We start from the raw sequence: 144,179 nt of genomic DNA, 5'->3' as shown, positions 1-144,179 counted from the left end.
CCTTTTGACTGATCGCTGGGCCAAGCTGTGAGTTTAAGGATGTGCCTACTATTGAGAGAATGTACGCTGAGGCTGAGCAGTCATGAGCACCAAACAGGAATGAAAGGCAAGTGCTGAATACTGATGCTTAGTCGGTAATTCATCCTGCTTGAGCTGCTGCCAGGTATTCGGCTCGAGTTCTCACACACCCGAGAACACCCTGGGAGCAAACGGGACAAAAGTCTCAGGCCACTAGTAAAAATCAGTCTGAATGGAACTTTTTCAGCCTTTTATTGTGGTCTCAGACTTTTATCCCCCTACTGAGTACAAAGCATGGAAGGTTCCATGAAGAACCTTTAACACCCATGGAAGCTTTCCACTGGACAAAAGGCTCTTTATAGTGGAAAGTTTCTTTAGCTATTTAAAAAAAAGCAATGCCATAGAACAGGGGTCACCAAACTTGGTCCTGGACTGCCACTGCCCTGCAAAGTTAAGCTCCAGCTTGCCTCAACACACCTAAGTCTCTAGTAAGACCTTGATTAGCTGGTTCAGGTGTGTTTAAATAGGGTTAGAGCTAAACTCTGCAGGACACTGGTCCTACAGGACCGAGTCTGATGACTCCTGTCATAGAAGAATTTGGATTTGAGTTTGGATTCTCCAAAGAACCTTTAAGAAAGAGTTTATTAAAAAAAAAAAAAAAAACTGATAAGAACTGTTTATTGGATACATGGGATTTCACAATTAATATCAGGTTTATGAATTTCAGCATATCAGTCTGAGAGAGAATGTTTCAGCTTTTTATTGTAGTCCTAGACTTTTTCCCCCACTGTATAAACTCTTAAAAATAAAGGACCGTTATTGCCATCGATGGATCCATGAATACCTTATAAAATCCATGGAAGCCTTCCAATGGACAAAAGGTTTTTATTGTAGTAAACCGTAAAGGTTTCAAACACTGCCACAGAAGAAACTGTGGGTTCTGCAAAAAACTTCTCAATAAACCTTTCTGAAAATAAAGAACAACATCCAAACAATCTTATTCCACTATAAAGTAACTTTTGTACAATGGAAAGGTTCCATGGATGTTAAAAGTTCTTCATGGAACCAAAGTGTGTGTGTTTGTGTGTGTTTGTGTGTTTGTGTGTGTGTGTGTGTGTGTGTGTGTGTGTGTGTGTGTGTGTGTGTGTGTGTGTAAATGTTAACTGAATATCTCAGGGGGACATAAAGTAAATATTTTAGCTCAAAGGCTTTGTTTGGGCTTTGCAAAAACCTCCTCTTAAAACCTTTATATAGTATTAAAAAAGTATTAATCTCCACTTTAGAGTCAGGCTAGAACATTTTATGGTCAATATCACAGTCAATATTGTCTGTGGCTTCGTTAATACATACAGAGCATGATCAAAATAACAAAGCTTTTTATTTGAGGGCTGTGGGAGGTCGAGATCAACTTCACTCTAATGTCCCATAAATATTCAACCATATTTTGAAATAATGTTCATAATATGCTTCAAAATAAGAACATTATAGTGAACTATGATGCATATGGTCCTGTAAAATGGCCTCATATTCCACGGTCATTATATGACCACACAGACCGATCATTTGACCAGATGACTCCCACATTATGGCCAGCCATACCATCCGCAGATTCCTTAGTATGTTTAACAGCTGGTCATGTACATTGCTGGTTGAAGGCCTCTTTTGGCGTTCTCCAAATGTTAGACATTGGGTGAAAGTTTTGTTTTTTTCCATGCACTGTGTGTCTTACAACATCATTGTTTACATGGGAAAGAAGTACATTCCAATACTGTGTCACAAATCGTCTTTTTATAAAGCTCAAGACAAAAGTTCAGTTATCTTGTCATCTGTGAAATTTTTATTATGAGTATAGTATTTTGCAACCTTCTTTCTCAATTCGCTTTAACTTGTGACCATCATTCCTCTTTTTAGATATATTTTTGGCATAAACTGAGATTATTGTTTGGGTTGCTCCCAAAACTCATTAACAATTTTTCAATATTGTGACCAATGCATTTGCGTTTTGCAATCCATATTATAAGTTTTGAAATTCACACATGACATATCAAAGGGTATTTTTTTTCCCCCCTTTTTTTATTGCCTTCCAAACAAAATAAGTCAACATGTGCTAAAGTTTTAAAAGCAAATACAGTGTCAGCATCAATAGGATAGTAAAAATCCATTGGTACACTGCAAAAAGATTAATTAATTAATTTTCCAGTACACATATCTAAACATTCCTTAATCAAAATACATTTACTTGAAGTAAAATTACTTTTTCTGTCTTCTGAAGAAAAATGAAGTAACTTTTTGCTTAAAAGAAGAGAAAATATCTGCCAAAGGGGTCAGAAAAATGATCTCTCTTTTTTTTGTCTATTTTTTCTGACCCACTGACAGATAGGTTTGCTTGTTTTCAGAAAGCAAGACTTAACATCTTCTAAAATACTACATGTTGGGACAAAATGTTCGTGCAGTCATGTTAATGGAACATTTTATAACTTTATTAATATTTGATATACATTCTCGTAATGTTGAAAAAAATGTTTTTTGAACAACAAGAAACATTTAATAACCTTTAAATAATGTTCTAAACACGTTAAGAAAACTAGACATTTTAATGCTCTTAGAATATTTTTAAAAAGTTCTAATTGCGTTATATTTTGAGTGTATATAGAATTAATAGAACACTGTAATAAACCTTTTTTGTAACCTTTTTCGTAAAATAATTTCAATGTTTTAGAAACATTTTAAAAACGTTCTCACAACATTTTTACAACCTGAATTTGTTAACTGGGGGATTTTTTAGTTATTGTAAACCAAGACAAAAATACAAAGTTTTTGCCGTTTAAACTTTGTGGGAAAACAGGCTTTTACATTCGATTCCAAAAAAACTGGGTCACTTTTAAATAGTACAACCCATGATATTTAAAACTGCAATGATATGTGCTTCTACTCTTTCAGGAGAAGTCATAAGAGTCATGGATTTTTCCATCCTATTATGACCTTTATTGAAAACCATATAGCACATCAGTGAGCCCTTGGCTTTCTGTGCTGCTGAATAATTTAACTGGGGTGAGATCCTCCGAGTGCTGCACTGATTTACTTACCTCGCTGGATCCTAGTATGACATTACAGTTGCATTAGACCACATTAAGTTGAGGTTTCATAAGTTATCTCCAAGAAACAGAGCCAAAACACGGCCCTCGGGCTAAGAAAAGCCTAATATTTTCACCACAGCTTTGGTAGCGTGTGTCATGTGACACTGAGGTCATGCTCTGCATTAAAACGGCGGATGGTTTCATCACAAAGCACCTGATCGAGATTCCTTTGTGTTGAGGAATTCCTTGGGTCTGACGTATGCACTGAACAACCATCAGTGGGTGTAAACATGTGAGCAGATATTACAACTCAACACTTCCTGAACTCAAACCCATTTATAAAGAGCTAAAGGGAGGCTTACAGAGTCATACGGGGAGGATTAAAGCAACGATGGGACAACTTACAACTTATAATGAAATAATTATTTATAATATAAATATTATTAAATATTATAAATATTATTAAATTTTATTATATATAGTAATTTTTTATATCAGATATTATTGGGAATTGTTTCTCATTTAAAAATATTTTGAATGAACGATTAAATCTCAGTATTGGAGACAGAATCAAATATTAGCAGTTAGATTGTATATTAAAAACAAATAAAAAACATACATTGTAAATACACAGTAATACATAATTAAGTAATTTAAAAAATAAATAATACTATTTAAATGTATTACTGACTATAATATTAATATTTCAATATTAATAACATATATTATTATATAATTTTATATAATTAATAATTAGAATGAAAACTATAACGAATTATAATGTAAATATTTAAATATAAAATATAGATTTATAATAGTCAAAAACAGTAAATAGTCTAGGAATTTGAATTGAAAAACAATATAAAAAAAAAACAATATTTATTGTCATGATCACTGAATCTCAAAAAGGTAAAGTGTAAATACAATAAAACATTAAAATAATATATATATATATATATATATATAATGTGAATTAAAATGATTCAAATGAAATTAATTATAAAAAAGAATTGAATTATAATTTTTGTGTGTGTGTGCATCTGTTGATTTAAAAAAAAGTGAAAACTAACCGATTCACTGAATAAACCAGGCTGTCTGCCATTACATGTAAAAGCAATGGACAGATTAGAATGAACTGGTTCACTAGGATGAATAGGATTTAAAAATGTAGACTAGTTTATTCCCAGCACTGCTGCTGTACAGATGAAATCACATAGAGGTCAGTCAGTGCTGGTCCTCCCTAAACACATAGTTTGCATGTTGCGTTGGGCCCCCAGAAGTCTGACATCAGTCCATGATCAGCTCAGTTCTGATGCAGCCAAGGCTGGTTTACAGACACAAGCGTAGCAGCTAATGCTGAAGTTACAGCAGCTTCTCAAACCATCTCTCCTGAGCTACACAGGGAGTTGCAGCTTCCGCTAGAAGTGCAGGTGTTAAGGGAGGCGTCGAGATGAAATTACACAGGCCAGCTCTGGGATCGGCCAGAGAGAAACGGTCACAGAATCCATCAGCAGCAGCAGTGCTGTGCCTGCGAGAGCCGCTTGTCATTTATTGTGTAAGAGACTGTTGTAACTGTGATATCTCCGAGCCGTTTGAGCTCTTAAGCGCTGCTATTGCGGCCTATTACTGGCTGAGTGTTATGAGCTGAACTATAAGCCATATGTAGGAACGATTCTTCTCACGTCACGCCATAAACTCTGCTGTAATTGGGTCTGAAATGTGTGTGGGAGTGTTTTGTGAAAGATCTTGTTAGTGCTTCTAGATGAAGTGTTTGAAGCACCTACGAGACGTTGACTCTGATCAAGTCAACACTAAATTAAAATACACCCTGTTTAGTTGCTTAATGCATGTTCCTGGTCTTGTGAATGACTCTTGAAGTCATAAGATAGATTTGTTAGTATAGTGCTTTTCACATTTTATGTTGTTTCACAGTAGCTTCACAAAAAAATCATGATACGAATCTTTATATTGTCATGCCTTATAGTAGCATGTAGCAGATTAGAGCTTTGTGATATTACTGTAATTACACTGTAAATGAATGTGAATTGAACTGTAAAAGATTGTAAAAATGTTACAGTAAACACCTGTTAAATGGTTAACGGTAAGTTCCCCTACTATATAAGGTTCAAAAGCTATATTGGAAATAACATGTCATTTTACGGTAGTGTACTGTTTTTGGAAGTGAAAAAGAATCTAGGCTATAATTACAGTGAGTAACTGTAAACTGACATTCCAAGGATTCAATGTGTTATATTTCAAAATTGGATGTTTTTTTTTTTATTTAGTTTTTTTGTTGAAATATGTTTCTTCTTTCTATGTTTTATAAGTTTTTTTCTTTTCAGTTTTGTACGTTAGGGTTGTATGTTACATCTAATGTTGTTAAATTGAATTTTATGACATTATTTGAGTTTGATGTGTGTTACCATGATGCTGTGCACCTTCTATATATGTTAATATTTAAAAACTGCTTGTGATAGGCTTTGGTTTATCATGACTTTCTCATCACCAGTGTTGTGCCAGTTCATACTTAAAAAGAACTAGCTCCAAGTTCAGTTCACACAGATGGTAATGAACTAGTTCACGTTCATTTGTTAAATTCTTTTTAAGAAGGCCACTATCTTACTCAATAGAACCTCTTTACCATCCATTACCAGCTGCAAATCACTGCCACTCAAAAACTAATCAAAATTATTGTGCCAATAAACAAGAGACAATTATTTATAAATTTCAAGCTTTGTGTATTTGATGTATTTGTCATGTCTGTGTGAGGCATACACTGAGTTTCGTTAAGTTAGGATGTGCTCTAGTTGACGTGCAATGCAAGTGAGCACGCGGGCACCTCCGTTATATTTGTTTCGTCGGCCTATTCATTAAGTATAGGCAATTGGTTGATGAAAAGTTGATTAAAATTAAGATACAATTTATACAAAACGAAATTCACTTTAAAAAAAGGCTTTCTATAACAACTTCAACTTCAACGGTCAAAATCATGTCTGACCTGCTCCATGTCTCATATTGCGCATCCTATCTTACTCGGTCGTGCTGTTCACTTTTCATAAATCAACATAAATGAAAAAAAAAATAACATTATAATATTTTAACAAATATGAAATGCGCTTTTTTTAATGGCTACAACAGTATAGTGTGCCTACATAGCCTACTCTGTATTTGTATAAATTTCTGCAAATTAATTTAATTCAGAATTTTGCACACACAAGTTTATAGGCATTTGTTCAAATCAAGTTCACGGATAATTGTGCGTGCATTTATTAGCCTAATCATTATGATACTAAAATCCTAACAAATAGGCTATGCTATGTACAAAAAATCAGATGAGCCCATAATATGAACGGTTAAGCATTTTCCTCCCATAGAAAACCATTTTAAGAACGCTTAATGTGGCTTAATGCAGATTAGAATGTCCCCTTATTATATCGAAATAACGAGATATCGATACTAGGCTACTGTGTCCACCGTAGTCTCCTTTTTGATCAGCGGAAACGATTTTTGCTTGTTTGGGATCTGACTGTCCAGCGTATTTGAAAAAGTTAAGCAAACTTTCCTGTCTTTTTGACATTTTCCCCCTGCGTGAAATGATTGAGGCTAACAGCAATCTCAACTAGTACAACAAGCGCGCAAGTCATGTTTCACAAACATTGAACACTACACAAACAGTAATTTTTTTTCATTTAGGCAATTAATTTTAGTGACACAGGAGGTGCCGGATCCAATGTCGGAGGTGACGGAACATGTTCCGGCTCAAATTAAGCCCTGGTAAAACCTGACTTTTCAAATGAGCGTGAGCGTGAACTGCGCGTGCTGTTCATTCCTGCCAGAGTGAGCGCCGCTCTCGTTCACGTTCATTGTATGAAAAGTGATTCGTTCAGTTCAGCGTTCGGCGAAAATATGAACGCGTTCAGTGAACGTCGTACATTGAACGCTTTCATGCACAACACTGCTCATCACTACTTGCTTTTGTGGTTATCAGTGAATTACAAATGTACAAAACAGATTTCAGTACTTCAATAGGTTGGTATATTAACATTATATCCATTAATAAAATTACGGTATTTAACTGTAAATTTAAGTTCAAACCGTAAAACCTACAACGCTTCTACCAAATTATTTTTACAGTAAAATTCTAGCAACCACAGCTGCTGTTTTTTTTTACATTGATTTTCATTCATTTTTACCATATAATTCTAGCTGCTGTTTTTTACTGTACATTTTATGGATTTTTTTTACAGTGTACATTATACACTTTACATTTTTATACACTTTATACACAAAGAAAATCCTAGTAATGCATTTAATTAAACATGAAATTCTGAAATAAACTTCAGCTTCAAACGTACAAGTTACAAAAAAAATCCAGTGTTATTCACCAGATGTTCCTGACTTTCAAGCTCTTCCTCATGTAGATGCCATGCATTTTTACAGAGGGTGTTGAACTACACACACATAAGAGCAAAACTCCACCTAAAAACTACAAAAAAACAACTCATCTGACCGAGTATCCTAACACTTAACGTGCCAATGCAGTTCAACCTGTTTGCATGCGTCACTGGACCGTGTAATGCAGCTGATGCAAACGAACCCTTATTACCTACAGTCCTGCCTGAGGTATTATGATCTGACTGTATTCAGATCCTGACCTGTTACTGACCTTGATGGAGTGCTTTTATAGGGTACAGTGTGTCTCTGAACGATCTACAGCACGCTGGGAAAGATCCTGTTGTGGTAAAGTGACTTGGCACTGCCTTCAAGGTTTGGAGAAGTGCCAAAACACATTTTTCCAAAACACACCGGAATGCTTGCACTTTACTATAGTATGTTTTCCTTTTAAGGACACTGGCGATGGATCAGAAGGAGCTGGAATCTCAATCTAAAGTATTTTGTGTAATATTAAATATAGGTAAAAAATTCTACCTGAAAATAAATCCTAATGCGCAGGAAATGCATTCAATATCGCCTGCAATGTACCTCATTCCACATTTTCTGGCCAAAATATATTTTAAATATATGCATAATATATTTATAAGCATTGAAGCTCGGTTTATATATATATATATATATATATATTTATTTATTTTTTTCAAATGTGAATGTATTAGTAGAAAATATATTTATGTAAATATATTTTGGAATCTATTTTAGCAATTAATTTTTGTGTGTTTGTAATTTGAGATACTATTATTATTATTATAAATTACATAGACTTTCTATTTGAATATGCATCCTTTATTTTCTTTTATGCCCTTAACATATACCTGTTTGAAGTCACTCCAGACAATAGCACACATTTATTGGGTCGCTGTAGTGAAAGCATAGTTGGTGTTTGTCCAAGACTGTCAACCAAAACACATTATCGAAGTCAAATAACCTGGTTTTCCTCATGTGATATGCTTAAGTTGGTGTTGCTATACCAAAATAATTCCTACTGCCAAAACATACTGGAGATAAGCAGATGGTGCTCTATCTGTGTCCATGCTGGCATCAGAGCAGTCTCAAACTACAGTATTAAAAATAAACAAGTGCACATTGTGAATGCCATGACCAGTGTAATCTCAAAACCCTCTCTCTCACTCACAGAGGCTTTGCACTTCAGCTGCGAAAACAAAGTGGACATTTGAAGCTTAATTGTTGCTCTGCACTATAGCAATAAGCCTTCACAGCAGGAGCTGAAATCCAATGCAATAAGAGCAAACACGAGTGATTTGTTTTCAACCTTCACCGCATTTGAGACTAACGTGCTCCAAAATGGTTTACACTTCCGATCCTGAAGAGTTTATCACCTGAAAGCCATGAGGAAATGTCACCTGATCATTAGTTATAGTTAGAACGGACAAATGAATGAGACGGTGAACCAGCCAAAGCTCTTATTCGTTTTTTTTAAAGGTCACCTGCGCCACACCTCACACAAAGCACACATTCACAGACTTCCTTTTGCAATGCAATGTTTGACTTTTAGCACAACATTCAGCTTCTTTTAGACAGGAATCAAGTTCAGTCCATGCATTGATCTAAGAGCAGGTCAAACAAGATCCTGCATGGCCACATCTTGACTCATCATTTGCTCTAGTGCATGTTAATCTGCCGGAAACATTCAAGAATAAGGAAAAATGTCACCGTTTTTGAGTAACTTGCACGTTCTTCCTCATTCGAAGCCATTTTGGGTTTTAGATTTGGCAATCATTTAGAATCAGAATCATATTCTCTACTATGAACATCTTTATTTAGGCATGTCGATGAACAGCACCATTTCTTAACATGGAAGAAAAAGGAACGCCGGTAGTTTATTCGTGTCTAAATTTTCTTTTATTGAAAAAGGCCAGGGTGCAAATGTCAAATAAAAAAAAGAAAACAAAAATAAGAGACAAGCATATATTTCAAGCATTTTAATACAAACTTAATATAAACTATTTCAGTCCCTCTTGACATGTAAGACACTGACTCAAAATACTTTGTTATACCATTTTTTTCTTTTTATCAAGTATTGCACAATGTAGGTACAAAATTAATATATACGATTACATTGTCCATAATATAGCAAAAATCTGTTGAACTCTTAACAGAAAATACAACTCTTTTTGTTTCAAAAAAAGCAAATATTCCTACACTGAAATTTTAACACTAGGGAATATTCTGTACACAATCTTTAGAATTTTCAATCTACTTTTTAAAGATGAATTTCTTTAACAATTTAAAAAAAGAAACAAAAAATAAAAACAAAATATATTATAACATAAAGCTTCTGCAGCCATCACAGATCACTGGAGTAGTAAAAAGATATAAATGCAACACCATGTTGTAGAAACAATATATATACTCTGATATCTTACAAACTCTGTACTCAATTAAATTATACAATTAGAAAAGAGACCACATAACCCCAGATATAGATGCATTAGTGCCAATTTCTTAAAAATCAGCCAAGTCTCGCCAACATAAAAATACTGTAAGAGGCCAGAACTTGAAGCTTCAGGGTTTCTTTTTTCGCCCCAATGTTTTAGAGTAGTTTTCTTCCAAAATGTAGTAAAAAAAAAAAATCATTTTTTGCTTTATTGGCAAAAAAGGAACAGCAAACAGACGCATGTTGACCGAGCTCGGACGTGTGTGTGTGTAACAAGCTTTAGTACAAACTCAAGGGGGCAGAGAGAGAGAGGGAGAGAGGGGGGGGGGCAGAGAGAGAGAGAGAGAGAAGAAAAAAAATAAAATAATTTTTAAACAAAAACCCTTGGGCACATGCGCTTATCAGTGACTAATAGGGATCTTGGTTTCCACATCCATAGTTGTGCGTCTTCACCATTCGTTTTCCTTTTGCCAACAATCATTAGTTAGCCATGACTGGCTGGAATTGCTGGTTTGAATACTGCATGTTGCTGAGACTGAAGTTTAAGCCATCCACGAGCGACTTGTCGTTGATGCTCCCGTAGGCTGCAAACACGTCGAAGGCATTGCTGTACTGAAGAGGACTGAGGCCGAGCGGGTTTTCGCTCGGGAACGTCGCGCCTCCGGAGCTCCCTTGGTCTTGCAGGTTGGGGAACACGAACTCCTTGGCGTTGGGCGAGAGCGCAGACGCTTTCTGCAGCGGAGGCGAAGCTCCCAGGCCGTAGCCGTAGAGCGAATGCATGGAGCTGGAGATGGCTTTCTGCTTGAGGAGGCTGTTGACATTCAGACCCAGGTTGGTGGGAGAGCTGCGAGCGACTTTGCCGCCATTTCGGCCGCCGTTCTTCATCTTGGTGGAGCCGAACTTGGTTGCAGCGAATGAGGCGGTGGTGAAGGTTAAAGGCTGGGTGGAGCGCGGCATGAAGGATGGACTGACGGCCGCCGACTGGCCAAACGGTGGAGGCGACGGCGAGCTGGACTCGGATGAGATGCCCACCGGGTCGCTAATTGGCATGAAGACCTGAGCCTCCGGGTTGAAACTGTTTCTGATCTCCTTGTCCAGCTCGGAGCCGTTCTCTCCGCTATCGTCCACGAAGAGCACCTTAACCGCTCCCTTCTCCCCGATCTGATAGGACACTTCGAAAGGGTCGATCCAAACGCTGAGATCCTGAGGCAAATTGTTGCGGACATCCTCGATGTCCAGTCCGCTTTCTTTGGCTGCTTCCTCCACGACCGGATCCACCTTCTCTCCCACGTGGATGCACCGAAACCCGGATCCTTTGTATGGCTTGTCGGGGTACCAGTGTCCTTCGTATTTCTTCTTCAGCTGCCGCTCCAACTCCTCGCCGAAGATGTTGACTCTCCGCCGCGGGAGTTTGTTGTACAGGTATGAAATGATGAAGTTGAGCGCTACTTGGATTTCAAGCTGCATAGCTGCTTTCGTTGAGTGCTGCAAAAACCTCCAAGGCAGTAGAGATCAGTGGGGACTCGGAAGTGCTGGTGGAAAATCTTCTTGTGCTCCTTGAATGAGGGAAGAGAGGCAAGGTATTGAGATGAATGTGACCAATCAGAACAAAATCAGTCTTAAGTCACTGGGGTATATTTGTAGAAATAACCAACAATACATTGTAAAGCGTCAAAATCATCCATTTTTCTGTTATGTCAAAAATCATTAGGATACGTAAAGATCATGTTCCATGAAGATGTAAATTTCCTACCGTAAATGTCCAAATTTAATTTGATTGGTAATATGCATGGCTAAGAACTTCATTTGGACAACTTTAAAAGGTGGTTTTCTCAGTATTTACTTTTTTTGCACCCTCAGATTCCAGATTTTAAAATGTAATAATTTTATAATATTTATACAGATGATGCATAAATCTCAATTCCAAAAACAAAGTTGACACTTCTGACTGGTTTCGTGGTCTATGTAAACAAACACAACTCAATCAAAGGCCTGAATACGTGCTCAAGTTGGTTTAAATGCACCGTGCATTATCTACAGGATTCGAGGGAGATTACATAACACGGATTCTCTTCCCTGATATTTTCCGTCAACTGTTGCGTAAAAACGCCTTTATGTGAATGCAAATCCAGGGCATGCGAACACAATGCGACACAGATTGCGCAACAGATCGGTGATCGGATTTCCCGAGGATCGCGACCAATAGCGTGACGCTCCGCTCGGGGTGTGTAGCCTCGACCAGATACAACCGTACATCAAATATAACACGAAATCTTTCAGAGAGTTTCGATATCTAGTCACGCAGAGAGCGCGGAAGGCGTAAAATAGTGCGTCTGTTAAAACGGCGGATGCGCCTAGTGAGCATCGAACGTAGTTATTGAGACACGGCCGTTGATGTTATGAATATGGATTGGGAACATTCTGGAGGCTTTCTGTAAACAGACGAACTCGCTCGCTCTAGCTCGGTTTTAGAGAGCTGAATAAAATTAATTCATGAGAAAACCGATCATTCATTAAAAACTGCCAGGTTTTTATTCAAGCGGGCAAACAGAATCTGAATTAATCCCACTTTTAAAGCGACAGCGCACTCACACTCACACTCTTGTTTCCATTTCGTGGAGCGCAAAAGGAACATTTTAGGGGACTGACATCCTCAGTCACTATTGACTTTCGATGCATTGTGTATAAAGCGAATGGTGACTGAGGCTGTCATTCTGCCTGACGCCTCTTTTTGTGTTCCACCGAGCCATGATACAGCGTATAAATTTCAACATTTTTGGAATAAACAAGCCTTTTGACGCAATGTCTTTGAGATGCACCGATATATGACGTTATATTTTTCTTTTACCCACATCAAACGCCTCAGTTTTACACATTTCGACGGCTCAATGCCACATACTTACTGTTTTCTTCTCTCCTGGTAGCTTCCGCTTCGGTTCCTAGCTATCGAAAAGATTATTCCACTTAGGTTGCATCAATATTAGCTGTTTTTCTTCAGGGAATTGTGGTGTTTTTTTGGAGTCTGTCGTCAGGCAATCCGACTCCCCACTGCCTGGGAGTTTTTACAACTCTGCCCTTTAAACTCCTGACTGGATCTCCTTTATAGCGCTCCTCCGCCACGGACATGATGGGGGCGGTGATGCGGTTTTCAGAGGTCAAAACCCCAGCGGCACTTACGATTGGACAAACGCGCCTTCGTCATATATTTGCCTCCAAATGATCGTGCTGATTGGCTGCACGCAACCTCGATAGGCAAAAGACCCGCCCCTCGTCCAATAAACGTTCAGTACATTTATAAACGAGCGTTTCTAGTTATGTATTAAGTGTCTTCCTCCCACGCGTAACGTTAGGCAATCTAAACATAAAAGCAATAATATACTGGTGGTTCTTTTGTGTATTTGATTTATCGAGACACCTCGCGATATTTAGTTTATCTCTAAATCTGAATGTGGCGTTGCTGATTATAATACGACCAAATATAAAGCTTCTAAATAAAGTATTCTTTAAAATTGATTTCAGACGTGTTAAGCTGATGTAAATAAATAAACGCGTTAGGCGCAAGGACATTTGTCCAGTGAGGTGTGATCTGCCCTTGTGCGGTTTGCGTGGAAAACAGACGCGCTATTGGCTGGCCGTGCTTTCGTCATCATCCTCTATGCAAATACACTAGTACACTCATTTCTGTGGGTTTACCTTGTGACTTTTCATGCACTATGCATTGGTTTTTAAACACATGCATGTAATGCAAAAATTGTAAAATAGCTTTCTACATTAAAGCATAGTCTATAGCAGAGTGTAAATCAAAACCCAATTGTACATCTGTGCTACATATAGCCTAGTAACACGATACAGCCGTGTTGTGTTGCTTTTTCTATAGTATCAGTATGTTGATGCCTTACATGTTTCACATTTCATTTGCGGGGAAAACCAAGCTCCTATATGCAAGAGGTTTAGGTTTTTGGCATCATGAATTGTTATAAGCCCATCCAAATATAGGTTTTTTTTGTAGTTTTTGAAGTTTTGTAGCAAGTGGGAGAGGATTGCAGAGAAATATCATTCACTCCAGTTCTGTCTACATCTGGGACATGTCTCCAAGCTCACAAAACAACATAGTGATGCTTAAAATTAATTCTGAGTTTAAGTCCTGATGAGATGATTCTGTTTTATATGCGAGTTGTGCTCTGGGCTGAAACAGAAATGAATGCAATCCCAAGTTGTGTAGTTCAGCATCTGTTCTCTTACTCTGGTGTTTGTCTAGGCAACATTTTCTTATAGGCCTAATTGCACAGAGTGAGATGAGCATGCAAATGACTGCAGAATTCTTAACTCGGATAATTTGCTTAGCAGGGATATTGTTAACGTTCAAAGTTCAGAGAAAGTCAGTGGGAGGAGGGAGGATCGACGCGGCCAATGAACTGCCTGCTTATTACAACCCTTTTTTGCTTCTAGTGACTGCTGATAAGGTGGTTAGAAATGTGACCTGACGGCCTTTCACTGAAGTTGCTGTGGAATTAAAAACACTCAATGGCTTCGTGTCTCCTAGGAAGCCAAACATGTCATTCAACTCATGATGCTTTAAAACCCTGTTTCATTATTCAGATGAGCTTTTCATGATCAAATATCAATATTCTAAATCTGTGTGTTATTGCTTGTTAGAATTGGAATGTTATATAAAGCAATTAGACTATTATTGCTCTGGGAACTACAAAAAAAGAGATAAATTGATATTTTAGGCTTGTTTTTCAGTACAAATATATATAATGGGTTTAAATAATTTACTTAACAAGCAACATTTCTTGTTTTCTAAAAAATGAATCAAACTTATTTGTTAATGCCCATTTGACACTCAAAATGACAAAATATTTGTTGTTTTCTGACAAATTGATTAAAATTAAGTGTTTTTAATGAAAATAAAGGGGGGAAAGCCACCAGGAAAAGAAAAGAAAATCGGTCATAAAAATAAAGTAAAAAGGGAATATTTATTGTTTTAATCAAAAACTCTCCTAGTTGTAATCAGTTTTTCAGAAACCGGACAAAACATTTTGTGTCATTTTGCATCTTAAGATGATTTAAGATTTAACTTATTTAATTGATCAAGTCTTGATTTAAGAGTGTTGGTTCTGGAAAACAAGACAAAAATACTGTGAAGGAATATATTAAATTAAATTACATTTATAATTGATTATAATTCATTTAATCTTAAAATAATTCTCTCTATATATATATATATATAATTATTATTATTATTTCTTTTTTACTATTTTTAGACTTTCTTTCTTCTGCGAAACACAAAAGGAAGTATTTTGAGAACTGTTTGGTTACCAAATGTTTTCTTTTATGTTCCAGAGCAGAAAAAAAATCATACAGGTTTGAACAACACGAGAGTGAATAAACGAAGACAGAAGGATAATTTCGGGTAGCCTTTCCTTTTTTGGGGGATGACGTTAAAGCGAAACGTTTTCTTTACTGTTCCTTACATAAACATGACGTAGAGACTGTAGCACAGCAACAACAAATAAACTCAGATAAAACAATCGTGGGCTCCTCCCTGCTCATGACAGACTCATGAAGTCAACACTGATCACACCCTGCTCTTTCTTAACCATATTTCAGGAACTCGTAGGTCTAAAGAAAGAGCAGCCACTCTACATTCCAGCCATGTTTCCCTTCCTGCTCAGTTCATCTGTTTACTAAGGCTTCTGTCGCTGATAGAGTGAGATATAAGGACTGCCTCATTGTTCTGGTGAGTTGGAGATGTGTTCGATGGCTGAACAGGTAGAGAAGGGCATGAGATCACAGATTGCTCCTCTGCAGGGGTGTGAATGAAGTGTTTCCAGCATTGAGAGACTCACACGCTGGAGCTCCGCCAGTGGAGGTGGAACAGGCCTTTTACATGATGAGCATCAACAACACAGCACTGTTCAACACTAGCAATGAGATGTAATGCACACATGCTTTCGGTTTAATCGCAGTAAGACTTTTGTTGATTTTAGTCCATGTCATTTAGCTCTATGCACACACTACTAAGGTTTGGGGTTGGTAAGATATTATGTTTTTGAGTTAAGTTTTTTTTCTTCTGCTCACCATGGCTGCATTTATTTGATCAAAAACACAGTAAAAATTTGAAAATATTGTTACAATTTAAAATAACTGTTTTCTGTGTGAATATCTGTTAAAGTGTAATTTATTTCTGAGATGCACAGCTGTATTTTCAGCATCATTCCTCCAGTCTTCAGTGTCACATGGTCTTCAGAAATCATGAAAATATCATGATTTACCGCTCGAGAAACATTTCTGATTATTATCAATGATGAAAACAGTCGTGCTGCTGCTTCAAATTTTTGTGGAAAAAGTGATACTTTTTATTTTTCAGGATTCTTTGATAAATGTGACCATGGAGCACAAAAGCAGTCTTAAGTCTCTAGGGTTTATTTTTAGCAATTGCCAAAAATACATAGTATGGGTCAATATTTTATCTATTTTTCTTTTATGCTAAAAATCATTAGGATATTAAGTAAAGATCATGTTCCATGAAGATATTTTGTAAATGTTCTACTGTAAATATATCTAAACTTAATTTTTGATTAGTAATATGCATTGCTAAGAATTCATTTGGACAACTTTAAAGATGATTTTCTCAATATTTAGATTTTTTTTTATTTCAATTTCAAAGATTGGTTTTGTGGTCCAGGGTCAAAAATAGGAAAAAAAACATAATTTTTTTTGAGCAATTTAATGTATTCTTGATGAATAAAAGCATTAATTTCTTGCTTTCCAGTACAAATATCTAAACATTTTTAAATCAGGATACGTTCACTGGAGAAGCAAAAATCATAAGTCTTATTTTCTGAAAAAATAATTAAAATTAAGTTAAAAAAGTTTTTTGTTTTTGTTTTTGTTTTAAAAGAAAGAAATTGCAGGGAGGCAAGAAAAATAATATTGTTTTCCCTTTGAATGAACATGATTTTTCTTATACCACTGTTAGATGTATAGAGAAGCAAAAACCCTGACAAATGTATTAAAATTAAGTGACTTCTTCCATAAAACAAAAACAAATATCTGCCACTGAGGTCAGAAAAATGAAGTACTTTATTACCAGAAACATATTCATTCATCACCGCCTGCTGTTTCACACGGTTTCCTCTATCTATAGTCATAATAATATAATAATGTGTTTTGTTGTGTGCTGATGTTGACACACATGATAAATATCTGGATGATATGCGGTCAGTGTGGTCTCAGGGCGAGTTCACATGAGCTCATATCATTTCCGGCCAACAGTTATGTTAGTGATAAGAGCCTAACGTCCTGCAGAAGAATGAGCTGTTTATCTGACTAACAGCAAACTCCAGGATGAAGTGAAGTCTTCTCTGGATTCTCCCAAAACCAACAGCATTGTTCTGAAAGTGAACACTTTTACAAGTAGAAAGGGTTTCAGATCCTCACAGAACACGGTCAAGTTTTACTGATGACATAAGAGACTATTTTAAGGTCTGTGAAGAAGAAAAAAAGAAATTCACTTCAAAATCGCTAGTAAATTTCACTAATAATTGCAAAAAAAACCCAACAGGTAAAAATTAATGCTCAAGGTTGCAAATAAAAGTAAATATTATTGAAGTGCAAGAAAACATCACATTATATTCTGTGCATTATTTGTGAAACAACATGAAAAATTTAAAGAAGAAAGAAATAGTATTTTCTTGTTAATTTTTACCTTCACTGTTATGAATAAATAAATAAATAAAATTGAAGAAAGGTTGTTCAAAACTTAGAAATGAAACCATATGAAATACTTTTATAAAAATATAAAATGTATAAATATAAAAAACTTCAGCATATTTTATTTCAGATGAGAAACATTTCTAATTTTTCAGTTAGTTTAACTTGATGTCTTAAAATATCAAAAAAATATAAAAATGATTATACACTAACAACAACATTATTACATTTGGAAGAAAAGCATTTCTGCTTCAATATTTATGTTTAAGTCAATACATTATTTGTGGTTTAACTATTTGTATTAATTACAAGCCAAAAAAAGATGTGGAGCTTCAATGGAAGAAAAACATCTTTTAAGTTTGAAATGCTCACAAAGGGGTTTATTATTTATTTTTTTGAAATTCTAAAGATTTCAGTTCATTTCCACGTTTGAATTTTTTTTTTTTAAGAGGAATCTGATTCATGTCATCGGATGAAAACTAAAACCTGTATGTTGATCTGAACCAGCTACAACACATTTATTTTTGTGATTAACATCTGTGACTCTCTGATGGTTGATTCCTGATGGAAGTGTCTGGTTTGAAGCGTGCTGATGATGTGTGCTTGCTCTCGAGGAGGACAGTCTAATTACAGCCGGTGAGATTTATGAAATGTAAAGGATGTTTCAGGAGCACATCATCTTGCCCTTTTTGTTTTTTTCCTCTATTTCAATTACAGCTTCTTTTGTCGCAGGCCGTCTTTATTAAGTTGTTATTTCATCTCTCTCAGGATGACTGAAGCAGTTTAGACCAGAAACCACTGTCCTTCTAGTCAGAAGAATTTGATACTTTTTCTCCTTCAGGTGTCATTCTAAAGCTCAGGAACGATTACATTTTACACTCAGTCTTGGGTTTAAATCTTCTTAAATCTTAGGTTAGATTTGGTTTTAAGCCTTGGTGGATTCTACCTATACCTAGACAAGAAAAGTAAAAAAAAAAAAAAAAAAAAAAATTGTATATTTAAATTGTAATTTACTTGTAATTTTCTGCCAGGACATTATAAAGTCTTCTACTGTGTTTTTTCCCTTTACACTGTAAAAAAAAAAAAAAAAAAAATTATCCAAAGCAGGATGAATAAAGTTATTTAAAACTAAAACAAAAAAAACATTAAAAAAGAAGAAAGAAAATTTATATATATATAAAATCTTTTTTTTTTTTTTTTTTTGTATTTCAGTTAGTTGCCAAGGCAGAATTTCTCATTTTCATTTAGTTTAGCCAGGTATAAAATAACTAAAACTGACTGAAATAAAAATGTACAAAAATACAGACATATTTAAAACAAAATAATATTAATAATTATAATAATAGTAAATAATAACAAAAACACAACAACATTACTAAAACATTAACTAAAATTAACACAAGAGCAGAAAATACTAACATAATTCACTGTTTTGAAAATATTATTTCTTTTTACTTTGTTACAATTAAAGAAATTCAGTGTTTAAAAGTTTCAAATGTTTAATTCACGTTTAACGGCTGCTTGCCGTTTCTTTGTGAAATGTAGCCAGTTTCTGAGTGAAAATGTTTTCACCACCATTTTTTCCAGTGTATGAAAATAAAATTTTTTAAGTTAAGTAAAAGTACTTAAAAAAAAACCTTACAAAACCTAGTATTTGTACTTTTTGCTGTCAGGAGAAAATGCGTGCGAAAATTAGGATTTTAAACACCTTTGTCACTTAGCATGAATTATTATTTTTTTATTTATTTATTTATTTATTTATTTTTTAAATTAAAGTCCAATGTTGTCTTGGGCCTTACTGACTGTAAAGACAAAAACTGTTTTCAAAATATCTTCCAGGTTTGAAATGACATGATAGTGAGTAAATGATCACAGATTGATCACACAATGATCATTTTAGGGAGAACTGTCCCTTTAAATGATACTAAAATGACTCAGAAGCTCCTCGCTGGGGCTTCAGATACATGCATGTTGAATACTAGGCCCTCGCAGTGAAATCCTAAGCCACAGCACATCTCTGAAATCAGATCTGAAGAGGCTGTTGTCTGTAATGATGAGCTAAGCTCAGAATGTCGCGCGGCCGTGCAAACTGCTTCAGAGCTGGTGTGAAAAGCCATTCATCACCCAATCCACAGACTGAAGGAATCACTGAGATCTCTGGGATCTTCAGTGCAGAGTAAACAGGGCCAGTGCACACATATAGACTGACTTCTCTTCTTCTCATTTCTGAATGTTCTTCAGGCATCCGAAGCAGCGGACAAGTCCAAAACAAAAGACTTTGTTTCGACGCTAAAAATAGGAGTATTTAGCAGAAACTCTGTGTGAATGTGTGTGAAATGGAGAGTGTTACCAGTTGACTATATAAACCCATCTGTTTGAAAACAGCTCTTATGTCGAGCAGCGAATGCGAGAATATGAATATTTCATCTCTCATCGTCCTTCTTCGGGCTTTACAGGGCTAAAATCAGTTGCAGCAGTGTTGGACAGCTTGTTGGATTTTCTTTTATTTATGGCAAAGTAATATAACACAAAGTGCATGAATTGCTTTAAACAATATACATTAAGTGAGGGGAAAAGCAGAAATATGTCCTCTGTGAATGTCAAATTAAAATTCTGCTATATTCTGCAACTGTAATCGTCTCTAAAACTGTAATCATCTCTTTTGAAAAAATTCAAAAGTAATAACATTCTTAAATTTCCTTCATCCTCCAGACATTGACATGCTCTGCTTCACAAATGATCTTTCTGGAGCTTTTGGCAGCTGTTTATAGACACATGCAAATAAATATGGATTCATCAAGTGTTTTAGACTGGGGTTTTCAGACTTTTAATACCACGGACCCCCAAATATGATGATAGACAGATAGATAGATAGACAGACAGACAGACAGACAGACAGACAGACAGACAGACAGATAGATAGATAGATAGATAGATATAAATTTTTTTATAAAAGCGAAAATAGTTGACAGTATTTATTCAAGTATTTAAAATAAGTATTTTTTAATAAGTGTAAAAAATAAATCATCAAATAAAAATATTTGTGTTCTATACATTTAAAAAAATAGAAAAAAATAAAACTATTGAATAAAAGTGAAACCACTTGACAGTATTTATTACATTTAAGATTATGGTTAAATACGGATAAGTGCTTATTAGTATTTAAAATATATTTTTTTATAAATGTAAAAAATAAAGCCTCAAATAAAAATATCTGTATTTAATATTTAACATGCTAATTCATACATTATTTAAAATATTTATGAAAAATGTTTTGATTTGTATTTTTAGAAATGAAAAATGTAAGTATTAAATAAAAGATGTATGTATGTGTTTTAATCTGACCCCCATGTGAATCCCTCTGCTTTAGGTGAACCAGTGTGAGACAAACTTCACATGTGTCTGTGTGAGCCAGCGTGACAGTCACAGCAAGCTCTTCATCTCACATAGAACTTGATTTATAATTTTCTTCTTTGTGCTGGTCGCTGCACACACAGAGTCACGACTTCCCAGACAAACAGTCCAAAAACAGCCGACGTTGCACTATTTGTATTGTGCGTGTGCATGCGTGCACATTTCCCCTTCGGGACGCCGTGCTTCTCCCGTTTCCAGTCTCTCTTTTAGCTTCGCCCTATTTCAGAGTCCACTAATTAATCATGCATTATTAAGAGCCGGTGCTGGATGAGGTTCTAGCCTCGCTGCAGTACAAACACACACATGCACGCGCTGTAAGGACACCCGGGGTCACGTATACGCTCGTGCAACATAACGTGTACATATCTCATCGTGTTCACCTGAGATGCCATCTGCAATCTGGCCACGGCCGTTCTGTTATGATGCAAATGACCTCGGTGTGAGTGCAGACTCAACATTGCAGCAGTTATGATCTTGTGGAAATGTGAGCCGCGCTGTTTCTTGTGCAGTGTTGGTGCGGATCCAGGGCTAATCCTGCTCTCCGCAGGCACAGATGACCGTTCCGAGGGAGGAAGAGTGCAGCCCGCCGCGGGTCACCTGCGCTTCCTCCGTCGACACCGGGCCTCCGCGAGCTCACCGTCTGCTGCTGCGCGTCTCTCAGACGCGACGCGTGCTGGACGCGGAACAACCGCGCGTCACGCCACTGCCTTACTGGACACAAACACGACGTGTTCTTACTGAATGTTACAGAACCGTCCTCAAGTTATATATATATATATAATTCTTCTGTTCACCAAGGATGCATGCTTGGCAGAAAATATATTAAAAACAATATTAGAATTTAAAATATTTTTTTAATTCCTGTGATGTACAGCTGTAATTTCATCATCATTCCTCCAGTCTTCAGTGTCACATGATCTTCAGAAATCATGAAAATATGATGATTTACTGCTCAAGAAACATTTCTTATTATTATCAATGCTGAACACAGTTGTGCTGAACAATGTTTTTTTTGTGTGGAAACCATACATTAAATTTTTTAAGGATTCTTTGATCCTTTGAAAATAGAAATCTTTTGCAACATTATAAATGTCTCTGTTGTCACTTTTGATCAATTTAATGCATCCTTGATCAATAAAAGTCAAATCCTGCCGACCCCAAACTTTCAAATACAGTATATCACAATTTACACTAAAATATGAAGCAGCACAACATAGATAATTGATAATAACAAGAAATGTAATTGTAATAATATTTCACAATATGACTGTTTACTGTATTTTTGATAAAATAAATTGCACCTGTGAGCAGAAAAGATACACACACACACACACACACACACACACACACACACAATAATATCTTTAATACATACTGATATTATGACTGTATATATATATATATATATATATAATTTTATTTGTACAATTATTTAAAAAGTAAATTTTTAAACTTATACACACACATTAATTTCCTAATTTGCTATTTTGAAGGTATTCCTAGGTTTGTCTTTTCCTTGTCAGATACATGTAAAGCTTTCTTGGAATTTGGCCAAAAAAGCTCTCTTAGAAGGGGGCATGATTAAGCTGACTACCTTCATGTTTGTTAGTGTGATTGTAAGTCCATCATGCAGAAATGCTGAAGTTGTTATACCATCATTTGTTCTTTAGACAGCTGCTAAGATGCAGGAGTCAATGCTCCCCGAGGTTCACTTCTCAATATTTCATGCCGAGCAGGAGCTCTCGACGTTACCAGACGTTCAGAGGACTCTTTGAAAGGCAGTTTTGTTGGGTGTGGGAATTTGGTGAGATGAGCCATACAAATGTACTTGATGAATATGGAAAGAGCCAGATAAAGTCGGTGATGACTAACAACGAAGGTGAAAAGTTCACAGCTGACAAGTCTTGTATTCTCTGGTGAGCTTGAATTGTATTTTTTGGACACTTTGTGTCATCAGCAGATTTCTCATTATATAAAAAATGAATGATTCTGGCTCAAATGATGACAGAATTTGTATTTTTGGGTGAACTATCCTTTTACATTTCATCTGTATTTCATACAAAGCAACTGTATTACTTTAGCAGACAGTTAATAGAGCATTTGATTCCCTTACAGCTCAGGATCAACAGAAAAAGTGCAGAATTCACTGCAGTTTAGTGGCAGTAAAACAGCAACCTTATTTCTTTTCATACGGATTATGGTTACAGTGGCAGATTATTGATTGTTTTCAGGTGGTTCCTTGTGCAATATTATATTATGATCTCAAAACACTTTTATCATGGTGCATAATTTGGAAACTAACAGATTTGGATGTTTGCACCTCGTAACCAGCTCCATATTTTGAGCTTTTCTGACGTAGTAAACTTGCTCGGTTGTGCACCCGGTAAAGCACTGCACTTTTGATGTGAAGCGCTCCTTTAAAACAGAGTCATGATGAAAGAGCTCAAAGACTTGTAGAAGCAAGATAAAATGACATGGTCGCTTCAGAAAATGTGTTTTTTTTATCACACTATAATACTATCATTTACTTTTAGATCAGATTTAGTTACATTATTTTTGAATGCAAAACAGCATTAACCTTTAAGCGCATTTACTGTGATTTCTAAACTACGAACAACCACCAGTGTAATAAAATAAAACGAAGCCCGCTTTTAGTGCCACTCAATGTACATTTTACTTTAAAACAGTTGCAAAACGGGCAAGAAGCAAATTAATATAATTTGTCGAAATGTCACCACAGGCACATTTTTCCTTCTCACAAACCTCAATAATGTTTCTTAAATGTTAGGACAAAATGTTCTTAAAGCAGTGTTTATGGAACGTTCCTATAACTTTATTAATATTTTTGATATATGCTTTCATAACATAGAAATGTTTTTTGTTCTTGATAAACATTTAAGAAACGATTTTGTGACCTTTAAACATTATATTTATGACAAGAACATTTAAGGTAAAAATAAAGTTATCTAATCCAAAAGTTCTAATCTTCACGAGAAAACTGGACATTTCAAAACATTGTCCCCACAACATTTTTATAACCTAAATTTGGGACCTGGATTGGTTAAGTTATTGTGAGTTTGACAATCCCAGTCTCCATTCACTTTCATTATAGTCGACACAAGGGTGCAAATGAAACAGAGGAGAAAACGTTGACAGGATTTTCATTTTTGGGCGGCTGAACTGTTCCTTTAACAATCACCTTTCTTTTGCCATGATCTCAGCGGGTCAAGACTCTCATTGGACTCACAGTCATATGAGAACCGATGCTATCACTGCTGCTCACCAAAACAGGAAACGGTTAATCTGGAGTGTGTGTGTGTGTGTGTGTGGACAGAGATGGGGAAAATAGCACCTCTCACATGACCAACCAACACACAAGACCCAATAAACACTCTCAACACGACCTCAACATTTGATCCATTTCACGCAAGAGCCAAGGTTGTTTACTGCTTCCTTCACGGCCCGTGAGCTCAGGGCTGGGGAGGATATCAGATGAGACGGCCTGTGTGTCTGGCTGGTGGGGGTTGCTGCGTTTCACCCCATGGCACAAACAAGCTCTTTTTATAGCCGAACAGCCAGCTGAAGACTTAGGATCAGCAGAATGCAATTTAGAGCCGGCCATCTCTTAAGTTACATCACAAGACCTCCCGAAGATGTGACCAGCTGCACATAGATTCACCAGCAGTGCTGTGTTGCTGAACATGTTTGACCTGGATCCGAATAAAATCACTCCAAATCATGTGAATCGCTTTGTTTTAAAGGATAAATATCTGAACAGTGTTGAATTAAGACATAAGTAAAATGACTTTTTGTTTTCTGAAAAAAAAATATATATATATATCTCAAAATGAGGTGACTTTAAGCTTAAAACAAGAACAAATATCTGCCAATGGGTTCAGAAAAAAATCATCTGTAAAATGATATTTCTGACTCTATTGGGTATCAAGATATATTAACATTGTATATATATATATATATATATATATATATATATATATATATATATATATATATATATATAAAGAAAAACAACACTTATTATTAAATGATTTTGCATCTCAACTTAATGTATTTTAATTTATGAACAAGACGAAAAACAAGATAAAAATACTACCTACAAGTGATGTTTCTGCTTAATACTTTTGTTGTTTTCCATAATAAATATCTAAATATTCATGAATCAAAATACAAGCAAAATGGCATGATACTAAATCTTGTTTTCTCGAAAATGCATTAAAATTAAGTGAGTTTAAAACTATAAATGTATCTGCCTGGGTGGTCAGAATTATTTTTCCTGAAAAAAATATAAAAATTAAAGTAAAAAAAAATGTTTAGAGTTTTTTTTTACTGGAAAACAAGACAAAAATACATTTGAGCTCAGATTTTGATATGCATAATAAATGGTGCATTTGCAAACAGACCTATTGTGATTTGCACAAGGCTTTTTTTTGTCCATTAATACTCTGATTCAGTCTGTTCCAGCGAATGTGTTGCTCTTCAGTGTCAGCGTGTTTGAATTTCAAATGAGTGCATCGATGGAAAATATCCTCGGGCTAAATTGTTAAATATTTGAGCCTAACAATTAGAGTGTTATTTATTGCATGCAAGATAAATGAAATTGATTCATCACACTGGTTCAAAACCTCGCCTGTCTGCTCGCAGAAATTATGGTTTTTGAAAGCAATATCATCTCCAAGAGAGTAACAATATGAGGAATACAATATGGCTCAGAGGAAAAATCAATGGCGATGAGGTAATGCATGAGGTCTGACCCGGAGACCTTCATTAACGCATGTGTCAGACTTATGTCCTCTTTCTTTGAAAAAAGTCTCTACTGAGATATACAGATGGCAGAACTTTAATAATTTTACCTTTAAAACAGGTTGTAGTTGTTCTGCCATAATATGCATGTTGTTTCCTAACAAATGCATAAATAAATAATTAAAGGAGAGAAAGAAAGAAAGGACAACAGAGAGAGCGAATGAAAGGAAATCACAAAGCTTTAAAGCCTACTCTCCGTCTGTCACTGTTTTCATCATCTGTAATATTAGAGAAACCCAATGCTTTTAAAGTTAAAGCCATCTGAATTTGGCTTAACTTCTGCCGGAACGATCCTGTTTAAAAGATGTGTGCGAACGAAGCGAGAGCTTATGCAACCAAAACCCGAGGGAAGAATTACGGGTTACGCTGCATTTTCACACAAGTGTTTGGATAGAAAGATGGATTTTACAGTGTGCACGTGACCTCTGTGAAGCTGCAGGTAAAGGTGAGCGTTTCTGATGCATGACGGCTAGCAGCGGGTTCTGAGTCACGGGAACATTACAGAAGCGTGTTTAACACGAGGCCTCTGAGCGCAATCATTTCACAGACTGCCATTAATTCATTCTTGGAGCCGATACTGAATACACAGACTGGATCTGTTTGATAGGAATTCATTTGAATTTTTTTAGCGCACTAAGATCTGATGCAAGTTACTGCAAGATGGAAGATGTGAGGAAAAATGAATGCATTCATTCTGGCCTGTCAAGACTTCAGACGCACATTTATTACTAATGCATTTAAATACTACTGAAAGCCTGTGTCAAATGTTTGTGTACAGTCTTACGATGCATCGAAACTCAACTCCAGAAGTAGATTCTTCTCTGGTCTTGGTCTGAAATGATATTTCATGATAAAGCAACCACATTCAGAGGAGGTCTCAACGTCTTTAAATGCGAATGTAGAGCAGTCGAACAAGTCTGAAAGCGTATCAGGAAATGCAGAAACACCTCACAATGCTCAAATAAATAGTGTGCTGTTCTCCTCTGGTCTGATGAATGCTATATACACGAGACTTGATAATGATCCGAGATATCATCACTCTGCTGCAATTCCATGTGACAGTATTAAATCTAGAGTATGATTTCGACAATGAGTAGGTCCTGAAACGTGTTGTCTAACACCAATAGAGTTCAGAATGCCTATAAATGCTGATCCCAATGCATCTTTTTCATTATCAACATGGATATTAAAATCACCAACAATAAGGACTTAATCTGCAGCCAGAACTAACTCGGATATAAAATCATCAACTCTTTAATAAAGTCTGTATGTGGCCTGTATACAGTAGCCGGTACAAACATCACGGGGGATTCAGCATTAGCACTTGTTTCTCTGGATCCATGACTTCAAATGAGTCAAACTTGAAATCCCACCTGAAATACTAAAGATCTCATGGCTTTTTTTTCTTTTGGGGCTTTAAAAGCATGACTGAAAATCTGACACGTTCAAAATTATTTTGAAGTATAGTTAAATATATTCATATTACAATATTTGTATATTTACACATTAAAATTATATATATATATATATATTTTTTATTATTATAAAATTATTTATTAGGGCTGGCAAACCTAACATTTTACAATTATTTTATTATTATTTTTTTGTTTACATTTTATATTTTTCTCAGCATCTGGAAATGAATAAAATTTCTGAAAGTGATTATACATTCATAATATAAATATAAATTAAATACATTCAATGTGAGTTTTTAGGTCTGCATTTTCTTAAAACTTTATTATATTTCTCATAATATTATTTAAATTTTTTAAATAAAAATCTCAGTGTTTGGAATTGATTGTCCAATTTTCATGGGACCAAAATAAATTAATGAATGTATATTTTGATATCTTGCAAGTGTGGATAGTGTGCGGGATTTATTCTTTTTTATTTTATTGTTAAAACATCTATTTATCTTTTTTTTTTTCATCGGTTGGAAATAATAGTCCAATTTTCATCAGAAAGTTACGAAAGCTTCGTTCCTTCTCCACTGGGGAAGAAATCCTGAGTTCTGAAAGTTATGTTTTCTAATGCATGAAGCTCTTTAATCTCGTAAGATCAAGATGTCATGATGTGGCCTCTTTAACAAGTTAAAACATTTTGTTAGCACTTCTTATAAAGGGATCAAAGCAGAACTTTGGGATGACTGCGTGCTACAAATACAAGCAGCCAATGAACAGATGAAAGTGCATTTGAGCAGGTGGCAAGATCAGTCCATCTGAATTCAGTCCATGATCACAGAAAAGCCCCATCATCCCTTTTTTTCATTCTTCTCTCCATCTATGGTTTAAAACAGGCATCTGTTTGGGTAAATATGAAGTCTTCGCTTTGTATGTTGACGTGCATCATGTTTTTAGGAGCTCAGCTCCTCATCAGGTTATTTGAGACGTGCTGTGTAAACCCTTGCCCACTTGTAAGACAAAATGCTGCTGAACTGATCAAAGGCAGGATTTGCACATCAATATACACAATACAGGATGAATTAATGTGCCGCGAGGCTCGTTCCTCTCTCCTCTCTCTCTATCACACATGAAAAGCCAGGCTGGTGCTGCTATTCTTGTTGCATTAGTGTGCACGGAGATCTGACAAAAGATATGTGCGTCATTAGACGTGTGTGCTAGACTGCAAATAGCCATCGTGAAGAGGAAAACATGCCCTCTGTCTGGCACATGCACATAAAAGCTTGTGTGAGTCCATATCAGTGTAATATCACTTCCAAACCTTTTCTTTTAGTAGAATTTGTGTTTGACCCCCTTTCGCCTTCAGAACTAAGTTAATTCTACGTGGCATTGATTCAACAAGGTGCTGAAAGCCTTCTTTAGAGATGTTGGCCCGTATTGATAGGACAGCATCTTGCAGTTGATGGAGATTTGTGAGATGCACATCCAGGGCACGAAGCTCCCGTTCCACCACATCCCAAAGACGCTCGATTGGGTTGAGATCTGGTGACTGTGGGGGCCGTTTTAATACAGTGAACTCAATGTCATGTTCAAGAAACAAATCTGAAATGATTCAAGCTTTGTGACATGGTGCATTATCCTGATGGAAGTAGCCATCAGAGGATGGTACATGGTGGTCATAAAGGGATGGACATGGTCAGAAACAATGCTCAGGTAGGCCGTGGCATTTAAACGATGCCCCCACACCATTACACCACCACCAGCAGCCTGCACAGTGGTAACAAGGCATGATGGATCCATGTTCTCCTTCTGTTTACGCCAAATTCTGACTCTACCATCTGAATGTCTCAACAGAAATCATCAGAGACTCATCAGACCAGGCAACATTTTTCCAGTCTTCAACGGTCCAATTCTGGTGAGCTTCTGCAAATTGTAGCCTCTTTTTCCTATTTGTAGTGGAGATGAGTGGTCCCCGGTGGGGTCTTCTGCTGTTGTAGCCCATCCGCCTCAAGGTTGTGAGTGTTGTGGCTTCACAAATGCTTTGCTGCATACTTCGGTTGTAACGATGTAACAGTTATTTCAGTCAAATATATATATATATATATATATATATATATATATATATATTACAACATGTATTATTATTATGCATTTTGCCAAATCAATTTTGTAAGGCACACTTAAAAAAAAAGGTAAATATTTGAAATGGAATGTTTTCTATCTTTTTATTTTATTTTATTATTCTGAAGTATCTGAAACAAAATCATGAAAAAAAACATGGCTTTTTATTTTTTTTAATTATATTTTATTTAAAAAACTAAAACAGTGATTTACTGTATAATACGAAAGCCCATTTCCGCCACAGAATAATTTTTTTTTTTTTACCAACTTTTTAATCACAATTCTGACTTTTTTTCTCTCCTAATTGCAAGTTTTGTTTTGTTTTGCAATCGCATGTTAAAAAGTCAGAATTTAGAGAGAAAAAAAGTCAGAATTGTGAGAACTTTAACAATTTTGATTTAAAAAGTCAGAATTGCGAGTATTTATCTTGCAATTGTGACTTTGTATCTCACAGTTCTTACTCGCAATTGTGTTTATATCTCACAATTCTGTAAATAAAAATCAAGAAAAAAGATGCGATGAGTAAGTCATGGTAGCACATATTTTCTCTTTTTTTTGTAACTCATGAAAATAATTGAACAAGACCTACTTTTTTTTTAAAGTCAGTTTATTGTCATTTAAGTTGCTGTAATTTAAACGCCAATATGATTATACTTACTTGTTTCAGCCACTCTCACTGACAGTGAATGATCATCATCATCATCCAATAACCCGTGTGTCCTCAATGATGTTTCAGAGGAAGATTTGATTAAAGATTTCACAGACAAAGTGTTTTATTCTCTAGAATAATATGCACAGAAACAGGAGAGTACGGTAAGAAGTAGAATAAAGTAAATCTATTGTTGAAAACGTAGACCTTTATAAACACTGCTGATTGAATTCAAGTCGAAGCGAATGTGATTTCTATCCTTCATTTACAGGCCCAGCATGTACTTTTCTGAATAACAATTTACCTCGTCCCTTATTATCTTCTCCCAGGCCATCCGCAGTGTTGAATTAAAGTGTGCTTTGAAAAAGAAACATTTGTGAAAGCTTTGAAAAGTCTAGACGATTCCCACTCTTTTTTCCTGCCGCCATCAGCCATTTAAACAGAAAAGAGAAAAGCAACGCTGCTGTTGAACCACAGAGCCAACAAACCCCAACCCTTTGTCCCCAAAAGCATCTGTCCGAGTCACATGACCCTCATCCTCTCTCACACCGGACCCTCAGTGACCCGTTTATCATTTCAATAGGTGTTTGTGTGCTTTAATAAGTCCTGTGACCTTTACAGTGTGGACTCCTCTAATGATCATTCAGATAAACAGCATCCAACCGCAATGATCATTCATGAACAAGTGAAATACAATGTACACATTATACTTTAAAAATATATTTTTTAAAACTGTAGGGACACTTGCAGATAATATACAGTAATAATGAATTAAAAGGCAATATGAGAGGCTTAACGAGAGATAATTTCATGACTGTGAGTTTTAAGGCACTTACTTTGTAATGTCAAATTGTGTCAATTTAACAATCATTTATTATATATACACACACACACACACTTTATATCTACATTCATATCTAACTTTTTCTTAATGTATGCATTGTAATAATATCAAATTAAAAATGATATTTACTTTTTAATATATATAACAGTATATAAATACCACTGTTTTGGGAAATATAGATATAAAATATATAAACATATACAATATTATATATTTATACTTATATATTAATTATTTTAGATCTACATTTATTTGCCTAAAAACAGTGATGTACTGTTTTATTTTAGAACTTGTTTCTTTTAATGCACAATGAACAAAACATACACAATAATAATGTCAAATTAAAAGTGTTACCTAAAAATGCATTTTAAACAATTATATTTAGTATGTTTTGTTGTGCACTTATTTTTATATGTTGGGCAATATAATGAACCACATGTAAAAAACTGTAGTTTGCTATCACATCAATAGAAATTACATTAAGTATATTTTATTATGTTAATGCATTATGCAATTACTACTTAAGTGGGTCAGAAGAGCACTCTAATTTCATGTACATTTTAACTATAGCACATTTTTACTTAATTGCAAATGCAATTAAGTGTTTGAAAACACTCAGTTTACACTTAAGTATATTCTTTTAAAAGATTCTTTCTTAAACATATGCTAAAGTGTTGTGATGTTGGGTAGTGAGTGCAACAGGTGGGTTGACATTTGCATGCTACATCTGTGGCAAACATGCACATAAGTGATTGGTTAATGATAAGGCCATTTACTGGATCCGCACCTCACCGTACATAAGGAAGTGTTTGCGCTGGCACCTGCTGCTTGTGTTGTGTTCTGGTTGAGGCCTGCAGCATCAGCTGTCCACAGCAGCTGAACCATCAGCAAGTGCTGGAGTCTGTCAGATCCCAAATCCCAGAATGACAGGACGCATTCAAACCATCCCGCTATTGAGCTCAGAACACAGATCTGCTTTCAGCCGTCCTCTCATATGTCCGAAACGCAATTAGCTCTACTGTAAGACCCTTTGTAAAGCACCTCGGGTTAGCATGCAAACCCTCGGGTTATTGCCGCAAATCATGCACACACTTGTTAAGTTGTATAAATGGCGATATGCAGATTTGCACAAATTGCCATTTTCTGTGATGTTTTCTCCCAAGAAATTGGTAAACAGAGCTTATGATGAGCAGCCCGAAGCTAATTCGTCTCTCTTCTCATGCATTGAGCCAAGTCACACATTTTCAAATCCACAGTTAATTTCTTGAATAGCAGAATGTGATGAATCTGCCTCTTGACACAAAACACACACGCCAAGCTGGACGGGAAACCAGACATGTGTGTTTTCTAGACATCTGGTGAACTGGAGAGGCAACCGTCACAGGCAGGTTTGCGCTTCAGGGGAGCGTGTTTTTCTCTTTTGCATTTTCCTCCTCTAGGCAAGGGGTTGGCCTTGTGCCATACACTTGCACAAAGCGATCACTAGTAGGATTTTCTTAAGCCAACTGGTGAATCAAACCACGGGAGGCTGAAGAGGGAAATGAAAAGCTCAAACAGCTGCTTAAGTTATCAGTGTTCCTCTGTAGGTTTAGCTGAGTCACCCTCGGCATCAGAATAGCAAACATGCTCTCAGTAATTATTGATATAGAGTTTCAGTACACTGTAGACATCATGATTATTCATTGTTTCTCAGCCAGCATCCAATGCTCTGAAATATAGCCTCGAGGTTATAGGCAAGCAAGCACCCCATCACTGCATGGCGAAAGGTTCATACATCTTATGTAAGAAAGCAGAAATACACGGGCATTTCAACAACAGCAGGTGCAAACTGAGTGTACAGTAAATCAAGACATTGCAATTGCATAAAAGATTAGGGGTGTAGGCCATCCATAACCAGAGTGTCTACTATAAGACATTCTGCAGTATAAGTACATATCAAAACTGAGGATTTTTGGCAACCTTGAGCAATCAGTCAGGCTCTCGTACACAGCTGTGACACCTCAGCAGGTCTGTGGCGTACCACCATTACGTCCAATCAGGAGTTTACACAAGAGCACCGCTGACAGATTAGGTGTTGTCACAGGCTCACGTACATGGAGGGAAACGGGAATGCAGGCAGGGTTTCCTAAATGATCGGGGACTAGCGAGACCTGAGTTATGAACAGATGCCTCCAACTGTGTGCCACAGCAGCTGTGCGCTATAAACAAGAGGATCTGATGGAGCTACAGTGCATGTCAACATGAGCATGTGATGTGAACGCTTAAAATATACTTGCCACTAATGTCATATCCCATGTCATATCCAATGTCATATCTCATATGTACGGTGTACATTTTAGGACATCCTCAGACCTCAGTCATCAAATGAAAAGGCGTCATGCCTCAGACTAAAAGGCTTCAGTCATCGGACAAAACGGCATCGCGCCTCAGACTGAAAAGCTTCAGGTCTCAGGAAAAACGACGTCAGGTGTCAGGTCTCATACAATAAACATTAGGTATCAGACGAAACGGACTCAGAAAAAAAGTCATCAGACAAAACGGACTCAGACAAAAAGTCATCAGACGAAACGGACTCAGGCAAAAAGTCATCAGACAAAATGGACTCAGACAAAAAGTCATCAGACGAAACGGACTCAGGTGGAATATAGCGTTGCCCCGCCCCATGTGACGTCACACGCACGCCGTTCACAGGAAGTGGTATATCATGGTTGATAGATGGCAAAAGGAGGTAAGCAGCGTTTGATATTTCATATTTTAACAGTTTTATTCAAATGTTAAACTAATTAAGTTATATAGGGAAGAGAACATGCTTTTCGAGAGTCTTGTGTGCACGTTTAGAAAGTTAGTTAGCCATATTGCAACTAGCGAGCTTTATTTTGGCCAAGTAGTAAAGTTACCCTTACGAAAAATAACCATGGTTTTACTATCAAAAAACAAAACAAAACAAAAAACAAATGGTCGATATAGTTAAATCATGGTATCCACAGATTAACATGATTTTGCTACTAACCATAGTTTAACCATGGTGTTTGTAGTAAAACTGTGGTTATACAAATGGTACGTTAATCATTACACTAAAAAAAGTTACTACACATTTATTATAATAAAACCACAATGCATTATATATAGAAAAACTTTGTTGTTTCATCTCATAAATAATCATAACAATTGTACGTATAAAACTTACTTATTTGTGGATGTAACTTTTATGAGTATGATTATGTATAACACGCAATATACACCATGCTAAATCCACATGATTTATAATGGTTTATAAGTCTTATATCTTGACATTATTTATTTAAAATATATACAGTATCTTACTATCTTATTGATATTACAATAAATATAGTTAAAATCAAAAGTATTACATATTACACATTCATCTGATCAGATTTTTGATATGATGGCTGTTTAATGAAAAATAATATTTTTATTTTCATTATTATTGTTGTAGTTATTTATAATGGAATTTGCCTGCTTTGAGTAAAGTAACAAAACAACAATGCCAAGATATGAGACTTGTATTATATATAAGGGAAACATTCTGTTGTAAGTTAAGTGGATGCATTATATTCATTGCGTATTATAAATCATAATCTTAAATGCTATAACCACAAATAAGTAAATTATACTTACATTATAACACATTAAAACTGTTATGATTACTCATGAGATGATATGACATATTACAAAGTTTTTTTTCTAATACATTATTCATAAATTATAAGAGTATTCTTATGGCATTATAATGAGTTTTAAATACGGGCTTCATAGGAAGTGTTACCGTTAAGTTTAATCGATAATGTACTTCTTCACTGATGTTATACAATATCCTTGTACAAATGAAAAAAATAAAAATGTTAACAGCATCTAATGCTTTTATCTTGCAGTGAAACGCATCTAAGAAGATGAATAAAATCAAGTTAGCCACAGAGATGGCACCGTCCAAGAGCACAGGCATGTATTTTTCCTTTCTGCATTGGTAAGAACACTATTAACTCAAAGAAAGTATATGTAAACATTTAAACATCATAGACTAATAATGAACAAGAGTGCAGATTAAGTAACAAATATATAAATTAAAACCACCCAAGATCAGTAAACGATCTTTAACTATTACTTTGTCGTTTTATATTAAGGGAGTTCATCCAGAGGCAGTGAGTGAACTGTGTGTCCTGAAACCAGAATCAGTTGGGAAGAATGGAATCAATTCTACCCCATAAAAGGCTTACACGGGTAATTCACAACTCTGTTTGTTTGTGTGTGTGCGCACAGCTATATCTTAATGTCTTCACGACTCATCATTTGTGTTCATTTCTTTAGGTCCCCTTCCAGATGCTGATGTCTTGGCTTCTGGTGCAAAACTAATTCAGATTAATCCCAAGCCTTTGCTGCCACACATACTTGAGGGCATGTCAAAAGTAGAGTTGTACCTCTTGGCAGTCCACTTTCATACCAATGTCCCCCTATAGCTGCAGGTGTTCCTGATGTTAATTTTCCCCCACTACCTGTGCTTGGTTTTCAGTTTGGCTGTCATTTTAAAATAGTCCAGACGGACGAGTGCATGATCCATCTGAAACATTCCAGTTTGGACTAGTGGAGGTAAAAAGCACCTCTGCTGAAAACATTGCTCAGGCTCCATTTATGAAAATTCAAAGAGGACTAGCCAAACTTAAAGAGACCCATAAGTACTACTGGCAGGTACAAGGTCAGACTGCAGACACTGGTCTACTCTGGTGTGACTTTGTGACTGAGACAAAATCAGATTTCATAATACAGATGATCTGGCGAGATGATGCCTTCATAGCATCAATGAAAGTACTATTATAACGTTTACCTGGATGTGTATCAGTGGTATGAATGGACAGATTCTGTTCATATTATAGTATGAACCTAAGATTTATTTTTACATTCATAGTAAATATATACTTTATGTAGTTGAGTAGCATTGAGTAGCAATATGTACATACCGAGGTGAATACTTTGTTTTGTATTAAATCTTCTGTAATGTATATGATATGCATATTCTTTTACTAGTTGTGTATATTAACATTTGATACATTGTATGATATAACAAATAAGATTTTTTCATGAGTTAATATAAAAATACTTTTATTTCATTGTCAAATTATTTTCAGGGACATTTTATTTAAATAATTTCATTATACAAAATATAAAATTTTACATTACAATAAAAAAAAGTAAAAACATTTAATGATGGTAGGTATTAAAGGTATGCACTGCAACTAACTGAAAAGGTAAAAAAAAATTAATAAATAAAAAACTACTATCAAATGTTAACACTGTAACACTACTATTGTAATAATCACAGTCATTCTTAAAAATCTAATATACTAATATACATTCACTGCTCAAGAAACATTGGTCCCTGATAATAAACCATAAAACAGCAATTATGCCAGATCTGATTAATAGTTCCTGACAAGGTGAGTGGCACAACAGAATCCCAGATGTGTATTTCCTTGACCCTTCTAATCACCCTTTCCACCAGAAGTCTGAGACGTGCAGTGGCCTGTGTTTTTTCACAGTCCTGTTTGCTGAACTGCTTGGCACATTTGAAAGATGGAATGATCTGTCTAGCACCAACACTGGAGAGCATATCTTCAATAGTGAACCCCTTGTATGCCATAACCACATCTCCACTGCACCACACAGAGCTACGCCTACCAGACCTTTGAATGTGGTAGTGCACTTATAACTTCAGAGTGGAGTTTCAGTGATGTAGGGCTTTCACAGCAGATTTCTGTACAGTCCAGGATGACATGCAGGTTTGGATTAAACAAACAGTAATTCTCTGGCATGGAGGAGCTTATTTGTTGCATGGACATCTAAATGGGTACTGGATCCAGGCAATGGTCCTGCTCAGCATGGTCACGCTTACCCAGAAAATGTCAGCGATAACTTGATTGACTGAAACAACAAATATATATTTAATTATAAGACAGAACCATTGTTTTTACAAAATCATTTAATTCAACAACTAGTGTTAGACTCATACAGGTATGTTATAATTAGACCAACATTTCAATCTAATAGCTTGAAAGAATTCGCTTTACCCAGACGTAAAGTGGCCATGGTTTTATTATAGTAAAAGTGTAGTAACATGTTTTTTTAGTGTAATGATTAACGTACCATTTGTATAACCACCGTTTTACAACAAACACCATGGTTAAACTATGGTTACTATATCGACCATTTGTTTTTTGTTTTGTTTTTTGATAGTAAAACCTTGGTTATTTATCGTAAGGGTAATTTTACTACTTGTCCAAAATAAAAGCTCGCTAGTTGCAATATGGCTAACTAACTTTCTAAACGTGCACACAAGACTCTCGAAAAGCATGTTATCTTCCCTATATAACTTAATAAGTGTAACATTTGAATAAAACTGTTAAAATATAAAATATCAAACGCTGCTTACCTCCTTTTGCCATCAATCAACCATGATATACCACTTCCTGTGAACGGCGTGCGTGTGACGTCACATGGGGCGGGGCAACGCTATATTCCACCTGAGTCCGTTTCGTCTGATGACTTTTTGTCCGAGTCCGTTTTGTCTGATGACTTTTTGCCTGAGTCCGTTTCGTCTGATGACTTTTTGTCCGAGTCCGTTTAGTCTGATGACTTTTTGCCTGAGTCCGTTTCGTCTGATGACTTTTTTTCTGAGTCCATTTCGTCTGATACCTAACGTTTATTGTATGAGACCTGACACCTGACGTCGTTTTTCCTGAGACCTGAAGCTTTTCAGTCTGAGGCGCGATGCCGTTTTGTCCGATGACTGAAGCCTTTTAGTCTGAGGCATGACGCCTTTTCATTTGATGACTGAGGTCTGAGGATGTCCTAAAATGTACACCGTACATATCCCATATATGAGACTAAACATGCCTGGGGCATGCCCTCCATTTGAAATTTTCAAGTTCTTACTGAAAGTTTCTTTTAGAATATAATAAGTCTGTAATATATAATTTATTATACAGTGACCGGTACAATTAAGGAATTTATGGATTATTCTGTTTTCTTTATTCATCCTGGCTAATCCGAAATAGCAAACAAATCAACCAATTGTGTGAGTTTGGGGCGGGGCTATTTGTTTGCCTGACCAATGCCAGATAAATGGAGTATCCAGGGAAATTATTTATAAACAGTCATTCTCTTTCAACTCTGGCTGACTGGAAGAAATAAAATAATAATTATAAAAATATTTTTTTTGCAGCAGCAGCAGTGCAGAAATGAAACCTGACCGATAATCGATGCTATTAACAAAAGCAAAAGTGAGATAAAAACACATTTGCTGATGCAACCATGTCATTTTATCTTGCTTCTACAAGTCTTTGGGCTCTTTCATCATGACTGTTTTAAAGGAGCGCTTCACATCACAAGTGTAGTGCTTTACCGGGTGCACAACCGAGCAAGTTTACTATGTCAGAAAAGAAAAAAACATATGGAGATGGTTTATTTGATGCAAACATCAAAAAGCATTAGTTTACAAATCATGCACTATTGATAGATTTTTGAGTTGTAAACACAGTGTTGTGCAAGCAATCACACAAAAATACGTCTTTATTATTTACAATTTGTCACTGTAATCATAATTTGTGTCAAAAGGAATAAAAGAGATTGGTGTTTTACTGCCAGCTGGAAACAGCCGTGAATTATAGAGTTTTGCACAAAAATATGAGCTTATGTTATTTGTGCACAGTGTATCATGTTATATTGTTTATGGACATTCTGTGAGTTATTAAAAAAAATATCTAAGACAATCTCATGAATATTGCTGAACAGAATGACACCGTTAGAGAAATATGGAATGCTCGAGTGATAAAATATTCTCTTGGAGTTATCTGAATCTAGGACAGTTGTCCATCTAATAACCCAGAAACCTATGAGCTCTAACAAAAAAAAAAAACTTTGACAAATGACATACTGATTGTTAGTCCAGTCGAGTCTCATGTACATAAGCGTCTAGTCTGCTAATGCCTTCTGGGAGACTTTTTCCACAGCCTTGAATGTGTAATAGATTAAAAGGAATTATGATGAATTCCAAATCACTTCGTTCTACATGTTCAGCAATATAAGCATAGGTTTGTACTGGTGTTTTTCCCCCACTGCATTCATATTCAATGTGGATAGGCTTTTGTCTCTTTTGTACTGTGTTAAAGATCACAACAGCAGCTCGTTCCCAAGCTGCAAAAATAAGTATCGAGAGCAATCACAGGCCAAAAGTTCATCAGAAGATTCATGAACTTGAGAACCACAGTCAAGCCCTTGTTGGTTTTTGGGATTGCACTAAAACTTGTTGGTATCCAGTCATTAGCACTAAGAGTGAGGAGAGGGCCCACTGTTTGGATCCAGCAGCCTCCTTATGCTTCCAGACAGATGGGAGATATTCAACAATGATGATAGCATCACACTGGAAAACAATTAGCCCTTCTCATGTGGATCTTGATGTTCACCATCTGGATAAACGCGTTGACCTGTGAGTCTCTGTCTGCAAAACTCATGCAGATGCAATCAAAAACTGTGTACTGTATCCAAATGCATAACTGCTGAATTTCTGTAAGAAATCACATTCTGTAAACACATTGCTAGGAAAATATCGAGGTTGATTATCAAGGAGTACCAACTAAAATTTAATAGAAAACTAGTATAAGACATGAGAAGACTGGAGGATAATCTGCATAGCAAGTTAATAACACCCTAGTAAGCATCCAGAACACCTTAACAACTGCATAATAACAACATCCTAGGAATCAAATAGAAACACCCAGGAAACCAGGCATCTCTTCCTTTCTTGGAAGGTAAAGTCTTCCTGAGGATCAATGAGAGATGCAAGCCAATCTTAGCCGAGTGCTAATCGTGCAACTTTCTAAAAGGTTCTTTGGCCTGGACGCCATGTGCGGCTGGCCTCAATCCCTCTGCTCTGGGGCTATGGGTCAGTGGCTTTGAGCTGGACACTTCTATTCTTAGCATTAGCACTCAATTAGCATTAGCTTGTTCTCTGAACCATTATGACTGTCAGAACTCTCCCATTGTTCAGCAACAGGAGGTGCCACGCCAAACACACACTATTCCTCACAAAGTTTAGTTCCATATAGAAGCTCATTTCCAAACGGAGATAAAAACAATTAAAACGATAGTTGTAACTTTTTATCTCATAGTTGTGAAATATAAGCTCACAATTGCAAAAAGTAAATAAATAAAGATTTGCAAGATATAAAGTCTATAATATTAAGATAGATCCAAGATACATGCAATATATAAATTATATAAAATGTGATTTTCTTTTTACCGACTTTATATCACAAATCGCAATTGTACATTTATATAACACACAAAACTTTTGACTATACAATAGCGACTTGATATCATTCAATTATTACTTTGCAACACCGCAACTGACTTTTTAATCACACAATTATAACTATAACGTGATTGCAATTATATCACGCAATTATGAATAAAACTCAGTTGTGACTTTTACATAAAAAAAGTTTATATCACGCAATTATGACTATAACTGGCTAATGAGTGTATATCACGCTGTTATGACTTTATAACTCATAATTGCAAGTTTATATCATGCAATTATGATTATTAATTGCAATTGCGACTTTTTTAAATCACAGTTATGACTAACTCGCAATTAAGACTTTATATCACACAATATTTTTTTTATAACTTGCAATTGCTACTTTATGTCAGAATTGTGAGATAAAAAAAGTCACAATTATCGTTTTTTTTCGTGGCAGAAACAAGCTTCTATAGTTTAGTGTTACATGATGATTCAAAAATGATTCCTTTCACCATAAGACAAGGTTAGTGTCATTTCATCTTCATGCTTTATTAATCTGAAGGCATGTTTGAAGCAGTTCCTCCTGCTCATGAAAGTTTGATCCGATGGCAGCTGTACTCTGCGTGCCTGAGGTGTCAGGAGTCCTCGGATGGGAGTCTGATCCACAGGACACTATTGTTCTTCTCTGAGTGACTTCTCTCATAGACAGGAGCTGAGCTAGTGTGAGGATGGCAGGAGCACGTTTTCATGGAGTTATTACAGTATAATTGAATTCTAATATAGTTTAGTGTAGAAGTCAGTCACATGGAAATGTTTGGAAATTGTACAATTATTGATCAAAATAATGCTCTATAATAATAATAATAATATGATTTAAATAAATGTAAATAATATTAATATATAATACATTTCTATATTTTATATTATTATTGTGTAGAAGGCAATCAAACTGAAACTGAATTTTCTTATTATTAAATGATTATAAAAAGTATATTATATTATAGTGTAGAAGTCAATCACTTTTGAACTAACTTTTTTTGGATTTTTTTTAAAAATATAAAATAATTTTAGATTTATGTATATTATATTATTTTGGGACTGGACATTGGCAAATATATATTTAAAAATAATAAAATAATATATCCATCATATAATATATAATATCCATCGGCACTGGAACTTTTTAAAATAAATTCAAAATTTGAATATTTTCTTAGATTTATATTAATATGTAATATTTTTACTAATTTAAATATAGAATTTTTACAGTACCATTTTGTACTGTTAATGTTTGTTGAACCTCAAAGTGAATGTCATAAAATGTCAGACCTTCAGCAAACATACTGCAACTGCACATTTACAGAAAGCACATATTAATGAACAGAGGATATGCACACAAACACTGTCCACCTGTCCAGTTATTCTGCCATATGTCCTTTAATGCTGTCATGGTGACCATCTCCATGTGATCATTCAGCCAGCTGGGTACTGTGATGGAAATGAGCCGTGCCATTGGAGCAGTGGAGTGAGGGGGGTGTCGAGAGGTCAAGAGGTCACATCTAGGGCAGTTCTGAGCCTCACAACAATAGCTGAAGCATTAAAAACCCGATGAGCAAAACTCAAATAAAAACAACACACGCCATCTGTTTAAGTGTTTCATGTATATTTCAAAGATCGCCGAACAGCACATTTGGCAGCAGTTCACCTGATGTTCAGAATCATTCTTTATCTTTTCAATCTATTTGTTTTCAGATGTTTATTGAACTGAGCTCATACGAGCTGCAGAAAAGGTGCTCAGCAGCATCACCAGCAGATTCCTCATTTTTGAAGAATCTTTAAAAGATACGGAAAACTCCTTTTGGTGGAGACAGAATAAGGTCAAAGTGAACCTGAGCTTGGAAGATATCATTACCTCACATACGAACTACAACACGAGGAACATCGCTTCTGCGCTCAGCAAACACACGAACCAGACAAATTATTTATTTTTGACCGTCACATGCAGGAGATGTTCAGAGAAACTCTGCTGAGATGCCAAACATCAGTCATTCAGGATGTCAGCACGCAAATACATGCATCTGTCCTGTTTATAGTGGCCACATTTCTGGGGGTCATTATATAAACCACAGTATTAAACAAGCACTTAGAGAATGACATGGTGTAAAACAACTTAAGTCGTACTCTAGGTAGAGATGAAATATTACATAGAACAACTGCATTTACACCTTAATTAATATATATATATATATATATATATATATATATATATATATATATATATATATATATTGCAAAACCAGCGGGATTCAGTGTTGCTTTGACTTTCATTGTATGAACTGGAAGAGTTTTTAAAATATATTCTCTTGCATTTCACAAAATAAAGGAAGACATACAGGTTTTGAATAATGAGGATAAAGAATTTATGACAAATTTGTCATTTTTGGTTGAACTATCCTTTTAAAGCTGGAGATAAAGAGGATTGCAAAATTAGCTGCTAATGCTAACTCAGTTGTGCAATGTTTTGATTATGTTGGAGACCCATGCCTAAGCACTTCCACTTCAATCTTCTTCTCATAAAAACAGTGAGCATTGTAATCACCGCCGCCGCTTTTCTCACAGATATCATTTATGGTGAGCGTTTCTCACCACACAAACCCTCAGAGACCTTGAAAATAAGGGGACGTGACCAAAGAAATCAGATATTGACATTAGATGTTAGAACAAGCTCAAATTTAGCCGGTGCATATGCACAAATCTTCACAAATATGTGTGTTTATCAAGGAGCTATTGCATTTCACTCACCCAGCAAGACCGAACTGCTGGCAAACTAAAATGTAAATCAACAGCATCCATTTTCAGTGAAATGGAGAAGATCCTGCCATCAGGAAAGATCAGCAATAGTGTGACAAGCTAACCGATCTAACCAATGGTGTTAACAAAAGCAAATAAGAAATAAAAACACATTTGCTAGAGCAACCATGATTTGCTTTTATCTTGCTTCTACAAGTTTTGAGCGTTTTTATGGTGACTTGTGTTTAACAGACTCGTACCCAAATGCTTCACATCACAAGTGCAGAGCTGTACCGGGTGTGCTACCGAGCAAGTTTACTACATCACAAAAGACAAACATATGAAGCTGGTTCTAAGATACGAACAACAAAAGGTGTCAAAATCATGCACTATACAGTAAAAGTGTTTTAAGCTCATGACATAGCATTTTGCATAAAAAACACATTAAAATATGTCTCTACGTTTAATCTGTCACTGTAATCATAATTTGCATAAAAAGGAATACACGTTTTCAGTGTTTTAATTAGACTAGTATTCATTTCAGCTGGAAACTGCAGTGAATTGTATGTAGAGGTGCATTTTTGGTAGATATGAGCCTGGTTTGGTTTTAGATATTTGTCCTGGAAAACAAGTCAAAAACACGTAGAAAGAAGATGACTTCTGCTGTGCTGGCATCAGACTGGAGGTTGTGGGATGAATTTGTAAAGTTTTGCACTTTTACATGCATAATGTATGACACATGCAGACGAAAACGGGCCCAAATTATAAAGCCGTATGACGTTTTACTTCATCGAAAGCACTAAAAAACTATATATTTGCCTTGTCAAGACTGCAAATCAATATCTACCCAGCTTCGCCTGGACATCTGATCAATACTGGCTCCGCAGATGAGTGGATGTGAAAAAGTAAGTACGCTAAAGCAGTATGTTTTCAAGGTTGGTTTTCTCTGGCATATCCCATGCAGCCCTCCAGCCAGTCTCTCCGTGGGAGAAGGAAGCACGTCCAGCCCCACCATCAAGGCGTTAATTGAGCAAAGCTGCAGGCAGGAGACTCCATGTGCATTTGTTTGTGTGTTTATCTCTCACGGATAACACGTCAGTGCTCCCTACAGAACAGCGTCAAATCACGGCTGATCAACAGCCACCATCATGGACCTCAAACTCCAGGAAAACTGCTGAAGACGTCTCTGAAAAATATGCTTCCAAACCACATTTAGGCCTATTCTCACTATGACTTTTCTCACCTATATTCAGGCCTGTTGTAATTAATGCTTTTTAGTCTGACTGTGGTTATTTGATCTATCTAAATCGGTTTCTAAATACATTTTTACAGCATGAAAATGATCCAAAAAAGCCTATTTTTATTATACATTTTATCATTACATATGAAACTAAGTAAAATAATAATGTATTCCACGATATTCTAATTTATTGAGATGCACCTGTACATTGTAAGTACCCAACCAAACCAAACAGAATAAAATCATTAAATGCAATTATTTGTATGGCAATTAATTATCAGCTCTAAGTTCATGATCAAACACTATATTATTAACTATATATAACTATAATATAGTTAACTATAATAACTATATTATTAATATTTTAGTTTTTTTGTTCCTCTTTTGTAACTCCCTCTTGATAAAAATGTCTGCTAAATGTATATCCCAAACACACACACACACACATACATTATATATATATATATATATATATATATATATATATATATATATATACACACACACACACACACACACACACATACATACATGTATTTTTCTGTTTAATAGAAAAGAAGATATTCTAAATGAAAATGAAATTTCAGTGAAAGTCAGCGGGGACTTAACCACACTGGCATCCAAAATATCTTCTTTTAAATTCCACAGAAGACAGTCAGTCGTGCTGGTTTAAAACCAACATTTTTTATTGTCGGGGGGAAATATGGCTTTAAGGTTGATGTTTAGGTTTATGCTGTTTAAGACAAACATGCTGTAGTTGCTATTATAAGCAAACTGAACAGCCACCAAAGGAGAAACGTGTTTTTGTCTATAATGGTGTAGTTATGACATCTACCAGCAGGGCTGCCTGGACCATGTTAATCAGATGACCCTCAGGCCACAGCTATGGAAATATGTTGACTCCAGCAAGCTATTTTTGAGTTTTCAAGCACACAGGCTCCCAACCTGAGGGTACAGATGCTTGAGTTTGCCAGTCGTGACACAGCTAGGCCCATATGAAGTACATGGCTTGTTTATTCATCTGTGTTTTGGAGTTGAGTCTGGGGTCCGGTCTGCTATGGGCAACTGAATCATCTCTGAACTCCAGAGAGCATCTCGCTCTAGAAGGCCGTGACTCAGTCTCCTCCAGCTGTCAAAATACACATCAAACTCACTCCCACAGCATGGACAAAACTCTGCAGATCTTCTGCAGCCGACGGGCAAAAAGAGTGATGGCGATTCTGTTGCCAACTTCCCAGATCTCAAGTGGAAAGGTCCAGATTTAGGTGCTGTAAACACATTGAGGTCAGCAGAGACTGAAAGCAAACAGGCCACTGACCGAGCACTGAACCTGAAGGACTATATGCTTAATTCACTGTTATTTGTTTAAATTAGTTCCCGCCACTTTTTCTAAACAACTATGTGGTTTAAAAATACAATTTAACTACAATTCAAAAATAAAAACTCAACAGTACTGTAATATTTACCCTAGCTCTGTTTACACACTGTTTTCAGCAAATGCAATTGAAATTATTAAAAACTAATTCAAACGGCAAATCTGAGTTCAGTCCACTGGCGACTTACTGAATTAAAATTAAATGGTATGTATCATCCTGAATTATGGGGAAATCAACTAAAAAGTCTGGTATAATAAAATTACAACTAAACCTGAATGCTGGAAAACAGCAGAACTGATCTACTGTAAATGAACTTTCTTTTGATTGGCTTTTACTGTAAGGTGGGACTTTTCTCTTTCAAAAAGATGATTGGCTCTTTTACTGTCAGAACATGATTGTTTATTTTAGTGTAAGGCAGGACTTTTTTGTCTATCAGAATGGTGATTGGCTCTTTTAATGTAAGGAGGGACTATATTTTGTCTATCAGGAAGCTGATTGGATCTTTTTACTGTAAGGCAGGACTTTATCAAGAAACTGATTGACTCTTTTACTGAAAGGCGGGACTATTTTTTTTCTGTTAAGAAGCTGATTGACTTTTACTGGACGGCAAGACTTTCTTCTGTCTATCAGAAAGGTGATTTTTACTGTTATGTGGAAATTTATTTTCTCTGTCAGGAAGCTGATCAGGTCTTTTACTATAAGGTGGGACTTCCAGTTCTCTATTAAAAAAGGCTTTTTACTGTAAGGCAGGACTTTCTTCCATCAGAAAAGTGATTGGCTCTTTTTACAGTAAGACTAGATTAAAATGGATCTTTCATCTGTAAAGTGTGACTACAGGATTACAGTTACGAGTGGATGTCTCCTTTCATTATAGCATCTCCGTTATTTTCAGCATGTTATAGTTTATAGGACGTTGCCGGCCAGCTGTTGTTTAAAAGAAGTGAACATTGAGTTCTTTAAAAACATGCAGTTCACTGACTCTAGATCCACTTTATGTTGATGGATGGATCCCTGGATCATTTCTGATGTGCTCTGAAACCTAAGCACAAGATCATCGCTTGTGTGACCATTAAAAGCTCTTGCCGGCGAGGAGGAGGATCTCTGACCAGACATGAGTGATGGACAGCCACAGCGAGGAAGGGTGGACGCATCCAGTGGGTGTTATATCCCGTTTCCAGATATAACTCCCTCATTAAGCTCTCCTATCATGTTCACTGGAGCGCTGCTGTCACTGGCACAGAGCCAAGATGGCGGCTTCCACAAATCCCAATATTTCATCACTCGCTTAGCTCACCAGATAAATTATGAAGCCACACTACGGCACATTTCATTAGCAGTCTAGCAGTGTCCATAAACACCCTACGGGAGATGAACTTTAAAAGCTAGAACTGTCAGATGACACAAATGCAAGCATGTTTTGATCCTCTGAGTGCTTGCCTTGTTTGAGAGCAGCATTGGGTAATTGCATTGCATACACAAAAGTTTGGATACAATGTTTATTTTTACAAATAGGTCTCTTTTGCTCACCATGGCTGCATTTATTTGTTCAGAAATAAAGTAAAAATTATGACATATTACAATTTAAAATAGCTATTTTCTATGTGAGAACCTGTTAAAATTTAATTTATTCCTGTGATCTGCAGCTGCATTTTCAGTATCCTTACTCCAGTCTTCAGTTTCACATGAACCTTCAGAAATCATTCTAATATGCTGACACATTTCTAATTTCTAACATAACTGCACTTGTTAAAATTACAAATGACCTGCTCCTTGCGTCAGATCAAGGTTGCATCTCATTTCTAGTTTTACTTGATCTTAGTGCTGCGTTCGACACCATAGATCATGACATACTCATAGATCGATTACAAAACTATACAGGTATTCAAGGGCAGGCTCTAAGATGGTTTAGATCCTACCTGTCCGATCGCTACCATTTTGTTTACTTAAATGGGGTGTCATCTCATTTATCATCAGTAAAATATGGAGTGCCACAAGGATCCGTCCTAGGTCCCCTTCTATTTTCAATATACATGTTGCCCCTTGGTAATATTATTAGAAAATACGGAATTAGCTTCCACTGTTATGCTGATGATACTCAGCTATATATCTCAACGAGACCAAATGAAACTTCCCAAACACACTGACAGAGTGTGTTAAAAATGTAAAAGATTGGATGACAAATAATTTTCTCCAATTAAATTCGGATAAGACAGAGATATTAATTATTGGACCAAAAAACACTACACAGAATCTTGTAGATTACAATCTGCAACTAGACGGATGTACTGTTACTTCCTCTACAGTCAGAAATCTGGGTGTTATATTGGACAGCAATTTGTCTTTTGAAAATCATATTTCCAATGTTACAAAAACTGCATTCTTCCATCTTAGAAACATTGCCAAGCTACGAAACATGTTATCTGTTTCTGATGCAGAAAAGCTAGTTCATGCATTCATGACCTCTAGACTGGACTATTGTAATGGACTTCTAGGTGGTTGTCCTGCTTCGTCAATAAACAAGCTACAGGTCGTCCAAAATGCAGCGGCTAGAGTCCTTACCAGGTCAAGAAAATATGATCATATTACCCCAATTTTACAGTCTCTGCACTGGCTACCTATTAAGTTCCGTATCAGTTACAAATTATCATTACTTACCTATAAGGCCCTAAATGGTTTAGCTCCTGCGTACCTAACTAGCCTTCTACCATGCTACAACCCATCACGCACCCTAAGGTCACAAAACGCTGGACTTTTGGTAGTTCCTAGGATAGCAAAGTCCACTAAAGGAGGTAGAGCTTTCTCACATTTGGCTCCCAAACTCTGGAATAGCCTTCCTGATAATGTTCGGGGTTCAGACACACTCTCTCTGTTTAAATCTAGATTAAAAACACATCTCTTTCGCCAAGCATACGAATAATGTATCTTTTAAATTGTGAGTGTAGTTGCATCTGATCAAATGTGCATTTTTATTCTTTAGCTTGGGTTCAACTAATTTTACTTTGTTGGATCAGCAGCTATGCTAATGATGTCTCTATTTTGTTTCTATGTTTTAGGATTTACACAAGCTCCAGTCTGGATCCAGAACACCTGAGAAGAGATGATGCTGACCCTCAGAGGACCTCAGATGATGCCAACCTTGAATCAACAAACAGAACAATTATTGCTACATGTGTGACTGCATCATATAATTACTATTAATTAATAATATTGATAGTTCATCGTCTAGCTGACTACGTCTTGTATTATTATTATTTTTTTTTGTTTTCTAAAATCCTGTCAAACGTGCACAAATTACTAGTTACTACTAAATATTGTAGAGACATAATTTTCTGTAAAGTTGCTTTGTAACGATTTGTATTGTAAAAAGCGCTATACAAATAAACTTGAATTGAATTGAATTAATTATTTTTATTGAAACTATGATATAAGTCAAAATATTTGGTAAGATTAAACAAAAAGAAAAAAGAAACCAAGTAATTAGCCATTAAATTGCTCAAAAGTGCCAATAAAAACAGCTTTTTAAACCTTTAATAATATATATATATATATATATATATATTTTTTTTTTTTTTTACTGCATTCTTGATCAAATAAATGCGAGCAAAACACACATTTCAAAAATATTTATAAAATCGTAATTATTCCAAACTTTTGACTGGAATAGTGAACATTTGGGACTTTTTGTTTTAGATTACAACTGATATGAATGTAGAAGGGAAGGTGTGTATTTGACAGTCTGAGACAGGTGTAAATGAATGTGTAAATGTTCCTGCTGGAGTCTAATTTGGGCTCCTCTTTATTTGAGCACAAATGCTTTGAAGGGGTTGAATGCGAGCGAATGGCCGAACCACACACGTTCCCCTTTGATCCAGCATGTGAAGAACTCACATCACATTACCAGAGAGAAGAGTATAAAAACTCCACAGCAGCTCATCAGATCCTGTAGATCACATCCTACCAGCAGTTATACATCAGTCGGTGATAAAAGAGGCCTTATGTTAGCCTTAGCATCGTCTCTCAGTCTCCACTGCTGCTAACAAATACACAAAATCAATCTCTGAACAACACATGCGATCCAAAATAGAATTCGCTGCTGTCTGCAATATCCTGATAAGAGATTTGATAGCATAAATATTTATAAAGAGCCAAAGGAAATGAAAATGAATTTGCATTCTGCTTTGTTATCGTATGGCGTGCTGTTCAAAAACTGCATCGTATGCATTCATTTCATTCCCTGCACTGGAAAAATGGATTGTTAACATGAAATATGAAAAAAAACAACACAGTTAGTTAAGTCTTGCCCTTTGATGTGATGTGCTATACTCTATCTGAATTTTCTCTTCTATACAGTACATTAAAGAATAATAATAATAATAATAAAAATTTGGAGAAACCTTATCTTTAAATATTTCTTCACAATATTTCAGCAAAAAATCAATAAAAGCGTTTACCATAAATATGCAAAGATGTAACGCCTGCTCAATAAGAGTAATTAAACTTGATCTCTCATGGCCAATTACACAGTCAGCTTTGATTCTATACACTAACTGCAAATGAAGCCGGTGGAAAAGTAAAACACCAGCGGGAGAGTCTTTACAGACAAGTTGCATTATGTAACATCTAAATCCTAATAATGCAAATATCACCAGACTCATTCACAGACCCAAATGAAGAAAACTTGATCCAATAGAAACCTGCCAAAGCTCTAAGACACCCAAATCTGGGAGCTTATTTGTTTGCAAGGGAATGAAATTAAATTTCTTAATATGATAGATGTACGGCTCTATAAAGAGAACGACATCTCCAGACTGTCCAAATATAAAGAAGTCTTCACACCTCACAAGAAGCGTCCAGGCATGCCCCCTAAGCCCTGGGAAACCTCCCTGGATACTGGACGGGTTATGTAAGAGACAGAGGGCTGCTGGAGCTCCACACGTCCTCACTGAGTGGCCTGCACTGATTTCTGCTGGGAGACAGACACGAGAGAGGCAGCTCAATAGGACTCATGGTTCAGATCAGTTTTCTTCATTGTTTTTTGGATGCCTGAGTGCTGAATCAGAAGTTCAATAGTGTGCTGAATCAGATCATGGACTGTGTGTACCAGCGACAGCCAATCACAGACAGGGGAGGAGCAGCTCCTTCCTCACTGAATGTCATTTCAAAGGCAGTACAGAAGCAGTGCGCTGATGCCCTCCTGTGGACAGATCTACACCATCAGACTCTTACACACACACATGGATTTGGACATCCAAGGCAAGGCCTTCTTTAAGACTAGTGGAAAGCAAGCATTCAAAACACCCTTTTAAGGGTTTATTTTATTGCACTTTATCTAATTGCATCTGCAGATTTCAACATTAATTAATATCTTTGAATGGGGAGTATGTTTCTCCACTTCAGCAGCACTATCATACACTAAACTTTACAGTTTTATCCCTGTCTATATTCTGAAGGGTTTATTCATTTATTATATTTTATTTCTGAAACATGATATATATAAATATATATATATAATTTATGTATTTTTTTCTGTCCATTGACTGTATTTTCTATTGAAGTCCGTTTCTGCTACCTAATAAGAAGTTAAAAAAGGTAATTGCGACTTTTTATCTAACAATTCTGACTTTGATCTCAGAATTGGGTGATATAAACTCAGAATTGAGACAAACTCGTAATTGCAAGAAAAAAAGTCAGAATTTATCTTGCAATTCTGACTTTATATCTTGCAATTGCAAGTTTATATCACGCAATTTAAAAAAAAAAACAATTTTTATTCAATGGTATAAATGGACTTCCATAATCTTCTGATTCATTATGTTATTAAAAAGAAAAAAAATCTGGTTTTATCCAAAATTTAGATTTCTGTTCTGGAGATACATGAAGATAACTCTGTTTTTATTCATTTTCATAAATCATATTTTTTATTGTGTTACGTTTTTGTTGTTTTGTGTTAGCTGTATTTTTTAGTTATTACTATTTAATCAAACCAACCCAACTACAGTTTGATTGTTATTAATTGGAATTCATGATAAAAAACAACAACAACAAAAACAAACTATTTTAACATTTTTAAAAACTATCTGTGCAAAGTTATCCGTTTCTGGAAATAAACTCTTCATATGCAAATTAGTGCATATTAAATTATATAACATCTCATTTAAACAACATTTCATAACATACGTAGGTTGTAAGTAATTTTTACTGTATACATCTCTGCGGTCTTGCCTTAAGTCACACTTTGAAACATCTGCAAGTTTCATTGCATCATTTAACAAAACATCAAAACCAAGAGGCACCTGCAAAAAATAATGCTAGTGTTTTGGTAACACTTTCTTTTTATAGTGTCCTTGTTACACGTTACATACACTAACTATAGTAATACTAAATGATGCATAATTACATGCAACTTACCCACAACCAAACCCTCATCCTAAATGCATGTTATGCATAATTAATATTACTCAATACTTGAATGTACAACTACACTGTAACAAAAAACCTTTTTCAGAATTATGTCAGTTTTCGAAGCCATTTGCAATGACTTTTACTGAACAGCTGTCAGTGTGATATTAGTGCATGTATTCACCTCACTGAAGTAAGCTGTTTTCTGTGAATGTGCGAGACTTCTGCTTCATTAGCTGCTGTAGGTAAATAACTAGAAAAATAACAAAGTGCAGTTAACAGTAAAACGCTTTAATCTACAAACCAGTGTTTATGACTACAATAATATATTAAAATAACATGATAAAAAAAGCAGTTTGCAATATCAAGCAGTGTAAGGTGCTATTTTACAACCCGAATTCCGGAAAAGTTGGGACATTTTTTAAATTTTAATAAAATGAAAACTAAAAGACTTTCAAATCACATGAGCCAATATTTTATTCACAATAGAACATAGATAACATAGCAAATGTTTAAACTGAGAAAGTTTACAATTTTATGCACAAAATGAGCTCATTTCAATTTTGATTTCTGCTACAGGTCTCAAAATAGTTGGGACGGGGCATGTTTACCATGGTGTAGCATCTCCTTTTCTTTTCAAAACAGTCTGAAGACGTCTGGGCATTGAGGCTATGAGTTGCTGGAGTTTTGCTGTTGGAATTTGGTCCCATTCTTGCCTTATATAGATTTCCAGCTGCTGAAGAGTTCGTGGTCGTCTTTGACGTATTTTTCGTTTAATGATGCGCCAAATGTTCTCTATAGGTGAAAGATCTGGACTGCAGGCAGGCCAGGTTAGCACCCGGACTCTTCTACGATGAAGCCATGCTGTTGTTATAGCTGCAGTATGTGGTTTTGCATTGTCCTGCTGAAATAAACAAGGCCTTCCCTGAAATAGACGTTGTTTGGAGGGAAGCATATGTTGCTCTAAAACCTTTATATACCTTTCAGCATTCACAGAGCCTTCCAAAACATGCAAGCTGCCCATACCGTATGCACTTATGCACCCCCATACCATCAGAGATGCTGGCTTTTGAACTGAACGCTGATAACATGCTGGAAGGTCTCCCTCCTCTTTAGGCCGGAGGACACGGCATCCGTGATTTCCAACAAGAATGTCAAATTTGGACTCGTCTGACCATAAAACACTATTCCACTTTGAAATAGTCCATTTTAAATGAGCCTTGGCCCACAGGACACGACGGCGCTTCTGGACCATGTTCACATATGGCTTCCTTTTTGCATGATAGAGCTTTAGTTGGCATCTGCTGATGGCACGGCGGATTGTGTTTACCGACAGTGGTTTCTGAAAGTATTCCTGGGCCCATTTAGTAATGTCATTGACACAATCATGCCGATGAGTGATGCAGTGTCGTCTGAGAGCCCGAAGACCACGGGCATCCAATAAAGGTCTCCGGCCTTGTCCCTTACGCACAGAGATTTCTCCAGTTTCTCTGAATCTTTTGATGATGTTATGCACTGTAGATGATGAGATTTGCAAAGCCTATGCAATTTGACGTTGAGGAACATTGTTTTTAAAGTTTTCCACAATTTTTTTACGCAGTCTTTCACAGATTGGAGAGCCTCTGCCCATCTTTACTTCTGAGAGACTCTGCTTCTCTAAGACAAAGCTTTTATAGCTAATCATGTTACAGACCTGATATCAATTAACTTAATTAATCACTAGATGTTCTCCCAGCTGAATCTTTTCAAAACTGCTTGCTTTTTTAGCCATTTGTTGCCCCCGTGCCAACTTTTTTGAGACCTGTAGCAGGCATTAAATTTTAAATGAGCTAATTAAATGGATAAAAGTGTAAAATTTCTCAGTTTAAACATTTGCTACGTTATCTATGTTATATTGTGAATAAAATATTGGCTCATGTGATTTGAAATTCCTTTAGTTTTCATTTTATTAAAATTTAAAAAAACGTCCCAACTTTTCCGGAATTCGGGTTGTATATGGTTAATGTTTAAAATAAGGTGGATAAGAGAGTCAGATTCACTATCAATATGATCCACCAATCATTGTTTGACAACCAGGAGGTTTTTAAAACAGTGTTGATTTTTTCAAGGTTACATTGTTGCACTTGATGAACGAACAATTTTAATCATTCATTAAACTGAAGGATCCAAAACTGCTTTGGCTTCATTTCTGGAGCAAGAATTGCAGATGTACAATGTAAAAATGTACAGTAATTACTACTAACATTTTTAAGCACACAAATACATTTGTTCAGATTCAACGAACAAACAATTTAATAAAAACTTTGCTTTATTTTACTTATTTACTTACTTCTCAGTAAGGGACAAACTTTGTGCATTAAATCATTTGGAAAAAAAAAATAAAACACACCAAGTTCCCCAAAAATGTCAGTTTAATAGATTAATAAAAAGTATAAGGCTAAAGATGAGCTTAGAGGAGATGAAAATATTGAAGGGACGACAGTCTAATGGAGGATACTGGGTGACGCTGATGTCCGCTCCATTCTTACAGACAGGAAGTGCCTAAACATGGAGGATTATGGGACTGTGAACTCCTCCTGTTCACAAAATGCTGGCATAACACACTCATCTAAACATAACACACACACACACACACACACACACACACACACCCCGCTGTTCTTTAAAAATAGTGCATAGCTCAGTGAAAGTACATTTCTGTAGTCTGTTATTAAGATTGATCTGCCCACAATCAACCAATCAACCTGATTTACATAATCAAAAAAAAAACTCAAATCCAGGCAGTCTGCATTTCATATACATATCTGATTTCGTATATATTTATATTCAATGTACAAAGTTACATTCTGAACTGCAAAGGCTCGTTCATAGGAATAAATACTGCAGTGGCTAGATTGCGACAGGAAGTTGTTTCTGCTGTCCTGCAGACGGAGCAGCTCAGCACAAACGCAAGCACAACAGCGCTGCAGCATCAGCAGGACGCCTGCAGTCTAAAAGACCTGTACAAAAGTCTCATAAAAATAAGCATTCGTCTCTGCACATTTATCTACGCACTACTTTCAGTGAAAACCGCTCTAGTGTTAAAAAAGGCGGCGGATTAGCAAAACGTTGACGGGGGAGTGATAAAATAGTTTTGAGTCCATCAAAGAGGCTATTAAATCAATTTCTCTATCCTTTGGTAACCGTGCGACATTCATATGAAAATATTGCATTTGCGCTCAAGAGTTTCTGGATGATTTAAGGATTGAGAAAGCACTTCTTCAGCGAAAACAAACCTAAATGCTCTTCTAGACAGCTGCATTGTGCATCTGTCCCAAAAAAGCTTGACTGGATCCCCCGTTATCTGCGTGAAGGAACCGCTGTATTTCCAAAGACGGTGCGCGCGAAGGTCTTCGGGAAAACTTAGTGAAAGCACAAACAGTATGAATACTTCATTCTTCGTCGATAATTGTGATTTGCATGATAGAATTTCTATAAGCCGGTGCATGAAAGGTCTTAAATAAAGCAGAAGGGGTGAAAAAGAGGTCTAGAGAAAGCGCGTCACTCCTCGCCGGTCATGACCTGCCACACGATCAGGTGACTGCGCTCGGCTTTGGCCAGCAAGGGCTGCAGGTTCAGAGTGGGCTCCATGCTTTCTGTGTCTCCTCCTTCATCTCCTGTGATTGGAAGAGAGGAGTGTGTGAGTGTTCAGGTGTTTCAGACGGGACCGCAGCACCGGGAGGCATCTCACTCACCCATCCTGAAGTCGATGTAACCCTCTCCTCCGCTCACGATCAGTACAGACTTCCCCAGCTCCGGCGAGGACGGGTCGGAGGACTTGTCAGCGGCCGCCTCGAGCCCTGACGCCGCTGATGGAATCACCTGCCCTGCAAAATGGAAAAAAACATCATGGGCGTTTAACGGGGGTCAGGATTCCAAGTTTCGAATTATTATTTTTTTTTGTAAGAAATAAATGCATCCTTGAGGACAAATAAAAAATTTTTGATTACCTTTTCCTCACTTTATTAATTATTTTGAACTATTTTTATTCTTTCATTTAGTTTTTATATTTATTTGTTTGTTTATTTTTGCATCAATTCATTCCCACATGTACTAAATCAATTAACTGATCAATTATTAAATTGTTAAAATTTTATGAATTCTATTAGTCAGACAGTTTTTATTACTAAACATTTAATTCTAAATTTAAAACAGAATCCAATAAATAAATAAACTGAGAAAAAATGTAACGGAAAAACAATTAATTCTTAAGGCCAGATTTACTAAACTTTTACTAAATTAGCGTTAGAGCACTATTCCATAAAAGCACGGATGGGGGGGAAAAGTCTGTGTGTGGTTTACTGACAACGCACTCAATGAAGAACACAGACTCAGCCAGATCATTTCCATAATGACCAGCGCAATTTACCAAGAGTGGCGCAAATTGTAGTTCCTGTGGCTCAGTGGTAGAGCATTGTGTTAGCAGCGCAAAAGGTTGTGGGCTCGATTCCCAGGGAACACATGCTAGCCTGAATGCACTGCAAGTTGCTTTAGATAAAAGCGTCTGCTAAATGCATATATGTAAATGTAAATTACCAGCTGCTTTAAGACATGCTTTTTTGGGTGTTAAATAATGGTGCAAATACTTAATTTGACGAGCACAAATGTTTGCGATCACGTTGCGTGATTAATTTTTTAAAAACTCTCCTCCCATAAATTTAGCATCTGAAAGGGATTTTTTTTTTACTTGTTAAAAAGGCTGTTCAAGTGTACATTTCATAATTTCCATTGATTAAACATACTTTTTAGTTACTGAAATATTATCTATCATCTAACACCATCTAGCTTTTTAATTATTCCTCTCTAGGAGTTCGTTAGCTCAAATGTATTTTTTAGTATACAATCCATTATTAAAGCTGTTTAGCATACAAATAACAGCTGGGAAAAATAACCAGTTCTGTACTCCTGATCAGCTGTTTACCTGGGACTGCGGTGAAGAACTTGACGGCGTCTCTGTGTCCGTGGAAGCACAGCTGGGCGTGAGCCATGGAGCAGAAGGGCACAAATGTGCCAGTCGTGACTTTATCACCGCTCTCATCACCATACACACGGATCGCACCGCCTGGATGATTTGACCCCGCCGCCGCTGCATCTTTACTTTCTGTTGTAGGAATAAAAAATGACATTACTCTCATGACACAGAATTACATTACCACTAATGACATGACTGGAGGCACACGGCTGACGCACTCTCTGACAGAGGGATGGAGATGATGACACCGTTTCCGGTTCCCACCCACAGACGGCTGCAGGAGACCATCAGAGCGGTGATCCTCACGAAAGAGAAGCCCAGCTTACCGGTGCCTGTGACACACACAGCATCAGTCATCTGAACGGGATGCAGGGCTCTCGGATGCTTTGATAACGCAGCACTCACCCAGCATCTTGCTGACGTACGGCTCGATGTCAACATCCTGCAGGTGCTGGTATGTGTGTGCGTGGAAGAGTCTGAGGGTGGAGTCCAGACGAATGGACACCCAGATGCCATCTCCATCCCAAGCCAGCTGCCTCACCTGACTCTCCTTACGAGGATGAGCGTCGAATGATTTCTGTGCATTAGGAACGGCACAGTAAACCAAAACCATAGTTTATTTCCTTCTTAACGCCATTCCAGCATCTATGGCTATATTCATGGTCTCGAGAAAAAGTCTTGTCTTTACACATGTCCAGGGACAATTTACATTCTACAACTAATCAAACCTGCATGTCTTTGGGCTGTGGGAGGAAACTAGAGCACTTTACAAATTTTACATAATATATACATTAAAAAAAAAAACACTTTTGAACACTAGTGTATCTGAGAGATATGTTAGAGGCATGCATGTTACCTCACAAAAAATCAGAAAAGTCATACCTCGATCTTCATGGCTTTGGGTTGCACCACATAGATCTTGTTCCTGTATCCACACCAGACCTTGTCATGCACTACAGTCATACAGCGGATGGAGTGATGCGGACGGCCCAGATCTAACAGGTGGTAGTTGGTCAAATCCCACTGGCCGTCTGGAACACAAATATCCTTCATTAAAAGAGCATTTATTCTGGTCTGGTGTGTTGTGCACTAAATTTGTAGTATGGGTGAATGTACTGTAATTAACATCTTTAAGGTACTACATTAGTTTTTAAAAAAACCAGTCTTACCGACACCTCTGTGGAAGATTGCAAGCGTGCCATCAGCCAAAGCTACCAGAACACGTCCTTTCACATGACTTCACAGAAGAAAACAAAGAGTAATGAGCAGCTGCTGCTGAAGGAAGCGCTGTATCTTATTTACGCATCTAGATGAGAAGAGTTTCCTTACACAATCCCCAGAACAGAATCCTTTAACTTGATGGAGTGAAGACACTTCCTCCACTGCGCCACAGAGGAGTGCACGTATACACTGCAACAGAGTACACTCAATACAGCTCCATTCTGAATCAGTGCATTACCATTACCTTTACAATAGTTTGTAAACTACTTTTTAAAAATCGCCTTTAAATTTGTCCAAATGAAGTTCTTAGCAATGCATAGTACTAATAAAAAAATAAGTTTATATATATTTACGGTAGGAAATGTACAAAATATATTCGTGGAACATGATCTTTACTTAATATCCTAATGATTTTTGCCATAAAAGAAAAATCAATAATTTTCACCCATGCAATGTTTTTTTGGCTATTACTACAAATACACCCCAGAGACTTCTGTGGTCCAGGGTCACAAATAGCAGTCTTCGTGCAATAACCTTTATCATAATTTTGGTTTTATTTTGATTAATCTTGCCCTGTTTCTTTTCCACATTGCATGTGATTGGTAGAAACACCGAGGGCGAGTTTGCCGACACTCACCAGCCGTTCTGAGCCCCGAGCCACATTGTAGACAGAACGCTGCTCATCTTACTGGCTTCCTCTCTCATGAGATCCTGCTCCTCGGGCATCGAGCTGACGCCGTCCTTCACCAAATCACACTCCCTACAGAGCCAGTACGTTACAAAGACACCTGAATACACCTCAAAACAGCTTCACTGTAATAACAGACTGAGAGGGGTGAAGTGCCACACACCTCTGCGTGTAGCTGGATGGTGTGTCTCTGCTGTTCTGCACGCCGAGCGGGTCGGTGAACACATGTTCGGTGTAGATCCCGGGCTGACTCTCGTCTGCAGGCGTGTTACTGTTACTCTCTGTGGCCTCCAGAGCTTCTTCTGCTGCCGTTTCCCCGTCCTGTTGCCGCTGCGCCATAACCTCATCTGCAGAGAGACGTAACGTTACATTTATTTCTATAGTGCTTTATACAATACAGAACATTTCAAGGCAGCTTTACATAAACGGAATTTCCCAGCTTTCTGTGTTTTCACTGATGAATGGTAGGAGGCGCTATTACGCATCTGAAAGTGTACTGAACGTCTGTATCAAAACACGAGAAGACGAAGCAGAAACAAGCAATCTCCTATGTAAGCAGATGCATATATAAAATAACATTATCATCAAGCATGAAACAGCACATACACCAAAACTGTCTAACGTTACTGAAATGTCAATCCAGGAAATGGTATAGGACCGGGCAAGCTTTGGAAGTGTTGATAGAAGTTTTCTACCGTCTTTCTCCGCTTTTTGTTAAAATTTTACTGCATGAAGCTAGAAACATTTCTTTTTAAGGCAGAGGCTATGTTCTTTGTTTTGACATATTGCATGTTCAGATATTCATGAAACAAAAAATTATGTGGGCCAGAATTTTCTATTTGATAACTGCAAATTATCAAAAATGCTTGCGGTGGCTGAACATTGGCAGGGAAAGAGTTAATAAACAGTAAAATAACAGTGTTAATGTAATGTGTGTTAATGGATTTGGTTTTAGATCACTACACAGTACCGAGTCAGCTCTATTGAGAGTTACACATGACATGCTGCTTTCTCTGGATTCATGTGCTTGTGTTGTGCTGGTTTTGTTGGAGCCAAGCGTGGCACTTACACCACTGACCAAATAATCAAGGCACTGCATTAAAGTGCTTTTCCTCGTATCTCGAGAACAGGACTTTTTTTTGTAAATTTTGAAAAGTTTTCCTGCATTTTGTGTCAAAAGTTCACCTGTCTTGTGTGGAGTGCCCCAGGGATACATTTTAGGACCTTTACATTTTTCCCCTTTATGGTCTTCCCTTGGCCCACATTTTTCAAGGTTTTTTAGGTAGAGCTTTTTCACATTTGGCTTCCAAACTCTGGAACAGCCTTCCTGATAACGTTCGGGGTTTAGACACACTCTCTCTGTTTAAATCTAGATTAAAAACGCATCTCTTTCACCAAGCATTCGAATAATGCATCTCATAAATTGTGACTGCAGTTGCATCTGATCAGATGCGCATTCTTATTCTTTAGCTTAGGTTAAACTAAATAATTTTACTTTGTTGGAAAAGCAGCTATGCTAATGATGTCTCTATTTGTTCTTTGTTTTGCCACAGGATGTAACTAGGATTTACACAAGCTCCAGTCTGGATCCAGAACACCTGAGAAGAGATGATGCTGCCCCTTAGAGGACCTCAGATGATGCTAATCCTGAATCAACAAACAGAACTAACAAATATTGCTACAAGTGTGATTGCATCATATAATAATTGCTGTTAATAATGTTCATCGTCTGGCTGACTACGTCTTGTATACATTTTTCTGAAAAATCCTGTCATATGCGCACAAACTGACAGTCACCACTGATAAACTACTACTAAATATTGCAGAAACGTAATTTTCTGTGAAGTTGCTTTGTAATGAATCCCTTGGTGTGGGGTGTGTTAAGAGAGTCGGAACCTGATCGGAAGAACGTCGGAGCCTCCCCGATCGCGAATCGTAAATATTAAACATGTTTAATATTTACAATCAGAAATCCTGATGTGTGGGGGGAACCCCGAGGACAAATGCGCGCACGCTCTGGAGATTATCACATGAAATGAAACAATGTCCAATCAGAAAGCGAGATGATGGAAGACGGAAGCAGGCATGACGCAGCACAAAGTGAAATTGATGTGGACAGCAAAGATGGAGGATCAGCTTGTTGATTTGTGCCAACAGCACTAATGTTTATACAACATGTCATGTAAAAAATCATTCCAAACACTATCATTTCAATTTCTTCATGCATATCATCCATCATGCTTATTCTGAAGTCTCGCAAGATTTTCTGTGTTCACAGTCGAGACTCTGGTTGAAAATCTGTTTGTGTGTGGTGTGCTGTCTTTGTCACATCATGGCACACCACAAATTATAGGAGCAAAACGGTTAAATCTAGGGTTTTTTTTATCCTCATGTTTGTGGTCTATCACATTTTTAAAATCTTATGAGATGAAAAAAATCTTTTGGTGTGTACCCAGCATAAAGTGCTTTGCCTCGTATCTCGAGAACTCGTATCTGGTGTGCCATTTTGTGTCAAAAGTACACCGGTCTTGTGTGGAGTGGCCCAGGGATCCATTCTAGGACCCTTTACTTTTTTCCCTTTATATGCTTCCCTTGGCCCACATTTTTCAAAAGTACAGTATCTCATGTCATTGTTATCTGGATGATTCTCAGTTTTATTTGCCAGTAAGACTTGATACTGCCATTTCATTTGATATATTGTTGAAATGTTAATGTGATATTAAGACATGGATGACTAATATTTTCCTGCAGTTAAATGAGAATAAAACTGATTTTTTAATATTAGGTTGTCAATGTCTACTGCTTTGGAAGCTCAGTGAGGTCCACTTTCAACTAATGTACGTATCTTGGAGTGATTGACTCTTTCTCTATTTTTTGATAAACAAATTAGTGCTGTTATTAGAACAAGATTTTTTCCATGAGAGATCTATTTCAAAGTTCAAGGAGTTTCAAGGAAAGAAATGGAAGTTGTGATTCATGGACTTGTTACATCTCGATTGGATTATTGTAACTCTTTTTATTCTGGTTTTCCTCAATCTTCATTATCATGATTGCAAGCTGTTGAAAATGCTGCGGCAAGACTTTTGACTGGGTCTAAAAAGAGGGATCACATTTCCCACGTTTTATCATCCCTTCATTGGCTCCCCTTTAAATTCTGGGTTGATTTAAAAAGTCATCTGTTTGTTTATAAGGCAAAGGGTCTTCAAGTCAACATGAAATTGTCTGCAACTCAGTTTACATTAACTCATTAATTCTGATCTAATTTCAAGTGTAATGGGACTAAAAAAACAAGAACATAAAAAATAAATTTATCGACTGAATCCGAATTGACTTGCAATGCCAGTCAAAAAGCCAAGTTGTTTTAGAGGCTGAATATTTATTAAGACGTTGCACTGTCCTGCATACAATTTTATTTTATTTTTGTAAAAATGTTCATGATTTTTTTATGCATTAAGGAATTATTTGTTCATTCATTTTTGTGAAGTGCTACTTTTTTTGTGTGTGACTGGCTTAATCTGGCTTATTATAATACTCTTGCTATTGCCATAAAACAGTGTTTCATTATGTTAAAAGGAAAGTTTCTATTGTAAAAAATGGTGTACATAAAACATGCATTAATTAAATTTTTTGCCTGTTAGTGTTGTTGTGACAGATGCTGTGTTACCAGTGTCTGAGGACTCTATGGTGTTGGTGCAGACGGTTTGAGGGATCGCCACAGATCCTTCTGCAGAGCAGCCCATGACAGTGATGCCTTCCAGACCTCCATCAAAACCTGTGGTGCTGTTTGCTGCCGTACAGCTGACCTTAGAAGCCTCACCGTCGGCGCTCAGCTCCTCTCCTGCAGGATAGTCTGTCTCACGAGCGCCTGACAAACACACAGAGAACTGGTTCAAACCATAAGCATTTGTGGAGAGGTTATAATTAAGGTCTCAGTGCATTGTCTGACCAGGTACACTGGTGATGCACAGCACGTGAGAGTTGCAGACAAAGAAGTTCTCCAGGATGTTTCCGGGCTGGTTGGCATCAATGACTATGACTTTAGAGGTGGAGTGTGTAGTTGTGCAGATCCACACCAGGCTGGAAAGCTCATCGTGATGCCGCAGCTCCTTCTCCTGCTCCTGATCACACACACAATAACACAACATTAAAGAATTACAGCAAGACACCACAGAAGTTCACATGTTAAAGAACAGACATCCCCACACTTCACCCTCTGATTAAATCTGAGGTTTTCGAAATCTCACATTTTCTGAAATGTTGAAATATGCAAATGAAGCATAACATGACTTTTTTCACAAAGTTCAGATTTCTGTTCTTTGATTTTTTTTATTGGCATATTTGCATTTTTTTTTTTTTTTAGAAAATAAATATAAACATTGGATAAATTCGAAATTCTTCTTTTATTCCATAATTTTTTTTAACAGGGAATTAAAAAATATATATATATATTTGAATATACATTTCTAGAACAGAAATGTAGACATAGGAAAAAATATGAATTAAATATGCATTATCTTACATGATGAAAATAGTTTTGCATATAAAGTATTACCGGTATCTAATTAAATGTTAAAAATTTTAATAAACCTGAGAAGTGGGTCTCAAAAAAATTGGCAAAAATATTATTTTACTAACTTAATAATTTTAAATTAAATTGTGCTTTGTTGGAATGTCTGCTAGAAAGTAAAAATAATAAATAATTAAAATAATAATTGTTAAGTAAATATTATTAAATAGTTGTTTTGTTATTTATTCTCTCTTTGAAAAGCAAGACTAAACAGTAAAAAGCACATTTTGTCTTTAATTTATGCAATGCAAATTTCTTATAGGTATTCAGCCTTCGGCCCAGTGTTTCATATTGTTCAGCTTTGGCCAAGAATTTTTATTTCAGTGTATCCCTAGCATATACATTTCCATCATATTTGATGTTAATTTCCGGAACAGAAATCGGAACACTGGTTGATTTTGTTGACATTCTGGATGGAATTTTGGATTTCTCTTTTTATCACGCCATAAATCAGAATATACTGTCAACACACAGAAACAGAATCATGTTTTTAGGGAACAAATGAGTTGGGTAAACGAGATATACCTGAACAAACCCCTCTGTAAAACCCTTGAGATATGCATATAATACTGATAAAACTTTAAAGTTTAGTGTATGTAAGTGATGCTAAAGTGGAGAAGAAAAAAAAACCATTTCCATTGAAGACATGGATGGGAATTTAAATCTACAAATGCAAATAGAATTAGTGCACTAAAATAAACACTTAAATGTGTATTTGTCTACTAGTCTGAAGGAAGACATGTTATGGAATTGACCAGTGCATGAAAAAAACGTTTTTTGCATGCATTTCCTTCATCATGACTTATACATTTTGTACGTGATTTTTGGGTCTCCTGACCTTGAGCTCCTGCTCCAGTCGCTCCAGGCTACTCTGTGATCCTCTCTTCTTTTTGGGTATGATGGGACCGCTCGATCCTCCAGACACATCTTTATAAAACACACTCGCTCCCACGATGGAGCCTCCGTCTCGTGTTTTTCCACCTGAGAGATTGACTCCTGCAGCGCACCACAGCTACACACACACACACAAAAAACCATCAAACTACAACACTCACTGAGCTCAGGACTCGATCGCAGAACAGTCTCACCTTCATGGAAGCATCTTTCTCATCTAACGGTTGGAGGTAGACGGGCACTGGCAGGTTTTTGTCTCCTTGTCCACCATTTGCAACCTTTGAATACAGCATAACAAAAAATAAAATACTTTTAGCAACCCATTAGATATAAAAAAAAAAAATCTAACATTTTGTAATATATCAATATGCAACTTTTCATTGTGATCCCTGCTTTCTCATAACATGCATGGTACAAGTCTCTGTTACACAGCGTCTGAGACATACCTTGTATTTTGGAGGTAAACTCCATCCGTACGCCTGCATCCGGCCGTCCTCTTTCTGTACGTGAGCCTTTACCTGTCTGTACTGAGCTCTCTTCTGCTCTCTACGAGACACTACGCTCTCCACCTCAACCCTACAGGACATGGACAAGCACACAGGAAGTCAACAGACAACAGACATTGATCAGCTCAAGGACAAAAACAAAAAACAAAAGGAGAAACCTATTTAACCTCCATTCAATAAGACTATTTGAGATAGTAAAACTGCTAGGAGACTTCAAAGCTTTTCTTTTTTTTTCGTTTTCTTTTATAGACGATTCTTGTTACAAATTTGGTAATGCACCGTTGCTCAGACAGAGTTTGAGTGGATCAGCCTTTACTTTGAACCAAACCGACACTAAAAACACTGGATTCATGAGCTGCTTGAATGTAAAAGTGTTCATTTTGGACCCACACTACAATACTGCAGCCGTGTTTTATGTAGCTCATGAGGGTCACACTTCAAGTATGATGTAGATTAAGCTCACTCACTCCTCATTGAGGAAGTCAAAGGCTTTGGATTTGTCACCAGGCAGCTGAGAGAGGGTGCTGCTCCTCTTCTTCACCGAAGGGACGACGTGTGAGGTGGGTGCGTTGTATTTCATGTTAACCGGCGCATCGGGTTTTTTCGCTGTGGTGCTGGATGAAGAGCTGAAGAGCCTGCTGAAACTGAGGGACGTGGGGAGAGACACAGACACAGAGACTCATATGCAGACACAAGCGCAGCAGCAGTTAGAGGTCAAAGGTTAACCGTTATGGGGTGGTAGGGTCACGTCCCAAACATGTGCCAAGCCCTTCAACACAGTCCTGCAATAAACCACTGACCCGACCATCAGATGTCGAACCATGACCACAACATGCAGACAGCACATGCTGAACGCCTGGACACTGTTCTCTGCGGTGATGCCTTTCTGTTTTACTTCATTCAATACACTGCTGTTCACAAGTTTGGGATGCTTTTATTCATTAAATAGATCAAAAGTGACTGTAAAGATATATTTATAATGTTACAAATGATTCTATTTCAAACACATGCTGTTCTTTTGAACTTACTGTTCATCAAAGAATCCTGAAAGATAAAATGTATCAAGGTTTTTACAGTTTAAAACTGATAATAATCAGAAATGTTTCTTGAGCAGCAAATCAGAATGATTTCTGAAGATCATGTGACACTGAAGACAACAAACAAATGCTCACAGAATAAAAAAAAAGTTTTTAAATTGTAATAATATTTCAAATTTTTACTGTTTTTATGATCAAATAAATGCAGCCTTGGTGAGACTTAAAAAAAAAACATTAGAAACATAATCTTACAAACCCCGAACTTTTAAATAGTAAGTGTGTAGTGGTTTCAGAAAATATTAATTTCCAAGAAAAAAAAATTACTTAAGAAATTCAAATAAATAAAAATGATGTAATATTTTGGTCCGTCTTTGTGTAATTAAGTAATCTTAATCCTAAAGGCTTTTAGAGGGAGCTGTTAGTCAAATGTGACCTGAAACTGGTGAATAAAGCTCTTCTATTATTGCACTTCATCAAGCCAAATCATGCAAATCCTTCCACAAACATTCAATGAACTAAACAAACGCCTGATATCCGTTTAGAAAAGCTCTGTCCCCTGACCCAACACACCTTCTGCAAACACACAGGACAACATGAACGGGATTACAGAAAACACAGGAGCACACAAGAAGAGAATGAATGGGTTTAAAATAGATGCAAAACCTTAAATGCCCCCAAATGCAAAACCCCTAGCTAGACCAGCATGACCTGGGAATGGCATTTCAAACCAACAAAAACAAGCCCCCCGCAGGCTGCTTAGGTGCCAAATCCTTTAAAAACAAGTGTAATGAACGCTTGAGCATTAGTAAAGTTTAATGTAATGTAACAGTCTGGCTGTAAATTCCTGTTATGCTTTTGTTATACCGCTGTTAAAGCTTTAAAGAAACCCCATTCCCATGTCCAAGAACACATTTTTGGATTCAAGGATCAAACAAAGTGCAAGATTTACTAGGATTTCTAAGATTTACCTACATCCTAGAAGGAAAACAAATAAAAGAGGGACATAAAACGAGAAGGGGAAAACAAAGATTGAACGCCAAACCACACAAACTAATAAAACACAACTTTGAGGAGAAGGAAAAAAAGGCTACTCACAACTGCCAGATACTGGACTTTTTCTTCTCAGACAAAGCCGGATTCTCTCTTGATGCTCTGCATTGAACAAGACACAGAGTTGAGTCGAAGGCACAAGCTGTGAAGGTTTGAGTGTTGAGATCACAGTGACTGACCGGATCATCTCCGTCCACCTGACGGCCTCCTGCAGCTCCATCAGTCTCTCTTTATACTGGTTTCTCTCCATCAGGACCCGGGCCATCTCCACCCGTGTGAAGCGCTTCCTCTGGGCCGTCGGCACGTCGCTCTGAGGGAAACACAGCACAACTGATCGTTTGAAATGGTTTCGTCTAAAATACTGTTTATACATCGATACATCTCTGCATGTGCTAACATTGAGTTCACCATATGTGACCGCGTCATAAGGGTTTGAGAATTATACATCATCTGAAAGCTGAATACATCCGTTTTCCATTGATGTATGGTTTGATAGGAGGACAACACTTGGCTGAGATATAATTATTGTAAAATCTGGAATCTGACGGAGTGAAAAAAAAATCTAAATAGAAGTTGAAGTTGAAGCTTTAAGTTGTCAAAATGAATTCTTAGCAATGCATATTACTAATCAAAAATTAAGTTTGATATATTTACGGTAGGAAATTTACAAAATAACTTCATGGAACATGATCTTAATATCCTAATGATTTTTGGAATAAAAGAAAAATCTATAATTTTGACCCATACAATGTTTTTTTTGGTATTGCTACAAATATATCCCAGAGACTCAAGACTGCTTTTATGCTCCAGGGACACATATATTTTGGGAACACAATGTGCATTGGTGTTACACACTTGCATAATTTCCCCAAATTAATGCAACAGAGATAGAGAGATAGAGAGAGCGAGAGAGAGATAGAGAGAGAGCGAGAGAGAGAGAGAGCGCGCGCAAGAGAGAGAGAGAGAGAGAGAGAGAGAGAAAGAGAGAGCGCGAGAGAGAACTAGATAGCACGCGCGTGAGAGAGAGGTAGAGAGAGAGAGCGCGAGAGAGAGAGAGAGAGAGCGCGCGCGCGAGAGAGATTGAGAGATCGAGAGAGAGCTAGATAGAGCGCGAGAGAGCTAGAGAGAGCGCGCGAGATAGAGAGAGCGCGCGAGATAGAGAGAGCGCGCGAGATAGAGAGAGCGCGCGAGATAGAGAGAGAGAGCGCACGAGAGATAGAGAGAGAGAGAGCGCAAGAGAGATAGAGAGAGAGCGCGAGAGAGATAGAGAGAGAGCGCGAGAGAGATAGAGAGAGCGCGTGAGAGAGATAGAGAGAGCGCGTGAGAGAGATAGAGAGAGCGTGTGAGAGAGATAGAGAGCGCGAGAGATAGAGAGAGAGAGAGAGAGCGCGCGCGCGAGATAGAGCGCGCGCGAGAGCTAGAGAGAGAGCTAGAGAGAGATAGAGAGAGAGAGCGCGAGAGAGAGAGAGAGCGCGCGCGAGAGAGATAGAGAGCGCTGTCTTGCTCTCTGTCCCTCGCGCATATTAATCAATTGACACGATGGTGTCGATGTTTAAATCATTTAAAATGAGAATGTAAGAGTGCTCACCCCATTTTTGTTTGTAAGAAAAAATTTATAGAGAGCGCGCGCGAGAGAGAGCGCGCGCACGCGAGAGAGATAGAGAGAGAGCGCGCGCGCGAGAGAGAGAGAGAGAGAGAGAGAGAGAGAGAGAGCGCGAGAGAGAGAGAGAGAGCGCGAGAGAGATAGAGAGAGAGCGCGAGAGAGAGCGCGAGCGATAGAGAGAGCGCGAGAGAGCTAGAGAGAGAGCGCGAGCGAGAGAGAGAGCGCGAGCGAGAGCGCGCGCGAGAGAGATAGAGAGAGAGAGAGCGCGAGAGAGAGAGAGAGAGCGCGAGCGAGAGAGAGAGCGCGCGCGAGAGAGATAGAGAGAGAGAGAGAGCGCGAGAGAGAGAGAGCGCGAGAGAGAGAGAGAGAGCGCGAGAGAGATAGAGAGAGCGCGCGAGAGAGATAGAGAGAGCGCGAGAGAGATAGAGAGAGCGCGAGAGATAGAGAGAGAGAGAGAGAGCGCGCGTGCGAGATAGAGCGCGCGCGAGAGAGATAGAGAGAGCGCGAGAGATAGAGAGAGAGAGAGAGAGAGCGCGCGTGCGAGATAGAGCGCGCGCGAGAGCTAGAGAGAGAGCGTGCGCGAGAGAGATAGAGAGAGAGAGAGCGCGAGAGAGATAGAGAGAGAGAGAGCGCGAGAGAGAGAGAGCGCGCGCGAGAGAGATAGAGAGCGCTGTCTTGCTCTCTGTCCCTCGCGCATATTAATCAATTGACAAGATGGTGTCGATGTTTAAATCATTTAAAATGAGAATGTAAGAGTGCTCACCCCATTTTTGTTTGTAAGAAAAAATTTATAGAGAGTGCGCGCGAGAGAGAGCGCGCACACGCGAGAGAGAGAGAGAGAGAGAGAGAGAGCGCGCGCGCACGAGAGAGATAGAGAGAGAGCGCGAGAGAGAGAGATAGAGAGAGCGCGAGAGAGCTAGAGAGAGAGCGCGAGCGAGAGAGAGAGCGCGAGCGAGAGAGAGAGCGCGCGCGAGAGAGATAGAGAGAGAGAGAGAGCGCGAGAGAGAGAGAGCGCGAGAGAGAGAGAGAGCGCGCGCGAGAGAGATAGTGAGCGCTGTCTTGCTCTCTGTCCCTCGCGCATATTAATCAATTGACACGATGGTGTCGATGTTTAAATCATTTAAAATGAGAATGTAAGAGTGCTCACCCCATTTTTGTTTGTAAGAAAAAATTTGATTAGATTTCATATCGCAATATATATCACAGAAAAATAAAATATCCCATGTCATTTTTTCCCAATATCGTGCAGCCCTACTTAGAATTATTATTATTATTAATAAATCCGAGCAGTTTTAATTGATAAGAAAATATTAAAGTTTAAAGGTTTAATTCTTGCAAGCGAAGAAATTAAGTCATAAGCACTTTAATTTTACTATGGTAAAAATTATATAGTAATTTTTCTATTTTGCCATGCAGTTGTATCCTAATACTAAGATTGTTAACAATTAGTTCTCATCATCATCATAGAGTCCCAATCTCAGTTGATTTGAAAGTACCAAACGCTTGAGGGTTTAACTTTTTCAAGTTAAGAAATTAACCCCTTAACTGTCACCCCGTCCCGAATACGGGACGCCTAGGTTTACTTCACTATATTACAATCAAATTTAATCTAATCTTGACAAACTATATATCGTTGGAAAGGTCTAAGACTCCCAAATATATATTTTACCAATGTTTTTTGTTAAAAATTATGTAGGAAAATTAATAGATCAATTTGCACCCTCAAAAATCTAAATTATAACAGGAGTTCTGACCTTTGTTTAAAAAAAAAAGACTTCTTCGTTGCCTTTTTCTCTATCACATTTTAGAAATCATCAGACGTTATATATCAACTGAAAACTTAAAATCTCAAAATTCATCCTTTAAAACCCATTTTAAAATCAGACATTGCATTGCCATGTAAATGGTACATCAATATCATGTTACAAAATGTTTTCAGTCATGAATTGTTAAAAATTTAGGTTAGTGCACATTCAAGTCTATCTTCAAAAATGTGATTAACTCATAAGGAATATAAATGAAATGGTTTTAAATAAAATTCTTATAAACTTCATTGTTTTTACAGTACAGTTGTACTACAACAGTAATATATTTATGTTTTAGAATAATTATTATTATTATTATTGTTGTTGTTGTTGCTGTTGTCGTCGTTATTATATTCCAATCTCAGATCTTCTACTGTTGAAATGTTTTGCCCTTATTTTCGTGTAAGTTTATTACCAAATGGTTCTTAATACAGATATTTTCAAAAGTATTGCATTGAAGTATTTTTAGTATCGCGACAACGCTAACTCAAAAATGTCATTGTTTTGTCATTGCATCTTGACTTCATGAACTGAGATCTAATGAAACGGTGAGGAGTCTAATGCTCTGCAATCCTAATCCACACTGCATCCAAACTCTTGCTTACATCGTCGTCCTCTTTCGTCTTCACTTTGGCTTCCTCCAGCTCAGCTCGGACACTGTTTGGACAAAACACACAGTCGTCACTCACACAAGTTTGGATTTCTGGATTGCTGATAAACAGTACGTCTCAGTGTCGAATGACAAACCTTTTGAGCTCCTCCTCCAGCTCTCTGTTCTTCTCCTCCAGTTTGTCTTTGGACTGTCTCAGGACCTCCAGCTCCCCCTGAAGAACATCTTTTTCACACACCAGCTCATCCACACGACCGATCAGATCATTCTTCACCACATTCAGAGCATTCCTGCAGCAAACACAGCAATGCAGCTTTCAGAAACAGAAATCTGTGTTTTTAATAATTGATGTCTATGCACAGCTTTTATACACAACTTAACCTACAAGTATAGTATAAAACTCCTTACACAGATATTAAATATGTATTTCTATTGCTTGATCCTCCTTGACTGAATAAGACAGACAACACACACACAGGCAATTTCCTCTTATGAACCGATTCTTTCCAATGAATCATTCAAAGACTCTCAATCCAGACCCAAACTAACAAGTGATTATGTCTTTAATTGACTGAAACGCCATTATTACTTTCAGGCACATCAGACATGAACTGAACCGAGAATTGTGTATTTTATATTCTTCATACTGATTAAATAATAGTATCTGGTTTTAATAAACGGCATTTGAATCTTGCAAAACAGCTGATGTGATTTTTTTTTTTCAAGCATTGCTGTAACTCCTTTAAAACAGCAGATGGCAACAGAACCATTGCATTTGGAGGAAACATGGACTAAATGCAAACTATCTGGCATCTCCCAGCTGACACGGGCCACATACTAATGCTATATTATGACTTACTTTGTCTCCAGTAGCTGTGTGTTCTCATGGATCAGGTGTTCGACTTCACGACCCATACCTACATGACCACAATACAAAAGCAGATTTCATATGATAAAAAAACATTTGAGCAAAGATCTCTGAAAACCCCATGAATGCTGATTTTTCTGGAGAATAGAAATGATCAAGAAATCATGCTTACCAAAGAAATTAAGGTCTAAAATTGGCATGCAAACCAAAAAAACAAGGAAAGGGTCAGTCAATGACCAAAATCAATAAGAGTGACACTAAATTACTAAGGATCTACAAAATAAAAAACTGTATCTTAACCAGATGCAATACAAAAAATAAAAAAGCAACAAGGAATTTGTCTTAACCAGCTCAGACAAGCATATTTTGGCGGCTTGGTTTCTAATGGTCTTTTTTTAATCAAAATCTTTGCTTTAGTGTGTGGACAGACAAGTTTCTTGCTGCTAGAAACCTGTGGTGTCGCACCTGATGAGGATACAGTGTATGAAAATGAGAGGAGTGTAAACATACACACCAGAGAACTCGTCTGGGGGGAAAGAAAAGCCACAAATGAGGCGCCACAAACATGGAGGAAAAAAGACATGATTAGATGGGCTGTGAACGTCAGTGAGGAATGATGGGTTAAGATAAGATGATGAATAAAAGAGCTAATGACTGATGTCTCCACTGTTAGAGCAGAATGACAAGGACAAAGATACAACAGTCACACACACACACACACACACACAAAACATTCAATATGGACTTTCATAGAACTCAAAAGTAGTGTTATTTTAGTATCATTAAAATACCATTACAGTTTGTGTTTATATTTTTCTATTTAAATTTAAATTGTATTTTTTTTTGTTATTTTATTCGTTCATTTTTTTTTTATATGCCTGTATAGTTTGTATTAAAATTTTGAATTTGCTTTTTAATATTTTCGGTTTTCAGTTAAATTGTAAATTTTTATCAAATATTTTGTGTTTTTATTAGATTTTTTTTTGTGCTGTCAAACGATTTTGTTTACATAATGTGTGCGTGTATAATGTGTTTATTTATTATGTTTATATAAATACAAACACGTGCATATATTTAAGAAAAATATGTTATGTTTATGTGTTCAATATATTTATATATAATAAAAAATATAAGCCATTTAAATATTTTCAAAATATTACCTGTATGTGTGTGTGTGTTTATATATACATAATAAATATACACAGTACACACATATATTATGTGACTTGGAATGTAGAGCACAAGTTATTTATATCACTTTAAATGACACTTTTTGATTTCATTCACTTTCATTACATTGATGAGTGGCCAGGATTTTCTTCAAAAATCCATCATTTAAGCAAGAAAGAAATTCACACAGGTTTTGTGAGTAAATATTCATTTGTTGGTTGAACTGTTCCTACAATTTAAGGCATGCTCTGGTTGACTGAGAACTTACCCAGCAGATCAGCGCCTTCATCCACGTCTCCTATGAGATCGGTTCCTGCGGACGAGAGCTCCTCGAAGAGAGAGTCAGTGTTACGGTCAAAGGCCATGTTCTCGAAGCCTTTAGTGGGAGTGCTAGAAACAAACCAAGAGGAAGAACAGACATAAGACTAACAAGGTCCAGATGGTTGCTTACAGTGCGTACGGACTGAAGATCCTCTGATCCTCTGGTCGGTGTGATAAGGAGAGCACTGTGAATGAATGAATGATTGAATCAGTGTGGATGTACCTGGAGCCTTGGCATCCACTCAGATCCATGTCCAGCTCTGGTGTGGACTCGATGATCGCCTGGACCTCCGATCGCTCCGCATTCTCACTTTGATCAGCTCCTGAGCACAAAAACGTATCGGTTAGGTCTCTTATAGATAGCCTAACGTGCTAAAATACATTATTTCGATTTCACACTAGAGACTTTGGAGACCGTGTGATCGTAGTTTGAACACATGCACATTAAATAAATGCAGTTTGTTTCAAACGGGGAGCTGATATCAATTTAAAGGGATAGTCCACCCAAAAATGAAAATCTGCTGGTTATCTGCTTACCCCCAGGGCTGCCGAAATTGATCGTTTTGTGTCTTTACACATCAGTGTATCTTCACAAGACGCAGGGTTTAATTTGGTTTGTTTGTGTGTTTTTTTTGTATGTTTTAGCCGTGATTCTCATCCACTTCCATTACAAGACTGACAGACTGCAACAGTCTCAGTTAAAAACCTTTATTTGGGTTTTACTGAAGAAATAAAGTCACCTACTGTACATCTCGGCTGCCCTGGGGGTAAGAAATAAACATCACATTTTCATTTTTGGGTGAAATATCCCTTTAAGTGAGCCACAGCACCATTTATGGAGTATAAACACAAATCACAATCATGCATCTCAAGATTGTTTTGCTTTTTTTTTTTTTGGTTAAACTTTTATTAAATTACATTTCAAGCAGTGAAAAGAGCAGCGAAAGCAGAGCATTAATGGGAGAGAGACGAACTGCTTTTGTATGCATCTACTGTGACTTTGACATTAGGAGTCATCCTGTACGCCGATGATCTTACTGCTGTCTGGTTTAGACTCCAGGTTCCTGTTCAATTCCTCGGCCTCCTCGGTCCGTGGCGTGTCCATCGATACGTCTGGTGTCGCTGCAGACATTGGCGTGATGGATTTGGACTCTCCTCTACCGGCATCAGAAAGTTCATCCTGAAAACAAACCCATGAAGCATTACCAGCAGCAGAAGAAATACACACTGAGTCATATCAAGTATTTATGAATAAACAGTCATCGATCGCACTTATGAGCTAAATGAGACGGTCCAGATTAATCAAAGACTATAACAACATCAGCTCTGCACACCATGCTCTCGTCCTGCGATGAGGACAGACATGCTGCATGCAGATTCATTTAGAAAGATTGATAACTGGCTTTAAGTAATTCAGTTAACCCTGATCATACAAGTATAAAGCAGAGATAAGCAATCTTCACTTGCATACTAGAAGCTTGAACTAGCATACTATGGTTTTTTTTTAAAATACAGTTTTATTCTCATCAAGGATGCATTAAGTTGTTCAAGATATGTATATATAAAACATTGATAATCAGAAATGTTTCTCGAGCAGTAAATCATCATATTATTCTGATTTCTGAAGATCATGTGACACTGAAGACTGGAGGAATGATGCTGAAAATACAGCTTTGATCAAAGCAATCAATTACATACTGAAAACAGCTAAATTGTAATAATATTTTATATTTTATAAGTAATATTTCACTGTTTTTACTGTATTTTGATCAAATAAATGCAGCCTTGGAGAGCAGAAGAGACTTCTTTCAAAAACATAAAAAACTGAAGATTAGAGAGTAAAAGCAGCACACAAAATATATGATTTTTAAGTGTACATTTTAAACATTCACTTGAGCTTTTACTAATATGAATCATCACTAGACACAGAATTTGAGTGGGAACACTGACACACAAAACACACATGGTTTAGTGGCATTATAAATAATATATAAACTTAAATATTCCAGGTTATTATTCACTGGCTTTTTTTTCTGCCAATACAATGAATAAAGACTAAGCTTCAAATAAAGACATCTCAAGCTTCATAAAGGATACAAAAGCACCGTAAAGATGGTTTACACTGTTGCTATTTAAAGAAGTCAGAAATAACCGGGAATATTCTTTTGACCACATTGAAAACTGCAAGCAATAACATCAACCACACAGATGCTGACTACAACCAAAACTACAGTTGAACTCAAACATCATTTTATTAGGTACTCACTCCTATGAGTTGCCTGTGTGTTGTTTAAATGTTAGTATGTGGTTGCAGGCAGCAGTGTGTGGATTATGAATGCACTTTTTACTATCGATCCAAAATCAGTAAGGGGTGTGGAGAAGGACCAAACAGAGCACACTACACACTACGCTCCACTGCGGCTGCCATTGAGGTTATGGCAGGACTAGCAGACGAAACTACCTTACTGGAGTCGATCCACTGGGTTTCCAAATTCTCCTGTGAACTCTTACCATCCCCTCTCCTAAGGGATTCATTCGCCTCCAGCTGCCCAGAGAGAAACGTACAGTAAGCAACACTGCCTCTCGTTTCGGTTTATGGTGGCTGATGGGAACTGCATTAGCATTATATAAAAAGAAAATCAGGCCAGTCCTTGGGCCTAAAAAAAAAAATTGTTTGGTTCCGGTTTCCGACCGACCCTGTCAATTTATGTGCGACCCAAATTTATTTTATGAGACTGGGGAAGAACGGTCTTTCACACATCGTTAATTAAATTACAGTTTCCTTTAAATGCTGTTTTACACTTAAGTAATCCGTTAAAAACCATTAAGTATTGCATCAAAACCCTTTAACTGTCAATTCCTAAAGTGAGCTATAACTTAAGGTTTGGAAATCGTAACATTAAGAGAAACACGGGGGGGAGTAAACAATATATCGCGGAACAGAGAGGGCACTGACAACATGCTGACAGACAGGACATTAACATTACCAGCTTACTTTTAATATGAAACAAAGTCTCATTTGGTTATTTCACCTTTCAAATGTGGTCATTTTTTAAAGAAATGTAAACAATAAATACCGTTTTGTGGCTCTTGAATGTGTCGAACAGATCGCTGTAAGTTAGATCATCAGTTAAAACTAACTGATCGTCTCTTGCTTCTAGTTAATTTATAGCATCAAAATCACATAAACCACATAAATGAACATAACAAAGAATGTTGTTTGACTACAAAAAGATGTCTGTACACTCCGTTTTTCAAGTTCAAATCCTCCATGTTAATCTACTATGAGATCGCCTGTCAAACTCCCGCGAAGGCTTTTTGTGTGTGTGTGTGCATTTTGCGTGTCTATGGCAACAACAGACTTTAAACGGGAATACAGAATCACTGTCGTAAAAGTACCAGTACACACATTTAAAATCAGCGCGCGTGTGTGTGTGTGTGTGTGTAAAACTGCCACTGGAGAAAAAAAAAAAATAAAAAAAAAAATAAATAAATCCCTACCGACCAATGACCTCAACTGACAACCAACCGGAACAAAACTTTTTTTTTTTTTAGGCCTTGCCCAAAAAGCATCAGGAGTCTGCTTGTCAAATCCAGATTAAGCTGTAGCTACAGGCCAGGATTACACATAATCTCCTGCGGTCAATCAAAAACCATGACAGACAGTTTATAGGAAACTGTATTTTATGGTGGAGCCAAATTGAGCTAAAGCTTTAAAATCAACATGAAATGACAATGGGAACCCATTTTAATTTCCATAATGTGATGCATTTCCGAGTCAAACCAGATAATCAGCGAAGATACTCTTTAAAAAGACAAATGTCCAATGCATGGCGATAAGAATGTGACCCTGGACCACAAAACCAGTCTTACATGTCAGTCTCTACATTGATGTATGGTTTGTTAGGAGGACAATATTTGGCAGGGATGCAACTATTTAAAAATCTGGAATCTGAGGGAGCAAAAAAATCTAAATATTGAGAAAATCATCTTTAAAGTTGTCAAAATTATTTTCCTAGCAATGCATATTACTAATCAGATTAAGTTAACTAATTTAATTAACTCATTTTAATTAATTAACTAATTAAGTTTTGATATATTTACAGTAAGAAATTCACAAAATATCTTCATGGAACATGATCTTTACTTAATATCCTAATGATTTTTGGCATAAAAGAAAAATGGATCATTTTGACCCATAAAATTATTTTTGGCTATTACTACAAATATACCCCAGAGACTTAACATTTGTTTTATGGTGGTTGTTGTACATATCACGACTGTTGGAAAATGAAAAGCACTGAAAGGTTAATGCTGTATCACATTTTGAACCCTAACCTGACCCCAACAGACAAACCCAATAATGTTATTAGAATAGCAAATGTGAGCTAAAAACACAATCGCTAACTCAACCATGTCATTTTATCTCTTGTTTGTGTTTTAATGTACTCGTACCAGAGCGCTTCACTTAATAAGTGCAATGTTGTATCGGGTGCGTTACCGAGCAAGTTTACTGGGTCAGAAAAGTCAAATAAATGAAGTGGTTTATGACATACAAACATCAAAATGTACTAGTTTACAAATCATGCACTATAATAAAAGTGTTTTGAGATCATAGCATAGTATTGCACAATGGGACAAAGCAAAAATAAAGTCTTAATTTATCAATCTTGAATCTTGAATAATCTGCCACTTTAATCATAATTAGTGTGAAAAGGAATAAAAGTTTGTGGTGTTTTACTGCCACCCGTGTTCATTTCAGCAAGAAACTGTGGTGAATTGTATGTATATGTAAGTTTTTTGCATTTTTCCCAATGAGCCCGAGCGCTCACATGCTCCGAAGGTCTTACTTTTTGGTAAAGAATATCAGAAGATGCATGAGTAAAAACGTGATTGGTTTACATTTGTTGTTTTGTGTGTTTGTCTACACAGAAGAAAGAGCAGTTGTGATGTCAGTTTTCGAACTCTGAGGCCGCTGCCCTCCAGCTCTTCAGATAATGAGATGTTTTATTAATGTGACTTTTCAAACGGCACTACACCTGGTGACTGGGCTCTATAAAAAGAACCAAAGCTCTCATTAAAATCAATCGGTTATGGACTTACAACTAATCCACAGGGAGCGGCAGGAACCGATAATAGGTTTTACAATCCTGTCTGGAAAGCACAAGCTTCAAAGCACTCTTTCTTCTCTCTGACATATGTGCACAAGCAAACAAAAGCACAAGTGCACACACACACAAAACCCTGGCTGCAGGATGCTCCCATACTCTCTCGGGTTTCCAAGGCAGCATGTGCCCACTTTCTCTCAATGTGGCAGTTCAGAGATGGTTAACCTGAGGAGAGGCTGACAGCTAGTCATGGCCTAGTTTCTCATCTTTCTCAGAAGCAGCAGCGCTGAGACTCTGGGGGATGATATGGAGAGAAATGCAGAGTCACTGAGCACACAAAGGCAGTCTGTATCAGTCCACAAGTAGGAGTCTGACGGAGGCTTTGTGCTTTTAAAACTCAGATGGCTCACCAGTGGCCTTGATGGGGTCTTTTAATGAGAAATCAAATATTCATTGACCTTTTGAAATAACAGAGCTTGATGTACAACTACTTTGACTTTCAGAAGTCCAAAGACTATGCATTAAAAAAAGCTTTCACAACTTTTTGACATGAGGCTGATGAATGCATCAGCGAGTCACGATGAAGTTATACAGATGAAGCAGAAACGATAATATTATTCATAAACGGATAAGCTACCAAATGATGGGCTGTTTCTGTCTGGGTGTAGCACCTGTGTGTAGTGTGTGTGTGTGTGTATGAATATACTATATATATATATATAAACACTAAACAGGGCTCTGCACCTTTCTTTGACTAGGTCAAAAAAAAAGATTTTACAATTGTTGACATTGTAAAAAAAGAAAAAATACAATTATACAAAAAATTTACATTGATTTTATATTAAAAAAAAAATATGAGGGAATGAACTAAAATATTAATGTGTGGCTATGTCTGGTATATCTTCTGGATGTCATGCATATACACAAAATAAATTATGTTCTTGTATCGTTCAAGATGAAAATAGAAATATAAGTAGATCAAAGCGTAACAAAAAAAGCACAGTCAAGAATATTTTAGCATACAAACATGAAAATATTTGTGTGCGCAATACTTGGTAGATATAAAAAGTAGTGAGATATGGAACTGTAAAGAAGTGGTTTAAAGGGTAAAATAATGAAATCTTCATTATGGGTGAGAATAAAATAAAAATGATAAAAAGGTACAGAAGAAAACAAGGATTTCTGAAGGCGGAAATGCTCATCACACACCATCAGACTCCAGCACTGTAAGCACTCTTCTTCTGAGCTGAAATCTGACCATCATCCTTCAAAAACTCCTGCATCAGGCTCAACATTGAGACCAGCTTCAAGGTCAGTCTATTCTAAGATGTGAGCGATTGCCATCGTTGCTGACAAAATCAATGCGAATCAGGGAAGAGGAAAGGATTCAGATCAGTCTGGTAGTCAGTCAATACGTTTTTTTTTCCCAATGGCAGATGCTACAACTTCAACATTTGTTCCTCAAAATCTTTTTGGTGAGAACTAGCCAGTTAGGGAGCACATGAGTCGAGTGGTTGGTTTATCTTTTTAAAAGGGTTGTGAACATTAACACGGCAGGAAGAGATTAATGGCAAACGATTACTTCATTAACATGAATATGTATGAAGGGGCCTAGATGGAAGGTTCCAGAGCAGGAAAAAGAGGATGTTTTGTAATGCTGAGAACTGACCCAGGATCAGCCCTGGCCTGTGTGTCTGGCTCTTGGCTCTGTTAGGGCTCTGTTTAAGCATGCATGGCACAGCAGGTCCTCAGAACGAGCTTCCTTCCCACTGGCAGTGCCACTCAGGCTTCTTAAACATATGTTCTGCGCAGATCCAATCAGAGGAGGAAACTCTCTCAATACAAACTAACAGTGTCGTCATCCCTTTTATTCCCCCCAAACCCATGTTCAGTTTCTGGGAAGCAGATAACGGTCTGCTCTGGGTGCTGTTGTCTACAGAATAGCACTGATGATGATACAACTAGATGATTCACTAGTGGGGATGAGAATCGGCACACATTTTTAAATTCAATGCGATTCACAAGCTCTTGATTTGATGTATCATCCATTAATTTGGATAAATATATATATATATAGGACTGTGCAATAAAACGGTAACTGTAATTATAAGGGGTATAACGATTCACTTGTTTTATCGATGCATCAAATACAAATCCTGACGATCTTAAAACGTGATTTTTGAATCGTGAATCACCGAATTTGTTCTAAATCTACAAAAATCGTTCTTGAATCGAATTGAAAACCTATGAACCTATTAAACTTGTCAAATAAATTTCAATTCAATTCAACTAGGGCTGCACGATGTGTCGTTTAAGCATCGATATCGCGATATACGAATCCACGATAGTCACATCGCAGGATGTGCAATGTAGGCTGTCGTAGTTGATCCGTTATTCATTAACTGTATGGGCCAATGACGTGCGCGCGCGCGCGCGAGAGAGAGAGAGAGAGAGAGAGCCCGCGTGCGAGAGAGAGAGAGAGAGAGAGCGTGAGAGAGAGAGAGAGAGAACTCGCGCGCGAGAGAGATAGAGCAAGCCTAGGCCGCATGCTCACAGTTTTCAAACAACACTAGCGCTGTCTTGCTCTCTCTCTCTCGCGCGCATATTAATCAATTGACACGATGGTGTCGATGTTTAAATCAATTAAAATGAGACTGTTAGTGTGCTCACCCCATTTTTGTTTGTAAGAAAAAATTTGATTATATTTCATATCGCAATATATATTGCAGAAAAATAAAATATTGCAATGTAATTTTTTCCCAATATCGTGCAGCCCTACTATGAACCGTGAATCGAATCGTAGTCTACCCAAAGAATCACAGCCATAGTAATTATAATTAGGGCTGCAATTAATCACAATTCAGTTGTTTCGATTTCGGCCTCCAACGATTATGAAAAGACAATAATTGTGATATGACAAAATTCCAGCGGTGCTCTTTTGTTCGTTCATAAAAGCCCAATTTCAAGTGCAAATGAGTAAAATCATGTAATGTGACTTTAGAAAAATGGCATGTGCTTGATTTATTGATGTGTATTAGACTGATTCATGTTTTTAAAAGCGCTAAAGAGAGCTTGCGCTGTTCCTCTGGAGGATTTCTGTGCCTGCGCTCAGGACGTGGACATGTAAAGTCAACTTTAGGTCAAGCTGTGCGCCTAAATGTGTCAAAATGTGTAATATATAATGTAATAAATTAACACAAACAGCTGCGAAAGAAAATAAATGTGTTACGGTAAATTGGATCCATGCAGCTCTTGACAAAATCACATGCTGCTGTTGATTACAGAACTTTTTAGCTTTATTAAGAAAAAAAGTGTTAAATTCTCACATTGAAGACTATAAATGCTTTTTTATTTTACATTTGATTATTCATTTCTGTTAACTGAATACTTTGTGCTTTAACGTTTTTTTAAATCTAGTTTGTTTCATTTGTATCTTTTTATTTTATTGCACCTTTGTTTCTTTTTTTTTTTTTTGATTACTGACAGTTTAATTATTTTCATAAATTTTTTTGTTTGTTTGTTTAACATATCTCACTATCTTTAAATAAATCACTCATATAAAGTTTTGGTCATATGGCCCACTCATAACGGTGTTAAATAATCACGATTACAATATTGACCAAAATAATCGTGATTATGATTTTTGCCATAATCGAGCCGTGTCAGAAATGTGGGATATTCATATGGACTTTTATTATATTATTAATGTAGACGTGTTATTAATATATTAAAGGTGTAATGGAATATAATTACTTAATTAAGTTGCAGTATTCGTGCATTTATACTAAATGTAGATCTAGATACAAAACATTGGTTATATAAAGGGATATACAGGGATGTAATACAAGTAAATAATCAGCAAAGCGGTGTGTTTCTCACCTTAAGGCTGGTGTTAGAGCGTGGGTGGCTGAGATTGTTATATCTCCATGTGTCTGTTCCTGAAGTCTCCACAGCTTCCCGGTGCAGATCGGGCGTCTTCACATCACTTCCCGGCAATGAAAAGATACCCATAGAGACAGGACGCTCCTTCCTGAATACACACAAAACATACGATTGGACACTTAAGCAAGAAACCTTATGGATTACATAATGCCTTGTAATCAAATATCAACAGAGCATTTTTCGCAGCACCTCATATCAAGTATTTGGTATAAATGACAGTATACTGCTACCAAAACATGAAATACATTGGCTTGAACTAGATTTTTATTCCATTTTCTTTCTTCTGAATGAAATGTGAGTGTTGCTGACTAAAGACTCACTACTACTATGATGGTACCACTACAATTGGACTGACAATTTTCCAAGTAAGGAGTTTAAAGGGGTTTCTAGGGTGTTTGGCGAGGTAAGTAGGGTGTTGAAAAGTCAAAAAGCGAAGTCTTTATGACTTTCTGATCCTATCACATACCAATGCAAGTCTATATGTTTTTATCTGTTTTGGGTGTAAGGAATATGAGCAATAGCAATGATGAATAATAATGAACGAATTATGAATCAAATAGTAACCATTATAGATTACATAAATGTCTTTTATTCAAATTTATCCAGATATGAATGGAGCATGTTTCTCAACATTTTAATATCAAGTTTAAGGTGGAAATGAAACCATATGGCATTGGTTTCACTGAACTCGGACTGACAACTTTCCCAGTACTTCATAAGGTGTTTTAAGTGGTTTCCAAGGCCTTTGGACCAGTGGCAAGCCAAGTCTAGGGTGCATACTTTCAGGTTTTTAGATTTAGGTGCATGGAGTATGTGCCTCAGCTCCTCTAGGAGAGAAGAGGAGCGTTTGATTAATGGGACTTTTCTTTTGTATTCTCTGATTGTCTGTCTTCCTGTAGTGGGTTGCTATAGAGCTGCATTCAGAGCCTGAACCTGCTGACTGCACATTCAGAGCGGATCTGCTCACATGAGCAGGATTCACTCTATTCAGCTGGAACAGTACAGCAAGGAAAAAGGAAAGTACAAGTTAAAACAAGAACCAAATTTGAGGAAGTGTCAATTCAGCTACTACCACAAAAATCTGCGATAACACAACTAATCAGACGTGCTGTGTCTCTACCAAGGAACAAGTGTCCCAGAAGTCGAGTGCACCTCAGTGAAAATAAAAGGGAGTCAATGAATGCACATCAATACTCATGCTGAAAGCAAAACCTTGCGTAATCACACACGTCAGAGGACATGTGGTCACATATGTCATGCAATAAAGGTTGAGTTGTCCGAAGTTCAATTCGTTAAGAGCTATCACAGCACAGGCAAGTTTCTTTTTCAGATTATTTATAAAAGCAGAAGCAGGAAGAAACTGGTCAAAAGCAACTAATATGATATTTGCACTGAAACGGCAAGCCAAGTCCAGTTATCTGCAACTAAATTATACAAAAGCTAGATGAAAAAATATAAACCTTTGATTGGTTCAGAAGCAAGAAGAGTTTCCCTTTTATCAAAACACAGAAAACAACTATTTCATTTCTCACGATGAACCAAAGCAAGCTGCTCTCTGGAGGCAGTTAGCAAGCTTTCTAAACAATCAAAATCACTTGCAAAAGTTATTTTAGCATATCACAGTCAGAGATGGGTATTTGTTGAATACTAAATCAAATTGTTATCCATTTTTTATTATCCAAATTATATCTAACAGTCTTTAGCTTTGCTCATGAAAAGAAAACTTGTCAACTTTACAGAATAGCCCACTGATAGTACAATAAATATTAGAATAATAAAGTCTACTTTGGAAAGTTATTTAAACTTCTGTGACACGGTCCTGATAAATTAAACACAGTTTGACCTCAAAGTCATTTTAATGATGTTGAAATACACAATAGTTTAAAGGTTTATGATGAAGGAAGTCTCTTCTGCTCACCGAGAATGCATTTATTTGACCAGAAATACAGTAAAATATATTGTTATTTCTGTGATGCTCCGCTGTATTTTCAGCTTCATTCCTCCAGTCTTCAGAGTCACATGATCTTCAGAAATCAGTATAATGATTCAAGAAACATTTCTGATTATTATCAATGTTGAAACAGTCGCTGCACGATATTTTTGTGAAATATTGATACATTATACCATGATACATTTAATTTTTCAAGATTCTTTGATTTAGAGAATTTTCAAAAGAACAGCTTTTGTCTGAAATAGAAATCTTTAGTAACATTATAAATTTCACTTTTGATCAAATTTATGTGTCCTTGATGATTATATAATATATGTATCTGACAGCAGTGTAGGCCTCATTATCTTTATCCAAATGCAATTTTTATATTTTAAATATTAAAGCTCAGGTTACAACGTGTACGTGTTTTACCATTTCAAATCACCCGAACACGACACTACGAACATCAAACCTGCATGACATCTCCAAACAATCGACAGAAAGATCTTCAAAGCAGCAAACAATATCAGGTGTTCAATTGCAGCTGAACTCTAGTGCACTAAAGAACTAAGAAAGCACGGATCAAAGCGAAGCCACACTGAGTAAACAATGAGACACATTTCTCTGACAGAACAACAGCACGGAGACAGAACCCTGCACTGTATTGACAAGAGAAATTAACTGTGTCTCTGCTGATTCATCTGCGCTTGTTTACTACATTCTCTCGACTAGACTCAAACACATGATGTACAAGCAATGCAGTAACATACAAAAACAGACTGACCGAAATGCAGGGAAAACAGAAGCTTAACATAAAGAAGATATGAAAAAGAAAACTAGGCTATCATCCACACACACACGCAGTCAGTGCGTACCTGCTGATGCGGGGCAGGGAGTGTGTGATGGCGGGCAGGCCGTTAGAGACAGAATAATGCACCAGCAGCAGAACGGAGAGAGAGACCAGGATGGCAGAGTTGATGACCACCGCTCCCCCCACGAAGCCAAAAACAAACAGCAGCATGCATCCCGGACTCATGTCTGTCGGCACGCGCGATGGGCCGCCCGCCGCCCCCCGAAACACGAAAACAATCCCATCAACACCGGCACAGCAGTGCGGGGAACAGCGAGTGTGTGTGTTTGTGTGACTACGGCTCTGCAGCCTCTCACTGCTGTGACATCATCCACTCCAGCACACACACACACACACACACACGAGCTGTCTTTCCTTGTGTGCTGCTCACGCACTCCTCTGTTGCCTAATGAACAGCTCTTACGCACTGATTCTGTATGTGTTTTCCGGCTTCTATCCCACAGATGATTGGTTGTGGGAATAGATGCGTATATGCAGATCAGAGGGAATAACAAACATACTCTAGCTCGTCTCTAGAGAGCACAAAAGCCCAAGCCACCTGCTCACAAACAAGAGGTGAATCAATCCCTGATGAAGTGTACTGTACTGTATTTATGAAGTGTTAAATTGAACAAAGTGCAACTTGTTTTCTGGCATTATGCATATTAAATATAGCAAGGGTTTTCTGGTTTTCACCACTGAGTATAAAACTATGGAAGCCCGTTTCTACCAAAAAATTGTATCTTGCAATTGTAAAGTCGCAATTGCAAGGAAAGAAGTGAGGATTCTGGATAAAGTCACATTGCGAGAAATAAAATCTGAATTGGGAGATATAAACGTGCAACCATAAGAGATAAAGACAGAATTGCGAGATATAAACTTGCAATTATATCTCACAATTGCGACTTCATTAGGGGTGTAACGATTCACTCATTTTATCGATGCACTGATTATAAAACCTGATGATGCATATACATCAATCTTGAAACATGATTTTTGAATCATGACTCATTGATTTCGGACAGTATTTGATTTAATAAGCTAAGATAAGCTTATTAAGTTACATTATAAAATTTCACTTAAGAGTTTAGTTCGAGCACCACAAAAACTACCATTAAAATCACGGAAACATTTTTATTTCTCTCATTGGGATATGTAAATTGATTTTATGTCAAATATGGCGTTTTCTTTCAGTATCATCACTGGCCCATGGAGAGGAAAAGTTAAATACTATAGCATTTTATTTTATGAAAATAAAGAAGATTTCACACTGAAAGAAAAGTGATCTTGCGCTGACAGACGTGCCAAGCTTTATCTGCAGCTAAACTGAATAAAAAGCAGAATTAACTTATGAAACGTTAAGACAAAAAAACACAATAAATAAAAACAGTTTATGTATGATGCAATGCTAAATGACATATCATTTATTACAGTACAGAAACTATAAAGTATATGTCCTACCTTATTCTGTGCAGAAAATTGAAAATTATCTGTAGAATATAAAACGATCATAAAATTTATATTATTAAATTAATTATTACAGATTTATTTTATATTTATATTTTATTAACAGAGATATTATATATATATTTTTTTTTTTATAATACACAAAAAATTATTGTATTTGGTATTTCTGTCACTTCTGAAATGATGGCTATGCCAGAAAAAGGCTTCAATATAAAACAAACTGTTCTTTAAATTTAATGCTGAAATTAAAATAATTCTTTGTACAATAAAACTAGGATCAGTGTAAAAAATCAGCTTGAATTGTGAGAGGACTGACTTCTTGCATCAACAAACAGCTGATTTTTCTGAACGCTTTGATTTGATACGATCATGTTACGGTCCAGTCCAGCCGTTTATATTACAGGATCACAATTATGGGTTGATCCCAATTATAACAATGTTTGTATCTATAAGGATTAACAGATTAGAGAAACCCCTGTAGAAACCAAGTCATGTTATGTTTAAGAAGCCTCTGTGAAATACTCATTTTCGTGCTTCACTTGAGAGTCACCATGCCATACATCCCACTGCTTCTGTCTTCATTAACATCTGCCAGACGATTCTCTCTCTGACTCAATCTCTCCACATATCACACACAAACTGCTGACCTACATTAGGAGAGGCTCACAGATCTCATGTGCATGCATGTGAGAGACTATGGGGTTATTAAAGTACAAAATCACAGCCGCATTATATAGAAAAGCAAAAACTATTAATTATAGCTATGCACACAGAGACAGTGTAGGTGGATGAAATAGAGTAGTTTTTGTGAATGAGATCAGAAACCTCCTCACCTAATTCTGCCCTGACTCGCAGTGTCTGTGGTCTCCCCCGTCATCTGCTGGTATTTGGTACGTTCCAAGTGCTCCATGTAACTGTGGATCATCTGTGAATGCAAACACACAGATGTATTTGATGACAGAGTACATGCAAAAGCATCTTTAATGGATTTGATTCTTCACAATGATATAAAGTCGGTTTCCAGACCACTTCTGCTCCTCTCAAGGGTCCGGTTTACACCTGGTGTTAAGATGTGCTTTGGTCAAATGGATCACAAGCAGACGAGGGGGACACATTCTCTTTCACACCTGGTGCCCTATAATACTTAGGGGCTTTTTCTGATCTTTCGATCTAATATTGTGAAATAAACTCACATTACTGATGAGCTAAATACAGTTTTTACTTTTTTTTCCCCCAAATTTATTTTTAAACATTTACTGCATTAATAAAATTATTTTAAATAATTCATGACAGTCGAAATTGCATTGAGAGAGAGAGAAAAAAAATATAAAATAATAGTCATCTATCAGCAAATCCTTTAAATTTTACCAGCATTCAGAACCGAAAAAAAAAAAATGAAAAAGTTGTGATACAATTCGGGTACAAAATTATATATACGGTTATAAAATAAAACAAAATCTTTCAAATCTGCATTTTTTCCTCATCACACCAGGAAAAACTCAAATATTCTGTGATGTTTGGTCATAAGGATAGGAGTAGACATCTTATTATCTCTTATTTATGTATGCTCACAATAAGAACGAAACGATGCATTTGTAAAATAAAGAAAAAATAAAAATAAATTCCTGAAATGTGTGGTGTGGCCATAAAACTGAAATAAAACTAAGACTTTAGACTTTTGTTTTATTCATTTGTTAATTATTCAACTGAAACCTATTTTGTGCATGTCTGTTTCTTTGATTCTATCATGTCATTTATTCTGTTTTTCCTGTTGTTTATGCGCATGCAAAACTAAGCCACTGAAAAGAAAACATATTTTGGAAGTGGTCAAAAGTGGACAAGCTCAAAGGTTTCAGACCCTTCTTGTCCACCTGTGATCAGATCGAGGAAAACACATCTTAATAGCGCGTGTAAACAAGGCCAAGAAGTAGAAGACAAAACTTTCAGTATTTAAACACTCCACAACCTCTGCACTTGAATAAATAAAAATAAATTAAACGTATTTCTCTTCTCTGCATTCTTCCCTTGCTCTGCTGGTCTCCTAATCTTGCTTTTCTATGCACGTGGAATTGCATACTACAAATGTTGTTGGCTTTGTAACAAAGTGCTTATGCAATTCTTGATATGCATAAACAAATGCTAAGGAACTCTTACCTCGGTGTGTCTCTGATGGAGGGCATTGTATTCTTTCTTCAGCTCGGCTTCACGCTCCTCTAATCTTCCGACTAAAAACAGAGGAGTGAAATCACAGCATGTTTATTTAGATATTAATATGAACACAGGTCTGGTGTGATTCAGCTTCAAAGAGAAAGAAAGGCTCTCTCAACAAACAGCCTTCTGGGAAAGAGGTCTGGTGCTGTAGTAACAACACACAGCCAGAAGGGGTCAGCAGAGCAGCAGAAATAAAACTGATCCGGGTTCTTCCAACTCTTTTGCCATCTCAGAGGAGGTCAGATCAGGACCGTGTCTCATAGAGGAGTATGTGGTGTGAAACTGTGAATTAAAAGAAGGAGGATGACAGAGAGAAAGCAGAAGTTCCTGTGGTGTATCATCATCAATCAGAGCCGAACCCTATCACTCCTTACTTCAGAATAAGCCTTCGTTATATCATCTAACTTTACTAATGCTGACAGGATTAGCTTCTATGAAAGAGTTTGTATGAGTATCAGTGAACAGATTCAGAACTCGGATTCAAATGTGTTCATGATGTCATCACTCAGCTTTTTTCTAATATTAAAACGTTTTACAGAAAAAAAAAAAAACGAGGGTTATTCCTATTTCTTGTTATATACAGTACACTACCGTTCAAAAGTGTTGGTTCATTAAGATTTGTTTATGTTTTGTAAGAAGTCTCTTCAGCTCATCAAGCCTGCATTTATTTGATCAGAAACCGTATAATCAGTAATATTGTCAGATATCACTACAGCTTAAATTGTTTTATGTGAAAATACTTTTAAAATGTAATTTATTCCGGTGTCTCACAGTTAAATTAAACATCCAGTCTTCAGAGTCACATGATCCTTCAGAAATCATTCTAATATGCCGATTTTATTATTATCATCAATGTTGAAATCCTTGTGCTGATGAATATTTTTGTGGAAACTGATATATTTAAAATATTCTCTGATTACTTGATGAATAGAAAAAAAACAGCATTTATTTGAACATTATAAATGTCATTACTGAAACTTCTGATCAATTCAATGCATCCTTGATTAACAAAAAAACAATCTTACTGAATACAAGCTTTTGAACTGTATAGCTGCATGCACACAAAAACTATTAATTATCATTCTTCCCATCTTCCAATGCATCTACTTTTGTGTTTTTGCATTAGTTTAATTAACATGGCCACAAAAGAAGACTGATAGTTATTAAACATTGAGAAAATATGAAGGGTTCATAAGCTTGATTTGCTATATAAAAGTAAGGTATGAGAATATGGGAATGTAGTGAAAGCCGTTCATCAATGCATCAAACTGTAAGATCCTCTGATAACTTAACAAGTGTAAGCTTCCAGAAGGGAAATAGAAAAGAGTTTGCATTAACCACAAAATGAGAAGTTCTTTCACAAACACAATGGATTGAATCACTTCATGTTATAAGTACAGGGAACACGTTATTAATCCTCATTCAGGACACCGAAAGTGGCGATGGCATCCACTAGATGTGTTTATGTCACGTGTGTTGGTCATCCAGCCGTCATGTGGGAGTAAGCTGTAATCCAGCTCAGACCAACACTGCGTGTGACTCTCAGAGCAACTGTGATCAGACAACGAAAGCTTGGTCTCGCTTCAAAGATAAGAGTTCACCTGCTGAACAACATATCCACAAATAGGGAGCCTTTTCCAGAAGACATCTCTAGAGACGGCTAAAATAAACCGACATCTCAATATTCTTTACAGTCTCTATATTCAGTATATATATATATATATATATATATATATAGATACAGAAAGTGTACATATGTAGATGCATCAGTTCTGACTTATTGATCATTCAGTGTAAAATGCTTCATAGATTATAAAGAGTGTTTTTTAAAGTGCATATACATAGTGGTGATGTGCTTTTGTAATGTAAATGTTCTTTGCTCGATTTCTGTAGCTGCTTTTTAAATGACTATTGAAATGTAAGCATTGTGATTAATCATTTACAATGCTTCTACTGAATTGTTATCATGTTAAATATGAATTCGGTCACATAAAAAAAATATTAGGCTGTTTTTAAGTCTTACGCTGGAGTTGATTGCATAAACTTGCATGTTAATATCTCACAGGCTGACGATATGACAATATGAAAATTGTAAAACACTATTTTACACTATGTTTTTCACAACCTGAACATTAAGAAATTATAAATTTAATTTTAATTAGCCAACTACAATAATTTGCATGGATATACACATATATAATAGAGATTAATAAGCTTTTTAATTTGCTCTCAGTTCAAAATAAGTACAAAGAATCGGCAAGTAATGCACTGAAGTTTTAAAGTTGAAAAAAGTCTTTATTTACAACTTAAAAATCCCTTTCTCTTTTAAAAATGTTTCAGTAAAACACCTTCAAAGAACCTCTTTAATGATGACTCAAGCAATTATTTGCCTGATGAGTGTATATTGAGCATCATCTGGTCCTGAAGAGCTGAGCTGAGCGGAGGTCACTTACTCTGGTCTGCACAGTTCTTGGTCTTGAGCTCCATCTGTCTGGTTTGAGCCTCCAGCATCTGCACACGGCTCTGAAGATCTTTCTTTTCCTGCTCTTGAGAATCCTCATACTCAATATATCTCTAGAGGAGACAGAGAGAGACATTTCACACTCAGATATTGTGTTAAACGTTTTGAAATAAGTCGATTTGTGCTCAACAAGGCTGCATTTACTTGGCAAAATACAGAAAAAAAATTCTGACATATTATGACAATTTAAAATAACCATTTTCTATGTAAATATGTAGTTAAATGTAATTTATTCCTGTGATGTGCAGCTGTATTTTCAGCATCATTCCTCCAGTCTTCAGTGTCACATGATCTTCAGAAATCATTCTAATATGATGATTTACTTTTCAAGAAACATTTCTGATTAGGGATGGGACGGTATGAAAATTTAATATCACGATTATAGTGACTAAAATTATCACGATTTTGTTGAAACGAGATGAAAGTGTTCAAAAATAGTTGATGCTCACACTGAAAACATTTCAGCAAGTTTTATATTTAATAATCAACAAACAACTAATAAAACAAGCAACTCTATGCACTTAATTTAAAGAAAGATTAAATTCTGTGGCATTTCCTTCCTTACAATGAAAAGTGTAGAAGCATAGAAAAGCATAGAAAAGTCACTGACTTTCGCCATTCCTTCTCGAAAAAAAACAAAAAAAAACATTGTGCGCTGCGCTTGCGTCAGACTGTTGCTGGCTGGACATGATTTAATAGTGAGTTATTAAAACCGCGATAATCAAACACGGTTTTAATGATAATTCATTTTTAAACGATATTACTAACCTTCAGCACATTTTATCACGGTTATCAATAAAACCGGTTATCGTCCCATCTCTATTTCTGATTATTATCAATGTTGAAGACAATTGTGCTGCACAATATATTTGTTGAAACTATGATACATTTTATCTTTCAAGATTCTTTAATCAATAGAAAGTTCAAAAGTACAGAATTTATTTGGAATATACATTTTTTGAGCACTTTTGAGCAATTTATTGCATCCTTGACGAATTAAATTTTTTTGCAAATAATTTTTTTATGTGCATTTAAGAAATAAAAATAAGACTTGCTAAACTCCAATATGCATGGTTTTTAAAAAAAAAAAAAAGAAGGCAAAGATCAAAACATCATTTCAGCCACTTCGTTCACATGGGATGAGACTGTCATGCACACACAGCAGGGTCAGGCCTCTGGAGGTCAACTCAGCAGCCAGTGGGGTGTGAAGCAGGGGTCATTTCTATAAATCAACTCTTTCTGCTGCTAGCAGAGAAACAAAGCTGAAATCCCAGCAGTGGCTGGACGCTGGAGTCTAGAGGACTCAACAGCTGCTGGAAAGTTTCAGCACATCTGATCAGAGAGCCAGTGAGAGCTGACGATTCCTATTTCACTCTTTTATATGCCAAAGATGAACACACCAGTGATGGGCGAGGTCTGTTTACGAGGGCAGCTGAAAGGATTTCCCCTCCTTCCAGACTCCAAACACACAGCATGTGCTCACCTCTATTGTTAAAGGTCACCCAAGCCCTGCAGCAACACGGACCACAACACCAATAACTGAGCCGACCGCCACCTTTGTGTTTGCCGTCTGCATTGATGGGGAAGTCCACGGGCAGAATATTAAAGGTGCATTATATATATATATATATATGGAATTTAATGAGGACATTCGGACGGACATTCATTGTCAAATATATATATATAGTGTTCCTGTAGCTCAATTGGTAGAGCATTGCTTTATCAATGATTTTTCAAAATTTAATGATTTTGAAATAACTATCTCATGCTCATCAAGGCTGAATTTATTTGATCAAAAATTGTATAAAAAAAAAATGATATATATATATTGATTTAACATTGATAATAATCAGAAATGTTTCTTGAGCAGCAAATCAGCATAATACAGAAATCAGTATTTTTATGAAAAAAATCACATCCCTGTTATATATACAAATTTTAATTACAATATAAGACATTTAATAAAACTTAACCCTAGTGGTATTTCATTTTGACCAAAAAAAAAAAATCTTAAAACTCTTGATTGAAGAAATTAAATTATTGTGACCATGATTAGAAAAGTCTACATAGTCTTAAAAAAAAAAGAATCTTCATAGTCGAAAATCATACCTCCATTGGAAATGAATTGGAACGTCTAAATACATATTTAAATAAAAAACCCTAATAAAAGTAATTATGTCTGAAAACCCTCTTGCAGCACATCATACAACACAGCTCTATGTACTATATACACATAAACTTCGCAATTTGTTAACTTAAAACACTGCATTAATTGAAAATTAAATAAAATATATTTTCTTTTTGTATTTTATATAGAATTAAATGTAAAAAAAAAAATGAAGAACATCCATTTATCAGCTCAAAGCTTTTAATTTTGATCATCAAACCTCAGAGTCTGTGCTGCAGCTCATGAGTGTCTACCTGATGATATTATCAAGCCATCGCCCTAAACTTCACACAGACAGAAGTGTATTCTGTGTTGTGTATCTGTTGATGAAAGCCATTATGAGCTGCAGGCCCCGGGACATCAGAGAGTCCTGACGCATGAGGAGCGTCTCATGATCTCAGAGCCAAACCTCAGACTGAACTACGAAAACCCCTTCACCTCCTACCACCAACATTTTCAACATTGATAATAATCAGAATTGTTTCTTGAGCAGTAAATCAAGATATAAGAATGATTTCTGAAGATCATGTGACACTGAAGACTGGAATAATGATGCTAAAAAAATACAGCTGTGCATCACAGTAATAAATTACGGTTGACTATATATTGACTTAGAAAACAGTTATTTTAAGGTGCAATAATATTTCATAATTGTATTGCATGTTTACCAGATATACCGAGTCTTTCAAAAACATTACCAACCACAACATCATTATTTTATATATACTTAAGGCTAATTACTGTTTTTATGCCACCTCTAAAGTCATTAAAATATCTTGTTGCAAGAACAGTTTCTTTATTATGTTAAGTCTGCATGTGGGCCATCATTAATCAGGGCAGCGATCTGAGGTCTTACAGCCAATGCCACACATCTGCACTCAAATAGAAACATCAGCCATCATATGACTGCTTATGAATTTCAATCACCCTGTGACATACATGAGCAATACACCAATATCATCCAAATACTGATGGAAAGCAAAGGTGATCTGGATTTCAAAAAGCATAATTGGCAAATAAAATGTCTTTATTAAAGCAGAGTGGATTTAAAAAACTTAAAAGAGAAGTAACTCACTGTGGAAAGCAAGGCTACACGACGACTGTTAAATTGTTATTTAGTCACAGCCAATGGCAAAACAAACTGGTTGTATTACACTTTTATTTAAGCAGAATATGATCTGAATCCAAACTTGCATGTTTGCCTATGTTTTCAGCTCAATGCTTTTTTTTCATAATATAAAAGGGAGCATGTGCACATGGTTGCAAAGTTGAAAAGAAAACGTAAGCCACTAGGCAGAAAATGTATAGATTTATTAAAAAAAGCTCTGATTGAGGGATTTAGATGCTTGATATCTGGCAACCACGAAAGCCTGCAGAGGCTTGTTATCAATGCACGCAAATGCCCAATTAAAATGACAATTTCTGAATAAATAGCCAGTGGTAAAACATCACAGGTGATTATGGTTAATAAAAATCGCAAGAAGCAGAAATCGTGATCACGATTAAAAGACGATTTATCATGCAGCCCTAGTGGATAAGATGCCAGAAATAACATGCAGAGTTTGCATGGGACATGCACAGACTTGTGACTGTAGTAGTAAACTAGAGCAAAATCTAATTTAAGAGCATTAGCGGCCAGAGCACAGGGGTCAGGCTTTATAAAGACACATTGTACAACACGCAATGGACTTCTTCTCCTTTACACGACAGGTCTGATGTTTATAATTTCGAAGGAAGTCCTTATGCACGACCGTCCGACAGAAAGCCACTTTGAAAAGTCTGCCAAAGCTCCAGAGGCTTGTGAAAGCCTCTGCGTTCATCATATGATCTGGAGAACAGCGCTCATATGACAGCTGAGCAGAGGATGAGCGTCTGGCTGCATACAGACTTCAGGCTAGCCGCTCCACATAATATCCTCATTGTGCTGTCACAGATAGAGGCTGCTGTGTAGCGCCACTCCATTGATAGAGCTCTCTTTAACTCAACTGCGCCTTCATTGCACTTCCTCCGGGGCTCAGAGCCATCGCTCATAACAGCCACGAGATGCACTGCGCTAGCGGGTTTTGCTCGGAGCACGGGAGCTCCTCGATTCGGTTATCTGAGCTGAACGTTATGCATGGATTAATTTGCTCTGAAGTGGGTTAGGCAGACTCACATGAGGTCAGGGTGATAAATCTTGCAAACATGCAATAAAAATGCAGAGAGACATGCTTAAATCTGGAATAAAAAACACATTTTTTGCAATTTGTTGGTGCAGATGCTGATATTCATATGGTCAAAACTGATGACATTTTTATCACTTATAATGTAGATTAATGAGATCCTTATAACAATATAGCAGATCAAATTATATATAATATCAAAACAAAAGAATATCAAAAAAAAAAAAAACATTTAATGCAATGCAATCCAATGTTGTTTGAGAGCTGAAGAAATAAACGCTCCTCAGAAGATGTGAGATGTTCTGGAGGCTTGTGAAGATCATTCCTCCGCTGAGGAACAGAGAAAGTAAAACTTCAGGAAACAAACTCTCCTCAAAAGATCCTGAGGATCAGATTTGAGACACAAAAACAGAAAAAAAAAAAAAAAAAAAAAGATATAGGTAAAAATGAGCTGCTCCAGTCCAGTTAGTGTTCATCTGAAAATATTACTACAGTTATTCTTACGCTTACTTATAAAAGTGAGTACAGGTTTGACAGAAATTAAATTAAAACATGAATCACCAGCTGAATTTGGATGATTGCACAGATACACTAAAAGACCTTTTACTTGATAAAAAAAAAAAAACTATCAATCAGGCAACAGAAGGCAGGGAGTAGATCGTGTGCAACACGTTTATTAGTTTGTCATGTTGATCATTGACAAGCTTTAGAAATAAATGCATCAAATATTAGACAGTACAATTAGACAGTTTTCTACTGAAATATGCAAGACTGTAAGAGCGGCACACGTTTAAGTCTAATTGCTGTGACGTAACTTCAGGAACTGAGAAGAAAAGAACGAGAGTCTCAGAAATATCCTGACTGAAGAAAGGAACTCAGGAAGGTCCTCTTCCGGTACATTCAAAGCCCTTCCCTAGGAAGTCTAGAAATACAAATGCAAACGGCAGACCTTAGGCAAAATACAGACTTGAATGCTTGACCGATGCATTGCAAATCGCACTATTGTCCATGCTTCACATGGCTCATGTGTTACTATGACGGTAATAAACATCAGTCTTTAAAGGGGTGGTTCGGGATTTTTGACATTGGACCTCATTTTTAGGTCAGCCTGGTTGTTATTCATTAGTGGAGACATTTTTTTTTTTTAATTATCCAGTCTTTATATTTGGATAGATAGCCGATGCTAGGCTAGCGCGAGTCAATGGGTATATGTTAGCCAGCCATTAAAAACCGTTTTACCCGCTCCACAGTGCACCAAACGCAAATCAATTATAACACTAGACTATCGATGCAAATGTCCGTTGATAGAATAATGTTAGAAATCAAACTTACCTTTCATCACATTGCATTAGTTATAATTTGTTCCCTGTAATCATAAGCCTTGTCGACAGCAGCAGCGGAGTGATATTGATTACCTAGGCAACCGAGTGAGCCGGTCCACACATGACGCAAGTGTATTTACCTGCCGCTGGCACACTGATTATCACTAACATCACATAAGAAGAGCAAAGTAGAGCCGGAGCAAAGTAAAATTCCGCAGCGGCTGAGAAACTAGTTCCTTTAGGATCATTGAGATGAAAGGTAAGTTTGATTTCTAACATTATTCTCTCAACGGACATTTGCATCGATAGTCTAGTGTTATAATTGATTTGCGTTTGGTGCACTGTGGAGTGGGTAAAACGGTTTTTAATGGCTGGCTAACATATACCCATTGACTCGCGCTAGCCTAGCATCGGCCAACTATCCAAATATAAGGACTGGATAATTTTTTAAAAAAAAATGTCTCCACTGATGAATAACAACCAGGCTGACCTAAAAATGAGGTCCGATGTCAAAAATCCCGAACCACCCCTTTAAGGGGTGACAGAGTTGAAGTCAAATGCATTATTATTCAGGTACATATGAATATGTTTATCTAACCTAACTTGCAGAGCAAGAATCTCTTCAAACTTTTGGCAGAGAAACCTGACTGTTTATTAGGGCTGCACAAAAATAGTCATGATTATTCTGCTCGAAAATTATAATCATAATTATCAATCATGTTCTCATTTAGAGAAAAATCTGATTTATTGCACTCTCAAATAAACCTAAATCAAGGGGACATCAATTCTTGAGCAGGGTTTCTTTTACCTCATTTAGTTTCGGGGTTTTATTTATCATACACATGCTCTACATCATAAAACAAAAACTGGTAAAACCTTAAGAATAAAATTCCTAATATTAATATGTAAAATATGTTCCAAATTATGTTTCATTTGGTTTAAATCCTATTGGTTTAAATAGAAGTTTCTCTGTTGGTATGGGTGAGTGTACATCAGTTTCATCACCTTTATCATGTGGTATTCCTCAAGGGTCTGTGTTAGCACCACTTCTCTTCTCTTTCTATATGCCCATTAGGTTCAATACTGCACAGATATAGTGTGTCCTTTCACAGCTACGAAGACGATACAGAATTATATGTTACATTTAAGTCCAAAAAATTGCAGAAAAATTCCATTCTTAATAGTGACAGGAGTCAATCTCATTTATAATCACGACATAGTCTGATAAACTCAAAATGGATGAACAGTGGATGCATGCTGAGCGGCTATGCAGTGATTACTTTTTTGTCTCATGCAGCGCACTATCTTCATCTGAGTTCACAAACAAAAAAAAAAGTGCTAAATATTAACAGGCAAACTATGATCATTTATAATTCTAAACCGTCAGTATGAACCCGTATACCGGCCAGCACTACTTGAAAAAAAAATTTATGATAGCATTTGATCATAGATAAGTGCGAAGGTTGCTAGTACAACATATGCCTATTCTGATCCTAGTTAAGATGTATTTTGACTGTCTCTGAAGGTTTCTTATTATATTACTTAATATAATTATATGGATGTGATCCCTTTTTTAAAAGTTGATCTATTGCTCAATGTGTTACTGTTTGTACAGAACTGTGGTCAACGTTGTTGTTTTATTCAGTGCTTTATAAATAAATTTGAATTTAAACTTTTTTTAATTAAAAAAAAAAAAAAAAAACTTTGCACTGTAGAACAGAGGTTGTGTTAGTGCATTCACGCAAACAGTATATTCACATATCATGTTTGGATTTATTACAGATTTTATTAAATGTCAAATTATTGAAAAAAAAATGTTTTTAGGGTTAATATCCATAGCAGTCCAATTTACAGATGATTATGCATAATTAGAATTGAGATTGCAGAGCATTTGTGCTGCATTATAAATTGCACTCTGACACAATCGTTCGCCCAATCAATACTGTGTGTAAATATTGACAAACTCCTATGATGTATATCCTACAGTGTGCAATGAAAGACCCCTAGCAATGAGAAAAAAACAGTCTGCAACAAACAAACCGCATGAGGAAAACAGAAGAGTTTGAGGTCATATAACAGGTTTATAGTCCACATGAAATAAAAATGACTTTATTTACTTCATTAGCTCACATTGCTAGTCTTGATGATTTTCAGTTTTGTATTTAGGTAGGTTTTAACATTAGTTCTTAGGTACAGAAATTTAATAAAGTGATGAAATGTAAAACAGCATTGAATATTTGCCTGCATGTATTAAATATGAATCTTTATTAAAGTTACAAAAGCCATTCAATCAAGAACAGAGATTTGATTTATTTGTTGTTGCGGTTTGATAAATAATAAGAAAGTGCGGTCACTTTAAGAGAATGCACTGATCCAGTACGTTCTGCCGGCTATATCTGCTGTAGGATACTTACCAAGATGGCATTTTGACATCATTTTTGTGTGAATTTGTCCATTTAAACACAATACTTCAGAGAGAGCTTAATATTTGAATGTGTACTGAACTTTTACAGTCCATGGTTCTGAGGCGCGTGTTTGCGAGCAGAAGTCATCATCTCACAGTCAAAGTCTGTCAATTAGGGATGGGCGATATGATATTATAATATATTATTATAACGATATGATGATGTGCATCTAGTCAGTAAATCTGGTTCTGTAATTAGCGCTAAATCACCATCACCTGCTTTCAAATGGAGTGTCACTTAATAGACAGAACTACGCAAAATCACAATCATTATCGAAGGTGATTCATCTACGATAATGAACGCGATATTGCGTAGCTTGTCAGTGCAATCAAGCAAACTGAATGCAAACTGAACAGAGATGTAATTATTTAGGGCCTTATAACTTGCGCCAAGAAGAAAAAGACGTCAATCACGGAATCCAGTTATAAAATGGAATTTAAAAAGCGGAATGTCGCAGAGTTTGGCAAAATTTAAGAGAATAAATCTAAGTAGGGCTGTACACAACCAGATTGCGATATTGACTACTGTCTTTTAATATTAACGCAAAAACGATGTTATTGAATGTCAACCTTATTGAAATCTGAAGTCACATGAACTTCATATCCACAGCTGTTCTGAGTCACCTGATCAGCATTTCACCATTTAATTTGAGATACACACAGAAACTCAACATTTCAATAAATTAACTAAAGCTCAGTTAAACTTAAAATTATGACAAATGTATAAATGTACTCCATCCAAAAGCATTTATTATTGCCTCTCAAAGCAACAACAACAATAATAGTTCATGAAAACATTATTCTTTGGGAATATAAAAAATTTTCTTCCATGTTTTAATTTAAACAGACAGCGTCTATTTAAAAATAAAATTTAAGGAATTGATTTTATTTTATTTGATTACATTTTAAAATATATTATTTTTAATTGTTTTAGTTTTATTAACTTTGATTACAATTTTTTTTTTTTTTTTTTTTTTACAATTCTTTATATTAAATTTGCATTTAGAAAACAGAATCCAGAGCCATTTAAACTAAAGTCTTCATAAATGATTAAAGTTGTATGAATTCAAATGATTAGATATTCCTTTTTATTAAATATTTAATCAAACCATTAAAATGGAATCCACAAAAATTAAGGGACAACATGGAATTTGGGAGAAAACAAAAAGACCTTTCATAGAGCCCTAATTTTATTATATTTTATAGAAGAAACCTTGCCCTCACAAAATTTGAGGTTTCATTGAAATGATTATTAATGAACATCATTTTGAGCACACAAACATAAACTTTGAATCTCTCATCAGAGGTGAAGCCTATTTATTTAAAAGCTCATATGATTCAAAATATTAGTCTACTTGTCTCTCCCTTGGACATTTTGACTGTGTGACTGGCCAATCAATGCTCTTGATTCATGCTTGTACTGTATATGTTCAGTGTGTTTTGTTTCTCAAACACCAGAGTAGCACAAGTGTGTTTGGAGTGACAGCACAGACGACTCGTGGGCAGCATCGGGAGAAAACAAAACAAAGGCCTGGAGTTTAAAGCAGAACACATGCTCATAGGGCAGGCTCCCAACAAAGAGTCACATGAGCTGAAAGTGATCCGGTTTTAGAGGGGAGCGCATTCATACGGCTGGAAGAGGAGGAGGACGAGCGGCAGGAGGAGGGCAGCGTCTCTCTGGTTTCCTAACAAACAGGTGAAAAGTAAAGCCACTGGCATATGGCAGATAAAATGTAAAAAAAAGAAAAAAAGAAACCTGCAAAATACTACGCCTCCAGTAGCAGTGTTTCCTGCATTGCTTTTAAATGGCATCACTCTGATGCTACTGAACTTAAAGCATTAACTAAATAAACCAATAAATAATATTGCACCCAATCTGGTTGCCGTCTGAAATGAATTTCATAAAAATAAATTCACTTAAAATACATACATATATATATATATATATATATATATACATACATATACATATATACAAAATACATTTTTTACCAAAACATAGTGGTGGTAGTGGTTTGTAATTAATAACCATTTATTTTAAAGCAGGAATTTCCAAACCTTTCTGAAAGCTGAGATATAATATTTACTTGAAGTACCCCCTAAAATTTCAGGTTAATATCTAAATTTAACAATGCATTTGCATCTGATATTGGTTTATACAATTATAATATATCAATTATTTTATGGTCTTATTTTGATGATTATTTTTTATTTTATATTTTTAATCATTAGGTTTTCATCAACTCAGTAACACCCGTAAGAGAAACCCTGTTGTAGAGAAAACATTAAACACCCGTTAACAGTCTAATGAATCATTCTCTGAATGAATTACTGAATCAGTCAGAGCAATTACTGAATCAACAACTGACTCACTTACTGAACTGCATCTTATCGTTATTTCCAGGTGACGTTATCTCAAAATGAAGCATGTTTTGTGTACTTAAGGTTCTTGAAACTTAAATTAGTGTAAATATTAACTGGTGTCACTGGCAGACGTTATTGTTGAAAGCGGTCTGAATCATTTAGTGTCATCAACTCACTGATTCACTGCCTGACCAAATGCATAACTGTAACATTTTAAAACACAGGGCATTACAGTAATTTCAAACTGTGTTCAAGCCAAAACAGACTGGGAGGTTATGGTTATTATTAGGGTTTGATTTAATATGTTTAATATGGCTCAAGTAGCCATATAACTTGTGAGCAGGACAGCAGACATCCTCTTCACATTTAAAATGCCAAAGCTGTGATTTAGCACACATTCCTCTTAAAATAAATATTTTCAAGCGGACCATAAATGCATTAGCTTCATTGCACTGGCATATATTTACATCCGAATGCTCCAAAAGACATTCAGCACAGAGTAGAGCACTTACAACCCCAGTCGAGTGTCATAAACGTACGTCATGCATGGAAAATTAAGAGTGTTTATCTGAGTCAAACATAATGTAATACATAATCATATTACAACTGCAAGACACGGCTTGCTCGACCTGACAACTATTAGGTGTGTCACACCTGCAAGCATGAGCGAGACGCTTCTTTTCCTTACATGGCGATCAGACACATCCAAAGGGAAAAAAACGCAGAAGTGACCACTGGAGTCTATTTCTGACATAATCATAGTTTTGCCAGCTATACTTAAGACTCTGGGGTTTGTCCCTTTGCTCACAGTACATGCACTTTACGAGTGACAATGAGCCAATGCTGGTCTGAGGCATCTTCCTGTCATTGTCAGGTGAAGCCAACAACAACCAATGCATTTCCAAGCCTTTTCCATTTAAATACTGGATAATAGATAATTGATAGAGACTGCACTCACAAAGAGCCATTTAGAGCCAAAGAAATGTATAATCGCTAAGACTTCAAATCATTATTTTTAAACCCCTGATATTTTTAGGCTTTCCAAGAGCCTTTTTATGAACAGCTTCAGATGTGATCAAACAGGACTGGATGCAGTTCAGTGTAGTTTGAACAGATTTGGAGCGAAACTAGAAGGGAAGTAGATTCGTAAGTGTAAAACAAAATCATTAAATCGACCACTGTACTTGCCCAGCTGATTAATCACAGTACATTAAGACAACTGTTTGGGGTTAAAAGTTTTCTAAAATGGTATGTTTAGATAGGCAAAATAAATATGCGCTAATGTGCATATATTTCCAGAACCAAAATCTGAACACCGGATGAAGCCTGAGTCAAAATTCTTGTTTGTTTTTGTTGACAGATTTTTTTTTTTGTCACTCCATGAATCACAAAACACTGTCAACAACAGGCAGAAAAGACATAACTAATCACCATGTTTTTATGATTATAATGACCCCCTCAGCAAAATCCTTCATAATATAGACAGGCACAAAACTGTAAAGTTTGTCTAAGTTAGTTTCTGGCACAGCACAAGGAGAAAAAAAAATCATGGCTTTAAAAAATATATAATTTAAATATGTCTTAGGTAGCAGGGGTATATTTGTTGCTATAGCCAAAAAATCTAATTATATGGGTCAAAGTTATTGATTTTTCTTTTATTCAACAAATCATAAAAGATCATGTTCCATGAAGAAACTTTGTAAACTTCCTACCGTAAATACGTCAAAACTTCTTTTTTATTAGTAATATGCATTGCTAAGAACTTCATTTGGACAACTTTAAAGATGACTTTCTCAATATTTTGATTTTGCCCCCTCAGATTCCAGATTTGTAAATGGTTGTATCTTGGCCAAATATTGCCATATCACAACAAATCAACATAAAGCTTTCAGATGATGTATAAATCTAAATTTCATGAAATATGTGGTCCATGGTTGCATTTAAAGACACAAATAGATAAAGCACAATAAAACAAAACACTTAAATGTGTACTTTGAATGTTTTCTTGCCACAAACTAACCTAATAACTCCAGTGAATAAAAACAACAACAACGTGTCACACTTTATGATTGCAGACTTGAGAGAAACATGTTTATGACTGCGTTGAGTCATAGGGACCTTCCCTCAGACACTCGAAGGGTTAAATCTCTTCTGAAACGGAGATTGACGGTTTATTCACCCCGTGTGTGTGTAGATGTTCTCTTCTTCAGTGTCTAACTCTGGCTCTCGGTCTCGTGTTCGTGTTGTTATGAACTTTTAAAGCTCGCTGTGGAGACTAAAGTGGCCTAGTTTGACTCGTGTGGTCAGCTCACCTCCTCGGCGCTCTTCCTCAGCGCTTTCTCCCGCTCGTACTGGGTGATAAGTTGCTCGTTGTCCTCCTTTAGCAGCTCCAGCTCCACCTCATGCTCCTGGTTGTCCGCGAACACCGAGTCCAAGTTCTCCAGAACGGCCACGACGAGCGGCATGAGCTCCTTCACCACGTCTTCGTCGTATTTACCGATCATCCGCTCGAACTCGCGGTAGATGGAGCTCGCCAAGCCGGACACCCGCTCGGACATCATCGCCGAGGAGCCTGGGTCCTCCTGGTAAAGGACACCGTCCTCTAACTCCATTTTTCCGCGTTTATCCGAAGTCTTACCGTTACCTCAGGACGCTCTCCACTCGCTAGCTGCTCGCTCGCTAACTGTCCAGATCTCTGTTTACTTCGCGACGTCTGCTGCTGCTGAACTACATCTACGAATAACTTTTTTGAAACGACTCCAACGTAAAGGGAGAGAGAAAACCTGCTCCGTCGCCGAGCTAACCGGTCCCGGTCCTCGAGGACAGTTATTTGACCGGGTTAATCTGCACTAAACAGCGGAGGTTAAGTACAGTCCCGACAGTAGAAGACTGACCGTCACATGATGACGTCACGCCCCAGAAGCGCGATCATGGGCGGCGCGAGCGCGAGGCAGCCTTGCTACTTTTATTTGACTCTCGCAGCTGGCGTTTAAATATTTGCATATAAACACCGCATTAAAATGTTTGCTATTGTTTGAAATTCACATTTAATTTTCCTGCACGTGTCACGAAGGAATCAACAAGTGACCACAGTTTTATTTATTTTTTTTTACAAAATATCTTAACGAACTAGACAAAAAAAAAATACATTTATATATATATATTTATATATTTTAGCGTTATGATTTTTTTTATTTTCATTTACATAGATATATAGTGCAATACAATTTTTAATCGAATAAATTACAGTATGTGACGATTAATGTAATAGTTTTTAATAATTTATTTCACATTAAATATGGCTGAGAAATTACTTCAAAATATCATTTAAACTCATTATTTTGTCAAATGCATCAAATAGACATAACAAAAAGTATCATTTAGTGAACTAAAGTTTTTTTTTATGAATGTGCATTTTTTATTTCTATGTTTATTTAATAAATATAGAAATATTAAATAATATTTTCATGAAATGATACTCTAAATAAAAAACAAAGACTTCACCACCAATGATATTCTGTTTCTTGCATAACTTGGATTTAATATTTGCAAGAATAAAAAAAAATGCACTTTTCATAGTCTTTCTCTCTCTTTACAACTTGACCAGACCATGTTTTCCTCAGCATTTTTATTTTTGAAAAAATGCATGATATCCTGAAAAGGCATCGTTGGAGTAAATGAAGAGCCTCTCGTCTCCATCAGAAGAAAGAATTGCATGCATTTGGTGCCAAGCATCAAAGTCTCATATGGGTTTTGCCAACTGATCGGCCAATCCTCATTTGGGGAAGATACATCACAAAAAACCTAACGTCACCAGTACACTGATAATTACAGACATGTTCTTGCTCGAGTCCTCATTGCACAAGCACAAAAACTAAAGTTACTCTTACAGCTGAACCACACAGCATTACAAATAATGTGATGTGATGATAACTTTTATGGATGATGGGAATATATGGCAGTTCATGAGGCCTTTAAAAAGCAGACACACTAATGGGAGTATAATGCGCAAATAAATACGTAAAATAAAGGAGTCCAGTGGATCTTGCTCCTGACAGTCTTTTGTGAAGCTCAGATGACGTTCAGATGGCTGTTGCTCATAGAGGACGGGCAGAGAGCAGACGTATGTTCACAGGTCAGACTGCACAGCGCACGCAGAACCACATCAGGCATGTGATCGGCGATCATCCTCGGGCTGATCAGAACATTACGGAATGATGTCTCGCTCGACCACTCGGCTCTGTATCTCACCGGAGCAAAGCAGTGTCTGTGAAGAGTCAAAGAGTTTAAAGAAAGACATGATTCAATTACACATACATATCTCTCTCTCTCTCTATATATATATATATATATATATATATATATATATATATATATATATCTCTCTCTCTCTCTCTCTCTCTCTCTATATATATATATATATATACACACACACACACACACACACACACACAGTACAGACCAAAAGTTTGGAAACATTACTATTTTTAATGTTTTTGAAAGAAGTTTCTTCTGCTCATCAAGTCTGCATTTATTTGATCAAAAATACAGAAAAAAAAATGTAATATTGTGATATATTATTACAATTTAAAATAATTGTTTTTACATTTATTATACTTTAAATTATCATTTATTTCTGTGATGCAAAGCTGAATTTTTAGGATCATTATCACATGATCCTTTAGAAATCATTCTAATATGATGATTCATTATCAAAGTTGGAAACAGTTCTGCTGCTTAATATTTTTTCAGAACATGTGATACTTTTTTAGGATACTTTGATGAATAAAAAGTAAAAAAAAAAAAAAAGAAGCTATGTTTTTAAAATATAAATATTTTGTAATAACAATATACACTACTGGTCAGTAATTTGGGGTCAGTAATTTTTTTTCTTTTTAAATAAAATCAATACTTTTATTCAGCAAGGATGTGTTAAATTGATAAAAAGTGATAGTAAAGAAAATATATTATTAGAATATATATTATTGGAATTTTTTTTTTATTTTGAATAAATGCAGTTCTTTTTAACCTTTTATTGCAGAACTGTTTCCAACACTCATAATAAATCAGAATATTAGAATGATTTCTAAATGATCATGTGATAGACTGATGTTACATGTGACACTGAAGGCTGGAGGAATGATACTGAAAATTCAGCTTTGCATCACAGGAATAAATTATTTTTTAAAGTATATTCAAATAGAAAACTATTATTTTAAGTTGTAATAATATTTCACAATATTCAATTTTTTCTGTATTTTTGATCAAATAAATGCAGGCTTGATGAGCAGAAGAAACGTCTTTCAAAAACATTAAAAATAGTAATGTTTCCAAACTTTTGGTCTGTACTGATATATATATATATATATATATATATATATATATATATATATATATATCTTCATTTAATTATAGACATTTATTATTATTATTATTATATACTTTAGTTATTTTTAATGTCATTTTTTTATTCCAGACATGAATAAAATGTAAGTTTTCTTACATTAATTTATAAAAACCAAAACTTCAACCATTATGTTTAATTATTATTTTTTAGATTACAGATTGGAATAAATGTAATTGTTTTATTATATATTTTTTAATTATTACCTACGGTTTCATAATTATATTTTTAATTACATACATTAATACATTTAAATGTTTTAATATTTTATGTAAAATACTATTATTTTAAATTTTATGTTTATTGAAAAGTAATTCAGAATATACGTTAGTTAATTAAATATATGCACATTAAATATATATATATGTGTGTGTGTGTGTGTGTGTGTGTGTGTGTATATATAAAAAATTATATTTGATTTTTATTTGAATGATTACAGTCAATCAGATCAAACGTGTGACAAACTATTAATAAGACAACAAAATAAAAATATCAATAGGTGTTATTATATTAAGGCTGGGCAGTATGACAATATTTACCAAGTTACAGTAGAAGTACAGTTTTATGTCCGTGTAGTTATCAGTTGTGGGACAGCTTTCTGGCGTCACGGGTGTTTGTACATTATGTCTGCTATGTTATCAAGACTGTATATATGCTGACCTGCGAGCGGGGCCGTCCTCGGTGACGTGCAAGATGCGTCCGGGCAGGTACAGCGGCAGGTGTGTGGGGCGAGAGGGCGAGTCGTCGGAGGACAGGCTCTGGTAGGTGTTCGAGCGCTGAACTAACAGACTGTCCTCGCCCAGCAGTGGCTGGTTAAGCATCTCCTCGCGCCGGTTCTCCAGCTCCGTAGGGAAATCATCAGGAGTCCCTCCAAACAGCTCATACCAGCACCCGTGCATCAAGATCTTATACTGAGAGACCGAAACGCATCACTGACAGAGTCAAGACAGCCAGAGCGTTGGATTTACACGGAGCACATGATCTCACCTTCGGTTTACTGCAGTTAGAAACCATTTTTAGCAATCTTCTTTTCAGGTCTTCCATGTTAGGGATACTCAGTCTACAAAATGAGAAACGAAATACGAACCAACAGAAGTGAGAAAAAAGGAGCCAAAACAGGCTCTTTGGATATAGTTATCAAGCGAGAATCCGACTGATGACCGACTAAATCTCACCTGGGTACAAGATCTTTTCCGAGCACCACCGAGACGACAAACTGCTTCGAGTAATCAGCAAGAGCTTTACTGAGGAGAGAGAGGAGTTAAACTGTGCCGTTTACTGACAAAATACTATGCATGTTTCTTTAGACGTGTGCAGCAAACTGTGCTCTGTAAAAGTGTATTTTAGGACTCCCTGAAAAACTGTGCACAAGTGCTGTACCTCATCAGGCCCCCTGGTGGAGAGAAGGCGTAGCACTGGAGCGTGGGGTGTGTGCTGTGCAGGAGAACGGCTAGAAGAGACGCGGCTCCGGCTCCCAGACTGTGACCACAGATCACCAGCTTATACTCCTGCACACACACACACACAAGACAAACCTTCAGTCGGCTGCGTGTTCTCCTGCTGCATGACGACAGCACAGAAGACGCGCTCTCACAGGTGCGATGTTGAACGCCTGACTCAGAATCCCATCGTTCACTAGTCTCTTGTAGAGGTAATGTGCAGCCTGGGAAATGCCCTGCGATAGAGACAAACATAAGCATGTGTGATGTGGATTGTTTTGATGAGTTTAATGTTGAGATGGTGATTTTGGCACCTTGTGAGCGTAGCAGGTTCCTGAAACGCCTTCGACAGACAGATTCTCACATTCAGCCGAGAGATCGGTCAACACGTCCTGCAAACACAAAACCAGATCACTTCACTGTAATACAGAGAGATCAGGAGGATTCCACTGGAACGCCTCTCAAAACTCAATGCCAACCGTTACATTTCACCTTTCAGGCAATGGTCAATAATCCCACACTGTTTTTTCTAAATAAATAAAATGGTAAACAACTCAAATCTATCTTTAGGCAGCACAACATTACGAAAAATGTATATTTAATACAAGATTCACTAATTAAGCAGTGTTATTATAAAGATTAATTGTTTGTTGTATATCAATTATTTATAAGTCATTTGTTATTCTTTTTTAATATTCATTAATAAATATATAAAAAAATATATATTAGCTCAGAGAGTAATAACTAATAAACTTTTTTTATTTTTTATTATTATTATTGTTGTTTTAAATGCTACAAGTGGATTTAGGCAATAAAACATTATGAACAGTATGAAAAATGTATATTAATTTCACCAAAAATGTATATAATCAGACAAGGACCAGAAAAGAACAGTTGTGTATTTATATATATAGTGTATGTGTATTTATATATATAGTAATGTGTGTGTGTGTATGTGTATGTATATATATATATATATATATATATATATATATATATATATATAGTACAGACCAAAAGTTTGGACACACCTTCTCATTCAATGAGTTTTCTTTATTTTCATGACTATGAAAATTGTAGATTCACACTTTTGGTCTGTACTGTGTGTGTGTATATATATATATATATATATATATATATATAAATAAATAAATACTCACACACACCTTTATTTACATTATATTTATTTATCATTTAATAAAAACAACTATGATAGTTAATTAAAATAAAAAAAAGTATGTTTAAAAAAAAATCTATTAATAACTGCTGTCATTGTTAGTTCATACTAACTAATGCAGAATGTTATGTTAAATTAAATTATACTAGGAAATGTAAGATATTAACTTAAAGTGAGCGTTACACAAGAACAACAACAAAAAGAAGTCATTTAAATATAATAAATAAATGGAATATAATAATCCACATGTAAATAAATGTATATTTTTGATTCTAAAGCAGAGTTCCGCTCCTGGATTCTGATTGGCTGAGCTGCATTTGAATCTGTTGTAAATAACACTACAAACACACACCTTTGTTTACTTCTGTGTGTTGCTCGGCAACCACTTTGTTGGAAGCACAACTGATTCTGAGGAACTACATTGTTTGGTGAAAGAATACGGTGTTTATTAATATCATTACACTTTATTTGCTGTTTTATTTGGCGAAACCTACTACGTATATGGAATAACTGTTTTATAAAAGCAATAAATAGATGCCAAGGAAAAACACTAATATCGACTTTTTATGCAAACTCTGTGAAATGGCTCATTTGAAAATGAAATGAGCAATAAAAGGTGAGCTCAGGAGCGACTGGCAGGCATCAAGAGTGCGATTTGTTTAGGGAAATCTGTCCAGCAGACACACACGAGTGAACTCACCTTCAGCGAGAGCGTTCCCCTCACAGCGACCAGGACCGCCTCTCTCTCGTGATCTAACGCCACATAGAACGGGATCTCGTAGATCTACAGAGCGAACAGACACCGCTGTAGGTTGAGCTGCACAATATCTGAAACAATGACACTGTGGTATCATCAAGCCCTTTTCTGAAACTATGAGTAAATAGAGTTTAAAAATCAATCTCACTCTGCTTGAGTTTTAAAAACCACATTCCCACTGTTTAAAACCAATTCAATATGCTTAAAGTTTTATTGTGATTATTATTAGATGAAATAATTCAGTAATAACAACCCCTGTGAGTCAACTGAAAAAAAAAGGTTACAAAGTGGTTCTTAGAGGGCAAAGATGTCCATGTCATCAAAAAAAAAAAAATAATAATTAATAAATAAATAAATAAATAAATAAATATTATATATATATATATGGATTTGTTAATTAATAGTAACAACACACATTTTTTTATGTATTCTTGTTTTTTGGTTCAGTGTCAGATAAAAAAAAATAAATAAATAAAGACTATGTATGAGTATATGTTCCACATGCCAAACCTGAGAAAATGGTGCCATCAAGAGGAAAAAGTAAAAAATAAATAAATAAAAGTTGTAAAACCAACAGATTGGTTCATTTTACTGTAATAACAATAATAAAAATTATAATTTTAATTATAATAAGAGTTTTATTACTTTATAATTTTGTTTTATTATTTTTATTACAATAAAATGAATCATTCTGTTGGCGTCACAATTTTTTTTTATTTGTGTGTAATGTGTATTTTTATTATGTCTATATAGACATACACATTATAAAAAAATATATAAATACTAATTTATACATTTATAAATTGTATAAATATACATATACACACAATTTAAAAACATATATAATGTGTGTATTTATATATACACAGTGCAAACACATAGTATGTAAACAACATCATTTATTTTGAATGCGATTAATCATTTTGCAGCCCTAGATATAGGAGTAAATGAAACTGAAATATTACAATTCCAATAAAAAATACAAATATATATGTATATAAACTGAAAAAGATTTTTTTAAAATGTGTCTAAGGACGCACAAGGGATAATTCGTGATCAGTTTGTGATTATTTTGTTGGCTAGCCTGCAAATAAAATAGAAATATATAATATTTCTATATAAAACTGTGCATTTATTTAATTCTATCACACCCTGCGCAATCTATAAATCACAAAGCCCTATCATTTTAATCTGGATATGAAGGCGAGACGTCACCTGGTTGTGAAAGCTGATGTGGATGAAGTCTCTGTACTGCAGGCCTGTGCTCTGTAAGATGGAGGTGAAATGGCAGCCCAAGGCATCTCCTCCGACCAGATCGTACTCCGCCTGACGGCTTCGACAGCTGAAACACAGTCTCAGATGAGTGCAGCTCTGTATATGACACTGTTAGGCTTCAGCTGGCAGGAGTCACACCCACCAGTCTCCGCTGAGTTTGCAGAGGCCCGTGAGCGGGTTCGAGTAGACGTATAGAGGCCATCCGTATGCAGCCGCTGCAAACTGCATGAAGTGAGCGGCTCTCTCGAGCTCAACCTCCAGATCCTCCCTCTGAGAAAAAACACAGGAGGTGTGAGCTCGGCCCATGCACAAACCACACAGCACACGCAGTATTGAAGACTCACTATAGGGGAGGACGGGCTGTGGGACAGGACCTCATCGGGGTCCCTGCAGCGCTCCACTTTGTCCTGTTCCTGATGCAGAAGAGCCAGACCAGCCGCGATGTCACTGGGAACCAGGTCTGTGTCCTGGAAACAAGATAATGCACCAAAATATATATGTATATGTGCATACATAAAGTATATAAAGTGTCACATGATCATTCAGAAATCATTCTCATACGCTGATTTATTATTAGAATTATCAATATTGGCAACAGTAATATTTTGTTTGGAAACTGATACTTTTATCAGGATTCTTTGATGAATTAAAAGTTAAAAAGAACAGCATTTATTAAACAATATAAATCTTTGCTATCACTTCCTATTATTTAACACATACTTGCTGAGTAAGAGTTTTAATTTCTTGAAGAAAAAAAAGAAAGAGTAAAAACAATTGACTGACCGCAAACTTTTGAACGGTAGTGTGTATTGTTAAAAAATGACTTCCAATTTAAATAAATGCTCTTCTTTTTAACATTTTATCCATCAAAGAACCCTGAAAAAAAATACCACAGTTTCCAAAATAAATATTAAGCAGCACAACAGCTTCAACTGGAGGAATGATGATAAAAATACAGCTGTGCATCACAGGAATAAATTACATTTTATCATATATTATAATAGAAAAACTTAATATTTACAATTTTATGAACTCTGATTCATAAGAAACTTCTGATTCCAAACTGTTGAGCGGTAGTGTATATACAGCAGTCAACACTTAAAGTGCATCATACTAATATAAGAACGAGTATTGTTTTGGTTTTAAGACAACTTTACTATTGACGACTATGCATTTATATATAGTCAGAGCACTCTCACTAATTTAAGAAGCACCCTCAGTGAGAGTCCTGAGGAGATGTCTGTGTCTTTCAGTGTAATGCACTTGTTATGTGACGAGCACCACGGACCAGGAAGAAGCCGCTGACGAGCTGGGCGATGCTGGAGAAGGCTGCGCGGTGGTTGTTGTCCTGCGGCAGACAGCAGCACAGCAGACGCAGACGGCTCTCCCAAACCCGCGACGCCATCGTGTGCGCTGTGTAAAAGAGCTGAGACGACTCGCTGCTCTCCAGATCCCTCACCCCCAGCAGAGCGTCCGGCCTCCGACTGCCCAGAGGATCCAACACAACCAGCACACCCAGCACCATACACAGGACGATGATCCAGCTGAGGACACACACACACACACTTTATCCTGCAGAAAGACTGGGATTGTACGATTATCTAAGCTTACAATCAATCTACGAATCATTCAAGGTCAGCTTCCTGTAAATACATTCAATCACACAAATGAGAATGCGTTTCATTTTGGCATACAATTATGCATTCTGAAAGACTGACAGTTTTAAACTCACGCTGAATGTCACGAAACTACAGGAAAGAGCATTTAATGCCGATATCTCTAGTTTCCAGTTAACATTGTCATAACAAAATCATCTATTCTAGATAAATTAACTTATTCTTATCTTGAAAGGACGATGATGATGTTACTATGACAAAGTTGTTTCGATTTAGGGAATAGATCATTGCTTTAAAAGTGGAAACGTATGCAACTGCGACAGGGGGTAGTCACAAGCCTAGTTAATAATGAAGAACAAATGCATTATTATTATATAAAAAATATAGAGAGAGAAGACTAGCTTTATGTGACTAATTTGTTTCAATTACAATTTGAAATCTGTATTTTCAGTGTCACATGATCTTCAGAAATCATTCTAATATGACATTTCTGATTATTATCAGTGTTGAAATCAGTCGTGCTGCACGATATTTTTGTGGAAACGGTGATGCATTTTATTTTTCTGGATTCTTTGACAAAAAAGAAAGTTCAACACAACAGCACTTTCCTTTGTAACGTTATAAATGTCTTTACCCCCACTTTTGATCAATTTAATGCATCCTTTCTGAATTTAAGTGTTAATATCTCCTAAAAGCATTATTTTTTTTTTTTCTTACCTGGAAACCACAGCCGCGATCACAGCCCCGACCTCGGCCGGCTTGCACCCCGTGCTGCTGTCAGACACCCAGACGGCCCCCAGACAGGCCCATATGATCTCGGGGACGAACAGGAGGGCCCTCAGATACACCAGAGCTGGCACAGACCGCCTCGGACCCGGATTCATGATGGTCCCTAAACAAAACCACAGCGTTCACTGACAAACCCTCCAGAAGATGAGCATGCACTCGCTCGGTCGCTCACTCACCTTGAGCACTGATGTAAACGATTGCACATAGTGTCAAAATAATGACAGCCAACAGAACCAGAAGAACTAGTAGATAATTATGCAAATATGTGCCACCTTGACAGTCAAATCGTCCTTTATGATTGGTGTAGAGAACTAAAGTCACAATCCACCTAAGAAACAAGAGAGGACAAGAAATGTCATTCAAGTACATATGAGCACTGCATATATATGGAACTGACATATATTTATGAGCATGTAGTTGTTTTGTTTATCTCTTTACCATTGCATTATGGTATTTCTGGTAGCATGGTGTGTATATTATGGTATTAAACACCTCTAGAGCTCGTTGTTTTAAAGTGTCTTACCACACAGCTCTGATAAATAACTCGAAGGCAGCAGGAAACACAAGATCATCGCTGGCGATCCTCCATCGGCGTCCGAGCAGAAGCATCCCCGGCATCCTGACAGCTCTGATGATCACCTTCTCAGATCAACACAGACCTGCTTTCACGAACATTACAGAACCCCATTACTCTTCTTCTTCTTCTTCTTCTAGGATTTAATGGCGGTTGGCAAACCAACTTAAAAGGTGCATTCCCGCCACCTACTGATATGGAGTGTGAAGCGCATATTTGGAAAGGAAGTTTAAACTAGATCTACTCTTTAAAAAAAAAAAAAAAAAAAAAAAAAAAAAAAAAAAAAAAAAAAAAAAAAATTATATATATATATCCATATAAAATTTACACATAATGGAGTTTTAAATCCTATTAAATAATCCTGTTTCCTTTAAAAATATAAATAACTCATGATAAACTCTTGATTGTTTAGCACCTTGTCCTAGGAGAACCTGAAGTGTCAACTCATTGATTCCTACACTTCTTAAAGCATGTCTTAACTGGGACCGCTCTCTTTCATAAGCTTCGCATTCTAAAAGGACATGCTCTATATTTTCAACTAACCCACATTTGTCACAATTTCCATTCTCATGTTTACCAATTCTTTGTAAGCTTTGATTTAATAAACAATGTCCAATACGCATTCTTGTTATTAAAACATCCTCTTTCCGGTTTCCGAATCTTCTTCTCTCTGACCCAACTTTTCCTTGAATGCAGTAAAAATGTCTACCTTTCTTTCCTTCATTCCATTCTTTCTGCCAAATTTCCTGTATTTGTTTAGCTATTATCACTTTAATTTCTGTTTTACTTAATGCCACTTCAATGTCAATTTGTGAATGATTTAATGCCTGTTTAGCCTGATTATCAGCCTCCTCATTTCCTTTCACATCCATATGCGATGGAACCCATACAAGATTCACCAGAAGTCCATACTGTCTTGTTCTGTAAAGACTCTGCATTACTTCATTTATCATGTCTTGCCTTGCTGATGATGTTCCACTTTCCAAGCTATTTAGTGCGGATAAAGAATCTGTACATATCACTACCCTTGTTGGTTGGATTTCTTCTATCCACTGAAGCGCTAGACATATTGCAATAATTTCTGCAGAGAATACTGAAAGATAATCTGATATTCTTTTTGCTATTCTAATGTTAAAAAGTGGAATATATACCGCTACTGCTGTTTTCCCAGATTCTGGATCTTTTGAACCATCAGTGTATATTTGAACTGCACTATAATAACTTTGATCAATGTATTGCTGTATATTAAAATTTCCTAATCCATTTGTATTGTTATGCTTTTCTTTAAGCAATTGAGTATCAATCAAAGGCATTGGGAAAAACCAAGGAGGAATTGCTGACCTAGCCACAGTAGGAGCAACATTGAAGTCACTTAATCCCATTCTCCGGGCTTCCTCACTGGCCTTCCATCCAAAACTTGATAACTTTTTATGTCCATATTCCCAACAATCCTCCAACACCATTTTAACTGGGTGACTGTCCAAGTGTCCCTTTATACTTATAAAATACCTCATCTTTAACTTGAGCCTACGAATTACTTGAGGCATTACACCCATCTCTACTTGCACTGCTGTTATTGGAGAGGATCTAAACGCTCCACAACAAACTCGCAAAGCTTGTGACTGAATTGCCTCTATTTTTACGAGTTGTGTTTTGGATGCAGTGCAATATACCATACTGCCATAATCTATTGCTGATCTTATTAGAGCACAATATATTATTTTAAGAGACTGGCGACATGCTCCCCAATCAACTCCTGCTAAACACCTCATGATATTTAATGCTTTTTTGCATTTGTCAACCAGTTTCTGGATATGCATACTAAAATTCAATTTCAAATCCATCCATATACCCAGAAACCTCACAACTGCTGTTTGCTTCACTTCTTGTCCATACAATCTGATGTTAATGGTAGGGTTACTTTTCCTTTTTGCAAAACAAATTACCTGCGTTTTATCTACTGAAAACCGAAATCCCCATTCATTTGCCCAATTTTCTACCATTTTAACGGCATTCTGCAAACATCTTTCCACATTCTTTACATTACGCCCTCTTTTCCACAGTGCTCCATCATCCGCATATAAAGATCTTCCAATGCCCCTATCAACCTTTGTAAAGATGTCGTTAATCATAATATTAAACAGAATTGGACTACTAACGCTTCCCTGAGGTGTTCCATTCTCTATTGTGTGTATCTGAGAAAAAGCAGTACTTACTCTTACTTGTATAGTTCTGTTAAACAGGAAATCCCTGATCCAGTTATACATTCTTCCTTTAATTTCCATTTTTTCTAACTTAATTAAAAGTCCCTCTTTCCACATCATGTCATAAGCTTTTTCAACATCAAAAAATACCCCAACTAAAGCTTCCTTATTTACCTGAGCCTTTCTTATTTCAGATTCCAGGCACAGTACTGAGTCCATTGTATTACGTCCTTTCCTAAATCCACTTTGATAAGGTGATAAAATATTATCCCTTTCAATGACATATACTAATCTACTCATGACCATACGCTCCATTATTTTGCATAGATTAGACGTTAAAGCTATAGGTCTATAATTATTTGGCTGTGTATGATCTTTGCCTGGTTTTGGAATTGGCACTATGACACCATGCTTCCAGTCATTTGGTAACTTTCCTAACTCCCAAACCTTATTAAAAAGCCTCAAAATTGTCTCTAATGCTGTCTCTGATAAATGTTTTACCATCTCATAACAAATGTCATCTCTGCCTGGAGATGTTTGCTTAACCCCTGCAAGCGCTTTTTTCAATTCGTACAAATTAAACTCTGAATCCATTGTACTTCCTGAAAGTCCCTTTTCCTCCAATAAATGAGGATATTTACTTAGTATCTGGTCCCTAGTTTTCCTCGCATCCTCTGATAAATTCGAATTACTATGAATTTTAACGAATGTTTCTGCAAATACCTCTGCTTTACCGCTTTCAGATATAATTTGTCTATTATTATATTCTAATACAGGTATGTTGTAACCTCTTTGTATCCCTCCCATCTTTCGTATCATATTCCATAACTCACTTATTTCAATGTCTTCCCCTATTCTATTACAAAATTCCCTCCAATAATTTCTTTTAGATGTCCGAATGACTCTTCTCACTATAGCTTGTGCCCTTTTATAACTTATTAAATCATTATAATTAAGTGACCTTCTTACCTTCTTGAGTGCTTTATTTCTCCTTTTTGTTGCCTCACTACACTCCTCGTTCCACCATGGCATAACTTTCTTCCTGCTGCCTGCCTTCCTCTTACCTATTACTTCTACTGCTGTACTCTGAAGAACCTTGCATATTTCATTATTAAAAACATCAACATCTTCTATACATTTACTAATGTCCTTCATTTTGCTTCCACATAACTCCTTATACTTATCCCAATCCGCTGACTTGAACCTCCACCTAGGCATTCTTTCCCCCACTCTTTGTTCTATATCTACTCCAACTTTACTGCAAATAGGAAAATGATCACTTCCTACAGTACTTTGTTTTAGTACTTTCCATTCACATTTACTCGCTAAACTTTCAGATACTATTGTCAAGTCTAATACCGAATGCCTTCCCTTATTCAAATCAATTCTAGTATGACTTCCATCATTAATGCACACTAATCTTCCCCAATCTAGCATATCTTCAATGATCTTACCATTATAATCTGTTTTTGCGCTTCCCCATATTGAACTATGAGCGTTAAAATCACCACACCACACCATTTTTTGACTTTCATTTCCTCCTATACTTTCTAGAATATCCTTGCTTAACCTATCACATGGATTGTAAAAATTAATTACTCTAATACACCTTGATCCTTCCCATATTTCCACCACCACAACTTCTACTTCCCCATCTACCTCAACTGTTTTATACCCGATTCCTTGCTTTATAAAAGTAGCTACTCCACCTCCATTCCCTTGTTGTCTATCCCTCCGAATAGTAGTATATCCATGTATTAGAAAGTTATATTGTGACTTAAGCCAAGTTTCCTGTATACATATAATATCTGGGCCTTTCTCTTGGTCTGCTATAAATTTCTTAAACTCCTGTCCATTTGCAATCAAACTTCTTGCATTCCATTGCAAAATATATAACACCATTAAGATCCACCACATGTTGTCTGACTATTTACTGCTTGACTATTTAATGTTGGAATCTTGAGCCTTTCATTTATCATGTCAACAGTAACATTCCCCAGATCCAAGTACTTTTCTGCAGCTCTGATAATGATTTTAATTCTTTCAGTCCTGCTTTCAGTTTGAGCTGAACAGTTCACTACTTCAGCGATAAATGTTACAAATGCCACTTTATCATCCACTACTACCTTTTCATCTCTTTGTTCTTTACTCTGTTGTTTTGAATGAATTTCTTCATTCATATTTTCATTTGTTTTAGGAATCTGGTTTACTTTCTTCAATGCCTCAGCGTATGTTATTCCTTCTGTCGTTCTAACATTTTGAACCTTGACTGCCTTTTTCCGTACCTGACAACCACCGTATCCTGCACTATGATCCCCACCACAGTTGCAGCATTTAGGATTTACACCTTGCCCACATTTGCCGTACTCATGTTCACCTCCACACCGCGCACATCTCTGCTTACCTCTGCATACTGCCGCTACATGACCGAATTTTTGACACTTATAACATCTTAGCGGCGGAGGAACGTATGGTCTTACTGCATATCTTACAAATCCTAAATAAACTTTCTCTGGCATTTTATTTTCATCAAAGTTTATCATTACTGAGAGGCTATCCATCTTCTCGTTATTTCTAACACACTTGAGCCGTTTAACAAACTTTACTGCTGCTCCCGTGATATTTCTTTTAATCTTCTCCTCCGTGACATCTGTCGGAATCCCTGTTACAACACCTCTAACCCAATTCTTTTCTTCCGGTATCGAGCACAACACCTTATGTCCAATCATCGATTTTATACCCAGAGCTGATTTTTGCTGCCTACTGTCTTTACAAAACAACAACAGATTGCCATCCCTCAAAGTCGTAATGCTTTCAACTGTCCCTATCATTTCTTTCAATGTTTTCGTCAGCTTCAACGGATTAATCGCATTTACAGAGTCAACAAACTTCAACAATACCTTATATTCCTCTTTCCTTCTTCTAGTCTGGAGATTTCCTTTCTCACTACCCGATTCTGAAGATTGTTTCTTTCTTTTCCGATTTTCTACTACACTCCACTTACTACTTCCATTCTCGCCGCCTCCACTATCCACATCCTCCATTTCCGGATCACTTCCGGAATCTACGCTACTTCCTTCCATCATCACTCCACACCTCCACCCAAAAACACCCCATTACTCTGCAAGCTCCTCGGATCTTTATACTAGGACATTATGACGTCTGACGTGAAGAAAAACCTCAACCCTGCTCTCTTTGTTTTCCTGTTCTGTGTAGTAACGAAATGTGTCCGACTCCAGGAGCTAAATAGTTCCGTGTTGCTTTCAAGTAGGTCTAATAATAATGACACGTTTTTAAACATAGAATCTAAATTTACTTATGAATATTGAAAAGTAATTCAGAATATACGTTAATTAAATAATTAAATATATACACATTTTATTATATATATATATATATATATATATATATATATTAGGGCTGGTAATTTAACGCGTTAATTATATTAATTAATTATGGAGAAAAATAACGCGTTAAAACGATTAAGGCATTTAACGCACTTGCCCCGCCCCATACCTCTGTGGATCATCTGCATTTCATACAGTCGATTGATGACTGATCGATTGATTGAGGCAGAGCAACAACTTACTGCATGATGGACCCTAGAGAATATCCCTAAAATTCAAGATATGGGACAAAATGCCCGTTTGAAATTTTGTCTCATATTTACATCCCATAGTTAAGAAATATCACACGAGCTGGAGGCTAGAGTGCAAATGTGATACTCATCTTATACAACAGTTCATTAAAAAGGTAATATTATGTTATTTTAGACACAATGTTGTATGTTTTGCTTAATTTGTCTACGAAAATATAAAGATAAATCAGAACTGTTCCAGAGAATGTCTGTTCATCGTCTTCTTCTTCTTCTTTTGTGTTTTTTGGCGGTTGGCAAACCAACTTAAAGGTGCATTACCGCCACTGACTGGACTGGAGTGTGGACAGGATACATGCTTATAGGATTGACATAATGCGACATGAGGAAACAAAACAAAACAACACATAAAAAAAATAAATTAAAAAAAACTAATTTCTTTTACTTATTTTCGTTTCTTTAATAAACTTAATAATACTATCATATATAGCTTTTTCCTTTAGTATACCTATTATAGAAAAATCTTTATGCTCAGCTTTAATTAGTGACTGGATAAAATGACGTCTTTCATTGTTGTATTTCCTCAGAGTTGGAAAGAGTACAAAAATATTCTACTCAAGTTACCATTACATTAAAGAAATTTTACTTAAGTACAAGTAAAAGTACCAGTCTAAAAATCTACTCAAGTAAAAGTAAAAAGTAGCTCATTTAAAATTTACTCAGAGTAAAAATTACTTCGTTACATTTTAACAGTGGGAGGGAGTCAAAATGGGACAGGCCAAGGGTGTCAAACTCAGTTCCTGGAGGGCCACAGTCCTGCACAGTTTAGATTTAACCCTAATTAAACACACCTGATCCAGCTAATCTAATCATTTAGGTTTATTTGAAAACTACATGATATGTGTGCTGGAGCAGGGTTAGAACTAAACTCTGCAGGGCTACGGCCCTCCAGGAACTGAGTTTGACACCCCTGGGATAGGTCTATTAATCTCAAACTACAACCCGAATTCCGGAAAAGTTGGGACGTTTTTTAAATTTTAATAAAATGAAAACTAAAGGAATTTCAAATCACATGAGCCAATATTTTATTCACAATAGAACATAGATAACGTAGCAAATGTTTAAACTGAGAAATTTTACACTTTTATCCACTTAATCAGCTCATTTAAAATTTAATGCCTGCTACAGGTCTCAAAAAAGTTGGCACGGGGGCAACAAATGGCTAAAAAAGCAAGCAGTTTTGAAAAGATTCAGCTGGGAGAACATCTAGTGATTAATTAAGTTAATTGATATCAGGTCTGTAACATGATTAGCTATAAAAGCTTTGTCTTAGAGAAGCAGAGTCTCTCAGAAGTAAAGATGGGCAGAGGCTCTCCAATCTGTGAAAGACTGCGTAAAAAAATTGTGGAAAACTTTAAAAACAATGTTCCTCAACGTCAAATTGCAAAGGCTTTGCAAATCTCATCATCTACAGTGCATAACATCATCAAAAGATTCAGAGAAACTGGAGAAATCTCTGTGCGTAAGGGACAAGGCCGGAGACCTTTATTGGATGCCCGTGGTCTTCGGGCTCTCAGACGACACTGCATCACTCATCGGCATGATTGTGTCAATGACATTACTAAATGGGCCCAGGAATACTTTCAGAAACCACTGTCGGTAAACACAATCCGCCGTGCCATCAGCAGATGCCAACTAAAGCTCTATCATGCAAAAAGGAAGCCATATGTGAACATGGTCCAGAAGCGCCGTCGTGTCCTGTGGGCCAAGGCTCATTTAAAATGGACTATTTCAAAGTGGAATAGTGTTTTATGGTCAGACGAGTCCAAATATGACATTCTTGTTGGAAATCATGGACGCCGTGTCCTCCGGGCTAAAGAGGAGGGAGACCCTCCAGCATGTTATCAGCGTTCAGTTCAAAAGCCAGCATCTCTGATGGTATGGGGGTGCATAAGTGCATACGGTATGGGCAGCTTGCATGTTTTGGAAGGCTCTGTGAATGCTGAAAGGTATATAAAGGTTTTAGAGCAACATATGCTTCCCTCCAAACAACGTCTATTTCAGGGAAGGCCTTGTTTATTTCAGCAGGACAATGCAAAACCACATACTGCAGCTATAACAACAGCATGGCTTCGTCGTAGAAGAGTCCGGGTGCTAACCTGGCCTGCCTGCAGTCCAGATCTTTCACCTATAGAGAACATTTGGTGCATCATTAAACGAAAAATACGTCAAAGACGACCACGAACTCTTCAGCAGCTGGAAATCTATATAAGGCAAGAATGGGACCAAATTCCAACAGCAAAACTCCAGCAACTCATAGCCTCAATGCCCAGACGTCTTCAGACTGTTTTGAAAAGAAAAGGAGATGCTACACCATGGTAAACATGCCCCGTCCCAACTATTTTGAGACCTGTAGCAGAAATCAAAATTGAAATGAGCTCATTTTGTGCATAAAATTGTAAACTTTCTCCGTTTAAACATTTGCTATGTTATCTATGTTCTATTGTGAATAAAATATTGGCTCATGTGATTTGAAAGTCTTTTAGTTTTCATTTTATTAAAATTTAAAAAACGTCCCAACTTTTCCGGAATTCGGGTTGTGTATATATATATATATATATTCGATTGGGGGGTTTATATGGAGCATTTTCATTCGGATTGGACTTTTAAAACCGATTACAATGCTTCATGTAAATGTCACAGGACAATATTTTTGGATTGATATTTAAAAGCTTCTGTTTTTTATGTTAATGATGTGATGTAACATGGCTTCATCTTGAGTTATGTGGTAACCAAAAATGATTTGTGCATTGCATTTTTAAAACAAGTGACTTTTCCCATAAAATCTTTATTTTACGTTGTGTAACAATTGATTAAAAGCAAATCTAAAACCTGGTTGTGGTAATTATTGGGAATTAAAGAGGTATGTATTAAAAGTCTGATCGAATAGACCAGAAATAAAATGAATAACTATTAATATAGTATGTGCAATAGTGTTACTTTCTGCTGAAAAAGTGGTTTAGGAACATGATCAATATTGGTTCATGAGTTCACATTCCAGCATATTGCAGCATATTTTACATCAATCAAAAAGAAAGGGGGGAAAAACATTAAAACTTTAAAGCAATCAAACTGCAGCAGAAAAAAAAATACAAATCCTAAAAAATAAACAGCATAAAAATCTGTGAACATTTGTACAATTAATTTTTTGGTTCTTTATGAAGCCATTTACAGTGATAAAGGCAGGGGCACAGCTCCCAACAGTTCAGCTGTTTTACAGTTTTTTTCGATTGCTAAACAACAGTGAGCACAACTGGAGCTACATGTGCAAAACTCTAACTACAGTCTGCACTAGCAACAGTCACCTGAGCTAAACAGTTCACATCACCTACAAAACTCATTCAAAGCAACACAACTCTTGACACATGGCTCAAAACAGGCTCAGAGCAGCCAAACACTACACACAACCCTCACTGAGATAACACACACCGTCACTCAGAACACACAGAGAGGAGAAACACTACACACAACCCTCGCTGAGATAACACACACTGTCACTCAGAACACACAGAGAGGAGAAACACTACACACACAACCCTCGCTGAGATAACACACACCGTCACTCGGAACACACCGAGAGGAGAAACACCACACACAACCCTCGCTGAGATAACACACACCGTCACTCGGAACACACCGAGAGGAGAAACACCACACACAACCCTCGCTGAGATAACACACACCGTCACTCGGAACACACCGAGAGGAAAAACACCACACACGACACTCGCCGAGATAACACACACCGTCACTCGGAACACACCGAGAGGAGAAACACCACACACGACCCTCGCTGAGATAACACACACCGTCACTCGGAACACACCGAGAGGAAAAACACCACACACGACACTCGCCGAGATAACACACACCGTCATTCAGAACACACCGAGAGGAGAAACACCACACACAACCCTCGCTAAGATAACACACACCGAGAGGAGAAACACCACACACAACCCTCACTGAGATAACACACACCGTCACTCAGAACACACCGAGAGGAGAAACACTACACACAACCCTCGCTGAGATAACACACACCGTCACTCAGAACACACCGAGAGGAGAAACACCACACACGACCCTCGCTGAGATAACACACACCGTCACTCAGAACACACCGAGAGGAGAAACACCACACACGACCTTCACTGAGATAACACACACCGTCACTCAGAACACACAGAGAGGAGAAACACTACACGCACAACCCTCGCTGAGATAACACACACCGTCACTCGGAACACACCGAGAGGAGAAACACCACACACAACCCTCGCTGAGATAACACACACTGTCACTCAGAACACACAGAGAGGAGAAACACTATACACACAACCCTCGCTGAGATAACACACACCGTCACTCGGAACACACCGAGAGGAAAAACACCACACACGACACTCGCCGAGATAACACACACCGTCACTCAGAACACACCGAGAGGAGAAACACCACACACAACCCTCACTGAGATAACACACACCGTCACTCAGAACACATCGAGAGGAGAAACACCACACACAACCCTCGCTGAGATAACACACACCGTCACTCAGAACACACAGAGAGGAGAAACACTATACACACAACCCTCGCTGAGATAACACACACCGTCACTCGGAACACACCGAGAGGAGAAACACCACACACAACCCTCACTGAGATAACACACACCGTCACTCAGAACACACCGAGAGGAGAAACACTACACACAACCCTCGCTGAGATAACACACACCGTCACTCAGAACACACCGAGAGGAGAAACACCACACACGACCCTCGCTGAGATAACACACACCGTCACTCAGAACACACCGAGAGGAGAAACACCACACACGACCTTCACTGAGATAACACACTGTCACTCAGAACACACAGAGAGGAGAAACACTACACGCACAACCCTCGCTGAGATAACACACACCGTCACTCGGAACACACCGAGAGGAGAAACACCACACACAACCCTCGCTGAGATAACACACACTGTCACTCAGAACACACAGAGAGGAGAAACACTATACACACAACCCTCGCTGAGATAACACACACCGTCACTCGGAACACACCGAGAGGAAAAACACCACACACGACACTCGCCGAGATAACACACACCGTCACTCGGAACACACCGAGAGGAGAAACACCATACACGACCCTCGCTGAGATAACACACACCGTCATTCAGAACACACCGAGAGGAGAAACACCACACACAACCCTCGCTGAGATAACACACACCGAGAGGAGAAACACCACACACAACCCTCACTGAGATAACACACACCGTCACTCGGAACACACCGAGAGGAGAAACACCACACACAACCATCGCTGAGATAACACACACCGTCACTCGGAACACACCGAGAGGAAAAACACCACACACGACACTCGCCGAGATAACACACACCGTCACTCGGAACACACCGAGAGGAGAAACACCACACACGACCCTCGCTGAGATAACACACACCGTCACTCGGAACACACCGAGAGGAAAAACACCACACACGACACTCGCCGAGATAACACACACCGTCACTCAGAACACACCGAGAGGAGAAACACCACACACGACCTTCACTGAGATAACACACTGTCACTCAGAACACACAGAGAGGAGAAACACTACACGCACAACCCTCGCTGAGATAACACACACCGTCACTCGGAACACACCGAGAGGAGAAACACCACACACAACCCTCGCTGAGATAACACACACTGTCACTCAGAACACACAGAGAGGAGAAACACTATACACACAACCCTCGCTGAGATAACACACACCGTCACTCGGAACACACCGAGAGGAAAAACACCACACACGACACTCGCCGAGATAACACACACCGTCACTCGGAACACACCGAGAGGAGAAACACCATACACGACCCTCGCTGAGATAACACACACCGTCATTCAGAACACACCGAGAGGAGAAACACCACACACAACCCTCGCTGAGATAACACACACCGAGAGGAGAAACACCACACACAACCCTCACTGAGATAACACACACCGTCACTCGGAACACACCGAGAGGAGAAACACCACACACAACCATCGCTGAGATAACACACACCGTCACTCAGAACACACCGAGAGGAAAAACACCACACACAACCATTGCTGAGATAACACACACCGTCACTCAGAACACACCGAGAGGAAAAACACCACACACAACCATTGCTGAGATAACACACACCGTCACTCAGAACACACCGAGAGGAAAAACACCACACACGACCTTCACTGAGATAACACACACCGTCACTCAGAACACACAGAGAGGAGAAACACTACACACACAACCCTCGCTGAGATAACACACACCGTCACTCGGAACACACCGAGAGGAGAAACACCACACACGACCCTCGCCGAGATAACACACACCGTCACTCGGAACACACAGAGAGGAGAAACACTACACACAACCCTCGCCGAGATAACACACCATCACTCGGAACACACCGAGAGGAGAAACACTACACACAACCCTCGCTGAGATAACACACACCGTCACTCGGAACACACCGAGAGGAGAAACACTATACACACAACCCTCGCTGAGATAACACACACCGTCACTCGGAACACACCGAGAGGAGAAACACCACACACGACCTTCACTGAGATAACACACACCGTCACTCAGAACACACAGAGAGGAGAAACACTACACACACGACCCTCGCTGAGATAACACACACCGTCACTCGGAACACACCGAGAGGAGAAACACCACACACGACCTTCACTGAGATAACACACACCGTCACTCGGAACACACAGAGAGGAGAAACACTACACACACGACCCTCGCTGAGATAACACACACCGTCACTCGGAACACACAGAGAGGAGAAACACTACACACACGACCCTCGCTGAGATAACACACACCGTCACTCGGAACACACAGAGAGGAGAAACACTACACACAACCCTCGCTGAGATAACACACACAGTCACTCGGAACACACCGAGAGGAGAAACACCACACACAACCCTCGCTGAGATAACACACACCGTCACTCGGAACACAACGAGAGGAGAAACACTACACACACAACCCTCGCTGAGATAACACACACCGTCACTCGGAACACACCGAGAGGATAAACACTACACACACAACCCTCGCTGAGATAACACACACTGTCACTCGGAACACACCGAGAGGAGAAACACTACACACGACCCTCGCTGAGATAACACACACACCGTCACTCGGAACACACAGAGAGGAGAAACACCACACACGACCCTCGCTGAGATAACACACACCATCACCCAGAACACACCGAGAGGAGAAACACCACACACAACCCTCGCTGAGATAACACACACCGTCACTCAGAACACACCGAGAGGAGAAACACTACACACACAACCCTCGCTGAGATAACACACACCGTCACCCGGAACACACCGAGAGGAGAAACACCACACACAACCATCGCTGAGATAACACACACCATCACCCAGAACACACCGAGAGGAGAAACACCACACACAACCCTCGCTGAGATAACACACACCGTCACTCAGAACACACAAAGAGGAGAAACACCACACACAACCCTCGCTGAGATAACACACACCGTCACTCAGAACACACCGAGAGGAGAAACACCACACACAACCCTCGCCGAGATAAGATAACACACACCGTCACTCAGAACACACCGAGAGGAGAAACACCACACACAACCCTCGCCGAGATAACACACACCGTCACTCAGAACACACCGAGAGGAGAAACACCACACACAACCCTCGCCGAGATAACACACACCGTCACTCAGAACACACCGAGAGGAGAAACACTACACACACAACCCTCGCCGAGATAACACACACCGTCACTCGGAACACACAGAGAGGAGAAACACCACACACAACCCTCGCCGAGATAACACACACCGTCACTCGGAACACACCGAGAGGAGAAACACTACACACACAACCCTCGCCGAGATAACACACACCGTCACTCGGAACACACAGAGAGGAGAAACACCACACACAACCCTCGCCGAGATAACACACACCTTCACTCGGAACACACCGAGAGGAGAAACACTACACACACAACCCTCGCTGAGATAACACACACCGTCACTCGGAACACACAGAGAGGAGAAACACCACACACGACCCTCGCTGAGATAACACACACCGTCACTCAGAACACACCGAGAGGAGAAACACCACACACGACCCTCGCTGAGATAACACACACCGTCACTCCGAACACACAGAGAGGAGAGACACCACACACGACCCTCGCTGAGATAACACACACCGTCACTCAGAACACACCGAGAGGAGAGACACCACACACGACCCTCGCTGAGATAACACACACCGTCACTCGGAACACACCGAGAGGAGAGACACCACACACAACCCTCGCTGAGATAACACACACCGTCACTCGGAACACACCGAGAGGAGAAACACTACACACACAACCCTCGCTGAGATAACACACACCGTCACTCGGAACACACCGAGAGGAGAGACACCACACACAACCCTCGCCGAGATAACACACACCGTCACTCGGAACACACCGAGAGGAGAAACACCACACACAACCCTCTCTGAGATAACACACACCGTCACTCAGAACACACCGAGAGGAGAAACACCACACACAACCCTCGCTGAGATAACACACACCGTCACTCGGAACACACCGAGAGGAGAAACACCACACACAACCCTCGCTGAGATAACACACACCGTCACTCGGAACACACCGAGAGGAGAAACACCACACACAACCCTCGCTGAGATAACACACACCGTCACTCGGAACACACCGAGAGGAGAAACACCACACACAACCCTCGCTGAGATAACACACACCGTCACTCGGAACACACCGAGAGGAGAAACACCACACACAACCCTCGCTGAGATAACACACACCGTCACTCGGAACACACCGAGAGGAGAAACACCACACACAACCCTCGCTGAGATAACACACACAGGTGTGTTCTGTCACTCAGAACACACCGAGAGGAGAAACACCACACACAACCCTCGCTGAGATAACACACACCGTCACTCGGAACACACCGAGAGGAGAAACACCACACACAACCCTCGCTGAGATAACACACACCGTCACTCGGAACACACCGAGAGGAGAAACACCACACACAACCCTCGCTGAGATAACACACACCGTCACTCGGAACACACCGAGAGGAGAAACACCACACACAACCCTCGCTGAGATAACACACACCGTCACTCGGAACACACCGAGAGGAGAAACACCACACACAACCCTCGCTGAGATAACACACACCGTCACTCGGAACACACCGAGAGGAGAAACACCACACACAACCCTCGCTGAGATAACACACACCGTCACTCGGAACACACCGAGAGGAGAAACACCACACACGACCCTCGCTGAGGTAACACACACCGTCACTCGGAACACACAGAGAGGAGAAACACCACACACGACCCTCGCCGAGATAACACACACCGTCACTCGGAACACACCGAGAGGAAAAACACCACACACGACCCTCGCCGAGATAACACACACCCTCACTCGGAACACACCGAGAGGAGAAACACCACACACGACCCTCGCCGAGATAACACACACCGTCACTCAGAACACACCGAGAGGAGAAACACCACACACGACCCTCGCCGAGATAACACACACCGTCACTCAGAACACACCGAGAGGAGAAACACCACACACGACCCTCGCTGAGATAACACACACCGTCACTCAGAACACACCGAGAGGAGAAACACCACACACGACCCTCGCTGAGATAACACACACCGTCACTCGGAACACACCGAGAGGAGAAACAACACACACCGTCACTCGGAACACACCGAGAGGAGAAACACCACACACGACCCTCGCTGAGATAACACACACCGTCACTCAGAACACACCGAGAGGAGAAACACCACACACGACCCTCGCTGAGATAACACACACCGTCACTCAGAACACACCGAGAGGAGAAACACCACACACGACCCTCGCTGAGATAACACACACCGTCACTCAGAACACACAGAGAGGAGAAACACCACACACAACCCTCGCCGAGATAACACACACCGTCACTCAGAACACACAGAGAGGAGAAACACTACACACACAACCCTCGTCGAGATAACACACACCGTCACTCAGAACACACCGAGAGGAGAAACACTACACACACAACCCTCGCCGAGATAACACACACAGTCACTCAGAACACACCGAGAGGAGAAACACTACACACACAACCCTCGCCGAGATAACACACACCGTCACTCAGAACACACCGAGAGGAGAAACACCACACACAACCCTCGCCGAGATAACACACACCGTCACTCAGAACACACCGAGAGGAGAAACACCACACACAACCCTCGCCGAGATAACACACACCGTCACTCGGAACACACCGAGAGGAGAAACACCACACACAACCCTCGCTGAGATAACACACACCGTCACTCGGAACACACCGAGAGGAGAAACACTACACACACAACCCTCGCCGAGATAACACACACCGTCACTCAGAACACACCGAGAGGAGAAACACCACACACAACCCTCGCCGAGATAACACACACCGTCACTCGGAACACACCGAGAGGAGAAACACCACACACAACCCTCGCCGAGATAACACACACCGTCACTCGGAACACACCGAGAGGAGAAACACCACACACAACCCTCGCTGAGATAACACACACCGTCACTCGGAACACACCGAGAGGAGAAACACCACACACGACCCTCGTTGAGATAACACACACCGTCACTCGGAACACACCGAGAGGAGAAACACCACACACAACCCTCGCTGAGATAACACACACCGTCACTCGGAACACACCGAGAGGAGAAACACCACACACAACCCTCGCTGAGATAACACACACCCTCACTCAGAACACACCGAGAGGAGAAACACCACACACGACCCTCGCTGAGATAACACACACCGTCACTCAGAACACACCGAGAGGAGAAACACCACACACAACCCTCGCCGAGATAACACACACCGTCACTCAGAACACACCGAGAGGAGAAACACCACACACACAACCCTCGCTGAGATAACACACACCGTCACTCAGAACACACCGAGAGGAGAAACACTACACACACAACCCTCGCCGAGATAACACACACCGTCACTCAGAACACACCGAGAGGAGAAACACCACACACAACCCTCGCTGAGATAAACTGTCGTTTAGCAATCGAAAAAAAACTGTAATAACAAATTAGAAATTTCCATCTTGCAAAAATTGAGATTGTACCATTTGAACATAACTAAGAGAGAAGTTTGGGGGACACCATATTGTGACTGACCTTTTTTAACAAAGGATTATTGCAATAAGAATTTGAGCAAAAACTTTTACTTTTTTTATTTTTTTTTATTCAATTTTATCCCATGGAGCTACAAATACTCCCATAATCTTTTTGAAAACATGAACACTTAATCAGATTGAAAATACTCTTACAAACAAAATCAATATTCATCAGAAGAATCAGTCCCTGACTGTTAGCACTGAGGCAACGTTCAACTCGTTTATGATGCCGTCGGTCAAATCATAATACACATTTCATGTAGAAAACTTTTTCTTTGATACAGAATAATAAAAAAAGGGTAAGACAAGATGCATAAAACAGGAATCCGAAGACTTGGTTGAAGCCGTGGTTCTGAATCTTGAATCCAGAGCTGTTCCAGTGCACCTGATGTGAACACGACTGGATCTCTTCTTTGAACTCAGGCATCTTTCTCGTCCTCTGCGTCCCGTGCTGCTCCGTGCACCGCGCTCTTTCAGACTTAAGCTGGCAGACTCAGCTTCTTTCCCTTCAACACTGAAATAATGAAAAGAGACACTTGAGTAGCTTCCAACGATCAGATTAGAACACCATTTATCAAGACAGCCACAACAGTCTTGCACAGCATTTGGTTGGATCCTGATAAGCATGTCGTTAGGAGCCCACTGGAATCAATACAGCCAAACAATTAAACCCTAAACTACAAATGATGATATACTGGTGCAAGAAGACAGGATGAGAGTTTACGATGATGCACTTATGGGCCAAATGTGCGGTATTAACAACAATCAAGCCTGAGATGGGTGTTTCATAACTGATTACAGTGATGTTTGATCATTGCTAAACTGGTAGTAGTCAAATTGATTTCACAATCAATTCCAGTTTAAGACACTAGCTCTCAGTCCTTTTTACTCTAAAGCAATCCTTAAAGACAATATTGGCTAAAATCACTCACCTTTTGTTACATAGAGATAAAAGAAATCACAGTACAGGATTGTCTGAACGATGCCTGCCACGATGGCGATCATGTCGAAGAAGCCTTCGAAGTAGAAGCGCCAGATCCAGTTGATGAGATACAAGGCACGATAGAGGCCGAGGAAGAACAGGTAGTGCGTGGTGATGGTCTCGGCTTCTCCCGTCTTGCTGATCATGAACAGCTGTGGGAGGATGGACACGGACTCCAGGTAGATGGAGAACGTCCACATGATCTACAATGAGGAGATGATGAAAATATAAATGAATAAAGTTGAGACAAACTAGTAGGGTTGCCCTAGACTAAGGATTTTTCTGGCATAAGTCAACTGATCACACTTTTGCTAATATACCATTTAAATCATAATAATGAGCTTTTTATTTGCTTATATACAGCCTGATAAGCACTCAAGCGCATGCAAATGCTTGCCACAGCTAGTAATGGTTATGATTAAAAAGTAAGGAGGATGCATTAACATTTTAATAATTTATTGATAAACTTTGTTTTTTCGGCTTTAGAGATCAGCGACACTGACCCATCATCTCTGAAGTAGTGGATACACCTATGTGCATTACATAATTTGAGAATGTTTGTTTTCCATTTGACTTGGTTCAATTGAAAAGACATTTCACTGTTTAAAGATATATCTTTCATGTCTGTAAGGCATGTATACAAGGAGTTTCGAAGTGACATGCGCAGGTTCATAGAGCCCAAGACGGCAGAAAGTGCATCCTATTTGCGTTCATTATTTTACAAAAGCACAATGTTTTGTTGTTATTATGAGTTCACACGGATAAACGTGTCTTCACATAGGTTCACAGAGATGGCAGAAAGTGCATCCTATTTGCGTTCATTATTTTACAAAAGCACAATTTGTTGTTAATATAAGTTCACACAGATAAATGCGTGTCTTCACAGAGGTTCAAAGAGACCAAGATGGCAGAGAGTGAATCCTGTTTGCATTCATTATTTTACAAAAGCACAATGTTTTATTGTTATTGTGAGTTCACACAGATAAACGTAAAGTCTTTACAAATTACTCTTATCTGTATGAGCAAAAATGACAGTATTTTAAGAGCAAGTGACGGTCTCCATCTGTCACGCAGCGAGTGCACCATTTTTCAGCTTCCACAGCTTCAATAGCACACATTTCACTAGGTTAACATTAGACTGAGCGGCCATGTAAAGTTGCAGCTACTACTGCCTGACTTCACCACTTCCTCTGGATGTTTATATTTAGATTTTTTTCTGCGACTAACAAAATTTTGGTCAACCAAGCCTCTTCTGGTTAACTAACCATTGGTCGACTATTACGGGGCAGCCCTACAAACTTGGGATTGAATGAATGCAGGAATGGATTTGCTCTCTCACCTCCAAAGGAGAGAAGTCGTGGTTGACGAGGAAAGCCAGGCCACCGACTGGAACAACCAGGAACTCCGCTCTGAATGTGTCGTGGTTGCCATCATACGTAGCCTTGAACTTCACGTATATCAGGTACACCGTGGCATAGGCACAAGCGATATAGATGACCTGTATGGGAACATGCAACAAAACAGTGTTACAAGAAAGTCCCTTTAACACTTGTAAACTTTGCACTTTGCAGTCAAAAATCACCACCATGGAAATTAAAAATAAAGCATCTTTTTTTTTTGTGGTACAATCTACAACTCAGTCATATCCAAAAATTGTCAAAGGAAAAAAATTAAAAAATAATAATAACCGTGTTAACAGAATATAATATTTAAAGTTATATAAAAATAGCTGATGCATAATTTAGATATTAATATAGTCAAAACATGAAATATTAAAGAATAAGTATTACAGAAACAAAATATAGTACCTACTTTTAATTAAAAACAAATTACATTTACTGTTTCTGTTCTGAGCACTGAAAATAATTTCAGCACAAATCACAAAAAGAAAAAAAAACACACAAGGTCAACTTCATGCACATTCATATTCTAGAGAAAACAAACAAAATAATTGATTTCACACATTCAGGTTTTTTTTTATAGCACATAAATTCAATGTATCAAATATGACAGGTCTTCTGAGTTTGTGAAAAAAAAAAATGCATGAACGTGTGCATGTTTAGAACTTTAATCGGCTCAGCTTTACCTTCATGCTGGAGTTGTACAAAGAAATGAAGGACGTGAGAAGGTCCAGATAGCGAGTGGTGAACACCAAGGCAAACAGAATCTGACTCTTCCCAGATATTCCTGAAAAACACACATCAACATGACATTTCAACAATTCATTGTCCTTAGTGCAAACTGAAACCCATTTCACACGTTCAGTTTATTTTGTAAGACATTAACATTAATAAGGCTGTTACAACATCACTAAAGCATGCAGAAGTGTTGAGTTCTTGTACAATAAGATCACAAAACAACATTGTAATACACCCAGAGAGTGTAAAATAAATAACAAACTAATAAGATCCTGCTGCCACGTCAGAGGTCAGAGCATGCAATCAGGATGAATGAATGAAGTCACTAGTTATCTACAGCCTGATAGCCTAAATGGAGCAAAACTCCAAAGTTAAACAGGGTTTACAACATTCAGCTGGTACAAATCACTGTTGCTTTTGATTTATACGCCATGCAACTCAATGCAAGTAAAGCGAAACATCACTTCACTGGAGGAATTCAAGAGCATAGGTGCATTAAAACATTATATTATACACCAACACTTGTTTAATTCACTCAAACGAGGCCTAGTGCTTGAGTTTACATCACAAACGAGTGGATCAGCTGCCACATAAACAAATCACACCAACGGACTTTGACCAAATGTGAAGTTCGCACACTCAAAAACAAAAAAAAAAAAATAAGACAGCCCTAAAAAGTGCCCAGTGCGCGTTCTCTGCTGAAATCCCTGCGTTTCTCACCTGCACACGACCTGCTTTTCCATATCTTCAGCAGGAGTATGATGATGGCTGCTAAATGGGAGAGGTCCCCTGTCAGTCTGAACACGTTCATGTTTCTTTGGGTCTGATGAGGGCTTTGTAGAAATGAATGCGGGAATCGGCTCGAGCGCGGATCGAGTTCCCCTGCAGCGCGCGACAAACACGGCGTTCCCGACTGAAAGATGGCGAGAGCAGCGCGACGTGGCGCCTGACAGCGGGTTGGCTGAGCCGCAGGATGATGATGATGATGATGCTCGGAGTTTGTCATTGGGAGGAGAATATCGCTGGATAATTCATATATTGATTGCACACACTATGTTTTCCTCTAGGGGCGCACGGAGGCTCAACCGCTTATGACTTGAAGGGATACAGCTAAAACTCCTGATGAGCATCTGTGACCCTGGGCACAAAAGAAGCGCAGCTATATTTGAAGCAGTAGCTAACAATAGCCCTACATTGTATGGGTCAAAATTATCAAATTTTCTTTAATGCCAAAAATCATTAGAATACTACGTAAAGATCATGTTCCATGAAGATATTTTGTCGATTTCCTCCTGTAAATATATCAAATTTAAGGGCATATTAAAGGCAATTTTCTCAATATTGTGATTTTTTTTTTTTTGCACCCTCAGATTCCAGATTTTTAAATAGTTGTATCTCAGCCTGATATTGTCGTAACAAACCACACATCAGTGAGGTATAAATCTCAAAGTCAATTTGTGGTCCAGGGTCAAATATGTTTGTCCGGTGTGAACTTGTACAGAATTTTTGGATTGAATTTCAAAAGTGTCTTTATTCCCAACATAACACACCCTTTGACTGTGCTCTCAATTAAAGTGTTGCTGACTTTATTATTTTGTCCAAACACTTTATTCATAGCTGTACAGTTTTCAGGTTAAACCCCACTTTAGCGGATTGAAGAATAAAATAAAGATATATATTTGTGAAGTCTCTTTATTACATGATGGACAGAAACGCCCAGAAACTCTTATATGCTTTGAACTTGTTTTGGTTGTTAAAATAACACTTTGACCCTTCTTTATTATTATTATGCTTTTTCTTTACTATGTTGTTGTTGTTGTTGTTTTCTTTCTATTTGCTGTATCAACACTAATAATATGTGTTCTGTTGCTGAAATGTGCCTTAAAAAAACAACAAAAAAACAGAGGCCCCTTAAATCTAACTAAGATTATTATATATATTAGATGATTTCCAGCATTTAAATGGTAACTGCGAATTAGCATAATACACGTTGTAGAAAATAAATGATTAGGCAGTAATCGCAGTCGACTGTGATTGGTCCGCTCTGATCCACGCGGAGAAAAGTAACAAAAGACACGTGACAACAAGAGTATTTTTACTAAGCCCCGCCTGTCTGGACTCTCCTGTCATATTGACTTCTTTTCCTCTCGTTTTTTTTCTTCAGTTTTTGTGAACTTGTGGCCTGGGAAGGGTGTGTGGGAAGATTGCTGGATCCTGCTCTTGAGGATCTGTGGAGTTTAGATTCCAACTCAATTCAAACACACCTAAACCAAACGAAAAATACATACATACGTGTGTGTGCGTGCGTGCGTGCACGTGGATTCGTGTGTGACTGATAATGTAGGAATATAGTGTAATTCATATAAAATGAAGTTTTCATTTAAAATTAAATTAACAATTACCTTACTGACTATAAATATATTTTCAAATAAATTACAATTTAATAATTTTTACACCTTGCATACATGTGAGTGTACTCCTATTAATGATTTAAATTCATTTTCAGTGAATTATTCATTCATGATTAATATTATTGATATTAATCTATTAATTATTTATAATACAAATTGTATTTATATGTATAAATTATAAATAATGAATATGTACTTATGCATTTATTTTTATATCTACATTTTATAAAGACTATAAAAAAATCTATATTATGTGCAATTGTCACTCAATTGCTTTGTCAGAAATGCGTTTCTCTGTCATTTCTCATTTCCATCATAAACAGTTTATTTTTTATTTCTTTTACCCCATTGTTTTTATGAATGTATACTAGAGATAAAGTTTATAATTCGTGGCCAGGATCAAACCAGAAGTGCATGAAATACTGCCTTGTTTTGCATAAAAAATAAAAAAGTTTTTATAATACATTATTGAAAGAAGAATAATCTCTCTTTGTTAATAGCTTTATTTAAATTAGCTTTAGTCTTTCATTTAATTTGTCTTATTAACATAGATATAGTAAAGGTTCTGCTTATCTCATCATCATGTATACTGTCAATATTACATCACAAACCAAAGCTGAAACCAAATACAGAGAACAAATGTAGATTTATTGCACAGTAAACATATTCAATAAAGGACAATACTTGATTTACATCATTAAAAATGTGTGTACAAACAGAACATCACATCCTGTAATTAACTATTACCTACATACAAGTATCTTGAGACGTTTTGTGTTGTGCACATCATCATTTTACTTATGCATTAAAAAAAAGTTCCTACATCGGTCCTAAGATATTTCTGAAACTCATACATCCCATGAGAAATTCACTACAAATGCAGAAAACATGAGGGGAGGCACCAAAGGAGATTTAATAGCTACCTGTCGAATGAGCAAACTAATATTTTACATTAGATATATATATTTTTTTTAAATATCCCATCCCTACATGAAACAGCTCTGTACTACACTTCTAGTACAATTCCTCTACTCTTCTTTAATTGCAATAAGATATGATCATTTGTTTCTCAAAGATTTCATTTTCCTGAGACGTAACATACGGGAAACTTAAACGAAGCCCTCTCATGTCTGCCAGACGTTCATTCGTGAGGTTTCAGCACGAAGACGGCGTCGTCCAGCATGTAGTAGTCCTTGTACATGTCTCCCTCACACAGATACGGCAGGCGAGTGACGGCCTCCACCTGGAAGCCCAGCTTCAGGAACACGTCTGTGCTCAGGTGAGTCACCTGCTCCTCCCACGTCTTGCCCTGCACCTTGATGTGCTCCTTGGGTCGCACCCAGGCCCCGCCTTACAATACAATACAATGCAGTCACAAATTAAACCAGAAATAAGAATGCATCGCAAAACTAAATTAAAAAATAATTTTAAATCATGTTGAAAACACATGGTTCACATAGATTGAAAAATGTTTAACAATTTTTAAAAATATGTTACAATATTGCTACATATTTTTCTTACCCCATGCATACACGTAGGTGTGCAAATATTAACAAACTTAAAAAAAGGTAATTAAATTTAAGCCAAAACACACACACACATATACATATATATATATATATATATATATATATATATATATATATATATACACTACATGTTGTAGTTTTGTAATTTCAATACAATGTAGCAATATAATTATTACATTAATTTTTTTTTCTTTATACAAGCACTTATTCATAATTATGAATTAAATAAGTACTTGTTCTTTTTAGAATGATGATTTATCATTCTTAATAAAATAAAGTGTTCTCTGTCAGGTAATTTCTCATTTTATAGTTTTATTCTGAATGTTGGTTCACAGGACTTAAATCTGCTGCACAAAAGTTTTTCCAATATTAATTATATTTTAGCAGAAGTTAACCGCTTTGATTATTAAGCAATAATCAAAGATTGTATCAAAATACTACTTTTTTTTTTTTTTTTTCTTCCAAGAATCATTTTCTTTCTGTCGGAAAAAAAGAATCATAGCCTGTTTCTTAAAAGAAAGACAAAACATCAACACAGTAAATAAGTTAATAAATGAATTAATATTTAATAATAAAAATTTATGCAAAAAAAAAAAAAGAATTAAAAAGTAAACATAAAAACATGATTTCACTGACGAATCAAATCGTAAGCGTTTCCTCTGACTGGACGTAGGCTCTGCAGGTGTGCTCATCTATAATGAAGCAGCTAGCAGCAGCACTCATGCATTGCTCAGTAGTTATGCTCATCTTACCGGTCTCTACATACGGCTGGAAGGGCAGCACAGCGGCTAAGACCAGGCGTCCGCTGTGTGGCACCAGTGATCTCCTGATGTCCTGCAGCAGCTGCAGAGGCTCGTCGCAGCGGTCCAGCAGGTTCAGACAGCTGATCAGATCGTACTGGAAACCTGTCCGGTGCCACTCATCCACCCCCAGCAGGCTGCAGATTCAAAGTCAAGCACAGGCTCACAATCACCTCGGTGTATCAGCATTTCTGTTAGGGATGCACCAAAGTTTAAATTCTTCCAAAAAAAAATTCCCTGTTGTATCTTACAAACGTTTTCACCATGAAATAGCCAAAATGTGTTTTGTACTGTTTTGGCTTGCTTTTTAAAGAGAAACAAAACAACCAGTTAAAAATACAGAATTTATTTTAACATTCTAGCAGTATTGATCCATAAAAAGCATAATTTAACTTAAAATTAGTTCGTAAACATTTTTTTAAATCAGGCATGTATTTTTTTTACTGTGCAAATAAATGCTTCCTAGAAAATATTACAGATGCCAATTTGAACACCATGTGTGAATATTATAGTATATGAATAAATAGAGCTGTTGTAATCGTAAAATGCTAACATTTATGAACATTGCTGGAGCTTTTATTTTGGCAGAAACCCACAGGAAGACTTCCTTTTGTTGATAACAGCAGATTTATGAAAGATTCTCATTACGATTTTTGAAAGATGTTTGTCGCACATAACGCATTCTCACATGCCTTAATATCCAGATTATCGGTCTTTCTGTTTATTCGTCCAAACACAACGAAAAAGCTTTTTTTGTGGCTATTTTCAGCTGAATAATCTCAGTTGTGAACAATGGGTGCATCCCTGATTACTACTAATGCAGGAGCTGTGTGTACCTGTAATTCTTCCTCTGGAGATGCCACTTCATCGGCGTGGAGACTTCGGTGGCAAACACCTCATGAAAGTGTCGTCCCATCACTTCAGTCACGCCTCCGTCACCGGCTCCCAGATCCAGCATCCTCTGCCCTTTCCATTCTGGCTCGATCCGGAGAAGGCGCTGAAACTGGTCATTCGAGAACACAAACATGGAGCCGCGGCCCAGAAAGCTGCAGACAGACAGTCAGGACAGGAGTCTGTGAGGAGCCGCTCGTCAGATGCAGCGCTGAAGCCTGCGAGAGAGAGAGTCAGGTGTCTCACCCGTTGATGGAGGTCCGAGACACGATGGGGCTCAAGATGGTGGAGAAGAGAGAGTGGTAGAGCTGTGTGAAGAGCCAGCTGGATTTCTCCATGCTTCGGCGGAGGAAAGCCTGTGTGTCCTCATCCAGATGACTCTGAACGAAGCGAGAGCGAACCTGTTCTCCGAGCAGATCCGGACTGCAGTGGTACCACTGCAAACACATCAACACCGAACACAACAGCTATCAGAAGCTGAAGGTGCTGTGTGTAAGATTCTGACTCTACTAAAGCATAAAAACATCATGTTTGCATCATGATACTGTTCTGAAAAACAATGCTACAGTCAGTTATTGTGCGTTCTGTGTCGGAATGTCTTTCTTTGTTTTGGTCTGTGTGACTCCACCCACTGCTGGTGACGTCAAGTCTGAGGAGGAGGGGCCTGGTGGAAAAAACCCTCTCAAAGATATATATATATATATATATATATATATATATATATTTTTTTTTTTTTTTTAATATTTGGACTGCAATACCTAGTTCAACCACTAGTTGTCAATTCTACACACAGCACCTTTAACAATAATAATAATTTTAAAAACTCTATTATGGTGGTCTGTGTTCTTGATCTTTAACATTTACACATTTCAATCATTTCAAACATGTCATGGTACTTTTCATTAGTGTAAATGTGGATCATTTTGAATGATATTATCATGGTATTTTAATGAAAGCTATGGTAATACACTAAAGTACTAAAAAACACACATATTCTCATCATAGTGTTTACATGGTGCTACCATAGCAGATGTTTGAACATATTACAAGTTTGCCAAAAAAGAAAACAGTTTAACCACAAGTTCCACAGCATTGTAAAAGAAGACACCTTGTGCTAACTAGTGTGGAACTCTAGAAAAGCTCAAAAAACTTGCTCTCTCGCTCACCTGCTGGACTTCATGTCCAGGTGACTCAGGTGAGTCAGTCTCCATGTTCATGAACAGAGCTCGAGCCAGAGGACTGCGAACATACTTCCCAGTCCACATCTTTCTCATTCCCAGTAGAAAAGACACGTAAAACAGCAGCCAAGCGACGAAGATCAGCGTCCTCATCTGCGGATGACACATATCGACAGACAGACAGACAAGAGAGTGGGACTTCAGCGAGCACTTCTACTCAACAAATATAATCCCCGACCCTAATAACAACAAGATTACAAACAAACTAACGCACTAACCTGAAGGTGTGGTGCTGTTTACACGCACACATCTTTCTTATGCATAATCTGAACGGCAAACACAACACATATGGCACAAATCAACCGAGCCCCTTCGAGAAAAGTTCACTTCCTGACTGTGTTACAGTTAAAAGAGCCCGACACCGACAGAGCACGTGACCGCTCGTATCTGATGTTACCGCCAGGCGGCGCATGTTAGCTACTGGGAAATCTGAATTTTATTACATCTGCATGAATGCATATTTTTCATGTTTTTTATTACATTTAAAATTTTATTGTTTAATATGCGCTGTAAAAATAAATAAAAACAACAAATACAACATTAAAACCACTTTTTTATTATTACATCTGACCCTTTATTTATCCTACTGTGTAATAAATTACAATGTATTTAAAAAGGTTTTTCTTTTTGTCACAAATATCCATCACTTGAACATGTACCCAACCTTTTCTTAAAAACAAACACATTCTTTAAGGGTAAAAACATTAATTAGTTTAAATGTTTTTAAACGTTTTTAAAAAGATGCATTGACTGTGAGAAAAATGCATCCATCATCCGCTCAGAAACCTTGTAAACAAACAAAACAAATAATAATAATAATAATTAAGCCTACATGAGATAGATAGATAGATAGATAGATAGATAGATAGATAGATTATAGATAGATAGATAGATAGATAGATAGATAGATAGATAGATAGATAGATAGATTATAGATAGATAGATAGATAGATAGATAGATAGATAGATAGATAGATAGATAGATAGATAGATAGATAGATAGATAGATAGATAGATAGATAGATGGATAGATAGCATCAAGAAGATGCACCAACTAATAGTTAAAATAAATGTATACAATTTCATGAAGGCAATTATATTATCATTTGTTTTGGATTGTACTGATCCACTTCTGTCCGAACTGCAGCCAACTTAACTATGTTTTAACGTTTAACTTTTAAAGCTACCTAAAGTTGGTCAGATATAGTGTACGGGGGGGAAAAATATTTACAGAGCTCACTATTCACGGCGCGCACCTGCAGATAACAGGCGCGTGCACACAGCGTGCGCGTTCCGTTGAGTTCCACCTCGAGCGCGCGCACAGCACAGATTCAGATTATTGTTCAGAGACGGTCGTTATACACACGTCTCAGAGAAATAATTTCAAACAATTAAAATAAATCTATCATATAAATGTGTTGAAAGGACATTAAGTAGCTTATACATTAACCATTTCGAAATTAGAGTTTAGCATAAAAACTGGATCTTCAGTGGTTCTGCTTGACTGGTTAAAGATGCTCACAGATATTATAGAAGGAGAATTTGATATCAAAGAGGAGGAACCATGGTACGATCATCAAGATCTGGAGCACGGTGAGTGATTCTCTGTCTGACTTTCTGTAAAAAGTATAAGTTTATAACACTTTTTAAATGAAAAAGGTGGTAGATGAACTTTTGTGAACCTGCACTGCCTGAGAGGGCACTTTCAGTTTAGTCTCCATTTAATTATAGTCTTCGAAAAAAAATATTTGTTATTTCATTTTATTTTTTGGATGAAAACAGCATTGATGGTGACAGGAAGTGTGTGTTGTGTGTGCTTGACTCTCCACCACATCCTGACAGAATGACAAAACATATTCGCCATGAAAGAGTTAAATCAGCTTTGTAGTGAACTGGTTATCAGTTTCCTGAGTTGTGAAGTAAAAGGAGAAGTTACCAAACACCACCAGAGAACCGATGCTCAACTGATTGCAACATCAGCCAGACTCACAAATAC

At 37.3% G+C, this 144,179-nt stretch overlaps 6 protein-coding genes across 9 annotated transcripts in view; 1 reads left to right on the top strand and 5 right to left on the bottom strand.

Annotated features, from left to right (window-relative positions):
• Window positions 1-10,082: 10,082 nt before the first annotated feature.
• Window positions 10,083-13,032, bottom strand: tob1b (transducer of ERBB2, 1b). Its single transcript, XM_059531674.1, has 2 exons — window positions 12,852-13,032; window positions 10,083-11,504 (listed from the first exon to the last, which is right to left on the bottom strand). Exon 2 carries the CDS (start codon window positions 11,413-11,415, stop codon window positions 10,429-10,431), a length of 987 nt encoding a protein of 328 aa, XP_059387657.1. The 5' UTR covers window positions 11,416-11,504; window positions 12,852-13,032; the 3' UTR covers window positions 10,083-10,428.
• Window positions 13,033-55,374: 42,342 nt separating this feature from the next.
• Window positions 55,375-104,826, bottom strand: spag9b (sperm associated antigen 9b). Of its 3 annotated transcripts, XM_059531671.1 has the most exons (30): window positions 104,206-104,826; window positions 91,347-91,467; window positions 88,837-88,907; window positions 87,516-87,607; window positions 82,373-82,523; window positions 75,847-75,930; window positions 74,424-74,565; window positions 73,609-73,708; window positions 73,333-73,454; window positions 71,886-71,943; window positions 71,164-71,316; window positions 71,022-71,073; window positions 67,188-67,318; window positions 67,054-67,110; window positions 65,389-65,565; window positions 64,862-64,991; window positions 64,610-64,693; window positions 64,360-64,533; window positions 62,901-63,072; window positions 62,619-62,819; window positions 59,118-59,301; window positions 58,904-59,026; window positions 58,375-58,455; window positions 58,215-58,282; window positions 57,928-58,076; window positions 57,451-57,622; window positions 57,264-57,377; window positions 56,995-57,174; window positions 55,769-55,900; window positions 55,375-55,690 (listed from the first exon to the last, which is right to left on the bottom strand). In XM_059531671.1, exons 1-30 carry the CDS (start codon window positions 104,503-104,505, stop codon window positions 55,575-55,577), a joined length of 3,891 nt encoding a protein of 1,296 aa, XP_059387654.1. In that variant the 5' UTR covers window positions 104,506-104,826; the 3' UTR covers window positions 55,375-55,574. The 3 variants fall into 3 exon arrangements, with proteins under 3 accessions (XP_059387654.1, XP_059387655.1, XP_059387656.1); XM_059531672.1 differs by lacking the exon at window positions 75,847-75,930 and having other exon boundaries at window positions 104,206-104,825; XM_059531673.1 differs by lacking the exons at window positions 87,516-87,607; window positions 88,837-88,907; window positions 91,347-91,467; window positions 104,206-104,826 and adding an exon at window positions 85,241-85,526.
• Window positions 104,827-105,408: 582 nt separating this feature from the next.
• On the bottom strand, window positions 105,409-115,048 carry daglb (diacylglycerol lipase, beta). The gene is made up of 15 exons (XM_059531670.1): window positions 114,874-115,048; window positions 114,527-114,678; window positions 114,279-114,453; window positions 113,234-113,489; window positions 112,290-112,412; window positions 112,088-112,215; window positions 111,886-112,012; window positions 110,614-110,697; window positions 109,051-109,128; window positions 108,892-108,972; window positions 108,678-108,805; window positions 108,473-108,541; window positions 108,285-108,357; window positions 107,958-108,208; window positions 105,409-106,160 (listed from the first exon to the last, which is right to left on the bottom strand). Exons 1-15 carry the CDS (start codon window positions 114,966-114,968, stop codon window positions 105,965-105,967), a joined length of 2,016 nt encoding a protein of 671 aa, XP_059387653.1. The 5' UTR covers window positions 114,969-115,048; the 3' UTR covers window positions 105,409-105,964.
• A 17,191-nt stretch (window positions 115,049-132,239) lies between these two features.
• kdelr2b (KDEL endoplasmic reticulum protein retention receptor 2b) lies at window positions 132,240-136,285 on the bottom strand. The gene is made up of 5 exons (XM_059531669.1): window positions 136,035-136,285; window positions 135,263-135,363; window positions 134,516-134,674; window positions 133,127-133,379; window positions 132,240-132,708 (listed from the first exon to the last, which is right to left on the bottom strand). Exons 1-5 carry the CDS (start codon window positions 136,123-136,125, stop codon window positions 132,674-132,676), a joined length of 639 nt encoding a protein of 212 aa, XP_059387652.1. The 5' UTR covers window positions 136,126-136,285; the 3' UTR covers window positions 132,240-132,673.
• Window positions 136,286-138,352: 2,067 nt separating this feature from the next.
• mettl9 (methyltransferase 9, His-X-His N1-histidine) lies at window positions 138,353-142,560 on the bottom strand. Of its 2 annotated transcripts, XM_059531668.1 has the most exons (6): window positions 142,402-142,560; window positions 142,112-142,276; window positions 141,192-141,382; window positions 140,891-141,100; window positions 140,007-140,191; window positions 138,353-139,075 (listed from the first exon to the last, which is right to left on the bottom strand). In XM_059531668.1, the coding sequence occupies exons 2-6, from the start codon at window positions 142,274-142,276 to the stop codon at window positions 138,867-138,869; spliced, it is 960 nt and encodes a 319-aa protein (XP_059387651.1). In that variant the 5' UTR covers window positions 142,402-142,560; the 3' UTR covers window positions 138,353-138,866. The 2 variants fall into 2 exon arrangements, with proteins under 2 accessions (XP_059387651.1, XP_059387650.1); XM_059531667.1 differs by lacking the exon at window positions 142,402-142,560 and having other exon boundaries at window positions 142,112-142,291.
• Window positions 142,561-143,472: 912 nt separating this feature from the next.
• Window positions 143,473-144,179, top strand: part of cdr2b (cerebellar degeneration-related protein 2b) — a 5,464-nt gene continuing 4,757 nt past the window's right edge. Inside the window, exon 1 of the mRNA XM_059532950.1 lies at window positions 143,473-143,776. Within this exon, the coding sequence (XP_059388933.1) occupies window positions 143,698-143,776 (79 nt within the window). The 5' untranslated portion in view covers window positions 143,473-143,697. The remainder of the gene's footprint in view (window positions 143,777-144,179) is intronic.

Source organism: Carassius carassius, chromosome 40 (assembly GCF_963082965.1).
Source record: "Carassius carassius chromosome 40, fCarCar2.1, whole genome shotgun sequence".
In the NCBI taxonomy this organism is placed as follows: Eukaryota; Metazoa; Chordata; class Actinopteri; order Cypriniformes; family Cyprinidae; genus Carassius; species Carassius carassius.
Note: the sequence above shows the minus strand (reverse complement) of the source record. Positions and strands in the feature narration are given on the sequence as shown.

Coding starts and splice junctions, on each gene's coding strand:
- tob1b (XM_059531674.1), bottom strand. CDS start 11,415: ATGCAGCTTGAAATCCAAGTAGCGCTCAACTTCATCATTTCATACCTG.
- spag9b (XM_059531671.1), bottom strand. CDS start 104,505: ATGGAGTTAGAGGACGGTGTCCTTTACCAGGAGGACCCAGGCTCCTCG. Junction 71,317..71,885: donor ACACAGCTACTGGAGACAAA/GTAAGTCATAAT, acceptor TGTTTGCTGCAG/GAATGCTCTGAATGTGGTGA. Junction 67,111..67,187: donor AGGTGGACGGAGATGATCCG/GTCAGTCACTGT, acceptor TGTTCAATGCAG/AGCATCAAGAGAGAATCCGG.
- daglb (XM_059531670.1), bottom strand. CDS start 114,968: ATGCCGGGGATGCTTCTGCTCGGACGCCGATGGAGGATCGCCAGCGAT. Junction 112,013..112,087: donor TGCAAACTCAGCGGAGACTG/GTGGGTGTGACT, acceptor ACTGTGTTTCAG/CTGTCGAAGCCGTCAGGCGG. Junction 108,973..109,050: donor GAACCTGCTACGCTCACAAG/GTGCCAAAATCA, acceptor TCTCTATCGCAG/GGCATTTCCCAGGCTGCACA.
- kdelr2b (XM_059531669.1), bottom strand. CDS start 136,125: ATGAACGTGTTCAGACTGACAGGGGACCTCTCCCATTTAGCAGCCATC. Junction 134,675..135,262: donor TGTACAACTCCAGCATGAAG/GTAAAGCTGAGC, acceptor GTTCCCATACAG/GTCATCTATATCGCTTGTGC. Junction 133,380..134,515: donor ACGACTTCTCTCCTTTGGAG/GTGAGAGAGCAA, acceptor TCCTCATTGTAG/ATCATGTGGACGTTCTCCAT.
- mettl9 (XM_059531667.1), bottom strand. CDS start 142,291: ATGTGTCATCCGCAGATGAGGACGCTGATCTTCGTCGCTTGGCTGCTG. Junction 140,192..140,890: donor CTCCAGAGGAAGAATTACAG/GTACACACAGCT, acceptor TTGAATCTGCAG/CCTGCTGGGGGTGGATGAGT. Junction 139,076..140,006: donor CCAGCCGTATGTAGAGACCG/GTAAGATGAGCA, acceptor TTGTATTGTAAG/GCGGGGCCTGGGTGCGACCC.